At 40.5% G+C, this 143,132-nt stretch overlaps 33 non-coding genes across 33 annotated transcripts; all 33 read left to right on the plus strand.

The window, feature by feature from the left end:
- The first annotated feature begins 22,355 nt into the window (after positions 1-22,355).
- LOC134985698 (U1 spliceosomal RNA) lies at positions 22,356-22,518 on the plus strand. The gene has a single exon (XR_010191866.1). It is a non-coding gene; the product is annotated as a U1 spliceosomal RNA (small nuclear RNA).
- Positions 22,519-22,670: 152 nt separating this feature from the next.
- On the plus strand, positions 22,671-22,833 carry LOC134985746 (U1 spliceosomal RNA). The gene has a single exon (XR_010191906.1). It is a non-coding gene; the product is annotated as a U1 spliceosomal RNA (small nuclear RNA).
- Positions 22,834-23,508: 675 nt separating this feature from the next.
- LOC134985718 (U1 spliceosomal RNA) lies at positions 23,509-23,672 on the plus strand. Its single transcript, XR_010191884.1, has one exon. It is a non-coding gene; the product is annotated as a U1 spliceosomal RNA (small nuclear RNA).
- A 152-nt stretch (positions 23,673-23,824) lies between these two features.
- LOC134985801 (U1 spliceosomal RNA) lies at positions 23,825-23,987 on the plus strand. Its single transcript, XR_010191953.1, has one exon. It is a non-coding gene; the product is annotated as a U1 spliceosomal RNA (small nuclear RNA).
- Positions 23,988-24,658: 671 nt separating this feature from the next.
- LOC134985721 (U1 spliceosomal RNA) lies at positions 24,659-24,823 on the plus strand. Its single transcript, XR_010191886.1, has one exon. It is a non-coding gene; the product is annotated as a U1 spliceosomal RNA (small nuclear RNA).
- Positions 24,824-24,975: 152 nt separating this feature from the next.
- LOC134985821 (U1 spliceosomal RNA) lies at positions 24,976-25,137 on the plus strand. The gene has a single exon (XR_010191969.1). It is a non-coding gene; the product is annotated as a U1 spliceosomal RNA (small nuclear RNA).
- A 671-nt stretch (positions 25,138-25,808) lies between these two features.
- Positions 25,809-25,972, plus strand: LOC134985707 (U1 spliceosomal RNA). The gene has a single exon (XR_010191875.1). It is a non-coding gene; the product is annotated as a U1 spliceosomal RNA (small nuclear RNA).
- Positions 25,973-30,066: 4,094 nt separating this feature from the next.
- Positions 30,067-30,140, plus strand: TRNAS-ACU (transfer RNA serine (anticodon ACU)). The gene has a single exon. It is a non-coding gene; the product is annotated as a tRNA-Ser (tRNA).
- Positions 30,141-32,410: 2,270 nt separating this feature from the next.
- On the plus strand, positions 32,411-32,484 carry TRNAS-ACU (transfer RNA serine (anticodon ACU)). The gene has a single exon. It is a non-coding gene; the product is annotated as a tRNA-Ser (tRNA).
- Positions 32,485-34,750: 2,266 nt separating this feature from the next.
- Positions 34,751-34,824, plus strand: TRNAS-ACU (transfer RNA serine (anticodon ACU)). The gene has a single exon. It is a non-coding gene; the product is annotated as a tRNA-Ser (tRNA).
- A 2,265-nt stretch (positions 34,825-37,089) lies between these two features.
- Positions 37,090-37,163, plus strand: TRNAS-ACU (transfer RNA serine (anticodon ACU)). The gene has a single exon. It is a non-coding gene; the product is annotated as a tRNA-Ser (tRNA).
- A 1,096-nt stretch (positions 37,164-38,259) lies between these two features.
- TRNAS-ACU (transfer RNA serine (anticodon ACU)) lies at positions 38,260-38,333 on the plus strand. The gene has a single exon. It is a non-coding gene; the product is annotated as a tRNA-Ser (tRNA).
- A 4,610-nt stretch (positions 38,334-42,943) lies between these two features.
- TRNAS-ACU (transfer RNA serine (anticodon ACU)) lies at positions 42,944-43,017 on the plus strand. The gene has a single exon. It is a non-coding gene; the product is annotated as a tRNA-Ser (tRNA).
- A 1,096-nt stretch (positions 43,018-44,113) lies between these two features.
- TRNAS-ACU (transfer RNA serine (anticodon ACU)) lies at positions 44,114-44,187 on the plus strand. The gene has a single exon. It is a non-coding gene; the product is annotated as a tRNA-Ser (tRNA).
- A 7,911-nt stretch (positions 44,188-52,098) lies between these two features.
- TRNAS-ACU (transfer RNA serine (anticodon ACU)) lies at positions 52,099-52,172 on the plus strand. The gene has a single exon. It is a non-coding gene; the product is annotated as a tRNA-Ser (tRNA).
- Positions 52,173-53,267: 1,095 nt separating this feature from the next.
- TRNAS-ACU (transfer RNA serine (anticodon ACU)) lies at positions 53,268-53,341 on the plus strand. The gene has a single exon. It is a non-coding gene; the product is annotated as a tRNA-Ser (tRNA).
- A 3,432-nt stretch (positions 53,342-56,773) lies between these two features.
- On the plus strand, positions 56,774-56,847 carry TRNAS-ACU (transfer RNA serine (anticodon ACU)). The gene has a single exon. It is a non-coding gene; the product is annotated as a tRNA-Ser (tRNA).
- Positions 56,848-57,932: 1,085 nt separating this feature from the next.
- On the plus strand, positions 57,933-58,006 carry TRNAS-ACU (transfer RNA serine (anticodon ACU)). Its single transcript has one exon. It is a non-coding gene; the product is annotated as a tRNA-Ser (tRNA).
- Positions 58,007-60,270: 2,264 nt separating this feature from the next.
- Positions 60,271-60,344, plus strand: TRNAS-ACU (transfer RNA serine (anticodon ACU)). The gene has a single exon. It is a non-coding gene; the product is annotated as a tRNA-Ser (tRNA).
- A 1,084-nt stretch (positions 60,345-61,428) lies between these two features.
- TRNAS-ACU (transfer RNA serine (anticodon ACU)) lies at positions 61,429-61,502 on the plus strand. The gene has a single exon. It is a non-coding gene; the product is annotated as a tRNA-Ser (tRNA).
- Positions 61,503-62,594: 1,092 nt separating this feature from the next.
- TRNAS-ACU (transfer RNA serine (anticodon ACU)) lies at positions 62,595-62,668 on the plus strand. Its single transcript has one exon. It is a non-coding gene; the product is annotated as a tRNA-Ser (tRNA).
- A 1,084-nt stretch (positions 62,669-63,752) lies between these two features.
- Positions 63,753-63,826, plus strand: TRNAS-ACU (transfer RNA serine (anticodon ACU)). The gene has a single exon. It is a non-coding gene; the product is annotated as a tRNA-Ser (tRNA).
- A 1,093-nt stretch (positions 63,827-64,919) lies between these two features.
- TRNAS-ACU (transfer RNA serine (anticodon ACU)) lies at positions 64,920-64,993 on the plus strand. Its single transcript has one exon. It is a non-coding gene; the product is annotated as a tRNA-Ser (tRNA).
- A 2,264-nt stretch (positions 64,994-67,257) lies between these two features.
- TRNAS-ACU (transfer RNA serine (anticodon ACU)) lies at positions 67,258-67,331 on the plus strand. The gene has a single exon. It is a non-coding gene; the product is annotated as a tRNA-Ser (tRNA).
- Positions 67,332-70,146: 2,815 nt separating this feature from the next.
- Positions 70,147-70,220, plus strand: TRNAS-ACU (transfer RNA serine (anticodon ACU)). The gene has a single exon. It is a non-coding gene; the product is annotated as a tRNA-Ser (tRNA).
- Positions 70,221-72,969: 2,749 nt separating this feature from the next.
- Positions 72,970-73,043, plus strand: TRNAS-ACU (transfer RNA serine (anticodon ACU)). Its single transcript has one exon. It is a non-coding gene; the product is annotated as a tRNA-Ser (tRNA).
- Positions 73,044-74,124: 1,081 nt separating this feature from the next.
- On the plus strand, positions 74,125-74,198 carry TRNAS-ACU (transfer RNA serine (anticodon ACU)). Its single transcript has one exon. It is a non-coding gene; the product is annotated as a tRNA-Ser (tRNA).
- Positions 74,199-81,080: 6,882 nt separating this feature from the next.
- TRNAS-ACU (transfer RNA serine (anticodon ACU)) lies at positions 81,081-81,154 on the plus strand. Its single transcript has one exon. It is a non-coding gene; the product is annotated as a tRNA-Ser (tRNA).
- A 1,081-nt stretch (positions 81,155-82,235) lies between these two features.
- Positions 82,236-82,309, plus strand: TRNAS-ACU (transfer RNA serine (anticodon ACU)). The gene has a single exon. It is a non-coding gene; the product is annotated as a tRNA-Ser (tRNA).
- Positions 82,310-85,745: 3,436 nt separating this feature from the next.
- On the plus strand, positions 85,746-85,819 carry TRNAS-ACU (transfer RNA serine (anticodon ACU)). The gene has a single exon. It is a non-coding gene; the product is annotated as a tRNA-Ser (tRNA).
- A 3,435-nt stretch (positions 85,820-89,254) lies between these two features.
- Positions 89,255-89,328, plus strand: TRNAS-ACU (transfer RNA serine (anticodon ACU)). The gene has a single exon. It is a non-coding gene; the product is annotated as a tRNA-Ser (tRNA).
- Positions 89,329-92,763: 3,435 nt separating this feature from the next.
- Positions 92,764-92,837, plus strand: TRNAS-ACU (transfer RNA serine (anticodon ACU)). The gene has a single exon. It is a non-coding gene; the product is annotated as a tRNA-Ser (tRNA).
- A 3,428-nt stretch (positions 92,838-96,265) lies between these two features.
- On the plus strand, positions 96,266-96,339 carry TRNAS-ACU (transfer RNA serine (anticodon ACU)). The gene has a single exon. It is a non-coding gene; the product is annotated as a tRNA-Ser (tRNA).
- The last annotated feature ends 46,793 nt before the right edge of the window (positions 96,340-143,132 follow it).

Raw genomic sequence — 143,132 nt, forward strand, 5'->3', positions numbered from 1 at the left:
GGCCCATAACCCAGAGGTAGGCAGATTGAAACTATCCTTTGCTATATGCATTTTTTTTTGTTAACTTAAGTAATCAAAACTGGGATTGATATTTTTGCTCTTTTATTTTTACTTAAAGTACAATAACTTTTACCATTTTAATTTGTTTTAATAGTATATTGACAGTATAGTTTTCTTTAAAAAATCCACTTAATTTTCTTTACCCTATTATTAAAAGGGTAATTGACAAAAACAAACTACATTGTCACCAGAAGAGCAATACAAAATGTACAAGTGATATATTAAAATCATCTTTCCAGCTTGAATTTCAATGATGCATTGGGGCAACGATTTTGTGAGAAACATCTTCACCCTTAAATAAAGATTTTCTTAATTCCTTACCTGTGTGCTAATTAGATATCACCTTGTTTTCACATTAAACAGACTTCCACATGAGAAAGCAGCAAGGATGCAGTGGCGTTAATGTTTCCTGGTGTCAACCCGTATTTTTTCAGTAGACATTGAAATGAGGATGCATCTTGCTGCCTTTCCAATGAAGCAAATTTAATTTAGTAATAGGTGAAAAACCATCCCTACAAAGGTGTTAATCAGAGACTTGGCTTTGTGGACACTTTTCAGAGAACAAATTTGTTAGCATAAAAATAAAGCCAGAAAATTAAGAGCTGTTTAATCACTCAATTGGATTTTTTTGCCAGCATATTTCTTTTTCTCTGCAACCCACTGCTAAATTGTGCTTCCTAGCTGTTTTTATAAAATCACTGAATCAAATCTAACTCTGATTACATCAGAGAAGGCCAGGTACCCTACACCATAAGAGGGGGTTTGAAATTTTGACTTGTCTACTTAAAGATTACCAAAATCTGATAACAATGTCAATTACGTCCCTGGGTGGGATTGAACCACCAACCTTTTGGTTTATAGCCGTACACACTAACTGATTGCGCCACAGAGACACTTTACAAAAGTACATACTGACAAAGGCTAATAAGAATTCATCTAGAACGTTTCCTAGAAAAACTTTAAAAAGTCAATAATCTGGAGAGTTTTTGTAAGAATTTTCTTAAATCAACCAACGAAGAAACACATTGGTACTTTCCCATGATGAGTGAGTGTTTCAGGATCTCTTGCACTTACATGTGCAGCAGAGTACTGCAATGGAAGCATGCTGGGCCCATTACCCAGAGGTAGGCAGATTAAAAATATCCTCTGCTATATGCATTTTTTTTGTTAATTAAAGTAATCCAAAACTGGGATTGATATTTTTACTCTTTTATTTTTCATTAAAGTACAATAACTTTTACCATTTTAATTTGTTTTAATAGTATATTGAAAGTATTGTTTTCTTTTAAAAATCCACTTAATTTTCTTTACCCTATTATTAAAATGGTAATTGACAAAAACAAACTACATTGTCACCAGAAGAGCAATACAAAATGTACAAGTGATATATTAAAATCATCTTTCCAGCTTGAATTTCAATGATGCATTGGGGCAACGATTTTGTGAGAAACATTTTCACCCTTAAATAAAGATTTTCTTAATTCCTTACCTGTGTGCTAATTAGATATCACCTTGTTTTCACATTAAACAGACTTCCACATGAGAAAGCAGCAAGGATGCAGTGGCGTTAATGTTTCCTGGTGTCAACCTGTATTATTTCAGTAGACATTGAAATGAGGATGCATCTTGTTGCCTTTCCAATGAAGCAAGTTTAATTTAGTAATAGGTTAAAAACCATCCTTACAAAGGTGTTAATCAGAGACTTGGCTTTGTGGACACTTTTCAGAGAACAAATTTGTTAGCATAAAAATAAAGCCAGAAAATTAAGAGCTGTTTAATCACTCAATTGGATTTTTTTTGCCAGCATATTTCTTTTTCTCTGCAACCCACTTGCTAAATTGTGCTTCCTAGCTGTTTTTATAAAATCACTGAATCAAATCTAACTCTGATTACATCAGAGAAGGCCAGGTACCCTACACCAGAACAGGGGGTTTGAAATTTTGACTTGTCTACTTAAAGATCACCAAAATCTGATAACAAGGTCAATTACGTCCCTGGGTGGGATTGAACCTCCAACCTTTTGGTTAATAGCCGTGCACACTAACTGATTGCGCCCCAGAGACACTTTGCAAAAGTCCATACTGACAAAGGCTAATAAGCATTCATCTAAAACGTTTCCTAGAAAAACTTTAAAAAGTCAATAATCTGGAGAGTTTTTGTAAGATGTTTCTTCCATCAACCAACGAAGAAACACATTGGTACTTTCCCATGATGAGTGAGTGTTTCAGGATCTCTTGCACTTACATGTGCAGCAGAGTACAGCAGTGGAAGCATGCTGGGCCCATAACCCAGCGGTAGGCAGATTGAAACTATCCTCTGCTATATGCATTTTTTTTTGTTAATTAAAGTAATCCAAAACTGGGATTGATATTTTAGCTCTTTTATTTTTACTTAAAGTACAATAACTTTTACCATTTTAATTTGTTTTAATAGTATATTGACAGTATTGTTTTCTTTAAAAAATCCACTTAATTTTCTTTACCCTATTATTAAAATGGTAATTGACAAAAACAAACTACATTGTCACCAGAAGAGCAATACAAAATGTACAAGTGATATATTAAAATCATCTTTCCAGCTTGAATTTCAATGATGCATTGGGGCAACGATTTTGTGAGAAACATCTTCACCCTTAAATAAAGATTTTCTTAATTCCTTACCTGTGTGCTAATTAGATATCACCTTGTTTTCACATTAGGGTAATCTCCTGTTTGCGGTCAGCACACTCTTTGAGGGTAGCCGTATCCTGGGACGGGAGGGCTACCTTCTTGGATAAGCGTGTTATCCACGGGAGGATTCCCATCGTAACCTATCCGTTGGTGGGAAAGGATACGCCATAAGAATCCTTTTGGAAATCTGCAGTCTTTTATCTGGAGATTTCCAAGCTTTTTCACATAACTCGTTCAGCTCGTGTGAGGGGGGAAAGGTTACCTCAGGCTTCTTTCCCTTGTACATATGTACCCTCTTGTCAGCGACAGGGGGTTACTCTGTGATGTGCAAAACATCTTTTATTGCCATAATCATAAATCGAATGGATTTTGCCAATTTTGGCTGTAACTTTGCATCATCGTAATCGACACTGGAGTCAGAATCCGTGTCGGTATCTGTGTCAACAAACTGGTATAGTGGGCGCTTATGAGACCCTGACAGTCCCTGCAACATAGGATCAGGCATGGGTTGAGACCCTGACTGTCCCAAAGCTTCTGCCTTGTCTAATCTTTTGTGCAATGAGTTTACACTAGCATTTAAAACATTCCACATATCCATCCAATCAGCTGTCGGCGGAGACACCACATTCATTTGCTCCCGCTCCTCTCTAATATAGCCTTCTTCCTCAGACATGTCGACACACGTGTACCGACACACCACACACACAGGGAATGCTTTTTCTGAAGACAGTTTTCCCACAAGGCCCTTTGGAGAGACAGAGAGGGAGTATGCCAGCACACACCCCAGCGCTATATAACCCAGGAATAAAACAGTAACTTAATGTTTGCCCAGTAGTGCTGCTGTATGTAATTTGCGAATTATGTGCCCCCCCCTCTTTTCAACCCTCTTGTCTAACGTGGTATAAGCAGGGTAGAGTCCGGGGAGCTTCCTCTCAGCGGTGCTGAGGCGGGCTTCTGTCCCGCTTAAACTGTAAAATTGGTGGGGCTCATACATATATACAGTGCCCAGCTGTATATATGTTATATTTTTGCGAAAGAGGTTTATATTGCTGCCCAGGGCGCCCCCCCTGCGCCCTGCACCCTTACAGTGACCGGAGTATGTGAGGTGTATGGGAGCAAAGGCACACAGCTGCAGTGCTGTGTTTTACCTCAGTGAAGATCATGAAGTTTTTCTGCCGCCTCTGAAGTCTTCTTTTCTTCTCATACTCACCCGGCTTCTATCTTCCGGCTCTGCGAGGGGGACGGAGGCGCGGCTCTGGGACGGACGGCGAGGGTGAGATCCTGCGTACCAATCCCTCTGGAGCTAATGGTGTCCAGTAGCCTAAGAAGCAGGACCTTGCAACTCAGAGAGTAGGGCTGCTTCTCTCCCCTCAGTCCCTCGATGAGGGAGTCTGTTGCCAGCAGTGCTCCCTGAAAATTAAAAACCTAACAAAATACTTTCTGTCAGAAAGCTCAGGAGAGCTCCTGAAAAGCACCCAGTCTCCACTGGGCACAGTATCAAACTGAGATCTGGAGGAGGGGCATAGAGGGAGGAGCCAGTGCACACCCAGAACTAAAGTCTTTCTTAAAGTGCCCATGTCTCCTGCGGAGCCCGTCTATCCCCATGGTCCTTACGGAGTCCCCAGCATCCTCTAGGACTTTAGAGAAAATAGGATTTTAATACCTACTGGTAAATCCTTTTCTCTTAGTCCGTAGAGGATGCTGGGCACCCGTCCCAGTGCGTACTGTGTCTGCAGTTATTAAATGGCCCTTAACTCCAGAACATTTATGTGGAGACAACTTTCCTGACTTGACCATCTTCCTTGGATGTTTTCCCCCTGTGTGACTGCTCCCCAGCCTCGGAGGGTTGCATCCGTGGTCCCTAGGATCCCGTCCTGGATCCCAAACCATCGCCCCTCTAGGTGGTGAGAACTGTGCAGCCACCAATGGAGTGAGATTCTGGTCTTGGAAGACAGGATTATCCTCCGGTGCATGTGTAGGTGGGATCCGGACCACTTGTCCAACAGGTCCCACTGGAACACTCTGGCATGGAGCCTGCCAAACTGAATGGCCTCGTAGGCCGCAACCATCTTCCCCAGCAACCGAATGCATTGATGGATTAACACTCTTGCTGGTTTCAGAATTTGTTTGACCAGACTCTGGATCTCCAGAGCCATTCCACTAGAAGAAAACCTCTTCTGTGTCCAGTATCACTCCCAAAAACAACAACCGCGTCATTAGGACCAACTGCGATTTTGGCAAGTTTAGGAGCCAACCATGTTGTTAAAGAACTGTCATGGAGAGTAGATGTTTTGCACCAACTGGTACCTGGATCTCGCCTTTATCAGGAGATCATACAAGTACGGGATAATTGTGACTCCTTGCTTGCGAAGGAGAACCATCATTTCCGCCATCACCCTGGTGAAAATCCTCGGAGCCGTGGACAGACCAAACGGCAACGTCTGAAATTGGTAATGACAATCATGAATTGCAAACCTCAGGTAGCTTGATGCAGTGGCTAAATGGGAACATGTAAGTAGGCATCCTTTATGTCTACCAAAACCATGAAATCTCCTTTATCCCCCGGACTGGAGATCACTACCCTGAGAGATTCCATCTTGAAATTTAATTTCTTTAGGTAGAAATTAAGGGATTTCAGATTTAAGATTGGTCTGACTGAGCCGTCCGGCTTCGGGACCACGAAGAGGCTTGAATAAAAACCTTCTCCCTGCTGACTAAGGCTGATTTGAACAATCGGTGAGGGGGAACTTCTTGAAACCCCAGTTTGTACCCTTGGGACACTATTTGTAAAACCCACGAGTCGAGGTCCGAATGAATCCAGAACTGACTGAAGAGTTTTAGACGTTCCCCCCCAGTGGCGGAACTAGCGAGCAGTGGGCCCATGTGCGACAAAATGGCTTGGGCCCCCCCCCCATCCCATCCCATCCAAGTCCACCCCCTCACCCCTGGAGAGGATCTGGTGAGGGGGGCCTGCTCAGGGAAGTGGATACCTAGCAACAGTGCCGTAACTAGACATTTTAGCAGTGTGTGCAAGAAACGGCATTGGAGCCCCACCCCTGCATGCAAAACAGGGGCAGTGCGCGCCGTAGGCGCGTGCAAAAAAACATAGTGGCGTGGCTTCGTGGTTAAGGGGTGTGGCCACAAAATAATACCAATTCATAAAACGGTGCACAGTAGTCTCCATTATTCAAATTACGCCCCACAGTAGCACCACTACACCAGGTAGAGACCCTTTTACACCTTACGGCGGACAGATTCCTCTTTTTACACATTACAGCAGACAGCGTCCCCTTTTTACACATTACGGCAGACAGCATCCCCCTTTTTTACACAACGGCAGACAGCGTGCCCTTGTTACACATAGCGGCAGACAGCGTACATTTTTTTCACATAACGGCAGACAGCCTGCCCTTGTTAAACATAGCGGCAGACAGCGTACACTTTTTACACATAACGGCAGACAGCCTGCCCTTGTTAAACATAGCGGCAGACAGCGTACACTTTTTTCACATAACAGCAGTCAGCCTGCCCTTGTTACACATAATGGCAGACATCGTACACTTTTTACACATTACAGCAGACAGCTTGCCCTTGTTACACATTACAGCAGACAGCTTGCCCTTGTTACACATTTTGGCAGACAGCGTGCCCTTGTTACACATTACGGCAGACAGCATCCCCCTTGTTACACATTACGGCAGGCAGATTCCCCCTTGTTACACATTGCGGCAAGCAGATTCCCCCTTTTTACACATTGCGGCAAGCAGCTTCCCCCTTTTTACACATTGCGGCAGGCAGATTCCCCCTTTTTACACATTGCGGCAGGCAGTCCCCCTTTTTACACATAGCTGCAGGCAGATTCCCCCTTTTTACACATAGCGGCAGGCAGATTCCCCCTTTTTACACATTGCGGCAGGCAGTCCCCCTTTTTACACATAGCTGCAGGCAGATTCCCCCTTTTAACACATAGCTGCAGGCAGATTCCCCCCTTTTACACACAGCTGCAGGCAGATTCCCCCTTTTTACACATAGCGGCAGGCAGATTCCCCCTTTTTACACATAGCGGCAGGCAGATTCCCCCTTTTTACACATAGCGGCAGGCAGATTCCCCCTTTTTACACATAGCGGCAGGCAGTCCCAAGAAAGAAAGAGAAGAAAGAAAGAAAGAAAGAAAGAAAGAAAGAAAGAAAGAAAGAAAGAAAGAAAGAAAGAAGAATTATACTTACCCTCTCCGCTGGCTCAGGCTCCTCGTGCAGCTTGACGATTCCCGGGCAGTAGAGAAGGAGGAGGAGGGAGGTAGAGGAGGGAGCCGCAGCAGCGCTGTGTTATTGGTGGAGGCGCTGCTGCTGCTGCCCCTCTGCTTCACTATAGGCTGTTCTCGGAAGACAGCCTATAGTGAAGCAGAGGGGCAGCAGCAGCAGCGCCTCCACCAGTAACAAAGCGCTGCTGCGGCTCTTTCCTTCACCTCCCTCCTCCTCCTCCCCCCCCCTCCGTGCCGCTGCTCCTCTCATCTCCAAGCGACCCTCCTCCCTCTTCGTGTGTTACAGAGGCGGGAGCGTGTCTGGTGCTGCGGCTGCTGCCCGTAGTGCCCTGGCCTGATCTGTTCGTTACGATGGGCGGGCGGCGGGAGTCGCAGGACGCAGACCCGACGGGAGCGCTGGTGTGCGGCTGCGGCATGATACAATGAGTCATTGTGACTCATTGTAATGCCGGCGGCTGTGGGCCCTTGAGTGCGGCGGGGCCCCAGTGCAATGCACTGCCTGCCCTGCCAGTAGTTCCGCCCCTGGTGCCCCCCACTGGTGTGGGCTCCTGCAAGAGAGCCCCAGCGTCATGCAGTGGATTTGGCAGAAGCAGAGGACTCTGCTCCTGCGATCTTGAAGAGGCTTCTTGGAGTCAGCATCAGCATTCCCTTGGTGAATCCACAATGCCCTCCTATCCGAGACTGCCATGAAATTGGCCCGTGAGCACTTGTGCCCGGTGTAGGATTTTTAAATATGTGTAGTTTACTGTATGCAAGGGTTTAAAACCTTTTAGGAACTGAGATCTAAGGTGTATTACATGTAGTTTAAAAAAAACAAAAAAGGTTTATTTTATGGCAGTAGTTTCCAAACTGGGGTTCTTGCACTGGTAGCATAGTTTGGTGGTCCAGGACCAATTAAAATTATTTATACTTTATTAAATTGGCAAAACCATTCCCTCACAACATAACTGAACCTGAGGATGACATGCTATAAACACAATTTACTTAATTTTATATTTTTTTCTGAATTTCTCAATAAAAAAAACTTTGGCCTAGGGGTGCCGTGAAACAAATTTTGATACTATTTATTTATATAGTGCTCTTTCTCCAACAGGACTCAAGGCGCTTGAGATATGGCTTCTGGAACTGAACACAGGATTCTAAATGTGGCTGTACCAAGGACCTATACAGTGGCATTACAGGTTGAGTATCCCTTATCCAAAATGCTTGGGACCAGAGGAATTTTGGATATCGGATTTTTCTGTATTTTGGAATAATTGCATACCATAACGAGATATTATGGTGATGGGACCTAAATCTAAGCACAGAATGCATTTATGTTTCATATATACCATATACACACAGCCTGAAGGTCATTTTAGCCAATATTTTTTATAACTTTGTGCATTAAACAAAGTGTGTGTACATTCACAGAATTCATTTATGTGTCATATACACCTTATACACACAGTCTGAAGTTCATTTAATACAATATTTTTAATAACTTTGAGTATTAAACAAAGTTTGTGTACACTGAGCCATCAAAAAATAAAGGTTTCACTATCTCAGTCTCACTCAAAAAAGTCCGTATTTCGGAATATTCCGTATTTCGGAATATTTGGATATGGGATACTCAACCTGTATTACTTTTTTCTGCTACTGGTTCTTTACCTATGCAAACAAGCATCTGACTTGCCTTTCCTATTGCTTTGTTACATTGCTCACCTGAAATAGTAATACTTAGATAGCTTTCCTCTTGCCATTATAATGCCCTTAATATTATAGTTAGCCTTTGCATTTTTGAGACGTGTATGATTTTGCATTTTTTGGCATTAAATGTTGCCATGTTCTTGACCATTCCTCTAGTCCAGGGGCGGAACTGCCAGAGACAACGGAGTCAGTTGCCGCCGGGCTCCAGCCCTAAAGGGGCTTCCTCCATTGCCCTCCGGCTGTTACGTGCCCTTCCTACTAAATAGACAAAGGCGCTACCAGCAGGGTCTCGCAGTTTGTACATTCCATGCCGTAACACCCTTCTTTCCACCTTTTTCAAGACCCAGCCCAGCAGCCTCGCCGCTGCCACCACCGCTAGCTGCAGCACTGCCAGCGGTGGGGTGCCCTGCTTCTTCTCACACCACAGATAGCTGGGCAGCACTGCAACTGCCTGCCTGATTGCTCCGCCCCCTTCCGGCTCCAAAGCACCTCTGCTGCCCAGTGATCCAGGAGCCTGCTGCTAGGAAGAAGTGGCCGAGCTTCAGCAAGCGAGTCTGGACACTGGCAGAGGAAGCCATGATAACCAGATAATGGGGAGTGGAGAGCCAGTTCCAAGGTAATACTTTATACAGCTGGTTGAGATCCTGGTCGGTGGATATGGATTCCAAGAAAACCCTGGAGGTGCTTCCTTTCAAGGGAGACACTCTCTTTGGAGAAGACCTCAATAAGATTGTAGCTGATCTGGCTACTGCTAAAACAGCTTGCCTACCTAGTATGACTCCTACCACGCAGAAGGCTAAAAGTACTTTCCCTTGGCCCTTTCATCCTCAAGGTAAAGCGTACCCAAGGTCAGGCATACCCAAAGCAAGCTCATGCTTCCAGACCTGCCAAGCCCAGACTGAAGCAAGCCTGGGCTGCCCATCAGCCTGCTTCCAAAATGGACAAGCCTGCCGCATGACGGTGCAGGCCTCCCTCTGGGGGATCCCAGGGTGGGGGGCCCGACTTCTAGGTTTGGCATAATTCTAAGCTAGAGAATTCTGTTTGGAGCTCACCTTGTACTTTGTGAAGAAATAATCAGCATTGTGGCTGAGCAGATACATGTAGTGTGTGGCTGCAAACTGCATGGATCTGCTGCGTTGTAATGCTGATACTTTTTTTTTCAAAGTACCAATAGCTTCATATAATGTTCACAATTTTTATGCAGGATCAAATAGCTCAATAGGTAGGGTGTTTGATTAGAATTCAACAGGTTATAGGTTTGAATCCTGGGTATGGTAGTTTGAGATGTGTTATTTAATAAAGTATGTTGTTCTGACTGCCGGCATCCTATCACCTGGGATATCATACTAAATAAATGGAGTTGATCAATTTTTTTTATTTTATTTTTAAACTAGGGACAATTTCCAGATACTTTTCTTTATAACTGAGATTGCCCCCTGGAACTTCACATCAGTTGACAACTATGCATGAGTGGGCAGTGCTTGCTCTGGATCTGCCCACCCATTTATGTGCCGTCATAAAAGAAAGCACAACTGACAGTTATCCTGGGCGTACACTACACAATTATCTGTCAGGCTATCTATCCAGTCTGGATGGATGGAATGAAAATCTGGTAATGTATAGGAGCAAATGTCAATTAACCATTTGCTCCCAAACACTAGAAAAGTGGTCAAAAATGGTCATTACACAAATTAGTTAAACCCAAAATTTAACCAATTTGTTTAGGGGACCATTTTTGTCCATTTTCTAGTGTTTGAGAGTAAATCGTTGATGGTCATTTGCTCACATAGATAACCGGATTTCTATTCCAACCAGCCAGTGTTGGAGATATGGTCTGCCAGATTACATAATGCATACCAGAGCCATAACTAGACTTTTTGGTGCCCTGTGACAGATAATTATATGCCCCCCCCTCCCCATTTTTGCAATATGGACAAAAGGCGCATGCCTTGTGGGGAAGGGGCATAACAAGATTGGTCTCAGAGAAAGCACATGAGATATGAAGATATATCTAGTATACTTGACACTCAATGGTTTGTGGTATTGCCGGGGTGCCCTCCTTAAATGCATATACAGTCACACATGGCGTGTTTGTGCAAATGGCATATCAGCAGTCAGCACTAACTGGTGACATGCCATTTGTACAAGTAAGCCATGTGTGACTAATATATAAACATACTTTATTAAATAACACCTCAAACTATCATACCCAGGATTCAAACCTATAACCTGTTGAATTCTAATCAAATACCCTACCCATTGAGCTACTTGATCCTGCATCTATTCTACCCTCCAAAAACAGATTCAGTTGCATTTTCCAGCGTGTTTTGTTTGCGCCTTTGCAAATGTCTTACATCGACAAACTTATTTAGTACAATTTTGCAAATAGGGTTACATTGTCGCAACATTGTGTTCCCTAATTGCTTGATTTTTTTAAATGCAACAATTGATAAAGACACCTGATAATTGCTCTGTGGAGTCTTATTTTGTGTCTACTTCTTATCTACATTTAATTCCCTACCTCTAATCAAGGCATTTTTAAATGCTGGGGGCTGCCAGGACGTGAGGCCTACCTAGACTTTAGATCTGAATTTGAATGTACTTGTGAACTAACTTAATTTCCTACTTCTAAATTCATTCCTAAATTCACTACTTACATTAATCCTGTAGTTGGGCATTTTGAGCCTTCAATTGTGGGCATTGTTTTGTGTCCAGACCAGCAGCTGGTGGTGTGCATTTGCTGGAAAGGCATCGAAGACCTCCGATATGCTGCATCTCCTGATGTGTGTCTCCCTCAAGTGTCTGTCAGCAAATGCCTGCTAGACACCCCATTCCAAGCTGATTGTGACATAACGGAACATGCATCATAGAACAGGCATGCTAGAATATGGGTCTTCAACCTGCGACCCTCCAGCTGCTGTGGAACTACATATACCAGCATGCCCTGCCTCAGTTTTAGCATACCTTAATAGCAAAACTGTGGCAGGGCATGCTGGGATGTGTAGTTTCACAGCAGCTGGAGGGCCACAGGATGAAGACCCATGTGCTAGAGCCAAGCCGCAGGTACATTGAATGCTAGCAAGCTGAATGTTTAAATCCTTTTTGTTCCGCAGCATTCCAATGCGGAAGATTCCATGGAACCAGAGATTATTCCATTGAGAAGGACATGCTGCCTGGATGACTGCACTGTGCAAATTAAATCACGGAGCCAGTTGGCTTGTTGGTGGCTCTGGTGACTGGGTGGTTGGGTGGGCGGTGTGTCGGAGGTGGAGCACATGCAAATGAATGTGTATCATCCAGCTAGTGAGAGTGAAAACTCATGCAGGAGTGTGCCTGCTTGTCAGTGGGTTATGCACCTTGCCAGGCGTCAAATCTACATGGAGCAGCTGGAGGGGACAAGAGCAGGTTTGCAAAATATAGATAGAAGAGCATATATGCTGGCGCATTCTCCATGATTGTGTCAGCTTATGTTTTGGTGCACTGCACTTTCCTTCACTAAGTTTTAGCCATTTTGGTTAAACGCAAGTGTAGTTGCTTCTCGCCCTTTTGGCTGTGATCTTGTATCGTGGTTGAAGGGTCTGCTGGAGGGATTGTTTTCTTCATTGGCGAGAGACTGAAGATATTCCAGGATGGAAGGCTTGGGAACACTCTCCGTTTTTCAGTTGTGGAAGAGTTGAAAGACCGGATTGGACTACATTCTATAGTAAAGGATATCTTTGTATTTATTAATCCTCCCTTTATATGTGTCTGTCTTTCAATAAAGCTTCGGGCTTGTGATTCCCTCACCCTCTTACACTCCACACCCATAGCCTTATTAACTGTTGTATTATTGTATTGTTTAAATGTATAGTGCAGTTCATGATTTATAGTGTAGGCTGGCCTGTGCTGTAGTTCTTGAACTGTACTATACCGACAGCATTTGTATTGTGTTTTGGCTGTGCTGCAACACGGTACTTATGTGTGTAATGTTTATGTATGTTTTTTTGCTTCTTTATGTCAATAAAGACTGCTTTTTCAATCCAATATCTGAAAACAATCAATGTTTATCTTTGATGGCAATAGAAGTGGTATGATATTTGCTGCTTTTGAAAGGCAATATCTGATATGTCCCCTATCTGGGAACCATATATTAAATGGCTTTTCAGAAAAGGGAGATGGGAGAAGAGCTTTCAGTACTTGTAGGACCGATGCTCATTTCCTATTCTAGCCTCCAAAAACAGATTCAGTTGCATTTTCCAGCGTGTTTTGGATGCGCCTTTGCAAATGTCTTACATCGACAAACTTATTTAGTACTATTTTGCAAATAGGGTTACATTGTTGCAACATTGTGTTCCCTAATTGCTTGATTTTTTAAATGCAACAATTGATAAAGACACCTGATAACTGCTCTGTGGAGTCTTATTTTGTGTCTACTTCTTATCTACATTTAATTCTCTACCTCTAATCAAGGCATTTTTAAATGCTGGGGGCTGCCAGGACGTGAGGCCTACCTAGACTTTAGATCTGAATTTGAATGTACTTGTGAACTAACTTAATTTCCTACTTCTAAATTCATTCCTAAATTCACTACTTACATGAATCCTGTAGTTGGGCATTTTGGGACTTCGATTGTGGGCATTGTTTTGTGTCCAGACCAGCAGCAGGTGGTGTGCATTTGCTGGAAAGGCATCGAAGACCTCCGATATGCTGCATCTCCTGATGTGTGTCTCCCTCAAGTGTCTGTCAGCAAATGCCTGCTAGACACCCCATTCCAAGCTGATTGTGACATCACGGTACATGCATCATAGAACAGGCATGCTAGAACATGGGTCTTCAACCTGCGACCCTCCAGCTGCTGTGGAACTACACATCCCAGCATGCCCTGCCTCAGTTTTAGCATACCTTAATAGCAAAACTGTGGCAGGGCATGCTGGGATGAGTAGTTTCACAGCAGCTGGAGGGCCACAGGATGAAGACCCATGTGCTAGAGCCAAGCCGCAGATACATTGAATACTAGCAAGCTGAATATTTAAATCCTTTTTGTTCCGCAGCATTCCAATGTGGAAGATTCCATGGAACCAGAGATCCTTCCATTGAGAAGGACATGCTGCCTGGATGACTACACTGTGCAAATTAAATCACGGAGCCAGTTGGTTTGTGGGTGGCTCTGGTGACTGGGTGGTTGGGTGGGTGGTGTGTCGGAGGTGGAGCACATGCAAATGATTGTGTATCATCCAGCTAGTGAGAGAGAAAACTCATGCAGGAGTGTGCCTGCTTGTCAGTGGGTTATGCACCTTGCCAGACGTCAAATCTACATAGAGCAGCTGGAGGGGACAAGAGCAGGTTTGCAAAATATAGATAGAAGAGCATATATGCTGGCACATTCTCCATGATTGTGTCAGCTTATGTTTTGGTGCACTGCACTTTCCTCCACTAAGTTTTAGCCATTTTTGTTAAGCTCAAGTGTAGTTGCTTCTCGGCCTTTTGGCTGTGATCTTGTATCGTGGTTGAAGGATCTGCTGGAGGGAGGGATTGTTTTCTTCATTGGCGAAAGACCAAAAATATTCCAGGATGGAAGGCTTGGGAACACTATCCGTTTTTCAGTTGTGGAAGAGCACAGAGGTCGGATTGGACTACATTCTATAGTAAAGGATACCTTTCTATTTATTGCCCCTCCCCTTATATGTGACTGTGTTACAATAAAGCTTCGGTCTTGTGATTCCCTCACCCTCTTACACTCCACACACATAGCCTTATTAACTGTTGTATTATTGTATAGTTTAAATGTATAGTGCAGTTCATGATTTATAGTGTAGGCTGGCCTGTGCTGTAGTTCTTGAACTGTACTATACCGACAGCATTTGTATTGTGTTTTGGCTGTGCTGCAACACAGTACTTATGTGTGTAATGTTTATGTATGTTTTTTTGCTTCTTTATGTCAATAAAGACTGCTTTTTCAATCCAATATCTGAAAACAATCAATGTTTATCTTTGATGGCAATAGAAGTGGTATGATATTTGCTGCTTTTGAAAGGCAATATCTGATATGTCCCCTATCTGGGAACCATATATTAAATGGCTTTTCAGAAAAGGAAGATGGTAGAAGAGCTTTCAGTACTTGTTGGACCGATGCACATTTCCTATTCTAGCCTCCAAAAACAGATTCAGTTGCATTTTCCAGTGTGTTTTAAATGCGCCTTTGCAAATGTCTTACATCGACAAACTTATTTAGTACTATTTTGCAAATAGGGTTACATTGTTGCAACATTGTGTTCCCTAATTGCTTGATTTTTTAAATGCAACAATTGATAAAGACACCTGATAACTGCTCTGTGGAGTCTTATTTTGCGTCTACTTCTTATCTACATTTAATTCCCTACCTCTAATCAAGGCATTTTTAAATGCTGGGGGCTGCCAGGACGTGAGGCCTACCTAGACTTTAGATCTGAATTTGAATGTACTTGTGAACTAACTTAATTTCCTACTTCTAAATTCATTCCTAAATTCACTACTTACATGAATCCTGTAGTTGGGCATTTTGGGACTTCAATTGTGGGCATTGTTTTGTGTCCAGACCAGCAGCAGGTGGTGTGCATTTGCTGGAAAGGCATCGAAGACCTCCGATATGCTGCATCTCCTGATGTGTGTCTACCTCAAGTGGCTGTCAGCAAATGCCTGCTAGATACCCCATTCCAAGCTGATTGTGACATCACGGAACATGCATCATAGAACAGGCATGCTAGAACATGGGTCTTCAACCTGCGACCCTCCAGCTGCTGTGGAACTACACATCCCAGCATGCCCTGCCTCAGTTTTAGCATACCTTAATAGCAAAACTGTGGCAGGGCATGCTGGGATGTGTAGTTTCACAGCAGCTGGAGGGCCACAGGATGAAGACCCATGTGCTAGAGCCAAGCCGCAGGTACATTGAATGCTAGCAAGCTGAATGTTTAAATCCTTTTTGTTCCGCAGCATTCCAATGCGGAAGATTCCATGGAACCAGAGATTATTCCATTGAGAAGGACATGCTGCCTGGATGACTGCACTGTGCAAATTAAGTCACGAAGCCAGTTGGCTTGTGGGTGGCTCTGGTGACTGGGTGGTTGGGTGGGCGGTGTGTCGGAGGTGGAGCACATGCAAATGAATGTGTATCATCCAGCTAGTGAGAGTGAAAACTCATGCAGGAGTGTGCCTGCTTGTCAGTGGGTTATGCACCTTGCCAGACGTCAAATCTACATGGAGCAGCTGGAGGGGACAAGAGCAGGTTTGCAAAATATAGATAGAAGAGCATATATGCTGGCGCATTCTCCATGATTGTGTCAGCTTATGTTTTGGTGCACTGCACTTTCCTCCACTAAGTTTTAGCTATTTTGGTTAAACGCAAGTGTAGTTGCTTCTCGCCCTTTTGGCTGTGATCTTGTATCGTGGTTGAAGAGTCTGCTGGAGGGATTGTTTTCTTCATTGACGAGAGACTGAAGATATTCCAGGATGGAAGGCTTGGGAACACTATCCGTTTTTAAGTTGTGGAAGAGTTGAAAGACCGGATTGGACTACATTCTATAGTAAAGGATATCTTTGTATTTATTAATCCTCCCTTTATATGTGTCTGTCTTTCAATAAAGCTTCGGGCTTGTGATTCCCTCACCCTCTTACACTCCACACCCATAGCCTTATTAACTGTTGTATTATTGTATTGTTTAAATGTATAGTGCAGTTCATGATTTATAGTGTAGGCTGGCCTGTGCTGTAGTTCTTGAACTGTACTATACCGACAGCATTTGTATTGTGTTTTGGCTGTGCTGCAACACGGTACTTATGTGTGTAATGTTTATGTATGTTTTTTTGCTTCTTTATGTCAATAAAGACTGCTTTTTCAATCCAATATCTGAAAACAATCAATGTTTATCTTTGATGGCAATAGAAGTGGTATGATATTTGCTGCTTTTGAAAGGCAATATCTGATATGTCCCCTATCTGGGAACCATATATTAAATGGCTTTTCAGAAAAGGGAGATGGGAGAAGAGCTTTCAGTACTTGTAGGACCGATGCTCATTTCCTATTCTAGCCTCCAAAAACAGATTCAGTTGCATTTTCCAGCGTGTTTTGGATGCGCCTTTGCAAATGTCTTACATCGACAAACTTATTTAGTACTATTTTGCAAATAGGGTTACATTGTTGCAACATTGTGTTCCCTAATTGCTTGATTTTTTAAATGCAACAATTGATAAAGACACCTGATAACTGCTCTGTGGAGTCTTATTTTGTGTCTACTTCTTATCTACATTTAATTCTCTACCTCTAATCAAGGCATTTTTAAATGCTGGGGGCTGCCAGGACGTGAGGCCTACCTAGACTTTAGATCTGAATTTGAATGTACTTGTGAACTAACTTAATTTCCTACTTCTAAATTCATTCCTAAATTCACTACTTACATGAATCCTGTAGTTGGGCATTTTGGGACTTCGATTGTGGGCATTGTTTTGTGTCCAGACCAGCAGCAGGTGGTGTGCATTTGCTGGAAAGGCATCGAAGACCTCCGATATGCTGCATCTCCTGATGTGTGTCTCCCTCAAGTGTCTGTCAGCAAATGCCTGCTAGACACCCCATTCCAAGCTGATTGTGACATCACGGTACATGCATCATAGAACAGGCATGCTAGAACATGGGTCTTCAACCTGCGACCCTCCAGCTGCTGTGGAACTACACATCCCAGCATGCCCTGCCTCAGTTTTAGCATACCTTAATAGCAAAACTGTGGCAGGGCATGCTGGGATGAGTAGTTTCACAGCAGCTGGAGGGCCACAGGATGAAGACCCATGTGCTAGAGCCAAGCCGCAGATACATTGAATACTAGCAAGCTGAATATTTAAATCCTTTTTGTTCCGCAGCATTCCAATGTGGAAGATTCCATGGAACCAGAGATCCTTCCATTGAGAAGGACATGCTGCCTGGATGACTACACTGTGCAAATTAAATCACGGAGCCAGTTGGTTTGTGGGTGGCTCTGGTGACTGGGTGGTTGGGTGGGTGGTGTGTCGGAGGTGGAGCACATGCAAATGATTGTGTATCATCCAGCTAGTGAGAGAGAAAACTCATGCAGGAGTGTGCCTGCTTGTCAGTGGGTTATGCACCTTGCCAGACGTCAAATCTACATAGAGCAGCTGGAGGGGACAAGAGCAGGTTTGCAAAATATAGATAGAAGAGCATATATGCTGGCACATTCTCCATGATTGTGTCAGCTTATGTTTTGGTGCACTGCACTTTCCTCCACTAAGTTTTAGCCATTTTTGTTAAGCTCAAGTGTAGTTGCTTCTCGGCCTTTTGGCTGTGATCTTGTATCGTGGTTGAAGGATCTGCTGGAGGGAGGGATTGTTTTCTTCATTGGCGAAAGACCAAAAATATTCCAGGATGGAAGGCTTGGGAACACTATCCGTTTTTCAGTTGTGGAAGAGCACAGAGGTCGGATTGGACTACATTCTATAGTAAAGGATACCTTTCTATTTATTGCCCCTCCCCTTATATGTGACTGTGTTACAATAAAGCTTCGGTCTTGTGATTCCCTCACCCTCTTACACTCCACACACATAGCCTTATTAACTGTTGTATTATTGTATAGTTTAAATGTATAGTGCAGTTCATGATTTATAGTGTAGGCTGGCCTGTGCTGTAGTTCTTGAACTGTACTATACCGACAGCATTTGTATTGTGTTTTGGCTGTGCTGCAACACAGTACTTATGTGTGTAATGTTTATGTATGTTTTTTTGCTTCTTTATGTCAATAAAGACTGCTTTTTCAATCCAATATCTGAAAACAATCAATGTTTATCTTTGATGGCAATAGAAGTGGTATGATATTTGCTGCTTTTGAAAGGCAATATCTGATATGTCCCCTATCTGGGAACCATATATTAAATGGCTTTTCAGAAAAGGAAGATGGTAGAAGAGCTTTCAGTACTTGTTGGACCGATGCACATTTCCTATTCTAGCCTCCAAAAACAGATTCAGTTGCATTTTCCAGTGTGTTTTAAATGCGCCTTTGCAAATGTCTTACATCGACAAACTTATTTAGTACTATTTTGCAAATAGGGTTACATTGTTGCAACATTGTGTTCCCTAATTGCTTGATTTTTTAAATGCAACAATTGATAAAGACACCTGATAACTGCTCTGTGGAGTCTTATTTTGCGTCTACTTCTTATCTACATTTAATTCCCTACCTCTAATCAAGGCATTTTTAAATGCTGGGGGCTGCCAGGACGTGAGGCCTACCTAGACTTTAGATCTGAATTTGAATGTACTTGTGAACTAACTTAATTTCCTACTTCTAAATTCATTCCTAAATTCACTACTTACATGAATCCTGTAGTTGGGCATTTTGGGACTTCAATTGTGGGCATTGTTTTGTGTCCAGACCAGCAGCAGGTGGTGTGCATTTGCTGGAAAGGCATCGAAGACCTCCGATATGCTGCATCTCCTGATGTGTGTCTACCTCAAGTGGCTGTCAGCAAATGCCTGCTAGATACCCCATTCCAAGCTGATTGTGACATCACGGAACATGCATCATAGAACAGGCATGCTAGAACATGGGTCTTCAACCTGCGACCCTCCAGCTGCTGTGGAACTACACATCCCAGCATGCCCTGCCTCAGTTTTAGCATACCTTAATAGCAAAACTGTGGCAGGGCATGCTGGGATGTGTAGTTTCACAGCAGCTGGAGGGCCACAGGATGAAGACCCATGTGCTAGAGCCAAGCCGCAGGTACATTGAATGCTAGCAAGCTGAATGTTTAAATCCTTTTTGTTCCGCAGCATTCCAATGCGGAAGATTCCATGGAACCAGAGATTATTCCATTGAGAAGGACATGCTGCCTGGATGACTGCACTGTGCAAATTAAGTCACGAAGCCAGTTGGCTTGTGGGTGGCTCTGGTGACTGGGTGGTTGGGTGGGCGGTGTGTCGGAGGTGGAGCACATGCAAATGAATGTGTATCATCCAGCTAGTGAGAGTGAAAACTCATGCAGGAGTGTGCCTGCTTGTCAGTGGGTTATGCACCTTGCCAGACGTCAAATCTACATGGAGCAGCTGGAGGGGACAAGAGCAGGTTTGCAAAATATAGATAGAAGAGCATATATGCTGGCGCATTCTCCATGATTGTGTCAGCTTATGTTTTGGTGCACTGCACTTTCCTCCACTAAGTTTTAGCTATTTTGGTTAAACGCAAGTGTAGTTGCTTCTCGCCCTTTTGGCTGTGATCTTGTATCGTGGTTGAAGAGTCTGCTGGAGGGATTGTTTTCTTCATTGACGAGAGACTGAAGATATTCCAGGATGGAAGGCTTGGGAACACTATCCGTTTTTCAGTTGTGGAAGAGTTGAAAGACCGGATTGGACTACATTCTATAGTAAAGGATATCTTTGTATTTATTAATCCTCCCTTTATATGTGTCTGTCTTTCAATAAAGCTTCGGGCTTGTGATTCCCTCACCCTCTTACACTCCACATCCATAGCCTTATTAACTGTTGTATTATTGTATTGTTTAAATGTATAGTGCAGTTCATGATTTATAGTGTAGGCTGGCCTGTGCTGTAGTTCTTGAACTGTACTATACCGACAGCATTTGTATTGTGTTTTATCTGTGCTGCAACACAGTACTTATGTGTGTAATGTTTATGTATGTTTTTTTGCTTCTTTATGTCAATAAAGACTGCTTTTTCAATCCAATATCTGAAAACAATCAATGTTTATCTTTGATGGCAATAGAAGTGGTATGATATTTGCTGCTTTTGAAAGGCAATATCTGATATGTCCCCTATCTGGGAACCATATATTAAATGGCTTTTCAGAAAAGGGAGATGGTAGAAGAGCTTTCAGTACTTGTTGGACCGATGCACATTTCCTATTCTAGCCTCCAAAAACAGATTCAGTTGCATTTTCCAGCGTGTTTTGGATGCGCCTTTGCAAATGTCTTACATCGACAAACTTATTTAGTACTATTTTGCAAATAGGGTTACATTGTTGCAACATTGTGTTCCCTAATTGCTTGATTTTTTAAATGCAACAATTGATAAAGACACCTGATAACTGCTCTGTGGAGTCTTATTTTGTGTCTACTTTTTATCTACATTTAATTCTCTACCTCTAATCAAGGCATTTTTAAGTGCTGGGGGCTGCCAGGACGTGAGGCCTACCTAGACTTTAGATCTGAATTTGAATGTACTTGTGAACTAACTTAATTTCCTACTTCTAAATTCATTCCTAAATTCACTACTTACATGAATCCTGTAGTTGGGCATTTTGGGACTTCGATTGTGGGCATTGTTTTGTGTCCAGACCAGCAGCAGGTGGTGTGCATTTGCTGGAAAGGCATCGAAGACCTCCGATATGCTGCATCTCCTGATGTGTGTCTCCCTCAAGTGTCTGTCAGCAAATGCCTGCTAGACACCCCATTCCAAGCTGATTGTGACATCACGGTACATGCATCATAGAACAGGCATGCTAGAACATGGGTCTTCAACCTGCGACCCTCCAGCTGCTGTGGAACTACACATCCCAGCATGCCCTGCCTCAGTTTTAGCATACCTTAATAGCAAAAATGTGGCAGGGCATGCTGGGATGTGTAGTTTCACAGCAGCTGGAGGGCAACAGGATGAAGACCAATGTGCTAAAGCCAAGCCGCAGGTACATTGAATGCTAGCAAGCTGAATATTTAAATCCTTTTTATTCCGCAGCATTCCAATGTGGAAGATTCCATGGAAACAGAGATCCTTCCATTGAGAAGGACATGCTGCCTGGATGACTACACTGTGCAAATTAAATCACGGAGCCAGTTGGCTTGTGGGTGGCTCTGGTCACTGGGTGGTTGGGTGGGTGGTGTGTCGGAGGTGGAGCACATGCAAATGATTGTGTATCATCCAGCTAGTGAGAGAGAAAACTCATGCAGGAGTGTGCCTGCTTGTCAGTGGGTTATGCACCTTTCCAGACGTCAAATCTACATGGAGCAGCTGGAGAGGACAAGAGCAGGTTTGCAAAATATAGACAGAAGAGCTCTCCAGCCTAGTTTGCTGTCTGTTTCCACTTCTCTTTTCTTGAGCCGCTCCCTTATATGCCCTTGCGCACTATCCTGACTTCTCCCATCTGCTTACTTTGTGCCTTCCAACGCACAATGCGAACTACAGGTAGTGCTGCAGGGCCCACACCCTTTTACTTGCCATACAGAGCAGCTCTGGAGCTGTTACAGTGCCCAGCTTCTGCAAGAAATCAGCTTGAATGCTTCAGGGGCTGGGGCATAGCCAACATGAGCCCCACACCGAAGGAGGGTGGAGGTGTTTAATGCGAACTAGGGGTCATCCAAGTGCCGCAAAAGGCCGCCATTCCCTGCACGCCCCTTTTCTCTTTTCATATGCAGACGAGGGTTGAAGCCAACTTTGACCCACTGCTTGGATGACATCACCATATGCAAATCCATCTGCTGCAGGCCTTCCCCCAGGAATGCTTGCACTAGTTGTTGCATTTGGTTTGTTGTTTGGGGGTGCTTCAGTATTAGGCAGCCTTCTGCCCTCCCATGTTCATCTGAAAATATGTGTTCTCCCTGCAGTTGTTGTCCCCAGATGAGAGTTCCCTTGTGCTGCCTCAGTTGAATATTCTTTACTTGACAGAGATGTGCCTGAGCAGCGGCCCTCCCCAGCCCTATCCCAAATCATACTTATTTTGCATAGGAGATACCATGGTCATGAAGATTGCTCTCCCAGGGTGAGGTTCATTCATTGCATTCTGGGTATGCTGACCCCTGTGATTTCCCCAAATGTGGGAAACTTGACTGCATTATTTGTGGTAGTGGGGGATGTGTTTGTGCTTTCCTCTGGTCAGCTCTGGTAAAAGTCAGATTTCTTTGTCTCAGATCTTCCTCTAGCCTTGTTCTTCTTTCGAGAGTTCCCTTGTGCTGCCTCAGTTGGATCTCCTTTACTTGACAGGGGGGTGCCCAAGCAGCGACCCTCCCCAGCTCTAGCCCAACTCCTACTTACCTGCCAGGTGAGATACTATGATCATGAAGGTGCTTCTCCCAGGGCAAGGCTCACCCATTGCACTCTGGGTGTGCTGCCCCTGTGATTTCCCCAAATGTGGGAAACTTGACTGCATAATTTGTGTTTCCACTGGTCGGCTTTCATATAATTCAGATCTCTTTGTCTCAGGTCTCTCTCCAGCCTAGTTTGCAGTCTGTTTCCACTTCTTTTTTTTTTGAGCCCCTCCCTTCTATACCCTTGTGCACTATCCTGACTTCTCCTCCTGTCTGCTTACTTTGTGCCTTCCAATGCACAATGCAAACTACAGGTAGTGCTGCAGGGCCCACAAACTTTTACTTGCATTACAGAGCAGCTCTGGAGCTGTTACAGTGCCAAGCTGCTGCAAGAAATCAGCTTGAATGCTTCAGGGGCTGGGGCATTGCCAACATGAGCCCCACACCGAAGGAGGGTGGGGGTGTTTAATGCGAACTAAGGGTCATCCAAGCGCCGCAAATGGCCGCCATTCCCTGCATACCCCTTTTCTCTTTTCATATGCAGATGAGGGTTCCAGCCAACTTTGGCCCACTGCTTGGATGACATCACTGTATGCAAATCCGTCTTCTGCAGACCTTCCCCCAGGAATGCTTGTACTAGTTGTTGCATTTGGTTTGTGGTTTGGGGGTGCTTCAGTATTAGGCAGCCTTCTGTCCTCCCATGTTCATCTGAAAATATGTGTTCTCCCTGCAGTTGTTGTCCCCAGATGAGAGTTCCCTTGTGCTGCCTCAGTTGAATCTCCTTTACTTGACAGAGATGTGCCTGAGCAGCGGCCCTCCCCAGCCCTATCCCAAAGCATACTTATTTTGCATAGGAGATATCATGGTAATGAAGACTGTTATCCCAGGGTGAGGTTCATTCATTGCATTCTGGGTATGCTGACCCCTGTGATTTCCCCAAATGTGGGAAACTCGACTTCATTATTTGTGGTAGTGGGGGACTGTGTTTGTGCTTTCCTCTGGTCAGCTCTGGTAAAAGTCAGATTTATTTGTCTCAGATCTTCCTCTAGCCTTGTTCTTCTTTCGAGAGTTCCCTTGTGCTGCCTCAGTTGGATCTCCTTCACTTGACAGGGGGGTGCCCGAGCAGCGACCCTCCCCAGCTCTAGCCCAACTCCTACTTACCTGCCAGGTGAGATACTATGATCATGTAGGTGCTTCTCCCAGAGCAAGGCTCACCCATTGCACTCTGGGTGTGCTGCCCCTGTGATTTCCCCAAATGTGGGAAACTTGACTGCATAATTTGTGTTTCCCCTGGTCGGCTCTCGTATAATTCAGATCTCTTTGTCTCAGGTCTCTCTCCAGCCTAGTTTGCTGTCTGTTTCCACTTCTCTTTTATTGAGCCGCTCCCTTCTATGCCCTTGCGCACTATTCTGACCTCTCCTGTCTGCTTACTTTGTGCCTTCCAACGCACAATGCAAATTACAGGTAGTGCTGCAGGGCCCACGCCCTTTTACATGCTTTACAGAGCAGCTCTGGAGCTGTTACAGTGCCCAGCTGCTGCAAGAAATCAGCTTGAATGCTTCAGGGGCTGGGGCATAGCCAACATGAGCCCCACACCGAAGGAGGGTGGAGGTGTTTAATGTGAATTAGGGGTCATCCAAGCGCCGGAAAAGGCCGCCATGCCCTGCACGCCCCTTTTCTCTTTTCATATGCAGACAAGGGTTGAAGCCAACTTTGACCCACTGCTTGGATGACATCACCATATGCAAATCCATCTGCTGCAGGCCTTCCCCCAGGAATGCTTGCACTAGTTGTTGCATTTGGTTTGTTGTTTGGGGGTGCTTCAGTATTAGGCAGCCTTCTGCCCTCCCATGTTCATCTGAAAATATGTGTTCTCCCTGCAGTTGTTGTCCCCAGATGAGAGTTCCCTTGTGCTGCCTCAGTTGAATATTCTTTACTTGACAGAGATGTGCCTGAGCAGCGGCCCTCCCCAGCTCTATCCCAAATCATACTTATTTTGCATAGGAGATACCATGGTCATAAAAGATTGTTCTCCCAGGTTGAGGTTCATTCATTGCATTCTGGGTATGCTGACCCCTGTGATTTCCCCAAATGTGGGAAACTTGACGGCATTATTTGTGGTAGTGGGGGACTGTGTTTGTGCTTTCCTCTGGTCAGCTCTGGTAAAAGTCAGATTTCTTTGTCTCAGATCTTCCTCTAGCCTTGTTCTTCTTTCGAGAGTTCCCTTGTGCTGCCTCAGTTGGATCTCCTTCACTTGACAGGGGGGTGCCCGAGCAGCGACCCTCCCCAGCTCTAGCCCAACTCCTACTTACCTGCTAGGTGAGATACTATGATCATGAAGGTGCTTCTCCCAGGCAAGGCTCACCAATTGCACTCTGGGTGTGCTGCTCCTGCGATATCCCCAAATGTGGGAAACTTGACTGCATAATTTGTGTTTCCCCTGGTCGGCTCTCGTATAATTCAGATCTCTTTGTCTCATGTCTCTCTCCAGCCTAGTTTGCTGTCTGTTTACACTTCTCTTTTCTTGAGCCACTCCCTTCTATGCCCTTGCGCACTATCTTGACTTCTCCCGTCTGCTTACTTTGTGCCTTCCAACGCACAATGCGAACTACAGGTAGTGCTGCAGGGCCCACACCCTTTTAGTTGCCTTACAGAGCAGCTCTGGAGCTATTACAGTGCCTAGCTGCTGCAAGTAATCAGCTTGAATGCTTCAGGGGCTGGGGCATAGCCAACATGAGCCCCACACCGAAGGAGGGTGGAGGTGTTTAATGCGAACTAGGGGTCTTCCAAGCGCCGCAAAAGGCTGCCATGCCCTGCACGCCCCTTTTTTCTTTTCATATGCAGACGAGGGTTGAAGCCAACTTTGACCCACTGCTTGGATGACATCACCATATGCAAATCCATCTGCTGCAGGCCTTCCCCCAGGAATGCTTGCACTAGTTGTTGCATTTGGTTTGTTGTTTGGGGGTGCTTCAGTATTAGGCAGCCTTCTGCCCTCCCATGTTCATCTGAAAATATGTGTTCTCCCTGCAGTTGTTGTCCCCAGATGAGAGTTCCCTTGTGCTGCCTCAGTTGAATCTTCTTTACTTGACAGAGATGTGCCTGAGCAGCGGCCCTCCCCAGCTCTATCCCAAATCATACTTATTTTGCATAGGAGATACCATGGTCATGAAGATTGTTCTCCCAGGTTGAGGTTCATTCATTGCATTCTGGGTATGCTGACCCCTGTGATTTCCCCAAATGTGGGAAACTTGACGGCATTATTTGTGGTAGTGGGGGACTGTGTTTGTGCTTTCCTCTGGTCAGCTCTGGTAAAAGTCAGATTTCTTTGTCTCAGATCTTCCTCTAGCCTTGTTCTTCTTTCGAGAGTTCCCTTGTGCTGCCTCAGTTGGATCTCCTTCACTTGACAGGGGGGTGCCCGAGCAGCGACCCTCCCCAGCTCTAGCCCAACTCCTACTTACCTGCCCGGTGAGATACTATTAAGTTGATTTTTGAAAGAAAACAATACTGTCAATATACTATTAAAACAAATTAAAATGGTAAAAGTTATTGTACTTTAAGTAAAAATAAATGAGCTAAAATATCAATCCCAGTTTTGGATTACTTTAATTAACAAAAAAAATGCATATAGCAGAGGATAGTTTCAATCTGCCTACCTCTGGGTTATGGGCCCAGCATGCTTCCATTGCAGTACTCTGCTGCACATGTAAGTGCAAGAGATCCTGAAGCACTCACTCATCATGGGAAAGTACCAATGTGTTTCTTCGTTGGTTGATCTAAGAAACATCTTACAAAAACTCTCCAGATTATTGACTTTCTAAAGTTTTTCTAGGAAACGTTCTAGATGAATGCTTATTAGCCTTTGTCAGTATGCACTTTTGCAAAGTGTCTCTGTTGCGCAATCAGATAGTGTGTTCGGTTACTAACCAAAAGGTTGATGGTTCAATCCCACCTAGGGATGTAATTGACCTTGTGATCAGGTTTTGGTGATCTTTAAGTAGACAAGTCAAAATTTCAAACCCCCTCTTATGATGTAGGGTACCTGGCCTTCTCTGATGTAACCAGAGTTCGTTTTGATTAAGTGATTTTATAAAAAACAGCTAGGAAGCACAATTTAGCAGTGGGTTGCAGAGAAAAAGAAATATGCTGGCAAAAAAAATCCAATTGAGTGATTAAACAGCTCTTCATTTTCTGGCTTTATTTTTATGCTAACAAATTTGTTCTCTGAAAAGTGTCCACAAAGCCAAGTCTCTGATTAACACCTTTGTAGGGATGGTTTTTCACCTATTACTAAATTAAACTTGCTTTATTGGAAAGGCAGCAAGATGCATCCTCATTTCAATTTCTACTGAAATAATACAGGTTGACACCAGGAAACATTAACGCCACTGCATCCTTGCTGCTTTCTCATGTGGAAGTCTGTTTAATGTGAAAACAAGGTGATATCTAATTAGCACACAGGTAAGGAATTAAGAAAATCTTTATTTAAGGGTGAAGATGTTTCTCACAAAATCGTTGCCCCAATGCATCATTGAAATTCAAGCTGGAAAGATGATTTTAATATATCACTTGTACATTTTGTATTGCTCTTCTGGTGACAATGTAGTTTGTTTTTGTCAATTACCCTTTTAATAATAGGGTAAAGAAAATTAAGTGGATTTTTTAAAGAAAACTATACTGTCAATATACTATTCAAACAAATTAAAATGGTAAAAGTTATTGTACTTCAAGTAAAAATAAAAGAGCAAAAATATCAATCCCAGTTTTGATTACTTAAATTAACAAAAAAAATGCATATAGCAAAGGATAGTTTCAATCTGCCTACCTCTGGGTTATGGGCCCAGCATGCTTCCATTGCAGTACTCTGCTGCACATGTAAGTGCAAGAGATCCTGAAGCACTCACTCATCATGAGAAAGTACCAATGTGTTTCTACGTTGGTTGATGGAAGAAACATTTTACAAAAACTCTCCAGATTATTGACTTTTAAAGTTTTTCTAGGAAACGTTCTAGATGTATGCTTATTAGCCTTTGTCAGAATGTACTTTTTGCGAAGTGTCTCTGTGGCGCAATCGGTTAGTGTGTCCGGTTACTAACCAAAAGGTTGGTGGTTCAATCCCACCTATGGACGTAATTGACCTTGTTATCAGATTTTGGTGATCTTTAAGTAGACAAGTCAAAATTTCAAACCCCCTGTTATGGTGTAGGGTACCTGGCCTTTTCTGATGTAATCAGAGTTAGATTTGATTCAGTGATTTAATAAAAACAGCTAGGAAGCACAATTTAGCAGTGGGTTGCAGAGAAAAAGAAATATGCTGGCAAAAAAAATCCAATTGAGTGATTAAACAGCTCTTCATTTTCTGGCTTTATTTTTATGCTAACAAATTTGTTCTCTGAAAAGTGTCCACAAAGCCAAGTCTCTGATTAACACCTTTGTAGGGATGGTTTTTCACCTATTACTAAATTAAACTTGCTTCATTGGAAAGGCAGCAAGATGCATCCTCATTTCAATGTCTACTGAAATAATAAAGGTTGACACCAGGAAACATTAACGCCACTGCATCCTTGCTGCTTTCTCATGTAGAAGTCTGTTTAATGTGAAAACAAGGTGATATCTAATTAGCACACAGGTAAGGAATTAAGAAAATCTTTATTTAAGGGTGAAGATGTTTCTCACAAAATCGTTGCCCCAATGCATCATTGAAATTCAAGCTGGAAAGATGATTTTAATATATCACTTGTACATTTTGTATTGCTCTTCTGGTGACAATGTAGTTTGTTTTTGTCAATTACCCTTTTAATAATAGGGTAAAGAAAATTAAGTGGATTTTTTAAAGAAAACTATACTGTCAATATACTATTAAAACAAATTAAAATGGTAAAAGTTATTGTACTTTAAGTAAAAATAAAAGAGCAAAATTATCAATCCCAGTTTTGATTACTTAAATTAACAAAAAAAATGCATATAGCAAAGGATAGTTTCAATCTGCCTACCTCTGGGTTATGGGCCCTGTATGCTTCCATTGCAGTACTCTGCTGCACATGTAAGTGCAAGAGATCCTGAAGCACTCACTCATCATGGGAAAGTACCAATGTGTTTCTTCATTGGTTGATGGAAGAAACATCTTACAAAAACTCTCCAGATTATTGACTTTTTAAAGTTTTTCTAGGAAACGTTCTAGATGTATGCTTATTAGACTTTGTCAGTATGTACTTTTTGCAAAGTGTCTCTGTGGCGCAATCGGTTAGTGTGTCCGGCTACTAACCAAAAGGTTGGTGGTTCAATCCCAACCAGGGACGTAATTGACATTGTTATCAGGTTTTGGTGATCTTTAAGTAGACAAGTCAAAATTTCAAACCCCCTGTTATGGTGTAGGGTACCTGGCCTTCTCTGATGTAATCAGAGTTAGATTTGATTCAGTGATTTTATAAAAACAGCTAGGAAGCACAATTTAGCAGTGGGTTGCAGAGAAAAAGAAATATGCTGGCAAAAAAAATCCAATTGAGTGATTAAACAGCTCTTCATTTTCTGGCTTTATTTTTATGCTAACAAATTTGTTCTTTGAAAAGTGTCCACAAAGCCAAGTCTCTGATTAACACCTTTGTAGGGATGGTTTTTCACCTATTACTAAATTAAACTTGCTTCATTGGAAAGGCAGCAAGATGCATCCTCATTTCAATGTCTACTGAAATAATACAGGTTGACACCAGGAAACATTAACGCCACTGCATCCTTGCTGCTTTCTCATGTAGAAGTCTGTTTAATGTGAAAACAAGGTGATATCTAATTAGCACACAGGTTAGGAATTAAGAAAATCTTTATTTAAGGGTGAAGATGTTTCTCACAAAATTGTTGCCCCAATGCATCATTGAAATTCAAGCTGGAAAGATGATTTTAATATATCACTTGTACATTTTGTATTGCTCTTCTGGTGACAATGTAGTTTGTTTTTGTCAATTACCCTTTTAATAATAGGGTAAAGAAAATTAAGTGGATTTTTTAAAGAAAACTATACTGTCAATATACTATTAAAACAAATTAAAATGGTAAAAGTTATTGTACTTTAAGTAAAAATAAAAGAGCAAAAATATCAATCCCAGTTTTGATTACTTAAATTAACAAAAAAAAATGCATATAGCAAAGGATAGTTTCAATCTGCCTACCTCTGGGTTATGGGCTCAGCATGCTTCCATTGCCGTACTCTGCTGCACATGTAAGTGCAAGAGATCCTGAAGCACTCACTCATCATGGGAAAGTACCAATGTGTTTCTTCGTTGGTTGATGGAAGAAACATCTTACAAAAACTCTCCAGATTATTGACTTTTTAAAGTTTTTCTAGGAAACGTTCTAGATGTATGCTTATTAGCCTTTGTCAGTATGTACTTTTTGCAAAGTGTCTCTGTGGCGCAATCGGTTAGTGTGTCTGGCTACTAACCAAAAGGTTGGTGGTTCAATCCCACCCAGGGATGTAATTGACCTTGTTATCAGATTTTGGTGATCTTTAAGTAGACAAGTCAAAATTTCAAACCCCCTGTTATGGTGTAGGGTACCTGGCCTTCTCTGATGTAATCAGAGTTAGATTTGATTCATTGATTTTATAAAAACAGCCAGGAAGCACAATTTAGCAGTGGGTTGCAGAGAAAAAGAAATATGCTGGCAAAAAAAAAATCCAATTGAGTGATGAAACAGCTCTTCATTTTCTGGCTTTATTTTTATGCTAACAAATTTGTTCTCTGAAAAGTGTCCACAAAGCCAAGTCTCTGATTAACACCTTTGTAGGGATGGTTTTTCACCTATTACTAAATTAAACTTGCTTCATTGGAAAGGCAGCAAGATGCATCCTCATTTCATTGTCTACTGAAATAATACAGGTTGACACCAGGAAACATTAACGCCACTGCATCCTTGCTGCTTTCTCATGTAGAAGTCTGTTTAATGTGAAAACAAGGTGATATCTAATTAGCACACAGGTAAGGAATTAAGAAAATCTTTATTTAAGGGTGAAGATGTTTCTCACAAAATCGTTGCCCCAATGCATCATTGAAATTCAAGCTGGAAAGATGATTTTAATATATCACTTGTACATTTTGTATTGCTCTTCTGGTGACAATGTAGTTTGTTTTTGTCAATTACCCTTTTAATAATAGGGTAAAGAAAATTAAGTGGATTTTTTTAAGGAAAACTATACTGTCAATATACTATTAAAACAAATTAAAATGGTAAAAGTTATTGTACTTTAAGTAAAAATAAAAGAGCAAAAATATCAATCCCAGTTTTGATTACTTAAATTAACAAAAAAAAATGCATATAGCAAAGGATAGTTTCAATCTGCCTACCTCTGGGTTATGGGCCCAGCATGCTTCCATTGCAGTACTCTGCTGCACATGTAAGTGCAAGAGATCCTGAAGCACTCACTCATCATGGGAAAGTACCAATGTGTTTCTTCGTTGGTTGATGGAAGAAACATCTTACAAAAACTCTCCAGATTATTGACTTTTTAAAGTTTTTCTAGGAAACGTTCTAGATGTATGCTTATTAGACTTTGTCAGTATGTACTTTTTGCAAAGTGTCTCTGTGGCGCAATCGGTTAGTGTGTCCGGCTACTAACCAAAAGGTTGGTGGTTCAATCCCAACCAGGGACGTAATTGACATTGTTATCAGGTTTTGGTGATCTTTAAGTAGACAAGTCAAAATTTCAAACCCCCTGTTATGGTGTAGGGTACCTGGCCTTCTCTGATGTAATCAGAGTTAGATTTGATTCATTGATTTTATAAAAACAGCTAGGAAGCACAATTTAGCAGTGGGTTGCAGAGAAAAAGAAATATGCTGGCAAAAAAAATCCAATTGAGTGATTAAACAGCTCTTCATTTTCTGGCTTTATTTTTATGCTAACAAATTTGTTCTTTGAAAAGAGTCCACAAAGCCAAGTCTCTGATTAACACCTTTGTAGGGATGGTTTTTCACCTATTACTAAATTAAACTTGCTTCATTGGAAAGGCAGCAAGATGCATCCTCATTTCAATGTCTACTGAAATAATACAGGTTGACACCCGGAAACATTAACGCCACTGCATCCTTGCTGCTTTCTCATGTAGAAGTCTGTTTAATGTGAAAACAAGGTGATATCTAATTAGCACACAGGTTAGGAATTAAGAAAATCTTTATTTAAGGGTAAAGATGTTTCTCACAAAATTGTTGCCCCAATGCATCATTGAAATTCAAGCTGGAAAGATGATTTTAATATATCACTTGTACATTTTGTATTGCTCTTCTGGTGACAATGTAGTTTGTTTTTGTCAATTACCCTTTTAATAATAGGGTAAAGAAAATTAAGTGGATTTTTTAAAGAAAACTATACTGTCAATATACTATTAAAACAAATTAAAATGGTAAAAGTTATTGTACTTTAAGTAAAAATAAAAGAGCAAAAATATCAATCCCAGTTTTGATTACTTAAATTAACAAAAAAAAAATGCATATAGCAAAGGATAGTTTCAATCTGCCTACCTCTGGGTTATGGGCCCAGCATGCTTCCATTGCAGTACTCTGCTGCACATGTAAGTGCAAGAGATCCTGAAGCACTCACTCATCATGGGAAAGTACCAATGTGTTTCTTCGTTGGTTGATGGAAGAAACATCTTACAAAAACTCTCCAGATTATTGACTTTTTAAAGTTTTTCTAGGAAACGTTCTAGATGTATGCTTATTAGCCTTTGTCAGTATGTACTTTTTGCAAAGTGTCTCTGTGGCGCAATCGGTTAGTGTGTCTGGCTACTAACCAAAAGGTTGGTGGTTCAATCCCACCCAGGGATGTAATTGACCTTGTTATCAGATTTTGGTGATCTTTAAGTAGACAAGTCAAAATTTCAAACCCCCTGTTATGGTGTAGGGTACCTGGCCTTCTCTGATGTAATCAGAGTTAGATTTGATTCATTGATTTTATAAAAACAGCTAGGAAGCACAAGTTAGCAGTGGGTTGCAGAGAAAAAGAAATATGCTGGCAAAAAAAATCCAATTGAGTGATTAAACAGCTCTTCATTTTCTGGCTTTATTTTTATGCTAACAAATTTGTTCTTTGAAAAGTGTCCACAAAGCCAAGTCTCTGATTAACACCTTTGTAGGGATGGTTTTTCACCTATTACTAAATTAAACTTGCTTCATTGGAAAGGCAGCAAGATGCATCCTCATTTCAATGTCTACTGAAATAATACAGGTTGACACCAGGAAACATTAACGCCACTGCATCCTTGCTGCTTTCTCATGTAGAAGTCTGTTTAATGTGAAAACAAGGTGATATCTAATTAGCACACAGGTTAGGAATTAAGAAAATCTTTATTTAAGGGTGAAGATGTTTCTCACAAAATTGTTGCCCCAATGCATCATTGAAATTCAAGCTGGAAAGATGATTTTAATATATCACTTGTACATTTTGTATTGCTCTTCTGGTGACAATGTAGTTTGTTTTTGTCAATTACCCTTTTAATAATAGGGTAAAGAAAATTAAGTGGATTTTTTAAAGAAAACTATACTGTCAATATACTATTAAAACAAATTAAAATGGTAAAAGTTATTGTACTTTAAGTAAAAATAAAAGAGCAAAAATATCAATCCCAGTTTTGATTACTTAAATTAACAAAAAAAAATGCATATAGCAAAGGATAGTTTCAATCTGCCTACCTCTGGGTTATGGGCCCAGCATGCTTCCATTGCCGTACTCTGCTGCACATGTAAGTGCAAGAGATCCTGAAGCACTCACTCATCATGGGAAAGTACCAATGTGTTTCTTCGTTGGTTGATGGAAGAAACATCTTACAAAAACTCTCCAGATTATTGACTTTTTAAAGTTTTTCTAGGAAACGTTCTAGATGTATGCTTATTAGACTTTGTCAGTATGTACTTTTTGCAAAGTGTCTCTGTGGCGCAATCGGTTAGTGTGTCCGGCTACTAACCAAAAGGTTGGTGGTTCAATCCAAACCAGGGATGTAATTGACATTGTTATCAGGTTTTGGTGATCTTTAAGTAGACAAGTCAAAATTTCAAACCCCCTGTTATGGTGTAGGGTACCTGGCCTTCTCTGATGTAATCAGAGTTAGATTTGATTCATTGATTTTATAAAAACAGCTAGGAAGCACAATTTAGCAGTGGGTTGCAGAGAAAAAGAAATATGCTGGCAAAAAAAATCCAATTGAGTGATTAAACAGCTCTTCATTTTCTGGCTTTATTTTTATGCTAACAAATTTGTTCTTTGAAAAGTGTCCACAAAGCCAAGTCTCTGATTAACACCTTTGTAGGGATGGTTTTTCACCTATTACTAAATTAAACTTGCTTCATTGGAAAGGCAGCAAGATGCATCCTCATTTCAATGTCTACTGAAATAATACAGGTTGACACCAGGAAACATTAACGCCACTGCATCCTTGCTGCTTTCTCATGTAGAAGTCTGTTTAATGTGAAAACAAGGTGATATCTAATTAGCACACAGGTTAGGAATTAAGAAAATCTTTATTTAAGGGTGAAGATGTTTCTCACAAAATTGTTGCCCCAATGCATCATTGAAATTCAAGCTGGAAAGAAGATTTTAATATATCACTTGTACATTTTGTATTGCTCTTCTGGTGACAATGTAGTTTGTTTTTGTCAATTACCCTTTTAATAATAGGGTAAAGAAAATTAAGTGGATTTTTTAAAGAAAACTATACTGTCAATATACTATTAAAACAAATTAAAATGGTAAAAGTTATTGTACTTTAAGTAAAAATAAAAGAGCAAAAATATCAATCCCAGTTTTTATTACTTAAATTAACAAAAAAAAATGCATATAGCAAAGGATAGTTTCAATCTGCCTACCTCTGGGTTATGGGCCCAGCATGCTTCCATTGCAGTACTCTGCTGCACATGTAAGTGCAAGAGATCCTGAAGCACTCACTCATCATGGGAAAGTACCAATGTGTTTCTTCGTTGGTTGATGGAAGAAACATCTTACAAAAACTCTCCAGATTATTGACTTTTTAAAGTTTTTCTAGGAAACGTTCTAGATGTATGCTTATTAGCCTTTGTCAGTATGTACTTTTTGCAAAGTGTCTCTGTGGCGCAATCGGTTAGTGTGTCTGGCTACTAACCAAAAGGTTGGTGGTTCAATCCCACCCAGGGATGTAATTGACCTTGTTATCAGATTTTGGTGATCTTTAAGTAGACAAGTCAAAATTTCAAACCCCCTGTTATGGTGTAGGGTACCTGGCCTTCTCTGATGTAATCAGAGTTAGATTTGATTCATTGATTTTATAAAAACAGCTAGGAAGCACAATTTAGCAGTGGGTTGCAGAGAAAAAGAAATATGCTGGCAAAAAAAATCCAATTGAGTGATGAAACAGCTCTTCATTTTCTGGCTTTATTTTTATGCTAACAAATTTGTTCTCTGAAAAGTGTCCACAAAGCCAAGTCTCTGATTAACACCTTTGTAGGGATGGTTTTTCACCTATTACTAAATGAAACTTACTTCATTGGAAAGGCAGCAAGATGCATCCTCATTTCAATTTCTACTGAAATAATACAGGTTGACACCAGGAAACATTAACGCCACTGCATCCTTGCTGCTTTCTCATGTGGAAGTCTGTTTAATGTGAAAACAAGGTGATATCTAATTAGCACACAGGTAAGGAATTAAGAAAATCTTTATTTAAGGGTGAAGATGTTTCTCACAAAATCGTTGCCCCAATGCATCATTGAAATTCAAGCTGGAAAGATGATTTTAATATATCACTTGTACATTTTGTATTGCTCTTCTGGTGACAATGTAGTTTGTTTTTGTCAATTACCCTTTTAATAATAGGGTAAAGAAAATTAAGTGGATTTTTTAAAGAAAACTATACTGTCAATATACTATTCAAACAAATTAAAATGGTAAAAGTTATTGTACTTCAAGTAAAAATAAAAGAGCAAAAATATCAATCCCAGTTTTGATTACTTAAATTAACAAAAAAAATGCATATAGCAAAGGATAGTTTCAATCTGCCTACCTCTGGGTTATGGGCCCAGCATGCTTCCATTGCAGTACTCTGCTGCACATGTAAGTGCAAGAGATCATGAAGCACTCACTCATCATGGGAAAGTACCAATGTGTTTCTTCGTTGGTTGATGGAAGAAACATTTTACAAAAACTCTCCAGATTATTGACTTTTTAAAGTTTTTCTAGGAAACGTTCTAGATGTATGCTTATTAGCTTTTGTCAGAACGCATTTTTAGCGAAGTGTCTCTGTGGCGCAATCGGTTAGTGTATCCGGCTACTAACCAAAAGGTTGGTGGTTCAATCCCACCCAGGGACGTAATTGACCTTGTTATCAGATTTTGGTGATCTTTAAGTAGACAAGTCAAAATTTCAAACCCCCTGTTATGGTGTAGGGTACCTGGCCTTTTCTGATGTAATCAGAGTTAGATTTGATTCAGTGATTTAATAAAAACAGCTAGGAAGCACAATTTAGCAGTGGGTTGCAGAGAAAAAGAAATATGCTGGCAAAAAAAATCCAATTGAGTGATTAAACAGCTCTTCATTTTCTGGCTTTATTTTTATGCTAACAAATTTGTTCTTTGAAAAGTGTCCACAAAGCCAAGTCTCTGATTAACACCTTTGTAGGGATGGTTTTTCACCTATTACTAAATTAAACTTGCTTCATTGGAAAGGCAGCAAGATGCATCCTCATTTCAATGTCTACTGAAATAATACAGGTTGACACCAGGAAACATTAACGCCACTGCATCCTTGCTGCTTTCTCATGTAGAAGTCTGTTTAATGTGAAAACAAGGTGATATCTAATTAGCACACAGGTTAGGAATTAAGAAAATCTTTATTTAAGGGTGAAGATGTTTCTCACAAAATTGTTGCCCCAATGCATCATTGAAATTCAAGCTGGAAAGATGATTTTAATATATCACTTGTACATTTTGTATTGCTCTTCTGGTGACAATGTAGTTTGTTTTTGTCAATTACCCTTTTAATAATAGGGTAAAGAAAATTAAGTGGATTTTTTAAAGAAAACTATACTGTCAATATACTATTAAAACAAATTAAAATGGTAAAAGTTATTGTACTTTAAGTAAAAATAAAAGAGCAAAAATATCAATCCCAGTTTTGATTACTTAAATTAACAAAAAAAAATGCATATAGCAAAGGATAGTTTCAATCTGCCTACCTCTGGGTTATGGGCCCAGCATGCTTCCATTGCAGTACTCTGCTGCACATGTAAGTGCAAGAGATCCTGAAGCACTCACTCATCATGGGAAAGTACCAATGTGTTTCTTCGTTGGTTGATGGAAGAAACATCTTACAAAAACTCTCCAGATTATTGACTTTTTAAAGTTTTTCTAGGAAACGTTCTAGATGTATGCTTATTAGCCTTTGTCAGTATGTACTTTTTGCAAAGTGTCTCTGTGGCGCAATCGGTTAGTGTGTCTGGCTACTAACCAAAAGGTTGGTGGTTCAATCCCACCCTGGGATGTAATTGACCTTGTTATCAGATTTTGGTGATCTTTAAGTAGACAAGTCAAAATTTCAAACCCCCTGTTATGGTGTAGGGTACCTGGCCTTCTCTGATGTAATCAGAGTTAGATTTGATTCATTGATTTTATAAAAACAGCTAGGAAGCACAATTTAGCAGTGGGTTTCAGAGAAAAAGAAATATGCTGGCAAAAAAAATCCAATTGAGTGATGAAACAGCTCTTCATTTTCTGGCTTTATTTTTATGCTAACAAATTTGTTCTCTGAAAAGTGTCCACAAAGCCAAGTCTCTGATTAACACCTTTGTAGGGATGGTTTTTCACCTATTACTAAATTAAACTTGCTTCATTGGAAAGGCAGCAAGATGCATCCTCATTTCAATGTCTACTGAAATAATACAGGTTGACACCAGGAAACATTAACGCCACTGCATCCTTGCTGCTTTCTCATGTAGAAGTCTGTTTAATGTGAAAACAAGGTGATATCTAATTAGCACACAGGTAAGGAATTAAGAAAATCTTTATTTAAGGGTGAAGATGTTTCTCACAAAATCGTTGCCCCAATGCATCATTGAAATTCAAGCTGGAAAGATGATTTTAATATATCACTTGTACATTTTGTATTGCTCTTCTGGTGACAATGTAGTTTGTTTTTGTCAATTACCCTTTTAATAATAGGGTAAAGAAAATTAAGTGGATTTTTTAAAGAAAACTATACTGTCAATATACTATTAAAACAAATTAAAATGGTAAAAGTTATTGTACTTTAAGTAAAAATAAAAGAGCAAAAATATCAATCCCAGTTTTGATTACTTAAATTAACAAAAAAAAATGCATATAGCAAAGGATAGTTTCAATCTGCCTACCTCTGGGTTATGGGCCCAGCATGCTTCCATTGCCGTACTCTGCTGCACATGTAAGTGCAAGAGATCCTGAAGCACTCACTCATCATGGGAAAGTACCAATGTGTTTCTTCGTTGGTTGATGGAAGAAACATCTTACAAAAACTCTCCAGATTTTTGACTTTTTAAAGTTTTTCTAGGAAACGTTCTAGATGTATGCTTATTAGCCTTTGTCAGTATGTACTTTTTGCAAAGTGTCTCTGTGGCGCAATCGGTTAGTGTGTCTGGCTACTAACCAAAAGGTTGGTGGTTCAATCCCACCCAGGGATGTAATTGACCTTGTTATCAGATTTTGGTGATCTTTAAGTAGACAAGTCAAAATTTCAAACCCCCTCTTATGGTGTAGGGTACCTGGCCTTCTCTGATGTAATCAGAGTTAGATTTGATTCATTGATTTTATAAAAACAGCTAGGAAGCACAATTTAGCAGTGGGTTTCAGAGAAAAAGAAATATGCTGGCAAAAAAAATCCAATTGAGTGATGAAACAGCTCTTCATTTTCTGGCTTTATTTTTATGCTAACAAATTTGTTCTCTGAAAAGTGTCCACAAAGCCAAGTCTCTGATTAACACCTTTGTAGGGATGGTTTTTCACCTATTACTAAATTAAACTTGCTTCATTGGAAAGGCAGCAAGATGCATCCTCATTTCAATGTCTACTGAAATAATACAGGTTGACACCAGGAAACATTAACGCCACTGCATCCTTGCTGCTTTCTCATGTAGAAGTCTGTTTAATGTGAAAACAAGGTGATATCTAATTAGCACACAGGTAAGGAATTAAGAAAATCTATATTTAAGGGTGAAGATGTTTCTCACAAAATCGTTGCCCCAATGCATCATTGAAATTCAAGCTGGAAAGATGATTTTAATATATCACTTGTACATTTTGTATTGCTCTTCTGGTGACAATGTAGTTTGTTTTTGTCAATTACCCTTTTAATAATAGGGTAAAGAAAATTAAGAGGATTTTTTTAAGGAAAACTATACTGTCAATATACTATTAAAACAAATTAAAATGGTAAAAGTTATTGTACTTTAAGTAAAAATAAAAGAGCAAAAATATCAATCCCAGTTTTGATTACTTAAATTAACAAAAAAAAATGCATATAGCAAAGGATAGTTTCAATCTGCCTACCTCTGGGTTATGGGCCCAGCATGCTTCCATTGCAGTACTCTGCTGCACATGTAAGTGCAAGAGATCCTGAAGCACTCACTCATCATGGGAAAGTACCAATGTGTTTCTTCGTTGGTTGATGGAAGAAACATCTTACAAAAACTCTCCAGATTATTGACTTTTTAAAGTTTTTCTAGGAAACGTTCCAGATGTATGCTTATTAGCCTTTGTCAGTATGTACTTTTTACAAAGTGTCTCTGTCGCGCAATCGGTTAGTGTGTCTGGCTACTAACCGAAAGGTTGGTGGTTCAATCCCACCCAGGGACGTAATTGACCTTGTTATCAGATTTTGGTGATCTTTAAGTAGACAAGTCAAAATTTCAAACCCCCAGTTATGGTGTAGGGTACCTGGCCTTCTCTGATGTAATCAGAGTTAGATTTGATTCAGTGATTTTATAAAAACAGATAGGAAGCACAATTTAGCAGTGGGTTGCAGAGAAAAAGAAATATGCTGGCAAAAAAAATCCAATTGAGTGATTAAACAGCTCTTCATTTTCTGGCTTTATTTTTATGCTAACAAATTTGTTCTCTGAAAAGTGTCCACAAAGCCAAGTCTCTGATTAACACCTTTGTAGGAATGGTTTTTCACCTATTACTAAATTAAACTTGCTTCATTGGAAAGGCAGAAAGATGCATCCTCATTTCAATTTCTACTGAAATAATACAGGTTGACACCAGGAAACATTAACGCCACTGCATCCTTGCTGCTTTCTCATGTGGAAGTCTGTTTAATGTGAAAACAAGGTGATATCTAATTAGCACACAGGTAAGGAATTAAGAAAATCTTTATTTAAGGGTGAAGATGTTTCTCACAAAATCGTTGCCCCAATGCATCATTGAAATTCAAGCTGGAAAGATGATTTTAATATATCACTTGTACATTTTGTATTGCTCTTCTGGTGACAATGTAGTTTGTTTTTGTCAATTACCCTTTTAATAATAGGGTAAAGAAAATTAAGTGGATTTTTTAAAGAAAACTATACTGTCAATATACTATTAAAACAAATTAAAATGGTAAAAGTTATTGTACTTTAAGTAAAAATAAAAGAGCCAAAATATCAATCCCAGTTTTGGATTACTTTAATTAACAAAAAAAAATGCATATAGTAGAGGATAGTTTCAATCTGCCTACCGCTGGGTTATGGGCCCAGCATGCTTCCATTGCTGTACTCTGCTGCACATGTAAGTGCAAGAGATCCTGAAGCACTCACTCATCATGGGAAAGTACCAATGTGTTTCTTCATTGGTTGATAGAAGAAACATCTTACAAAAACTCTCCAGATTATTGACTTTTTAAAGTTTTTCTAGGAAACGTTCTAGATGTATGCTTATTAGACTTTGTCAGTATGTACTTTTTGCAAAGTGTCTCTGTGGCGCAATCGGTTAGTGTGTCCGGCTACTAACCAAAAGGTTGGTGGTTCAATCCCAACAACGGACGTAATTGACCTTGTTATCAGATTTTGGTGATCTTTAAGTAGACAAGTCAAAATGTCAAACCCCCTTTTTGGTGGTGTAGGGTACCTGGCCTTCTCTGATGTAATCAGAGTTAGATTTGATTCAGTGATTTTATAAAAACAGCTAGGAAGCACAATTTAGCAGTGGGTTGCAGAGAAAAAGAAATATGCTGGCAAAAAAAATCCAATTGAGTGATTAAACAGCTCTTCATTTTCTGGCTTTATTTTTATGCTAACAAATTTGTTCTTTGAAAAGTGTCCACAAAGCCAAGTCTCTGATTAACACCTTTGTAGGGATGGTTTTTCACCTATTACTAAATTAAACTTGCTTCATTGGAAAGGCAGCAAGATGCATCCTCATTTCAATGTCTACTGAAATAATACAGGTTGACACCAGGAAACATTAACGCCACTGTATCCTTGCTGCTTTCTCATGTGGAAGTCTGTTTAATGTGAAAACAAGGTGATATCTAATTAGCACACAGGTAAGGAATTAAGAAAATCTTTATTTAAGGGTGAAGATGTTTCTCACAAAATCGTTGCCCCAATGCATCATTGAAATTCAAGCTGGAAAGATGATTTTAATATATCACTTGTACATTTTGTACTGCTCTTCTGGTGACAATGTAGTTTGTTTTTGTCAATTACCATTTTAATAATAGGGTAAAGAAAATTAAGTGGATTTTTGAAAGAAAACAATACTGTCAATATACTATTAAAACAAATTAAAATGGTAAAAGTTATTGTACTTTAAGTAAAAATAAAAGAGCCAAAATATCAATCCCAGTTTTGGATTACTTTAATTAACAAAAAAAAAATGCATATAGCAGAGGATAGTTTCAATCTGCCTACCGCTGGGTTATGGGCCCAGCATGCTTCCATTGCAGTACTCTGCTGCACATGTAAGTGCAAGAGATCCTGAAGCACTCACTCATCATGGGAAAGTACCAATGTGTTTCTTCGTTGGTTGATGGAAGAAACATCTTACAAAAACTCTCCAGATTATTGACTTTTTAAAGTTTTTCTAGGAAACGTTTTAGATGAATGCTTATTAGCCTTTGTCAGTATGTGCTTTTGCAAAGTGTCTCTGTGGCGCAATCAGTTAGTGTGTATGGCTATTAACCAAAAAGTTGGTGGTTCAATCCCACCCAGGGACGTAATTGACCTTGTTATCAGATTTTGGTGATCTTTAAGTAGACAAGTCAAAATTTCAAACCCCCTCTTATGGTGTAGGGTACCTGGCCTTCTCTGATGTAATCAGAGTTAGATTTGATTCAGTGATTTTATAAAAACAGCTAGGAAGCACAATTTAGCAGTGGGTTGCAGAGAAAAAGAAATATGCTGGCAAAAAAATCCAATTGAGTGATTAAACAGCTCTTCATTTTCTGGCTTTATTTTTATGCTAACAAATTTGTTCTCTGAAAAGTGTCCACAAAGCCAAGTCTCTGATTAACACCTTTGTAAGGATGGTTTTTCACCTATTACTAAATTAAACTTGCTTCATTGGAAAGGCAGCAAGATGCATCCTCATTTCAATGTCTACTGAAATAATACAGGTTGACACCAGGAAACATTAACGCCACTGCATCCTTGCTGCTTTCTCTTGTGGAAGTCTGTTTAATGTGAAAACAAGGTGATATCAAATTAGCACACAGGTAAGGAATTAAGAAAATCTTTATTTAAGGGTGAAAATGTTTCTCACAAAATCGTTGCCCCAATGCATCATTGAAATTCAAGATGGAAAGATGATTTTAATATATCACTTGTACATTTTGTATTGCTCTTCTGGTGACAATGTAGTTTGTTTTTGTCAATTACCATTTTAATAATAGGGTAAAGAAAATTAAGTGGATTTTTAAAAGAAAACAATACTTTCAATATACTATTAAAACAAATTAAAATGGTAAAAGTTATTGTACTTTAATGAAAAATAAAAGAGCAAAAATATCAATCCCAGTTTTGGATTACTTTAATTAACAAAAAAAATGCATATAGCAGAGGATAGTTTTAATCTGCCTACCTCTGGGTTATGGGCCCAGCATGCTTCCATTGCAGTACTTTGCTGCACATGTAAGTGCAAGAGATCCTGAAGCACTCAGTCATCATGGGAAAGTACCAATGTGTTTCTTCGTTGGTTGATGGAAGAAACATCTTACAAAAACTCTCCAGATTATTGACTTTTTAAAGTTTTTCTAGGAAACGTTCTAGATGTATGCTTATTAGCCTTTGTCAGTATGTACTTTTTGCAAAGTGTCTCTGTGGCGCAATCGGTTAGTGTGTCTGGCTACTAACCAAAAGGTTGGTGGTTCAATCCCACCCTGGGATGTAATTGACCTTGTTATCAGATTTTGGTGATCTTTAAGTAGACAAGTCAAAATTTCAAACCCCCTGTTATGGTGTAGGGTACCTGGCCTTCTCTGATGTAATCAGAGTTAGATTTGATTCATTGATTTTATAAAAACAGCTAGGAAGCACAATTTAGCAGTGGGTTTCAGAGAAAAAGAAATATGCTGGCAAAAAAAATCCAATTGAGTGATGAAACAGCTCTTCATTTTCTGGCTTTATTTTTATGCTAACAAATTTGTTCTCTGAAAAGTGTCCACAAAGCCAAGTCTCTGATTAACACCTTTGTAGGGATGGTTTTTCACCTATTACTAAATTAAACTTGCTTCATTGGAAAGGCAGCAAGATGCATCCTCATTTCAATGTCTACTGAAATAATACAGGTTGACACCAGGAAACATTAACGCCACTGCATCCTTGCTGCTTTCTCATGTAGAAGTCTGTTTAATGTGAAAACAAGGTGATATCTAATTAGCACACAGGTAAGGAATTAAGAAAATCTTTATTTAAGGGTGAAGATGTTTCTCACAAAATCGTTGCCCCAATGCATCATTGAAATTCAAGCTGGAAAGATGATTTTAATATATCACTTGTACATTTTGTATTGCTCTTCTGGTGACAATGTAGTTTGTTTTTGTCAATTACCCTTTTAATAATAGGGTAAAGAAAATTAAGTGGATTTTTTAAAGAAAACTATACTGTCAATATACTATTAAAACAAATTAAAATGGTAAAAGTTATTGTACTTTAAGTAAAAATAAAAGAGCAAAAATATCAATCCCAGTTTTGATTACTTAAATTAACAAAAAAAAATGCATATAGCAAAGGATAGTTTCAATCTGCCTACCTCTGGGTTATGGGCCCAGCATGCTTCCATTGCCGTACTCTGCTGCACATGTAAGTGCAAGAGATCCTGAAGCACTCACTCATCATGGGAAAGTACCAATGTGTTTCTTCGTTGGTTGATGGAAGAAACATCTTACAAAAACTCTCCAGATTTTTGACTTTTTAAAGTTTTTCTAGGAAACGTTCTAGATGTATGCTTATTAGCCTTTGTCAGTATGTACTTTTTGCAAAGTGTCTCTGTGGCGCAATCGGTTAGTGTGTCTGGCTACTAACCAAAAGGTTGGTGGTTCAATCCCACCCAGGGATGTAATTGACCTTGTTATCAGATTTTGGTGATCTTTAAGTAGACAAGTCAAAATTTCAAACCCCCTGTTATGGTGTAGGGTACCTGGCCTTCTCTGATGTAATCAGAGTTAGATTTGATTCATTGATTTTATAAAAACAGCTAGGAAGCACAATTTAGCAGTGGGTTTCAGAGAAAAAGAAATATGCTGGCAAAAAAAATCCAATTGAGTGATGAAACAGCTCTTCATTTTCTGGCTTTATTTTTATGCTAACAAATTTGTTCTCTGAAAAGTGTCCACAAAGCCAAGTCTCTGATTAACACCTTTGTAGGGATGGTTTTTCACCTATTACTAAATTAAACTTGCTTCATTGGAAAGGCAGCAAGATGCATCCTCATTTCAATGTCTACTGAAATAATACAGGTTGACACCAGGAAACATTAACGCCACTGCATCCTTGCTGCTTTCTCATGTAGAAGTCTGTTTAATGTGAAAACAAGGTGATATCTAATTAGCACACAGGTAAGGAATTAAGAAAATCTTTATTTAAGGGTGAAGATGTTTCTCACAAAATCGTTGCCCCAATGCATCATTGAAATTCAAGCTGGAAAGATGATTTTAATATATCACTTGTACATTTTGTATTGCTCTTCTGGTGACAATGTAGTTTGTTTTTGTCAATTACCCTTTTAATAATAGGGTAAAGAAAATTAAGAGGATTTTTTTAAGGAAAACTATACTGTCAATATACTATTAAAACAAATTAAAATGGTAAAAGTTATTGTACTTTAAGTAAAAATAAAAGAGCAAAAATATCAATCCCAGTTTTGATTACTTAAATTAACAAAAAAAAATGCATATAGCAAAGGATAGTTTCAATCTGCCTACCTCTGGGTTATGGGCCCAGCATGCTTCCATTGCAGTACTCTGCTGCACATGTAAGTGCAAGAGATCCTGAAGCACTCACTCATCATGGGAAAGTACCAATGTGTTTCTTCGTTGGTTGATGGAAGAAACATCTTACAAAAACTCTCCAGATTATTGACTTTTTAAAGTTTTTCTAGGAAACGTTCCAGATGTATGCTTATTAGCCTTTGTCAGTATGTACTTTTTACAAAGTGTCTCTGTCGCGCAATCGGTTAGTGTGTCTGGCTACTAACCGAAAGGTTGGTGGTTCAATCCCACCCAGGGACGTAATTGACCTTGTTATCAGATTTTGGTGATCTTTAAGTAGACAAGTCAAAATTTCAAACCCCCAGTTATGGTGTAGGGTACCTGGCCTTCTCTGATGTAATCAGAGTTAGATTTGATTCAGTGATTTTATAAAAACAGATAGGAAGCACAATTTAGCAGTGGGTTGCAGAGAAAAAGAAATATGCTGGCAAAAAAAATCCAATTGAGTGATTAAACAGCTCTTCATTTTCTGGCTTTATTTTTATGCTAACAAATTTGTTCTCTGAAAAGTGTCCACAAAGCCAAGTCTCTGATTAACACCTTTGTAGGGATGGTTTTTCACCTATTACTAAATTAAACTTGCTTCATTGGAAAGGCAGAAAGATGCATCCTCATTTCAATTTCTACTGAAATAATACAGGTTGACACCAGGAAACATTAACGCCACTGCATCCTTGCTGCTTTCTCATGTGGAAGTCTGTTTAATGTGAAAACAAGGTGATATCTAATTAGCACACAGGTAAGGAATTAAGAAAATCTTTATTTAAGGGTGAAGATGTTTCTCACAAAATCGTTGCCCCAATGCATCATTGAAATTCAAGCTGGAAAGATGATTTTAATATATCACTTGTACATTTTGTATTGCTCTTCTGGTGACAATGTAGTTTGTTTTTGTCAATTACCCTTTTAATAATAGGGTAAAGAAAATTAAGTGGATTTTTTAAAGAAAACTATACTGTCAATATACTATTAAAACAAATTAAAATGGTAAAAGTTATTGTACTTTAAGTAAAAATAAAAGAGCCAAAATATCAATCCCAGTTTTGGATTACTTTAATTAACAAAAAAAAATGCATATAGTAGAGGATAGTTTCAATCTGCCTACCGCTGGGTTATGGGCCCAGCATGCTTCCATTGCTGTACTCTGCTGCACATGTAAGTGCAAGAGATCCTGAAGCACTCACTCATCATGGGAAAGTACCAATGTGTTTCTTCATTGGTTGATAGAAGAAACATCTTACAAAAACTCTCCAGATTATTGACTTTTTAAAGTTTTTCTAGGAAACGTTCTAGATGTATGCTTATTAGACTTTGTCAGTATGTACTTTTTGCAAAGTGTCTCTGTGGCGCAATCGGTTAGTGTGTCCGGCTACTAACCAAAAGGTTGGTGGTTCAATCCCAACAACGGACGTAATTGACCTTGTTATCAGATTTTGGTGATCTTTAAGTAGACAAGTCAAAATGTCAAACCCCCTTTTTGGTGGTGTAGGGTACCTGGCCTTCTCTGATGTAATCAGAGTTAGATTTGATTCAGTGATTTTATAAAAACAGCTAGGAAGCACAATTTAGCAGTGGGTTGCAGAGAAAAAGAAATATGCTGGCAAAAAAAATCCAATTGAGTGATTAAACAGCTCTTCATTTTCTGGCTTTATTTTTATGCTAACAAATTTGTTCTTTGAAAAGTGTCCACAAAGCCAAGTCTCTGATTAACACCTTTGTAGGGATGGTTTTTCACCTATTACTAAATTAAACTTGCTTCATTGGAAAGGCAGCAAGATGCATCCTCATTTCAATGTCTACTGAAATAATACAGGTTGACACCAGGAAACATTAACGCCACTGTATCCTTGCTGCTTTCTCATGTGGAAGTCTGTTTAATGTGAAAACAAGGTGATATCTAATTAGCACACAGGTAAGGAATTAAGAAAATCTTTATTTAAGGGTGAAGATGTTTCTCACAAAATCGTTGCCCCAATGCATCATTGAAATTCAAGCTGGAAAGATGATTTTAATATATCACTTGTACATTTTGTACTGCTCTTCTGGTGACAATGTAGTTTGTTTTTGTCAATTACCATTTTAATAATAGGGTAAAGAAAATTAAGTGGATTTTTGAAAGAAAACAATACTGTCAATATACTATTAAAACAAATTAAAATGGTAAAAGTTATTGTACTTTAAGTAAAAATAAAAGAGCCAAAATATCAATCCCAGTTTTGGATTACTTTAATTAACAAAAAAAAAATGCATATAGCAGAGGATAGTTTCAATCTGCCTACCGCTGGGTTATGGGCCCAGCATGCTTCCATTGCAGTACTCTGCTGCACATGTAAGTGCAAGAGATCCTGAAGCACTCACTCATCATGGGAAAGTACCAATGTGTTTCTTCGTTGGTTGATGGAAGAAACATCTTACAAAAACTCTCCAGATTATTGACTTTTTAAAGTTTTTCTAGGAAACGTTTTAGATGAATGCTTATTAGCCTTTGTCAGTATGTGCTTTTGCAAAGTGTCTCTGTGGCGCAATCAGTTAGTGTGTATGGCTATTAACCAAAAAGTTGGTGGTTCAATCCCACCCAGGGACGTAATTGACCTTGTTATCAGATTTTGGTGATCTTTAAGTAGACAAGTCAAAATTTCAAACCCCCTCTTATGGTGTAGGGTACCTGGCCTTCTCTGATGTAATCAGAGTTAGATTTGATTCAGTGATTTTATAAAAACAGCTAGGAAGCACAATTTAGCAGTGGGTTGCAGAGAAAAAGAAATATGCTGGCAAAAAAATCCAATTGAGTGATTAAACAGCTCTTCATTTTCTGGCTTTATTTTTATGCTAACAAATTTGTTCTCTGAAAAGTGTCCACAAAGCCAAGTCTCTGATTAACACCTTTGTAAGGATGGTTTTTCACCTATTACTAAATTAAACTTGCTTCATTGGAAAGGCAGCAAGATGCATCCTCATTTCAATGTCTACTGAAATAATACAGGTTGACACCAGGAAACATTAACGCCACTGCATCCTTGCTGCTTTCTCTTGTGGAAGTCTGTTTAATGTGAAAACAAGGTGATATCAAATTAGCACACAGGTAAGGAATTAAGAAAATCTTTATTTAAGGGTGAAAATGTTTCTCACAAAATCGTTGCCCCAATGCATCATTGAAATTCAAGCTGGAAAGATGATTTTAATATATCACTTGTACATTTTGTATTGCTCTTCTGGTGACAATGTAGTTTGTTTTTGTCAATTACCATTTTAATAATAGGGTAAAGAAAATTAAGTGGATTTTTAAAAGAAAACAATACTTTCAATATACTATTAAAACAAATTAAAATGGTAAAAGTTATTGTACTTTAATGAAAAATAAAAGAGCAAAAATATCAATCCCAGTTTTGGATTACTTTAATTAACAAAAAAAATGCATATAGCAGAGGATAGTTTTAATCTGCCTACCTCTGGGTTATGGGCCCAGCATGCTTCCATTGCAGTACTTTGCTGCACATGTAAGTGCAAGAGATCCTGAAGCACTCAGTCATCATGGGAAAGTACCAATGTGTTTCTTCGTTGGTTGATGGAAGAAACATCTTACAAAAACTCTCCAGATTATTGACTTTTTAAAGTTTTTCTAGGAAACGTTCTAGATGTATGCTTATTAGCCTTTGTCAGTATGTACTTTTTGCAAAGTGTCTCTGTGGCGCAATCGGTTACTGTGTCCGGCTACTAATCAAAAGGTTGGTGGTTCAATCCCACCCAGGGACGTAATTGACCTTGTTATTAGATTTTGGTGATCTTTAAGTAGACAAGTCAAAATTTCAAACCCCCTGTTATGGTGTAGGGTACCTGGCCTTCTCTGATGTAATCAGAGTTAGATTTGATTCATTGATTTTATAAAAACAGCTAGGAAGCACAATTTAGCAGTGGGTTGCAGAGATAAAGAAATATGCTGGCAAAAAAAAATCCAATTGAGTGATAAAACAGCTCTTCATTTTCTGGCTTTATTTTTATGCTAACAAATTTGTTCTCTGAAAAGTGTCCACAAAGCCAAGTCTCTGATTAACACCTTTGTAGGGATGGTTTTTCACCTATTACTAAATTAAACTTGCTTCATTGGAAAGGCAGCAAGATGCATCCTCATTTCAATGTCTACTGAAATAATACAGGTTGACACCAGGAAACATTAACGCCTCTGCATCCTTGCTGCTTTCTCATGTAGAAGTCTGTTTAATTTGAAAACAAGGTGATATCTAATTAGCACACAGGTAAGGAATTAAGAAAATCTTTATTTAAGGGTGAAGATGTTTCTCACAAAATCGTTGCCCCAATGCATCATTGAAATTCAAGCTGGAAAGATGATTTTAATATATCACTTGTACATTTTGTATTGCTCTTCTGGTGACAATGTAGTTTGTTTTTGTCAATTACCCTTTTAATAATAGGGTAAAGAAAATTAAGTGGATTTTTTAAAGAAAACTATACTGTCAATATACTATTAAAACAAATTAAAATGGTAAAAGTTATTGTACTTTAAGTAAAAATAAAAACGCAAAAATATCAATCCCAGTTTTGATTACTAAAATTAACAAAAAAAAAATGCATATAGCAGAGGATAGTTTCAATCTGCCTACCTCTGGGTTATGTGCCCAGCATGCTTCCATTGGCGCAATTGGTTAGTGTGTCCAGCTACTAGCTAAAAGGTTGGTGGTTCAATCCCACCCAGTGACGTAATTAACCTTGTTATCAGATTTTGGTGATCTTTAAGTAGACAAGTCAAAATTTCAAATCCCCCTGTTCTGGTGTAGGGTACCTGGCCTTCTCTGATGTAATCAGAGTTAGATTTGATTCAGTGATTTTATAAAAACAGCTAGGAAGCACAATTTAGCAGTGGGTTGCAGAGAAAAAGAAATATGCTGGCAAAAAAAATCCAATTGAGTGATTAAACAGCTCTTAATTTTCTGGCTTTATTTTTATGCTAACAAATTTGTTCTCTGAAAAGTGTCCACAAAGCCAAGTCTCTGATTAACACCTTTGTAAGGATGGTTTTTAACCTATTACTAAATTAAACTTGCTTCATTGGAAAGGCAGCAAGATGCATCCTCATTTCAATGTCTACTGAAATAATACAGGTTGACACCAGGAAACATTAACGCCACTGCATCCTTGCTGCTTTCTCATGTGGAAGTCTGTTTAATGTGAAAACAAGGTGATATCTAATTAGCACACAGGTAAGGAATTAAGAAAATCTTTATTTAAGGGTGAAAATGTTTCTCACAAAATCGTTGCCCCAATGCATCATTGAAATTCAAGCTGGAAAGATGATTTTAATATATCACTTGTACATTTTGTACTGCTCTTCTGGTGACAATGTAGTTTGTTTTTGTCAATTACCATTTTAATAATAGGGTAAAGAAAATTAAGTGGATTTTTGAAAGAAAACAATACTGTCAATATACTATTAAAACAAATTAAAATGGTAAAAGTTATTGTACTGTAAGTAAAAATAAAAGAGCCAACATATCAATCCCAGTTTTGGATTACTTTAATTAACAAAAACAAATGCATATAGCAGAGGATAGTTTCAATCTGTCTACCTCTGGGTTATGTGCTCAGCATGCTTCCATTGCTGTACTCTGCTGCACATGTAAGTGCAATAGATCCTGAAGCACTCACTCATCATGGGAAAGTACCAATGTGTTTCTTCGTTGGTTGATGGAAGAAACATCTTACAAAAACTCTCCAGATTATTGACTTTTTAAAGTTTTTCTAGGAAACGTTTTAGATGAATGCTTATTAGCCTTTGTCAGTATGTACTTTTGCAAAGTGTCTCTGTGGCGCAATCAGTTAGTGTGTATGGCTATTAACCAAAAGGTTGGTGGTTCAATCCCACCCAGGGACGTAATTGACCTTGTTATCAGATTTTGGTGATCTTTAAGTAGACAAGTCAAAATTTCAAACCCCCTCTTATGGTGTAGGGTACCTGGCCTTCTCTGATGTAATCAGAGTTAGATTTGATTCAGTGATTTTATAAAAACAGCTAGGAAGCACAATTTAGCAGTGGGTTGCAGAGAAAAAGAAATATGCTGGCAAAAAAATCCAATTGAGTGATTAAACAGCTCTTCATTTTCTGGCTTTATTTTTATGCTAACAAATTTGTTCTCTGAAAAGTGTCCACAAAGCCAAGTCTCTGATTAACACCTTTGTAAGGATGGTTTTTCACCTATTACTAAATTAAACTTGCTTCATTGGAAAGGCAGCAAGATGCATCCTCATTTCAATGTCTACTGAAATAATACAGGTTGACACCAGGAAACATTAACGCCACTGCATCCTTGCTGCTTTCTCATGTGGAAGTCTGTTTAATGTGAAAACAAGGTGATATCAAATTAGCACACAGGTAAGGAATTAAGAAAATCTTTATTTAAGGGTGAAAATGTTTCTCACAAAATCGTTGCCCCAATGCATCATTGAAATTCAAGCTGGAAAGATGATTTTAATATATCACTTGTACATTTTGTATTGCTCTTCTGGTGACAATGTAGTTTGTTTTTGTCAATTACCATTTTAATAATAGGGTAAAGAAAATTAAGTGGATTTTTAAAAGAAAACAATACTTTCAATATACTATTAAAACAAATTAAAATGGTAAAAGTTATTGTACTTTAATGAAAAATAAAAGAGCAAAAATATCAATCCCAGTTTTGGATTACTTTAATTAACAAAAAAAATGCATATAGCAGAGGATAGTTTTAATCTGCCTACCTCTGGGTTATGGGCCCAGCATGCTTCCATTGCAGTACTCTGCTGCACATGTAAGTGCAAGAGATCCTGAAGCACTCACTCATCATGGGAAAGTACCAATGTGTTTCTTCGTTGGTGGATGGAAGAAACATCTTACAAAAACTCCAGATTATTGACTTTTTAAAGTTTTTCTAGGAAACATTTTAGATGAATGCATATTAGCCTTTGTCAGTATGTACTTTTTGCAAAGTGTCTCTGTGGCGCAATCGGTTAGTGTGTCTGGCTACTAACCAAAAGGTTGGTGGTTCAATCCCACCCAGGGACGTAATTGACCTTGTTATCAGATTTTGGTGATCTTTAAGTAGACAAGTCAAAATTTCAAATCCCTTCTTATGGTGTAGGGTACCTGGCCTTCTCTGATGTAATCAGAGTTAGATTTGATTCAGTGATTTTATAAAAACAGCTAGGAAGCACAATTTAGCAGTGGGTTGCAGAGAAAAAGAAATATGCTGGCAAAAAAATCCAATTGAGTGATTAAACAGCTCTTCATTTTCTGGCTTTATTTTTATGCTAACAAATTTGTTCTCTGAAAAGTATCCACAAAGCCAAGTCTCTGATGAACACATTTGTAAGGATGGTTTTTCACCTATTACTAAATTAAACTTGCTTCATTGGAAAGGCAGCAAGATGCATCCTCATTTCAATGTCTACTGAAATAATACAGGTTGACACCAGGAAACATTAACGCCAATGCATCCTTGCTGCTTTCTCATGTGGAAGTCTGTTTAATGTGAAAACAAGGTGATATCTAATTAGCACACAGGTAAGGAATTAAGAAAATCTTTATTTAAGGGTGAAGATGTTTCTCACAAAATCGTTGCCCCAATGCATCATTGAAATTCAAGCTGGAAAGATGATTTTAATATATCACTTGTACATTTTGTATTGCTCTTTTGGTGACAATGTAGTTTGTTTTTGTCAAGTACCATTTTAATAATAGGGTAAAGAAAATTAAGTGGATTTTTGAAAGAAAACAATACTGTCAATATACTATTAAAACAAATTAAAATGGTAAAAGTTATTGTACTGTAAGCAAACATAAAATAGCTAACATATCAATCCCAGTTTTGGATTACTTTAATTAACAAAAAAAATGCATATAGCAGAGGATAGTTTCAATCTGCCTACCTCTGGGTAATGGGCCCAGCATGCTTCTATTGCAGTACTCTGCTGCACATGTAAGTGCAAGAGATCCTGAAGCACTCACTCATCATGGGAAAGTACCAATGTGTTTCTTCGTTGGTTGATTTAAGAAAATTCTTACAAAAACTCTCCAGATTATTGACTTTTTAAAGTTTTTCTATGAAACGTTCTAGATGAATGCTTATTAGCCTTTGTCAGTATGTACTTTTTGCAAATTGTCTCTGTGGCGCAATCGGTTAGTGTGTCTGGCTACTAACCAAAAGGTTGGTGGTTTAATCCCACCCAGGGACATAATTGACCTTGTGATCAGGTTTTGGTGATATTTAAGTAGACAAGTCAAAATTTCAAACCCCCTCTTATGGTGTAGGGTACCTGGCCTTTTCTGATGTAATCAGAGTTAGATTTGATTCAGTGATTTTATAAAAAACAGCTAGGAAGCACAATTTAGCAATGGGTTGCAGAGAAAAAAAATATGCTGGCAGAAAAATCCAATTGAGTGATTAAACAGCTCTTCATTTTCTGCCTTTATTTTTATGCTAACAAATTTGTTCCCTAAAAAGTGTCCACAAAGCCAAGTCTCTGATTAACACCTTTGTAGGGATGGTTTTTCACCTATTACTAAATTAAACTTGCTTCATTGGAAAGGCAGCAAGATGCATCCTCATTTCAATGTCTACTGAAATAATACAGGTTGACACCAGGAAACATTAACGCCACTGCATCCTTGCTGCTTTCTCATGTAGAAGTCTGTTTAATGTGAAAACAAGGTGATATCTAATTAGCATACAGGTAAGGAATTAAGAAAATCTTTATTTAAGGGTGAAGATGTTTCACACAAAATCGTTGCCCCAATGCATCATTGAAATTCAAGCTGGAAAGATGATTTTAATATATCACTTGTACATTTTGTATTGCTCTTCTGGTGACAATGTAGTTTGTTTTTGTCAATTACCCTTTTAATAATAGGGTAAAGAAAATTAAGTGGATTTTTTAAAGAAAACTATACTGTCAATATACTATTAAAACAAATTAAAATGGTAAAAGTTATTGTACTTTAAGTAAAAATAAAAGAGCAAAAATATCAATCCCAGTTTTGATTACTTAAATTAACAAAAAAAATGCATATAGCAATGGATAGTTTCAATCTGCCTACCTCTGGGTTATGGGCCCAGCATGCTTCAATTGCAGTACTCTGCTGCACATGTAAGTGCAAGAGATCCTGAAGCACTCACTCATCATGGGAAAGTACCAATGTGTTTCTTCGTTGGTTGATGGAAGAAACATCTTACAAAAACTCTCCAGATTATTGACTTTTTAAAGTTTTTCTAGGAAACGTTCTAGATGTATGCTTATTAGCCTTTGTCAGTATGGACTTTTTTGCAGAGTGTCTCTGTGGCGCAAACGGTTAGTGTGTCCGGCTACTAACCAAAAGGTTGGTGGTTCAATCCCACCCAGGGACGTAATTGACCTTGTTATCAGATTTTGGTGATCTTTAAGTAGACAAGTCAAAATTTCAAACCCCCTGTTATGGTGTAGGGTACCTGGCCTTCTCTGATGTAATCAGAGTTAGATTTGATTCATTGATTTTATAAAAACAGCTAGGAAGCACAATTTAGCAGTGGGTTGCAGAGAAAAAGAAATATGCTGGCAAAAAAAATCCAATTGAGTGATTAAACAGCTCTTCATTTTCTGGCTTTATTTTTATGCTAACAAATTTGTTCTCTGAAAAGTGTCCACAAAGCCAAGTCTCTGATTAACACCTTTGTAGGGATGGTTTTTCACCTATTACTAAATTAAACTTGCTTCATTGGAAAGGCAGCAAGATGCATCCTCATTTCAATGTCTACTGAAATAATACAGGTTGACACCAGGAAACATTAACGCCACTGCATCCTTGCTGCTTTCTCATGTAGAAGTCTGTTTAATGTGAAAACAAGGTGATATCTAATTAGCACACAGGTAAGGAATTAAGAAAATCTTTATTTAAGGGTGAAAATGTTTCTCACAAAATCGTTGCCCCCAATGCATCATTGAAATTCAAGCTGGAAAGATGATTTTAATATATCACTTGTACATTTTGTATTGCTCTTCTGGTGACAATGTAGTTTGTTTTTGTCAATTACCATTTTAATGATAGGGTAAAGAAAATTAAGTGGATTTTTAAAAGAAAACAATACTTTCAATATACTATTAAAACAAATTAAAATGGTAAAAGTTATTGTACTTTAATGAAAAATAAAGAGCAAAAATATCAATCCCAGTTTTGGATTACTTTAATTAACAAAAAAAATGCATATAGCAGAGGATAGTTTTAATCTGCCTACCTCTGGGTTATGGGCCCAGCATGCTTCCATTGCAGTACTCTGCTGCACATGTAAGTGCAAGAGATCCTGAAGCACTCACTCATCATGGGAAAGTACCAATGTGTTTCTTCGTTGGTGGATGGAAGAAACATCTTACAAAAACTCTCCAGATTATTGACTTTTTAAAGTTTTTCTAGGAAACGTTTTAGATGAATGCTTATTAGCCTTTGTCAGTATGGACTTTCGCAAAGTGTCTCTGTGGCGCAATCAGTTAGTGTATACGGCTATTAACCAAAAGGTTGGTGGTTCAATCCCACCCATTGACGTAATTGACCTTGTTATCAGATTTTGGTGATCTTTAAGTAGACAAGTCAAAATTTCAAATCCCCTCTTATGGTGTAGGGTACCTGGCCTTCTCTGATGTAATCAGAGTTAGATTTGATTCAGTGATTTTATAAAAACAGCTAGGAAGCACAATTTAGCAGTGGGTTGCAGAGAAAAAGAAATATGCTGGCAAAAAAATCCAATTGAGTGATTAAACAGCTCTTCATTTTCTGGCTTTATTTTTATGCTAACAAATGTGTTCTCTGAAAAGTGTCCACAAAGCCAAGTCTCTGATGAACACCTTTGTAAGGATGGTTTTTCACCTATTACTAAATTAAACTTGCTTCATTGGAAAGGCAGCAAGATGCATCCTCATTTCAATGTCTACTGAAATAATACAGGTTGACACCAGGAAACATTAACGCCAATGCATCCTTGCTGCTTTCTCATGTGGAAGTCTGTTTAATGTGAAAACAAGGTGATATCTAATTAGCACACAGGTAAGGAATTAAGAAAATCTTTATTTAAGGGTGAAGATGTTTCTCACAAAATCGTTGCCCCAATGCATCATTGAAATTCAAGCTGGAAAGATGATTTTAATATATCACTTGTACATTTGTATTGTTCTTCTGGTGACAATGTAGTTTGTTTTTGTCAATTACCATTTTAATAATAGGGTAAAGAAAATTAAGTGGATTTTTGAAAGAAAACAATACTGTCAATATACTATTAAAACAAATTAAAATGGTAAAAGTTATTGTACTTTAAGTAAACATAAAATAGCTAACATATCAATCCCAGTTTTGGATTACTTTAATTAACAAAAAAAATGCGAATAGCAGAGGATAGTTTCAATCTGCCTACCTCTGGTTAATGGGCCCAGCATGCTTCCATTGCAGTACTCTGCTGCACATGTAAGTGCAAGAGATCCTGAAGCACTCACTCATCATGGGAAAGTACCAATGTGTTTCTTCGTTGGTTGATTTCAGAAAATTCTTACAAAAACTCTCCAGATTATTGACTTTTTAAAGTTTTTCTAGGAAACGTTCTAGATGAATGCTTATTAGCCTTTGTCAGTATGTACTTTTCGCAAATTGTCTCTGTGGCGCAATCGGTTAGTGTGTCTGGCTACTAACCAAAATGTTGGTGGTTCAATCCCACCCAGGGACATAATTGACCTTGTGATCAGGTTTTGGTGATATTTAAGTAGACAAGTCAAAATTTCAAACCCCCTCTTATGGTGTAGGGTACCTGGCCTTCTCTGATGTAATCAGAGTTAGATTTGATTCAGTGATTTTATAAAAAACAGCTAGGAAGCACAATTTAGCAATGGGTTGCAGAGAAAAAAAATATGCTGGCAGAAAAATCCAATTGAGTGATTAAACAGCTCTTCATTTTCTGCCTTTATTTTTATGCTAACAAATTTGTTCTCTAAAAAGTGTCCACAAAGCCAAGTCTCTGATTAACACCTTTGTAGGGATGGTTTTTCACCTATAACTAAATTAAACTTGCTTCATTGGAAAGGCAGCAAGATGCATCCTCATTTCAATGTCTACTGAAATAATACAGGTTGACACCAGGAAACATTAACGCCACTGCATCCTTGCTGCTTTCTCATGTAGAAGTCTGTTTAATGTGAAAACAAGGTGATATCTAATTAGCACACAGGTAAGGAATTAAGAAAATCTTTATTTAAGGGTGAAGATGTTTCTCACAAAATCGTTGCCCCAATGCATCATTGAAATTCAAGCTGGAAAGATCACTTGTACATTTTGTATTGCTCTTCTGGTGACAATGTAGTTTGTTTTTGTCAATTACCCTTTTAATAATAGGGTAAAGAAAATTAAGTGGATTTTTTAAAGAAAACTATATTGTCAATATACTATTAAAACAAATTAAAATGGTAAAAGTTATTGTACTTTAAGTAAAAATAAAAGAGCAAAAATATCAATCCCAGTTTTGATTACTTAAATTAACAAAAAAAAAAATGCATATAGCAAAGGATAGTTTCAATCTGCCTACCTCTGTGTTTTGGGCCCAGCATGCTTCCATTGCAGTACTCTGCTGCACATGTAAGTGCAAGAGATCCTGAAGCACTCACTCATCATGGGAAAGTACCAATGTGTTTCTTCGTTGGTTGATGGAAGAAACATCTTACAAAAACTCTCCAGATTATTGACTTTTTAAAGTTTTTCTAGGAAACGTTCTAGATGTATGCTTATTAGCCTTTGTCAGTATGTACTTTTTTGCAAAGTGTCTCTGTGGCGCAATCGGTTAGTGTGTTCGGCTACTAACCAAAAGGTTGGTGGTTCAATCCCACCCAGGGATGTAATTGACCTTGTTATCAGATTTTGGTGATCTTTAAGTAGACAAGTCAAAATTTCAAACCCCCTGTTATGGTGTAGGGTACCTGGCCTTCTCTGATGTAATCAGAGTTAGATTTGATTCATTGATTTTATAAAAACAGCTAGGAAGCACAATTTAGCAGTGGGTTGCAGAGAAAAAGAAATATGCTGGCAAAAAAAATCCAATTGAGTGATTAAACAGCTCTTCATTTTCTGGCTTTATTTTTATGCTAACAAATTTGTTCTCTGAAAAGTGTCCACAAAGCCAAGTCTCTGATTAACACCTTTGTAGGGATGGTTTTTCACCTATTACTAAATTAAACTTGCTTCATTGGAAAGGCAGCAAGATGCATCCTCATTTCAATGTCTACTGAAATAATACAGGTTGACACCAGGAAACATTAACGCCACTGCATCCTTGCTGCTTTCTCATGTAGAAGTCTGTTTAATGTGAAAACAAGGTGATATCTAATTAGCACACAGGTAAGGAATTAAGAAAATCTTTATTTAAGGGTGAAAATGTTTCTCACAAAATCGTTGCCCCCAATGCATCATTGAAATTCAAGCTGGAAAGATGATTTTAATATATCACTTGTACATTTTGTATTGCTCTTCTGGTGACAATGTAGTTTGTTTTTGTCAATTACCATTTTAATAATAGGGTAAAGAAAATTAAGTGGATTTTTAAAAGAAAACAATACTTTCAATATACTATTAAAACAAATTAAAATGGTAAAAGTTATTGTACTTTAATGAAAAATAAAGAGCAAAAATATCAATCCCAGTTTTGGATTACTTTAATTAACAAAAAAAATGCATATAGCAGAGGAAAGTTTTAATCTGCCTACCTCTGGGTTATGGGCCCAGCATGCTTCCATTGCAGTACTCTGCTGCACATGTAAGTGCAAGAGATCCTGAAGCACTCACTCATCATGGGAAAGTACCAATGTGTTTCTTCGTTGGTGGATGGAAGAAACATCTTACAAAAACTCTCCAGATTATTGACTTTTTAAAGTTTTTCTAGGAAACGTTTTAGATGAATGCTTATTAGCCTTTGTCAGTATGGACTTTTGCAAAGTGTCTCTGTGGCGCAATCAGTTAGTGTGTATGGCTATAAACCAAAAGGTTGGTGGTTCAATCCCACCCATTGACGTAATTGACCTTGTTATCAGATTTTGGTGATCTTTAAGTAGACAAGTCAAAATTTCAAATCCCCTCTTATGGTGTAGGGTACCTGGCCTTCTCTGATGTAATCAGAGTTAGATTTGATTCAGTGATTTTATAAAAACAGCTAGGAAGCACAATTTAGCAGTGGGTTGCAGAGAAAAAGAAATATGCTGGCAAAAAAATCCAATTGAGTGATTAAACAGCTCTTCATTTTCTGGCTTTATTTTTATGCTAACAAATTTGTTCTCTGAAAAGTGTCCACAAAGCCAAGTCTCTGATGAACACCTTTGTAAGGATGGTTTTTCACCTATTACTAAATTAAACTTGCTTCATTGGAAAGGCAGCAAGATGCATCCTCATTTCAATGTCTACTGAAATAATACAGGTTGACACCAGGAAACATTAACGCCAATGCATCCTTGCTGCTTTCTCATGTGGAAGTCTGTTTAATGTGAAAACAAGGTGATATCTAATTAGCACACAGGTAAGGAATTAAGAAAATCTTTATTTAAGGGTGAAGATGTTTCTCACAAAATCGTTGCCCCAATGCATCATTGAAATTCAAGCTGGAAAGATGATTTTAATATATCACTTGTACATTTTGTATTGCTCTTCTGGTGACAATGTAGTTTGTTTTTGTCAATTACCATTTTAATAATAGGGTAAAGAAAATTAAGTGGATTTTTGAAAGAAAACAATACTGTCAATATACTATTAAAACAAATTAAAATGGTAAAAGTTATTGTACTTTAAGTAAACATAAAATAGCTAACATATCAATCCCAGTTTTGGATTACTTTAATTAACAAAAAAAATGCATATAGCAGAGGATAGTTTCAATCTGCCTACCTCTGGTTAATGGGCCCAGCATGCTTCCATTGCAGTACTCTGCTGCACATGTAAGTGCAAGAGATCCTGAAGCACTCACTCATCATGGGAAAGTACCAATGTGTTTCTTCGTTGGTTGATTTAAGAAAATTCTTACAAAAACTCTCCAGATTATTGACTTTTTAAAGTTTTTCTAGGAAACGTTCTAGATGAATGCTTATTAGCCTTTGTCAGTATGTACTTTTTGCAAATTGTCTCTGTGGCGCAATCGGTTAGTGTGTCTGGCTACTAACCAAAAGGTTGGTGGTTCAATCCCACCCAGGGACATAATTGACCTTGTGATCAGGTTTTGGTGATATTTAAGTAGACAAGTCAAAATTTCAAACCCCCTCTTATGGTGTAGGGTACCTGGCCTTCTCTGATGTAATCAGAGTTAGATTTGATTCAGTGATTTTATAAAAAACAGCTAGGAAGCACAATTTAGCAATGGGTTGCAGAGAAAAAAAATATGCTGGCAGAAAAATCCAATTGAGTGATTAAACAGCTCTTCATTTTCTGCCTTTATTTTTATGCTAACAAATTTGTTCTCTAAAAAGTGTCCACAAAGCCAAGTCTCTGATTAACACCTTTGTAGGGATGGTTTTTCACCTATAACTAAATTAAACTTGCTTCATTGGAAAGGCAGCAAGATGCATCCTCATTTCAATGTCTACTGAAATAATACAGGTTGACACCAGGAAACATTAACGCCACTGCATCCTTGCTGCTTTCTCATGTAGAAGTCTGTTTAATGTGAAAACAAGGTGATATCTAATTAGCACACAGGTAAGGAATTAAGAAAATCTTTATTTAAGGGTGAAGATGTTTCTCACAAAATCGTTGCCCCAATGCATCATTGAAATTCAAGCTGGAAAGATATCTTGTACATTTTGTATTGCTCTTCTGGTGACAATGTAGTTTGTTTTTGTCAATTACCCTTTTAATAATAGGGTAAAGAAAATTAAGTGGATTTTTTAAAGAAAACTATATTGTCAATATACTATTAAAACAAATTAAAATGGTAAAAGTTATTGTACTTTAAGTAAAAATAAAAGAGCAAAAATATCAATCCCAGTTTTGATTATTTAAATTAACAAAAAAAAAATGCATATAGCAAAGGATAGTTTCAATCTGCCTACCTCTGGGTTATGGGCCCAGCATGCTTCCATTGCAGTACTCTGCTGCACATGTAAGTGCAAGAGATCCTGAAGCACTCACTCATCATAGGAAAGTACCAATGTGTTTCTTCGTTGGTTGATGGAAGAAACATCTTACAAAAACTCTCCAGATTATTGACTTTTTAAAGTTTTTCTAGGAAACGTTCTAGATGTATGCTTATTAGCCTTTGTCAGTATGTACTTTTTTGCAAAGTGTCTCTGTGGCGCAATCGGTTAGTGTGTCCGGCTACTAACCAAAAGGTTGGTGGTTCAATCCCACCCAGGGACGTAATTGACCTTGTTATCAGATTTTGGTGATCTTTAAGTAGATAAGTCAAAATTTCAAACCCCCTGTTATGGTGTAGGGTACCTGGCCTTCTCTGATGTAATCAGAGTTAGATTTGATTCATTGATTTTATAAAAACAGCTAGGAAGCACAATTTAGCAGTGGGTTGCAGAGAAAAAGAAATATGCTGGCAAAAAAAATCCAATTGAGTGATTAAACAGCTCTTCATTTTCTGGCTTTATTTTTATGCTAACAAATTTGTTCTCTGAAAAGTGTCCACAAAGCCAAGTCTCTGATTAACACCTTTGTAGGGATGGTTTTTCACCTATTACTAAATTAAACTTGCTTCATTGGAAAGACAGCAAGATGCATCCTCATTTCAATGTCTACTGAAATAATACAGGTTGACACCAGGAAACATTAACGCCACTGCATCCTTGCTGCTTTCTCATGTAGAAGTCTGTTTAATGTGAAAACAAGGTGATATCTAATTAGCACACAGGTAAGGAATTAAGAAAATCTTTATTTAAGGGTGAAAATGTTTCTCACAAAATCGTTGCCCCCAATGCATCATTGAAATTCAAGCTGGAAAGATGATTTTAATATATCACTTGTACATTTTGTATTGCTCTTCTGGTGACAATGTAGTTTGTTTTTGTCAATTACCATTTTAATAATAGGGTAAAGAAAATTAAGTGGATTTTTAAAAGAAAACAATACTTTCAATATACTATTAAAACAAATTAAAATGGTAAAAGTTATTGTACTTTAATGAAAAATAAAGAGCAAAAATATCAATCCCAGTTTTGGATTACTTTAACAAAAAAAATGCATATAGCAGAGGAAAGTTTTAATCTGCCTACCTCTGGGTTATGGGCCCAGCATGCTTCCATTGCAGTACTCTGCTGCACATGTAAGTGCAAGAGATCCTGAAGCACTCACTCATCATGGGAAAGTACCAATGTGTTTCTTCGTTGGTGGATGGAAGAAAATTCTTACAAAAACTCTCCAGATTATTGACTTTTTAAAGTTTTTCTAGGAAACGTTCTAGATGAATGCTTATTAGCCTTTGTCAGTATGTACTTTTTGCAAATTGTCTCTGTGGCGCAATCGGTTAGTGTGTCTGGCTACTAACCAAAAGGTTGGTGGTTCAATCCCACCCAGGGACATAATTGACCTTGTGATCAGGTTTTGGTGATATTTAAGTAGACAAGTCAAAATTTCAAACCCCCTCTTATGGTGTAGGGTACCTGGCCTTCTCTGATGTAATCAGAGTTAGATTTGATTCAGTGATTTTATAAAAAACAGCTAGGAAGCACAATTTAGCAATGGGTTGCAGAGAAAAAAAATATGCTGGCAGAAAAATCCAATTGAGTGATTAAACAGCTCTTCATTTTCTGCCTTTATTTTTATGCTAACAAATTTGTTCTCTAAAAAGTGTCCACAAAGCCAAGTCTCTGATTAACACCTTTGTAGGGATGGTTTTTCACCTATAACTAAATTAAACTTGCTTCATTGGAAAGGCAGCAAGATGCATCCTCATTTCAATGTCTACTGAAATAATACAGGTTGACACCAGGAAACATTAACGCCACTGCATCCTTGCTGCTTTCTCATGTAGAAGTCTGTTTAATGTGAAAACAAGGTGATATCTAATTAGCACACAGGTAAGGAATTAAGAAAATCTTTATTTAAGGGTGAAGATGTTTCTCACAAAATCGTTGCCCCAATGCATCATTGAAATTCAAGCTGGAAAGATATCTTGTACATTTTGTATTGCTCTTCTGGTGACAATGTAGTTTGTTTTTGTCAATTACCCTTTTAATAATAGGGTAAAGAAAATTAAGTGGATTTTTTAAAGAAAACTATATTGTCAATATACTATTAAAACAAATTAAAATGGTAAAAGTTATTGTACTTTAAGTAAAAATAAAAGAGCAAAAATATCAATCCCAGTTTTGATTATTTAAATTAACAAAAAAAAAATGCATATAGCAAAGGATAGTTTCAATCTGCCTACCTCTGGGTTATGGGCCCAGCATGCTTCCATTGCAGTACTCTGCTGCACATGTAAGTGCAAGAGATCCTGAAGCACTCACTCATCATAGGAAAGTACCAATGTGTTTCTTCGTTGGTTGATGGAAGAAACATCTTACAAAAACTCTCCAGATTATTGACTTTTTAAAGTTTTTCTAGGAAACGTTCTAGATGTATGCTTATTAGCCTTTGTCAGTATGTACTTTTTTGCAAAGTGTCTCTGTGGCGCAATCGGTTAGTGTGTCCGGCTACTAACCAAAAGGTTGGTGGTTCAATCCCACCCAGGGACGTAATTGACCTTGTTATCAGATTTTGGTGATCTTTAAGTAGATAAGTCAAAATTTCAAACCCCCTGTTATGGTGTAGGGTACCTGGCCTTCTCTGATGTAATCAGAGTTAGATTTGATTCATTGATTTTATAAAAACAGCTAGGAAGCACAATTTAGCAGTGGGTTGCAGAGAAAAAGAAATATGCTGGCAAAAAAAATCCAATTGAGTGATTAAACAGCTCTTCATTTTCTGGCTTTATTTTTATGCTAACAAATTTGTTCTCTGAAAAGTGTCCACAAAGCCAAGTCTCTGATTAACACCTTTGTAGGGATGGTTTTTCACCTATTACTAAATTAAACTTGCTTCATTGGAAAGACAGCAAGATGCATCCTCATTTCAATGTCTACTGAAATAATACAGGTTGACACCAGGAAACATTAACGCCACTGCATCCTTGCTGCTTTCTCATGTAGAAGTCTGTTTAATGTGAAAACAAGGTGATATCTAATTAGCACACAGGTAAGGAATTAAGAAAATCTTTATTTAAGGGTGAAAATGTTTCTCACAAAATCGTTGCCCCCAATGCATCATTGAAATTCAAGCTGGAAAGATGATTTTAATATATCACTTGTACATTTTGTATTGCTCTTCTGGTGACAATGTAGTTTGTTTTTGTCAATTACCATTTTAATAATAGGGTAAAGAAAATTAAGTGGATTTTTAAAAGAAAACAATACTTTCAATATACTATTAAAACAAATTAAAATGGTAAAAGTTATTGTACTTTAATGAAAAATAAAGAGCAAAAATATCAATCCCAGTTTTGGATTACTTTAACAAAAAAAATGCATATAGCAGAGGAAAGTTTTAATCTGCCTACCTCTGGGTTATGGGCCCAGCATGCTTCCATTGCAGTACTCTGCTGCACATGTAAGTGCAAGAGATCCTGAAGCACTCACTCATCATGGGAAAGTACCAATGTGTTTCTTCGTTGGTGGATGGAAGAAACATCTTACAAAAACTCTCCAGATTATTGACTTTTTAAAGTTTTTCTAGGAAACGTTCTAGATGTATGCTTATTAGCCTTTGTCAGTATGTACTTTTTTGCAAAGTGTCTCTGTGGCGCAATCGGTTAGTGTGTCCGGCTACTAACCAAAAGGTTGGTGGTTCAATCCCACCCAGGGACGTAATTGACCTTGTTATCAGATTTTGGTGATCTTTAAGTAGACAAGTCAAAATTTCAAACCCCCTGTTATGGTGTAGGGTACCTGGCCTTCTCTGATGTAATCAGAGTTAGATTTGATTCATTGATTTTATAAAAACAGCTAGGAAGCACAATTTAGCAGTGGGTTGCAGAGAAAAAGAAATATGCTGGCAAAAAAAATCCAATTGAGTGATTAAACAGCTCTTCATTTTCTGGCTTTATTTTTATGCTAACAAATTTGTTCTCTGAAAAGTGTCCACAAAGCCAAGTCTCTGATTAACACCTTTGTAGGGATGGTTTTTCACCTATTACTAAATTAAACTTGCTTCATTGGAAAGGCAGCAAGATGCATCCTCATTTCAATGTCTACTGAAATAATACAGGTTGACACCAGGAAACATTAACGCCACTGCATCCTTGCTGCTTTCTCATGTAGAAGTCGGTTTAATGTGAAAACAAGGTGATATCTAATTAGCACACAGGTAAGGAATTAAGAAAATCTTTATTTAAGGGTGAAAATGTTTCTCACAAAATCGTTGCCCCCAATGCATCATTGAAATTCAAGCTGGAAAGATGATTTTAATATATCACTTGTACATTTTGTATTGCTCTTCTGGTGACAATGTAGTTTGTTTTTGTCAATTACCATTTTAATAATAGGGTAAAGAAAATTAAGTGGATTTTTAAAAGAAAACAATACTTTCAATATACTATTAAAACAAATTAAAATGGTAAAAGTTATTGTACTTTAATGAAAAATAAAGAGCAAAAATATCAATCCCAGTTTTGGATTACTTTAATTAACAAAAAAAATGCATATAGCAGAGGAAAGTTTTCATCTGCCTACCTCTGGGTTATGGGCCCAGCATGCTTCCATTGCAGTACTCTGCTGCACATGTAAGTGCAAGAGATCCTGAAGCACTCACTCATCATGGGAAAGTACCAATGTGTTTCTTCGTTGGTGGATGGAAGAAACATCTTACAAAAACTCTCCAGATTATTGACTTTTTAAAGTTTTTCTAGGAAACGTTTTAGATGAATGCTTATTAGCCTTTGTCAGTATGGACTTTTGCAAAGTGTCTCTGTGGCGCAATCAGTTAGTGTGTACGGCTATAAACCAAAAGGTTGGTGGTTCAATCCCACCCATTGACGTAATTGACCTTGTTATCAGATTTTGGTGATCTTTAAGTAGACAAGTCAAAATTTCAAATCCCCTCTTATGGTGTAGGGTACCTGGCCTTCTCTGATGTAATCAGAGTTAGATTTGATTCAGTGATTTTATAAAAACAGCTAGGAAGCACAATTTAGCAGTGGGTTGCAGAGAAAAAGAAATATGCTGGCAAAAAAATCCAATTGAGTGATTAAACAGCTCTTCATTTTCTGGCTTTATTTTTATGCTAACAAATTTGTTCTCTGAAAAGTGTCCACAAAGCCAAGTCTCTGATGAACACCTTTGTAAGGATGGTTTTTCACCTATTACTAAATTAAACTTGCTTCATTGGAAAGGCAGCAAGATGCATCCTCATTTCAATGTCTACTGAAATAATACAGGTTGACACCAGGAAACATTAACGCCAATGCATCCTTGCTGCTTTCTCATGTGGAAGTCTGTTTAATGTGAAAACAAGGTGATATCTAATTAGCACACAGGTAAGGAATTAAGAAAATCTTTATTTAAGGGTGAAGATGTTTCTCACAAAATCGTTGCCCCAATGCATCATTGAAATTCAAGCTGGAAAGATGATTTTAATATATCACTTGTACATTTTGTATTGCTCTTCTGGTGACAATGTAGTTTGTTTTTGTCAATTACCATTTTAATAATAGGGTAAAGAAAATTAAGTGGATTTTTGAAAGAAAACAATACTGTCAATATACTATTAAAACAAATTAAAATGGTAAAAGTTATTGTACTTTAAGTAAACATAAAATAGCTAACATATCAATCCCAGTTTTGGATTACTTTAATTAACAAAAAAAATGCATATAGCAGAGGATAGTTTCAATCTGCCTACCTCTGGTTAATGGGCCCAGCATGCTTCCATTGCAGTACTCTGCTGCACATGTAAGTGCAAGAGATCCTGAAGCACTCACTCATCATGGGAAAGTACCAATGTGTTTCTTCATTGGTTGATTTAAGAAAATTCTTACAAAAACTCTCCAGATTATTGACTTTTTAAAGTTTTTCTAGGAAACGTTCTAGATGAATGCTTATTAGCCTTTGTCAGTATGTACTTTTTGCAAATTGTCTCTGTGGCGCAATCGGTTAGTGTGTCTGGCTACTAACCAAAAGGTTGGTGGTTCAATCCCACCCAGGGACATAATTGACCTTGTGATCAGGTTTTGGTGATATTTAAGTAGACAAGTCAAAATTTCAAACCCCCTCTTATGGTGTAGGGTACCTGGCCTTCTCTGATGTAATCAGAGTTAGATTTGATTCAGTGATTTTATAAAAAAACAGCTAGGAAGCACAATTTAGCAATGGGTTGCAGAGAAAAAAAATATGCTGGCAGAAAAATCCAATTGAGTGATTAAACAGCTCTTCATTTTCTGCCTTTATTTTTATGCTAACAAATTTGTTCTCTAAAAAGTGTCCACAAAGCCAAGTCTCTGATTAACACCTTTGTAGGGATGGTTTTTCACCTATAACTAAATTAAACTTGCTTCATTGGAAAGGCAGCAAGATGCATCCTCATTTCAATGTCTACTGAAATAATACAGGTTGACACCAGGAAACATTAACGCCACTGCATCCTTGCTGCTTTCTCATGTAGAAGTCTTTTTAATGTGAAAACAAGGTGATATCTAATTAGCACACAGGTAAGGAATTAAGAAAATCTTTATTTAAGGGTGAAGATGTTTCTCACAAAATCGTTGCCCCAATGCATCATTGAAATTCAAGCTGGAAAGATCACTTGTACATTTTGTATTGCTCTTCTGGTGACAATGTAGTTTGTTTTTGTCAATTACCCTTTTAATAATAGGGTAAAGAAAATTAAGTGGATTTTTTAAAGACAACTATATTGTCAATATACTATTAAAACAAATTAAAATGGTAAAAGTTATTGTACTTTAAGTAAAAATAAAAGAGCAAAAATATCAATCCCAGTTTTGATTACTTAAATTAACAAAAAAAAATGCATATAGCAAAGCCAAGTCTCTGATTAACACTTTTGTAGGGATGGTTTTTCACCTATTACTAAATTAAACTTGCTTCATTGGAAAGGCAGCAAGATGCATCCTCATTTCAATGTCTACTGAAATAATACAGGTTGACACCAGGAAACATTAACGCCACTGCATCCTTGCTGCTTTCTCATGTAGAAGTCTGTTTAATGTGAAAACAAGGTGATATCTAATTAGCACACAGGTAAGGAATTAAGAAAATCTTTATTTAAGGGTGAAAATGTTTCTCACAAAATCGTTGCCCCCAATGCATCATTGAAATTCAAGCTGGAAAGATGATTTTAATATATCACTTGTACATTTTGTATTGCTCTTCTGGTGACAATGTAGTTTGTTTTTGTCAATTACCATTTTAATAATAGGGTAAAGAAAATTAAGTGGATTTTTAAAAGAAAACAATACTTTCAATATACTATTAAAACAAATTAAAATGGTAAAAGTTATTGTACTTTAATGAAAAATAAAGAGCAAAAATATCAATCCCAGTTTTGGATTACTTTAATTAACAAAAAAAATGCATATAGCAGAGGATAGTTTTAATCTGCCTACCTCTGGGTTATGGGCCCAGCATGCTTCCATTGCAGTACTCTGCTGCACATGTAAGTGCAAGAGATCCTGAAGCACTCACTCATCATGGGAAAGTACCAATGTGTTTCTTCGTTGGAGGATGGAAGAAACATCTTACAAAAACTCTCCAGATTATTGACTTTTTAAAGTTTTTCTAGGAAACATTTTAGATGAATGCTTATTAGCCTTTGTCAGTAGGGGCTTTTGCAAAGTGTCTCTGTGGCGCAATCAGTTACTGTGTACAGCTATAAACCAAAAGGTTGGTGGTTCAATCCCACCCATTGACGTAATTGACCTTGTTATCAGATTTTGGTGATCTTTAAGTAGACAAGTCAAAATTTCAAATCCCCTCTTATGGTGTAGGGTACCTGGCCTTCTCTGATGTAATCAGAGTTAGATTTGATTCAGTGATTTTATAAAAACAGCTAGGAAGCACAATTTAGCAGTGGGTTGCAGAGAAAAAGAAATATGCTGGCAAAAAAATCCAATTGAGTGATTAAACAGCTCTTCATTTTCTGGCTTTATTTTTATGCTAACAAATTTGTTCTCTGAAAAGTGTCCACAAAGCCAAGTCTCTGATGAACACCTTTGTAAGGATGGTTTTTCACCTATTACTAAATTAAACTTGCTTCATTGGAAAGGCAGCAAGATGCATCCTCATTTCAATGTCTACTGAAATAATACAGGTTGACACCAGGAAACATTAACGCCAATGCATCCTTGCTGCTTTCTCATGTGGAAGTCTGTTTAATGTGAAAACAAGGTGATATCTAATTAGCACACAGGTAAGGAATTAAGAAAATCTTTATTTAAGGGTGAAGATGTTTCTCACAAAATCGTTGCCCCAATGCATCATTGAAATTCAAGCTGGAAAGATGATTTTAATATATCACTTGTACATTTTGTATTGCTCTTCTGGTGACAATGTAGTTTGTTTTTGTCAATTACCATTTTAATAATAGGGTAAAGAAAATTAAGTGGATTTTTGAAAGAAAACAATACTGTCAATATACTATTAAAACAAATTAAAATGGTAAAAGTTATTGTACTTTAAGTAAACATAAAATAGCTAACATATCAATCCCAGTTTTGGATTACTTTAATTAACAAAAAAAATGCATATAGCAGAGGATAATTTCAATCTGCCTACCTCTGGTTAATGGGCCCAGCATGCTTCCATTGCAGTACTCTGCTGCACATGTAAGTGCAAGAGATCCTGAAGCACTCACTCATCATGGGAAAGTACCAATGTGTTTCTTCGTTGGTTGATTTAAGAAAATTCTTACAAAAACTCTCCAGATTATTGACTTTAATAAAGTTTTACTAGGAAACGTTCTAGATGAATGCTTATTAGCCTTTGTCAGTATGTACTGTTTGCAAATTGTCTCTGTGGCGCAATCGGTTAGTGTGTCTGGCTACTAACCAAAAGGTTGGTGGTTCAATCCCACCCAGGGACATAATTGACCTTGTGATCAGGTTTTGGTGATATTTAAGAAGACAAGTCAAAATTTCAAACCCCCTCTTATGGTGTAGGGTACCTGGCCTTCTCTGATGTAATCAGAGTTAGATTTAATTTTGTGATTTTATAAAAAACAGCTAGGAAGCACAATTTAGCAATGGGTTGCAGAGAAAAAAAATATGCTGGCAGAAAAATCCAATTGAGTGATTAAACAGCTCTTCATTTTCTGGCTTTATTTTTATGCTAACAAATTTGTTCTCTAAAAAGTGTCCACAAAGCCAAGTCTCTGATTAACACCTTTGTTGGGATGGTTTTTCACCTATAACTAAATTAAACTTGCTTCATTGGAAAGGCAGCAAGATGCATCCTCATTTCAATGTCTACTGAAATAATACAGGTTGACACCAGGAAACATTAACGCCACTGCATCCTTGCTGCTTTCTCACGTAGAAGTCTGTTTAATGTGAAAACAAGGTGATATCTAATTAGCACACAGGTAAGGAATTAAGAAAATCTTTATTTAAGGGTGAAGATGTTTCTCACAAAATCGTTGCCCCAATGCATCATTGAAATTCAAGCTGGAAAGATCACTTGTACATTTTGTATTGCTCTTCTGGTGACAATGTAGTTTGTTTTTGTCAATTACCCTTTTAATAATAGGGTAAAGAAAATTAAGTGGATTTTTTAAAGACAACTATATTGTCAATATACTATTAAAACAAATTAAAATGGTAAAAGTTATTGTACTTTAAGTAAAAATAAAAGAGCAAAAATATCAATCCCAGTTTTGATTACTTAAATTAACAAAAAAAAATGCATATAGCAAAGCCAAGTCTCTGATTAACACTTTTGTAGGGATGGTTTTTCACCTATTACTAAATTAAACTTGCTTCATTGGAAAGGCAGCAAGATGCATCCTCATTTCAATGTCTACTGAAATAATACAGATTGACACCAGGAAACATTAACGCCACTGCATCCTTGCTGCTTTCTCATGTAGAAGTCTGTTTAATGTGAAAACAAGGTGATATCTAATTAGCACACAGGTAAGGAATTAAGAAAATCTTTATTTAAGGGTGAAAATGTTTCTCACAAAATCGTTGCTCCCAATGCATCATTGAAATTCAAGCTGGAAAGATGATTTTAATATATCACTTGTACATTTTGTATTGCTCTTCTGGTGACAATGTAGTTTGTTTTTGTCAATTACCATTTTAATAATAGGGTAAAGAAAATTAAGTGGATTTTTAAAAGAAAACAATACTTTCAATATACTATTAAAACAAATTAAAATGGTAAAAGTTATTGTACTTTAATGAAAAATAAAGAGCAAAAATATCAATCCCAGTTTTGGATTACTTTAATTAACAAAAAAAATGCATATAGCAGAGGATAGTTTTAATCTGCCTACCTCTGGGTTATGGGCCCAGCATGCTTCCATTGCAGTACTCTGCTGCACATGTAAGTGCAAGAGATCCCGAAGCACTCACTCATCATGGGAAAGTACCAATGTGTTTCTTCGTTGGAGGATGGAAGAAACATCTTACAAAAACTCTCCAGATTATTGACTTTTTAAAGTTTTTCTAGGAAACGTTTTAGATGAATGCTTATTAGCCTTTGTCAGTATGGGCTTTTGCAAAGTGTCTCTGTGGCGCAATCAGTTACTGTGTACAGCTATAAACCAAAAGGTTGGTGGTTCAATCCCACCCATTGACGTAATTGACCTTGTTATCAGATTTTGGTGATCTTTAAGTAGACAAGTCAAAATTTCAAATCCCCTCTTATGGTGTAGGGTACCTGGCCTTCTCTGATGTAATCAGAGTTAGATTTGATTCAGTGATTTTATAAAAACAGCTAGGAAGCACAATTTAGCAGTGGGTTGCAGAGAAAAAGAAATAAGCTAGCAAAAAAATCCAATTGAGTGATTAAACAGCTCTTCATTTTCTGGCTTTATTTTTATGCTAACAAATTTGTTCTCTGAAAAGTGTCCACAAAGCCAAGTCTCTGATGAACACCTTTGTAAGGATGGTTTTTCACCTATTACTAAATTAAACTTGCTTCATTGGAAAGGCAGCAAGATGCATCCTCATTTCAATGTCTACTGAAATAATACAGGTTGACACCAGGAAACATTAACGCCAATGCATCCTTGCTGCTTTCTCATGTGGAAGTCTGTTTAATGTGAAAACAAGGTGATATCTAATTAGCACACAGGTAAGGAATTAAGAAAATCTTTATTTAAGGGTGAAGATGTTTCTCACAAAATCGTTGCCCCAATGCATCATTGAAATTCAAGCTGGAAAGATGATTTTAATATATCACTTGTACATTTTGTATTGCTCTTCTGGTGACAATGTAGTTTGTCACTGTCAATATACTATTAAAACAAATTAAAATGGTAAAAGTTATTGTACTTTAAGTAAACATAAAATAGCTAACATATCAATCCCAGTTTTGGATTACTTTAATTAACAAAAAAAATGCATATAGCAGAGGATAGTTTCAATCTGCCTACCTCTGGTTAATGGGCCCAGCATGCTTCCATTGCAGTACTCTGCTGCACATGTAAGTGCAAGAGATCCTGAAGCACTCACTCATCATGGGAAAGTACCAATGTGTTTCTTCGTTGGTTGATTTAAGAAAATTCTTACAAAAACTCTCCAGATTATTGACTTTTTAAAGTTTTTCTAGGAAACGTTCTAGATGAATGCTTATTAGCCTTTGTCAGTATGTACTTTTTGCAAATTGTCTCTGTGGCGCAATCGGTTAGTGTGTCTGGCTACTAACCAAAAGGTTGGTGGTTCAATCCCACCCAGGGACATAATTGACCTTGTGATCAGGTTTTGGTGATATTTAAGTAGACAAGTCAAAATTTCAAACCCCCTCTTATGGTGTAGGGTACCTGGCCTTCTCTGATGTAATCAGAGTTAGATTTGATTCAGTGATTTTATAAAAAACAGCTAGGAAGCACAATTTAGCAATGGGTTGCAGAGAAAAAAAATATGCTGGCAGAAAAATCCAATTGAGTGATTAAACAGCTCTTCATTTTCTTCCTTTATTTTTATGCTAACAAATTTGTTCTCTAAAAAGTGTCCACAAAGCCAAGTCTCTGATTAACACCTTTGTAGGGATGGTTTTTCACCTATAACTAAATTAAACTTGCTTCATTGGAAAGGCAGCAAGATGCATCCTCATTTCAATGTCTACTGAAATAATACAGGTTGACACCAGGAAACATTAACGCCACTGCATCCTTGCTGCTTTCTCATGTAGAAGTCTGTTTAATGTGAAAACAAGGTGATATCTAATTAGCACACAGGTAAGGAATTAAGAAAATCTTTATTTAAGGGTGAAGATGTTTCTCACAAAATCGTTGCCCCAATGCATCATTGAAATTCAAGCTGGAAAGATCACTTGTACATTTTGTATTGCTCTTCTGGTGACAATGTAGTTTGTTTTTGTCAATTACCCTTTTAATAATAGGGTAAAGAAAATTAAGTGGATTTTTTAAAGAAAACTATACTGTCAATATACTATTAAAACAAATTAAAATGGTAAAAGTTATTGTACTTTAAGTAAAAATAAAAGAGCAAAAATATCAATCCCAGTTTTGATTACTTTAATTAACAAAAAAAATGCATATAGCAGAGGATAGTTTCAATCTGCCTACCTCTGGGTAATGGGCCCAGCATGCTTCCATTGCAGTACTCTGCTGCACATGTAAGTGCAAGAGATCCTGAAGCACTCACTCATCATGGGAAAGTACCAATGTGTTTCTTCATTGGTTGATGGAAGAAACATCTTACAAAAACTCTCCAGATTATTGACTTTTTAAAGTTTTTCTAGGAAACGTTCTAGATGTATGCTTATTAGACTTTGTCAGTATGTACTTTTTGCAAAGTGTCTCTGTGGCACAATCGGTTAGTGTGTCTGGCTACTAACCAAAAGGTTGGTGGTTCAATCCCAACCAGGGACGTAATTGACCTTGTTATCAGATTTTGGTGATCTTTAAGTAGACAAGTCAAAATTTCAAACCCCCTGTTATGGTGTAGGGTACCTGGCCTTCTCTGATGTAATCAGAGTTAGATTTGATTCAGTGATTTTATAAAAACAGCTAGGAAGCACAATTTAGCAGTGGGTTGCAGAGAAAAAGAAATATGCTGGCAAAAAAAATCCAATTGAGTGATTAAACAGCTCTTCATTTTCTGGCTTTATTTTTATGCTAACAAATTTGTTCTTTGAAAAGTGTCCACAAAGCCAAGTCTCTGATTAACACCTTTGTAGGGATGGTTTTTCACCTATTACTAAATTAAACTTGCTTCATTGGAAAGGCAGCAAGATGCATCCTTATTTCAATGTCTACTGAAATAATACAGGTTGACACCAGGAAACATTAACGCCACTGTATCCTTGCTGCTTTCTCATGTGGAAGTCTGTTTAATGTGAAAACAAGGTGATATCTAATTAGCACACAGGTAAGGAATTAAGAAAATCTTTATTTAAGGGTGAAGATGTTTCTCACAAAATCGTTGCCCCAATGCATCATTGAAATTCAAGCTGGAAAGATGATTTTAATATATCACTTGTACATTTTGTATTGCTCTTCTGGTGACAATGTAGTTTGTTTTTGTCAATTACCATTTTAATAATAGGGTAAAGAAAATTAAATGGATTTTTGAAAGAAAACAATACTGTCAATATACTATTAAAACAAATTAAAATGGTAAAAGTTATTGTACTTTAAGTAAACATAAAAGAGCCAAAATATCAATCCCAGTTTTGGATTACTTTAATTAACAAAAAAAAAATGCATATAGCAGAGGATAGTTTCAATCTGCCTACCGCTGGGTTATGGGCCCAGCATGCTTCCATTGCAGTACTCTGCTGCACATGTAAGTGCAAGAGATCCTGAAGCACTCACTCATCATGGGAAAGTACCAATGTGTTTCTTCGTTGGTTGATGGAAGAAACATCTTACAAAAACTCTCCAGATTATTGACTTTTTAAAGTTTTTCTAGGAAAAGTTTTATATGAATGCTTATTAGCCTTTGTCAGTATGGACTTTTGCAAAGTGTCTCTGTGGCGCAATCAGTTAGTGTGCACGGCTATTAACCAAAAGGTTGGTGGTTCAATCCCACCCAGGGACGTAATTGACCTTGTTATCAGATTTTGGTGATCTTTAAGTAGACAAGTCAAAATTTCAAACCCCCTGTTCTGGTGTAGGGTACCTGGCCTTCTCTGATGTAATCAGAGTTAGATTTGATTCAGTGATTTTATAAAAACAGCTAGGAAGCACAATTTAGCAGTGGGTTGCAGAGAAAAAGAAATATGCTGGCAAAAAAAATCCAATTGAGTGATTAAACAGCTCTTAATTTTCTGGCTTTATTTTTATGCTAACAAATTTGTTCTCTGAAAAGTGTCCACAAAGCCAAGTCTCTGATTAACACCTTTGTAAAGATGGTTTTTAACCTATTACTAAATTAAACTTGCTTCATTGGAAAGGCAGCAAGATGCATCCTCATTTCAATATCTACTGAAATAATACAGGTTGACACCAGGAAACATTAACGCCACTGCATCCTTGCTGCTTTCTCATGTGGAAGTCTGTTTAATGTGAAAACAAGGTGATATCTAATTAGCACACAGGTAAGGAATTAAGAAAATCTTTATTTAAGGGTGAAAATGTTTCTCACAAAATCGTTGCCCCAATGCCTCATTGAAATTCAAGCTGGAAAGAAGATTTTAATATATCACTTGTACATTTTGTATTGCTTTTCTGGTGACAATGTAGTTTGTTTTTGTCAATTACCATTTTAATAATAGGGTAAAGAAAATTAAGTGGATTTTTAAAAGAAAACAATACTTTCAATATACTATTAAAACAAATTAAAATGGTAAAAGTTATTGTACTTTAATGAAAAATAAAAGAGCAAAAATATCAATCCCAGTTTTGGATTACTTTAATTAACAAAAAAAATGCATATAGCAGAGGATAGTTTTAATCTGCCTACCTCTGGGTTATGGGCCCAGCATGCTTCCATTGCAGTACTCTGCTGCACATGTAAGTGCAAGAGATCCTGAAGCACTCACTCATCATGGGAAAGTACCAATGTGTTTCTTCGTTGGTGGATGGAAGAAACATCTTACAAAAACTCTCCAGATTATTGACTTTTTAAAGTTTTTCTAGGAAACGTTTTAGATGAATGCTTATTAGCCTTTGTCAGTATGTACTTTTGCAAAGTGTCTCTGTGGCGCAATCAGTTAGTGTGTACGGCTATAAACCAAAAGGTTGGTGGTTCAATCCCACCCAGGGACGTAATTGACCTTGTTATCAGATTTTGGTGATCTTTAAGTAGACAAGTCAAAATTTCAAACCACCTGTTCTGGTGTAGGGCACCTGGCCTTCTCTGATGTAATCAGAGTTAGATTTGATTCATTGATTTTATAAAAACAGCTAGGAAGCACAATTTAGCAGTGGGTTGCAGAGAAAAAGAAATATGCTGGCAAAAAAAAAATCCAATTGAGTGATTAAACAGCTCTTCATTTTCTGGCTTTATTTTTATGCTAACAAATTTGTTCTCTGAAAAGTGTCCACAAAGCCAAGTCTCTGATTAACACCTTTGTAGGGATGGTTTTTCACCTATTACTAAATTAAACTTGCTTCATTGGAAAGGCAGCAAGATGCATCCTCATTTCAATGTCTACTGAAATAATACAGGTTGACACCAGGAAACATTAACGCCACTGTATCCTTGCTGCTTTCTCATGTGGAAGTCTGTTTAATGTGAAAACAAGGTGATATCTAATTAGCACACAGGTAAGGAATTAAGAAAATCTTTATTTAAGGGTGAAGATGTTTCTCACAAAATCGTTGCCCCAATGCATCATTGAAATTCAAGCTGGAAAGATGATTTTAATATATCACTTGTACATTTTGTATTGCTCTTCTGGTGACAATGTAGTTTGTTTTTGTCAATTACCCTTTTAATAATAGGGTAAAGAAAATTAAGTGGATTTTTTAAAGAAAACTATACTGTCAATATACTATTCAAACAAATTAAAATGGTAAAAGTTATTGTACTTCAAGTAAAAATAAAAGAGCAAAAATATCAATCCCAGTTTTGATTACTTAGATTAACAAAAAAAATGCATATAGCAAAGGATAGTTTCAATCTGCCTACCTCTGGGTTATGGGCCCAGCATGCTTCTATTGCAGTACTCTGCTGCACATGTAAGTGCAAGAGATCCTGAAGCACTCACTCATCATGAGAAAGTACCAATGTGTTTCTTCGTTGGTTGATGGAAGAAACATTTTACAAAAACTCTCCAGATTATTGACTTTTTAAAGTTTTTCTAGGAAACGTTCTAGATGTATGCTTATTAGACTTTGTCAGTATGTACTTTTTGCAAAGTGTCTCTGTGGCGCAATTGGTTAGTGTGTCTGGCTACTAACCAACAGGTTGGTGGTTCAATCCCAACCAGGGACGTAATTGACCTTGTTATCAGATTTTGGTGATTTTTAAGTAGACAAGTCAAAATTTCAAACCCCCTGATATGGTGTAGGGTACCTGGCCTTCTCTGATGTAATCAGAGTTAGATTTGATTCAGTGATTTTATAAAACAGCTAGGAAGCACAATTTAGCAGTGGGTTGCAGAGAAAAAGAAATATGCTGGCAAAAAAAATCCAATTGAGTGATTAAACAGCTCTTCATTTTCTGGCTTTATTTTTATGCTAACAAATTTGTTCTTTGAAAAGTGTCCACAAAGCCAAGTCTCTGATTAACACCTTTGTAGGGATGGTTTTTCACCTATTACTAAATTAAACTTGCTTCATTGGAAAGGCAGCAAGATGCATCCTCATTTCAATGTCTACTGAAATAATACAGGTTGACACCAGGAAACATTAACGCCACTGTATCCTTGCTGCTTTCTCATGTGGAAGTCTGTTTAATGTGAAAACAAGGTGATATCTAATTAGCACACAGGTAAGGAATTAAGAAAATCTTTATTTAAGGGTGAAGATGTTTCTCACAAAATCGTTGCCCCATTACATCAGTGAAATTCAAGCTGGAAAGATGATTTTAATATATCACTTGTACATTTTGTATTGCTCTTCTGGTGACAATGTAGTTTGTTTTTGTCAATTACCATTTTAATAATAGGGTAAAGAAAATTAAATGGATTTTTGAAAGAAAACAATGCTGTCAATATACTATTAAAACAAATTAAAATGGTAAAAGTTATTGTACTGTAAGTAAAAATAAAAGAGCCAAAATATCAATCCCAGTTTTGGATTACTTTAATTAACAAAAAAAAATGCATATAGCAGAGGATAGTTTCAATCTGCCTACCGCTGGGTTATGGGCCCAGCATGCTTCCATTGCAGTACTCTGCTGCACATGTAAGTGCAAGAGATCCTGAAGCACTCACTCATCATGGGAAAGTACCAATGTGTTTCTTCGTTGGTTGATGGAAGAAACATCTTACAAAAACTCTCAAGATTATTGACTTTTTAAAGTTTTTCTAGGAAAAGTTTTATATGAATGCTTATTAGCCTTTGTCAGTATGGACTTTTGCAAAGTGTCTCTGTGGCGCAATCAGTTAGTGTGCGAGGTTATTAACCAAAAGGTTGATGGTTCAATCCCACCCAGGGACGTAATTGACCTTGTTATCAGATTTTGGTGATCTTTAAGTAGACAAGTCAAAATTTCAAACCCCCTGTTCTGGTGTAGGGTACCTGGTCTTCTCTGATGTAATCAGAGTTAGATTTGATTCAGTGATTTTATAAAAACAGCTAGGAAGCACAATTTAGCAGTGGGTTGCAGAGAAAAAGAAATATGCTGGCAAAAAAAATCCAATTGAGTGATTAAACAGCTCTTAATTTTCTGGCTTTATTTTTATGCTAACAAATTTGTTCTCTGAAAAGTGTCCACAAAGCCAAGTCTCTGATTAACACCTTTGTAAAGATGGTTTTTAACCTATTACTAAATTAAACTTGCTTCATTGGAAAGGCAGCAAGATGCATCCTCATTTCAATGTCTACTGAAATAATACAGGTTGACACCAGGAAACATTAACGCCACTGCATCTTTGCTGCTTTCTCATGTGGAAGTCTGTTTAATGTGAAAACAAGGTGATATCTAATTAGCACACAGGTAAGGAATTAAGAAAATCTTTATTTAAGGGTGAAAATGTTTCTCACAAAATCGTTGCCCCAATGCATCATTGAAATTCAAGCTGGAAAGATGATTTTAATATATCACTTGTACATTTTGTATTGCTCTTCTGGTGACAATGTAGTTTGTTTTTGTCAATTACCATTTTAATAATAGGGTAAAGAAAATTAAGTGGATTTTTGAAAGAAAACAATACTTTTAATATACTATTAAAACAAATTAAAATGGTAAAAGTTATTGTACTGTAAGTAAAAATAAAAGAGCCAACATATCAATCCCAGTTTTGGATTACTTTAATTAACAAAAAAAAAATGCATATAGCAGAAGATAGTTTCAATCTGCCTACCTCTGGGTTATGTGCCCAGCATGCTTCCATTGCTGTACTCTGCTGCACATGTAAGTGCAATAGATCCTGAAGCACTCACTCATCATGGGAAAGTACCAATGTGTTTCTTCGTTGGTTGATGGAAGAAACATCTTACAAAAACTCTCCAGATTATTGACTTTTTAAAGTTTTTCTAGGAAACGTTTTAGATGAATGCTTATTAGCCTTTGTCAGTATGTACTTTTGCAAAGTGTCTCTGTGGCGCAATCAGTTAGTGTGTATGGCTATTAACCAAAAGGTTGGTGGTTCAATCCCACCCAGGGACGTAATTGACCTTGTTATCAGATTTTGGTGATCTTTAAGTAGACAAGTCAAAATTTCAAACCTCCTCTTATGGTGTAGGGTACCTGGCCTTCTCTGATGTAATCAGAGTTAGATTTGATTCAGTGATTTTATAAAAACAGCTAGGAAGCACAATTTAGCAGTGGGTTGCAGAGAAAAAGAAATATGCTGGCAAAAAAATCCAATTGAGTGATTAAACAGCTCTTCATTTTCTGGCTTTATTTTTATGCTAACAAATTTGTTCTCTGAAAAGTGTCCACAAAGCCAAGTCTCTGATGAACACCTTTGTAAGGATGGTTTTTCACCTATTACTAAATTAAACTTGCTTCATTGGAAAGGCAGCAAGATGCATCCTCATTTCAATGTCTACTGAAATAATACAGGTTGACACCAGGAAACATTAACGCCAATGCATCCTTGCTGCTTTCTCATGTGGAAGTCTGTTTAATGTGAAAACAAGGTGATATCTAATTAGCACACAGGTAAGGAATTAAGAAAATCTTTATTTAAGGGTGAAGATGTTTCTCACAAAATCGTTGCCCCAATGCATCATTGAAATTCAAGCTGGAAAGATGATTTTAATATATCACTTGTACATTTTGTATTGCTCTTCTGGTGACAATGTAGTTTGTCACTGTCAATATACTATTAAAACAAATTAAAATGGTAAAAGTTATTGTACTTTAAGTAAACATAAAATAGCTAACATATCAATCCCAGTTTTGGATTACTTTAATTAACAAAAAAAATGCATATAGCAGAGGATAGTTTCAATCTGCCTACCTCTGGTTAATGGGCCCAGCATGCTTCCATTGCAGTACTCTGCTGCACATGTAAGTGCAAGAGATCCTGAAGCACTCACTCATCATGGGAAAGTACCAATGTGTTTCTTCGTTGGTTGATTTAAGAAAATTCTTACAAAAACTCTCCAGATTATTGACTTTTTAAAGTTTTTCTAGGAAACGTTCTAGATGAATGCTTATTAGCCTTTGTCAGTATGTACTTTTTGCAAATTGTCTCTGTGGCGCAATCGGTTAGTGTGTCTGGCTACTAACCAAAAGGTTGGTGGTTCAATCCCACCCAGGGACATAATTGACCTTGTGATCAGGTTTTGGTGATATTTAAGTAGACAAGTCAAAATTTCAAACCCCCTCTTATGGTGTAGGGTACCTGGCCTTCTCTGATGTAATCAGAGTTAGATTTGATTCAGTGATTTTATAAAAAACAGCTAGGAAGCACAATTTAGCAATGGGTTGCAGAGAAAAAAAATATGCTGGCAGAAAAATCCAATTGAGTGATTAAACAGCTCTTCATTTTCTTCCTTTATTTTTATGCTAACAAATTTGTTCTCTAAAAAGTGTCCACAAAGCCAAGTCTCTGATTAACACCTTTGTAGGGATGGTTTTTCACCTATAACTAAATTAAACTTGCTTCATTGGAAAGGCAGCAAGATGCATCCTCATTTCAATGTCTACTGAAATAATACAGGTTGACACCAGGAAACATTAACGCCACTGCATCCTTGCTGCTTTCTCATGTAGAAGTCTGTTTAATGTGAAAACAAGGTGATATCTAATTAGCACACAGGTAAGGAATTAAGAAAATCTTTATTTAAGGGTGAAGATGTTTCTCACAAAATCGTTGCCCCAATGCATCATTGAAATTCAAGCTGGAAAGATCACTTGTACATTTTGTATTGCTCTTCTGGTGACAATGTAGTTTGTTTTTGTCAATTACCCTTTTAATAATAGGGTAAAGAAAATTAAGTGGATTTTTTAAAGAAAACTATACTGTCAATATACTATTAAAACAAATTAAAATGGTAAAAGTTATTGTACTTTAAGTAAAAATAAAAGAGCAAAAATATCAATCCCAGTTTTGATTACTTTAATTAACAAAAAAAATGCATATAGCAGAGGATAGTTTCAATCTGCCTACCTCTGGGTAATGGGCCCAGCATGCTTCCATTGCAGTACTCTGCTGCACATGTAAGTGCAAGAGATCCTGAAGCACTCACTCATCATGGGAAAGTACCAATGTGTTTCTTCATTGGTTGATGGAAGAAACATCTTACAAAAACTCTCCAGATTATTGACTTTTTAAACTTTTTCTAGGAAACGTTCTAGATGTATGCTTATTAGACTTTGTCAGTATGTACTTTTTGCAAAGTGTCTCTGTGGCACAATCGGTTAGTGTGTCTGGCTACTAACCAAAAGGTTGGTGGTTCAATCCCAACCAGGGACGTAATTGACCTTGTTATCAGATTTTGGTGATCTTTAAGTAGACAAGTCAAAATTTCAAACCCCCTGTTATGGTGTAGGGTACCTGGCCTTCTCTGATGTAATCAGAGTTAGATTTGATTCAGTGATTTTATAAAAACAGCTAGGAAGCACAATTTAGCAGTGGGTTGCAGAGAAAAAGAAATATGCTGGCAAAAAAAATCCAATTGAGTGATTAAACAGCTCTTCATTTTCTGGCTTTATTTTTATGCTAACAAATTTGTTCTTTGAAAAGTGTCCACAAAGCCAAGTCTCTGATTAACACCTTTGTAGGGATGGTTTTTCACCTATTACTAAATTAAACTTGCTTCATTGGAAAGGCAGCAAGATGCATCCTCATTTCAATGTCTACTGAAATAATACAGGTTGACACCAGGAAACATTAACGCCACTGTATCCTTGTTGCTTTCTCATGTGGAAGTCTGTTTAATGTGAAAACAAGGTGATATCTAATTAGCACACAGGTAAGGAATTAAGAAAATCTTTATTTAAGGGTGAAGATGTTTCTCACAAAATCGTTGCCCCAATGCATCATTGAAATTCAAGCTGGAAAGATGATTTTAATATATCACTTGTACATTTTGTATTGCTCTTCTGGTGACAATGTAGTTTGTTTTTGTCAATTACCATTTTAATAATAGGGTAAAGAAAATTAAATGGATTTTTGAAAGAAAACAATACTGTCAATATACTATTAAAACAAATTAAAATGGTAAAAGTTATTGTACTTTAAGTAAAAATAAAAGAGCCAAAATATCAATCCCAGTTTTGGATTACTTTAATTAACAAAAAAAAAATGCATATAGCAGAGGATAGTTTCAATCTGCCTACCGCTGGGTTATGGGCCCAGCATGCTTCCATTGCAGTACTCTGCTGCACATGTAAGTGCAAGAGATCCTGAAGCACTCACTCATCATGGGAAAGTACCAATGTGTTTCTTCGTTGGTTGATGGAAGAAACATCTTACAAAAACTCTCCAGATTATTGACTTTTTAAAGTTTTTCTAGGAAAAGTTTTATATGAATGCTTATTAGCCTTTGTCAGTATGGACTTTTGCAAAGTGTCTCTGTGGCGCAATCCGTTAGTGTGCACGGCTATTAACCAAAAGGTTGGTGGTTCAATCCCACCCAGGGACGTAATTGACCTTGTTATCAGATTTTGGTGATCTTTAAGTAGACAAGTCAAAATTTCAAACCCCCTGTTCTGGTGTAGGGTACCTGGCCTTCTCTGATGTAATCAGAGTTAGATTTGATTCAGTGATTTTATAAAAACAGCTAGGAAGCACAATTTAGCAGTGGGTTGCAGAGAAAAAGAAATATGCTGGAAAAAAAAATCCAATTGAGTGATTAAACAGCTCTTAATTTTCTGGCTTTATTTTTATGCTAACAAATTTGTTCTCTGAAAAGTGTCCACAAAGCCAAGTCTCTGATTAACACCTTTGTAAAGATGGTTTTTAACCTATTACTAAATTAAACTTGCTTCATTGGAAAGGCAGCAAGATGCATCCTCATTTCAATATCTACTGAAATAATACAGGTTGACACCAGGAAACATTAACGCCACTGCATCCTTGCTGCTTTCTCATGTGGAAGTCTGTTTAATGTGAAAACAAGGTGATATCTAATTAGCACACAGGTAAGGAATTAAGAAAATCTTTATTTAAGGGTGAAAATGTTTCTCACAAAATCGTTGCCCCAATGCATCATTGAAATTCAAGCTGGAAAGATGATTTTAATATATCACTTGTACATTTTGTATTGCTCTTCTGGTGACAATGTAGTTTGTTTTTGTCAATTACCATTTTAATAATAGGGTAAAGAAAATTAAGTGGATTTTTGAAAGAAAACAATACTTTTAATATACTATTAAAACAAATTAAAATGGTAAAAGTTATTGTACTGTAAGTAAAAATAAAAGAGCCAACATATCAATCCCAGTTTTGGATTACTTTAATTAACAAAAAAAAAATGCATATAGCAGAGGATAGTTTCAATCTGCCTACCTCTGGGTTATGTGCCCAGCATGCTTCCATTGCTGTACTCTGCTGCACATGTAAGTGCAATAGATCCTGAAGCACTCACTCATCATGGGAAAGTACCAATGTGTTTCTTCGTTGGTTGATGGAAGAAACATCTTACAAAAACTCTCCAGATTATTGACTTTTTAAAGTTTTTCTAGGAAACGTTTTAGATGAATGCTTATTAGCCTTTGTCAGTATGTACTTTTGCAAAGTGTCTCTGTGGCGCAATCAGTTAGTGTGTATGGCTATTAACCAAAAGGTTGGTGGTTCAATCCCACCCAGGGACGTAATTGACCTTGTTATCAGATTTTGGTGATCTTTAAGTAGACAAGTCAAAATTTCAAACCTCCTCTTATGGTGTAGGGTACCTGGCCTTCTCTGATGTAATCAGAGTTAGATTTGATTCAGTGATTTTATAAAAACAGCTAGGAAGCACAATTTAGCAGTGGGTTGCAGAGAAAAAGAAATATGCTGGCAAAAAAATCCAATTGAGTGATTAAACAGCTCTTCATTTTCAGGCTTTATTTTTATGCTAACAAATTTGTTCTCTGAAAAGTGTCCACAAAGCCAAGTCTCTGATTAACACCTTTGTAAGGATGGTTTTTCACCTATTACTAAATTAAACTTGCTTCATTGGAAAGGCAGCAAGATGCATCCTCATTTCAATGTCTACTGAAATAATACAGGTTGACACCAGGAAACATTAACGCCACTGCATCCTTGCTGCTTTCTCATGTGGAAGTCTGTTTAATGTGAAAACAAGGTGATATCTAATTAGCACACAGGTAAGGAATTAAGAAAATCTTTATTTAAGGGTGAAGATGTTTCTCACAAAATCGTTGCCCCAATGCATCATTGAAATTCAAGCTGGAAAGATGATTTTAATATATCACTTGTACATTTTGTATTGCTCTTCTGGTGACAATGTAGTTTGTTTTTGTCAATTACCCTTTTAATAATAGGGTAAAGAAAATTAAGTGGATTTTTTAAAGAAAACTATACTGTCAATATACTATTCAAACAAATTAAAATGGTAAAAGTTATTGTACTTCAAGTAAAAATAAAAGAGCAAAAATATCAATCCCAGTTTTGATTACTTAGATTAACAAAAAAAATGCATATAGCAAAGGATAGTTTCAATCTGCCTACCTCTGGGTTATGGGCCCAGCATGCTTCTATTGCAGTACTCTGCTGCACATGTAAGTGCAAGAGATCCTGAAGCACTCACTCATCATGAGAAAGTACCAATGTGTTTCTTCGTTGGTTGATGGAAGAAACATTTTACAAAAACTCTCCAGATTATTGACTTTTTAAAGTTTTTCTAGGAAACGTTCTAGATGTATGCTTATTAGCCTTTGTCAGTATGGACTTTTTACGAAGTGTCTCTGTGGCGCAATCGGTTAGTGTGTCCGGCTACTAACCAAAAGGTTGGTGGTTCAATCCCACCCAGGGACGTAATTGACCTTGTTATCAGATTTTGGTGATCTTTAAGTAGACAAGTCAAAATTTCAAACCCCCTGTTATGGTGTAGGGTACCTGGCCTTCTCTGATGTAATCAGAGTTAGATTTGATTCAGTGATTTTATAAAAACAGCTAGGAAGCACAATTTAGCAGTGGGTTGCAGAGAAAAAGAAATATGCTGGCAAAAAAAATCCAATTGAGTGATTAAACAGCTCTTCATTTTCTGGCTTTATTTTTATGCTAACAAATTTGTTCTTTGAAAAGTGTCCACAAAGCCAAGTCTCTGATTAACACCTTTGTAGGGATGGTTTTTCACCTATTACTAAATTAAACTTGCTTCATTGGAAAGGCAGCAAGATGCATCCTCATTTCAATGTCTACTGAAATAATACAGGTTGACACCAGGAAACATTAACGCCACTGTATCCTTGCTGCTTTCTCATGTGGAAGTCTGTTTAATGTGAAAACAAGGTGATATCTAATTAGCACACAGGTAAGGAATTAAGAAAATCTTTATTTAAGGGTGAAGATGTTTCTCACAAAATCGTTGCCCCAATGCATCATTGAAATTCAAGCTGGAAAGATGATTTTAATATATCACTTGTACATTTTGTATTGCTCTTCTGGTGACAACGTAGTTTGTTTTTGTCAATTACCATTTTAATAATAGGGTAAAGAAAATTAAATGGATTTTTGAAAGAAAACAATGCTGTCAATATACTATTAAAACAAATTAAAATGGTAAAAGTTATTGTACTGTAAGTAAAAATAAAAGAGCCAAAATATCAATCCCAGTTTTGGATTACTTTAATTAACAAAAAAAAATGCATATAGCAGAGGATAGTTTCAATCTGCCTACCGCTGGGTTATGGGCCCAGCATGCTTCCATTGCAGTACTCTGCTGCACATGTAAGTGCAAGAGATCCTGAAGCACTCACTCATCATGGGAAAGTACCAATGTGTTTCTTCGTTGGTTGATGGAAGAAACATCTTACAAAAACTCTCCAGATTATTGACTTTTTAAAGTTTTTCTAGGAAAAGTTTTATATGAATGCTTATTAGCCTTTGTCAGTATTGACTTTTGCAAAGTGTCTCTGTGGCGCAATCAGTTAGTGTGCGAGGTTATTAACCAAAAGGTTGATGGTTCAATCCCACCCAGGGACGTAATTGACCTTGTTATCAGATTTTGGTGATCTTTAAGTAGACAAGTCAAAATTTCAAACCCCCTGTTCTGGTGTAGGGTACCTGGTCTTCTCTGATGTAATCAGAGTTAGATTTGATTCAGTGATTTTATAAAAACAGCTAGGAAGCACAATTTAGCAGTGGGTTGCAGAGAAAAAGAAATATGCTGGCAAAAAAAATCCAATTGAGTGATTAAACAGCTCTTAATTTTCTGGCTTTATTTTTATGCTAACAAATTTGTTCTCTGAAAAGTGTCCACAAAGCCAAGTCTCTGATTAACACCTTTGTAAAGATGGTTTTTAACCTATTACTAAATTAAACTTGCTTCATTGGAAAGGCAGCAAGATGCATCCTCATTTCAATGTCTACTGAAATAATACAGGTTGACACCAGGAAACATTAACGCCACTGCATCCTTGCTGCTTTCTCATGTGGAAGTCTGTTTAATGTGAAAACAAGGTGATATCTAATTAGAACACAGGTAAGGAATTAAGAAAATCTTTATTTAAGGGTGAAAATGTTTCTCACAAAATCGTTGCCCCAATGCATCATTGAAATTCAAGCTGGAAAGATGATTTTAATATATCACTTGTACATTTTGTATTGCTCTTCTGGTGACAATGTAGTTTGTTTTTGTCAATTACCATTTTAATAATAGGGTAAAGAAAATTAAGTGGATTTTTGAAAGAAAACAATACTTTTAATATACTATTAAAACAAATTAAAATGGTAAAAGTTATTGTACTGTAAGTAAAAATAAAAGAGCCAACATATCAATCCCAGTTTTGGATTACTTTAATTAACAAAAAAAAAATGCATATAGCAGAGGATAGTTTCAATCTGCCTACCTCTGGGTTATGTGCCCAGCATGCTTCCATTGCTGTACTCTGCTGCACATGTAAGTGCAATAGATCCTGAAGCACTCACTCATCATGGGAAAGTACCAATGTGTTTCTTCGTTGGTTGATGGAAGAAACATCTTACAAAAACTCTCCAGATTATTGACTTTTTAAAGTTTTTCTAGGAAACGTTTTAGATGAATGCTTATTAGCCTTTGTCAGTATGTACTTTTGCAAAGTGTCTCTGTGGCGCAATCAGTTAGTGTGTATGGCTATTAACCAAAAGGTTGGTGGTTCAATCCCACCCAGGGACGTAATTGACCTTGTTATCAGATTTTGGTGATCTTTAAGTAGACAAGTCAAAATTTCAAACCTCCTCTTATGGTGTAGGGTACCTGGCCTTCTCTGATGTAATCAGAGTTAGATTTGATTCAGTGATTTTATAAAAACAGCTAGGAAGCACAATTTAGCAGTGGGTTGCAGAGAAAAAGAAATATGCTGGCAAAAAAATCCAATTGAGTGATTAAACAGCTCTTCATTTTCAGGCTTTATTTTTATGCTAACAAATTTGTTCTCTGAAAAGTGTCCACAAAGCCAAGTCTCTGATTAACACCTTTGTAAGGATGGTTTTTCACCTATTACTAAATTAAACTTGCTTCATTGGAAAGGCAGCAAGATGCATCCTCATTTCAATGTCTACTGAAATAATACAGGTTGACACCAGGAAACATTAACGCCACTGCATCCTTGCTGCTTTCTCATGTGGAAGTCTGTTTAATGTGAAAACAAGGTGATATCTAATTAGCACACAGGTAAGGAATTAAGAAAATCTTTATTTAAGGGTGAAGATGTTTCTCACAAAATCGTTGCCCCAATGCATCATTGAAATTCAAGCTGGAAAGATGATTTTAATATATCACTTGTACATTTTGTATTGCTCTTCTGGTGACAATGTAGTTTGTTTTTGTCAATTACCCTTTTAATAATAGGGTAAAGAAAATTAAGTGGATTTTTTAAAGAAAACTATACTGTCAATATACTATTCAAACAAATTAAAATGGTAAAAGTTATTGTACTTCAAGTAAAAATAAAAGAGCAAAAATATAAATCCCAGTTTTGATTACTTAGATTAACAAAAAAAATGCATATAGCAAAGGATAGTTTCAATCTGCCTACCTCTGGGTTATGGGCCCAGCATGCTTCTATTGCAGTACTCTGCTGCACATGTAAGTGCAAGAGATCCTGAAGCACTCACTCATCATGAGAAAGTACCAATGTGTTTCTTCGTTGGTTGATGGAAGAGACATTTTACAAAAACTCTCCAGATTATTGACTTTTTAAAGTTTTTCTAGGAAACGTTCTAGATGTATGCTTATTAGCCTTTGTCAGTATGGACTTTTTACGAAGTGTCTCTGTGGCGCAATCGGTTAGTGTGTCCGGCTACTAACCAAAAGGTTGGTGGTTCAATCCCACCCAGGGACGTAATTGACCTTGTTATCAGATTTTGGTGATCTTTAAGTAGACAAGTCAAAATTTCAAACCCCCTGTTATGGTGTAGGGTACCTGGCCTTCTCTGATGTAATCAGAGTTAGATTTGATTCAGTGATTTTATAAAAACAGCTAGGAAGCACAATTTAGCAGTGGGTTGCAGAGAAAAAGAAATATGCTGGCAAAAAAAATCCAATTGAGTGATTAAACAGCTCTTCATTTTCTGGCTTTATTTTTATGCTAACAAATTTGTTCTTTGAAAAGTGTCCACAAAGCCAAGTCTCTGATTAACACCTTTGTAGGGATGGTTTTTCACCTATTACTAAATTAAACTTGCTTCATTGGAAAGGCAGCAAGATGCATCCTCATTTCAATGTCTACTGAAATAATACAGGTTGACACCAGGAAACATTAACGCCACTGTATCCTTGCTGCTTTCTCATGTGGAAGTCTGTTTAATGTGAAAACAAGGTGATATCTAATTAGCACACAGGTAAGGAATTAAGAAAATCTTTATTTAAGGGTGAAGATGTTTCTCACAAAATCGTTGCCCCAATGCATCATTGAAATTCAAGCTGGAAAGATGATTTTAATATATCACTTGTACATTTTGTATTGCTCTTCTGGTGACAATGTAGTTTGTTTTTGTCAATTACCATTTTAATAATAGGGTAAAGAAAATTAAATGGATTTTTGAAAGAAAACAATGCTGTCAATATACTATTAAAACAAATTAAAATGGTAAAAGTTATTGTACTGTAAGTAAAAATAAAAGAGCCAAAATATCAATCCCAGTTTTGGATTACTTTAATTAACAAAAAAAAATGCATATAGCAGAGGATAGTTTCAATCTGCCTACCGCTGGGTTATGGGCCCAGCATGCTTCCATTGCAGTACTCTGCTGCACATGTAAGTGCAAGAGATCCTGAAGCACTCACTCATCATGGGAAAGTACCAATGTGTTTCTTCGTTGGTTGATGGAAGAAACATCTTACAAAAACTCTCCAGATTATTGACTTTTTAAAGTTTTTCTAGGAAAAGTTTTATATGAATGCTTATTAGCCTTTGTCAGTATTGACTTTTGCAAAGTGTCTCTGTGGCGCAATCAGTTAGTGTGCGAGGTTATTAACCAAAAGGTTGATGGTTCAATCCCACCCAGGGACGTAATTGACCTTGTTATCAGATTTTGGTGATCTTTAAGTAGACAAGTCAAAATTTCAAACCCCCTGTTCTGGTGTAGGGTACCTGGTCTTCTCTGATGTAATCAGAGTTAGATTTGATTCAGTGATTTTGTAAAAACAGCTAGGAAGCACAATTTAGCAGTGGGTTGCAGAGAAAAAGAAATATGCTGGCAAAAAAAATCCAATTGAGTGATTAAACAGCTCTTAATTTTCTGGCTTTATTTTTATGCTAACAAATTTGTTCTCTGAAAAGTGTCCACAAAGCCAAGTCTCTGATTAACACCTTTGTAAAGATGGTTTTTAACCTATTACTAAATTAAACTTGCTTCATTGGAAAGGCAGCAAGATGCATCCTCATTTCAATGTCTACTGAAATAATACAGGTTGACACCAGGAAACATTAACGCCACTGCATCCTTGCTGCTTTCTCATGTGGAAGTCTGTTTAATGTGAAAACAAGGTGATATCTAATTAGCACACAGGTAAGGAATTAAGAAAATCTTTATTTAAGGGTGAAAATGTTTCTCACAAAATCGTTGCCCCAATGCATCATTGAAATTCAAGCTGGAAAGATGATTTTAATATATCACTTGTACATTTTGTATTGCTCTTCTGGTGACAATGTAGTTTGTTTTTGTCAATTACCATTTTAATAATAGGGTAAAGAAAATTAAGTGGATTTTTGAAAGAAAACAATACTTTTAATATACTATTAAAACAAATTAAAATGGTAAAAGTTATTGTACTGTAAGTAAAAATAAAAGAGCCAACATATCAATCCCAGTTTTGGATTACTTTAATTAACAAAAAAAAAATGCATATAGCAGAGGATAGTTTCAATCTGCCTACCTCTGGGTTATGTGCCCAGCATGCTTCCATTGCTGTACTCTGCTGCACATGTAAGTGCAATAGATCCTGAAGCACTCACTCATCATGGGAAAGTACCAATGTGTTTCTTCGTTGGTTGATGGAAGAAACATCTTACAAAAACTCTCCAGATTATTGACTTTTTAAAGTTTTTCTAGGAAACGTTTTAGATGAATGCTTATTAGCCTTTGTCAGTATGTACTTTTGCAAAGTGTCTCTGTGGCGCAATCAGTTAGTGTGTATGGCTATTAACCAAAAGGTTGGTGGTTCAATCCCACCCAGGGACGTAATTGACCTTGTTATCAGATTTTGGTGATCTTTAAGTAGACAAGTCAAAATTTCAAACCTCCTCTTATGGTGTAGGGTACCTGGCCTTCTCTGATGTAATCAGAGTTAGATTTGATTCAGTGATTTTATAAAAACAGCTAGGAAGCACAATTTAGCAGTGGGTTGCAGAGAAAAAGAAATATGCTGGCAAAAAAATCCAATTGAGTGATTAAACAGCTCTTCATTTTCAGGCTTTATTTTTATGCTAACAAATTTGTTCTCTGAAAAGTGTCCACAAAGCCAAGTCTCTGATTAACACCTTTGTAAGGATGGTTTTTCACCTATTACTAAATTAAACTTGCTTCATTGGAAAGGCAGCAAGATGCATCCTCATTTCAATGTCTACTGAAATAATACAGGTTGACACCAGGAAACATTAACGCCACTGCATCCTTGCTGCTTTCTCATGTGGAAGTCTGTTTAATGTGAAAACAAGGTGATATCTAATTAGCACACAGGTAAGGAATTAAGAAAATCTTTATTTAAGGGTGAAGATGTTTCTCACAAAATCGTTGCCCCAATGCATCATTGAAATTCAAGCTGGAAAGATGATTTTAATATATCACTTGTACATTTTGTATTGCTCTTCTGGTGACAATGTAGTTTGTTTTTGTCAATTACCCTTTTAATAATAGGGTAAAGAAAATTAAGTGGATTTTTTAAAGAAAACTATACTGTCAATATACTATTCAAACAAATTAAAATGGTAAAAGTTATTGTACGTCAAGTAAAAATAAAAGAGCAAAAATATAAATCCCAGTTTTGATTACTTAGATTAACAAAAAAAATGCATATAGCAAAGGATAGTTTCAATCTGCCTACCTCTGGGTTATGGGCCCAGCATGCTTCTATTGCAGTACTCTGCTGCACATGTAAGTGCAAGAGATCCTGAAGCACTCACTCATCATGAGAAAGTACCAATGTGTTTCTTCGTTGGTTGATGGAAGAAACATTTTACAAAAACTCTCCAGATTATTGACTTTTTAAAGTTTTTCTAGGAAACGTTCTAGATGTATGCTTATTAGCCTTTGTCAGTATGGACTTTTTACGAAGTGTCTCTGTGGCGCAATCGGTTAGTGTGTCCGGCTACTAACCAAAAGGTTGGTGGTTCAATCCCACCCAGGGACGTAATTGACCTTGTTATCAGATTTTGGTGATCTTTAAGTAGACAAGTCAAAATTTCAAACCCCCTGTTATGGTGTAGGGTACCTGGCCTTCTCTGATGTAATCAGAGTTAGATTTGATTCAGTGATTTTATAAAAACAGCTAGGAAGCACAATTTAGCAGTGGGTTGCAGAGAAAAAGAAATATGCTGGCAAAAAAAATCCAATTGAGTGATTAAACAGCTCTTCATTTTCTGGCTTTATTTTTATGCTAACAAATTTGTTCTTTGAAAAGTGTCCACAAAGCCAAGTCTCTGATTAACACCTTTGTAGGGATGGTTTTTCACCTATTACTAAATTAAACTTGCTTCATTGGAAAGGCAGCAAGATGCATCCTCATTTCAATGTCTACTGAAATAATACAGGTTGACACCAGGAAACATTAACGCCACTGTATCCTTGCTGCTTTCTCATGTGGAAGTCTGTTTAATGTGAAAACAAGGTGATATCTAATTAGCACACAGGTAAGGAATTAAGAAAATCTTTATTTAAGGGTGAAGATGTTTCTCACAAAATCGTTGCCCCAATGCATCATTGAAATTCAAGCTGGAAAGATGATTTTAATATATCACTTGTACATTTTGTATTGCTCTTCTGGTGACAATGTAGTTTGTTTTTGTCAATTACCATTCTAATAATAGGGTAAAGAAAATTAAATGGATTTTTGAAAGAAAACAATGCTGTCAATATACTATTAAAACAAATTAAAATGGTAAAAGTTATTGTACTGTAAGTAAAAATAAAAGAGCCAAAATATCAATCCCAGTTTTGGATTACTTTAATTAACAAAAAAAAATGCATATAGCAGAGGATAGTTTCAATCTGCCTACCGCTGGGTTATGGGCCCAGCATGCTTCCATTGCAGTACTCTGCTGCACATGTAAGTGCAAGAGATCCTGAAGCACTCACTCATCATGGGAAAGTACCAATGTGTTTCTTCGTTGGTTGATGGAAGAAACATCTTACAAAAACTCTCCAGATTATTGACTTTTTAAAGTTTTTCTAGGAAAAGTTTTATATGAATGCTTATTAGCCTTTGTCAGTATTGACTTTTGCAAAGTGTCTCTGTGGCGCAATCAGTTAGTGTGCGAGGTTATTAACCAAAAGGTTGATGGTTCAATCCCACCCAGGGACGTAATTGACCTTGTTATCAGATTTTGGTGATCTTTAAGTAGACAAGTCAAAATTTCAAACCCCCTGTTCTGGTGTAGGGTACCTGGTCTTCTCTGATGTAATCAGAGTTAGATTTGATTCAGTGATTTTATAAAAACAGCTAGGAAGCACAATTTAGCAGTGGGTTGCAGAGAAAAAGAAATATGCTGGCAAAAAAAATCCAATTGAGTGATTAAACAGCTCTTAATTTTCTGGCTTTATTTTTATGCTAACAAATTTGTTCTCTGAAAAGTGTCCACAAAGCCAAGTCTCTGATTAACACCTTTGTAAAGATGGTTTTTAACCTATTACTAAATTAAACTTGCTTCATTGGAAAGGCAGCAAGATGCATCCTCATTTCAATGTCTACTGAAATAATACAGGTTGACACCAGGAAACATTAACGCCACTGCATCCTTGCTGCTTTCTCATGTGGAAGTCTGTTTAATGTGAAAACAAGGTGATATCTAATTAGCACACAGGTAAGGAATTAAGAAAATCTTTATTTAAGGGTGAAAATGTTTCTCACAAAATCGTTGCCCCAATGCATCATTGAAATTCAAGCTGGAAAGATGATTTTAATATATCACTTGTACATTTTGTATTGCTCTTCTGGTGACAATGTAGTTTGTTTTTGTCAATTACCATTTTAATAATAGGGTAAAGAAAATTAAGTGGATTTTTGAAAGAAAACAATACTTTTAATATACTATTAAAACAAATTAAAATGGTAAAAGTTATTGTACTGTAAGTAAAAATAAAAGAGCCAACATATCAATCCCAGTTTTGGATTACTTTAATTAACAAAAAAAAAATGCATATAGCAGAGGATAGTTTCAATCTGCCTACCTCTGGGTTATGTGCCCAGCATGCTTCCATTGCTGTACTCTGCTGCACATGTAAGTGCAATAGATCCTGAAGCACTCACTCATCATGGGAAAGTACCAATGTGTTTCTTCGTTGGTTGATGGAAGAAACATCTTACAAAAACTCTCCAGATTATTGACTTTTTAAAGTTTTTCTAGGAAACATTTTAGATGAATGCTTATTAGCCTTTGTCAGTATGTACTTTTGCAAAGTGTCTCTGTGGCGCAATCAGTTAGTGTGTATGGCTATTAACCAAAAGGTTGGTGGTTCAATCCCACCCAGGGACGTAATTGACCTTGTTATCAGATTTTGGTGATCTTTAAGTAGACAAGTCAAAATTTCAAACCTCCTCTTATGGTGTAGGGTACCTGGCCTTCTCTGATGTAATCAGAGTTAGATTTGATTCAGTGATTTTATAAAAACAGCTAGGAAGCACAATTTAGCAGTGGGTTGCAGAGAAAAAGAAATATGCTGGCAAAAAAATCCAATTGAGTGATTAAACAGCTCTTCATTTTCAGGCTTTATTTTTATGCTAACAAATTTGTTCTCTGAAAAGTGTCCACAAAGCCAAGTCTCTGATTAACACCTTTGTAAGGATGGTTTTTCACCTATTACTAAATTAAACTTGCTTCATTGGAAAGGCAGCAAGATGCATCCTCATTTCAATGTCTACTGAAATAATACAGGTTGACACCAGGAAACATTAACGCCACTGCATCCTTGCTGCTTTCTCATGTGGAAGTCTGTTTAATGTGAAAACAAGGTGATATCTAATTAGCACACAGGTAAGGAATTAAGAAAATCTTTATTTAAGGGTGAAGATGTTTCTCACAAAATCGTTGCCCCAATGCATCATTGAAATTCAAGCTGGAAAGATGATTTTAATATATCACTTGTACATTTTGTATTGCTCTTCTGGTGACAATGTAGTTTGTTTTTGTCAATTACCCTTTTAATAATAGGGTAAAGAAAATTAAGTGGATTTTTTAAAGAAAACTATACTGTCAATATACTATTCAAACAAATTAAAATGGTAAAAGTTATTGTACTTCAAGTAAAAATAAAAGAGCAAAAATATAAATCCCAGTTTTGATTACTTAGATTAACAAAAAAAATGCAAAGGATAGTTTCAATCTGCCTACCTCTGGGTTATGGGCCCAGCATGCTTCTATTGCATTACTCTGCTGCACATGTAAGTGCAAGAGATCCTGAAGCACTCACTCATCATGGGAAAGTACCAATGTGTTTCTTCGTTGGTTGATGGAAGAAACATTTTACAAAAACTCTCCAGATTATTGACTTTTTAAAGTTTTTCTAGGAAACGTTCTAGATGTATGCTTATTAGCCTTTGTCAGTATAGACTTTTTACGAAGTGTCTCTGTGGCGCAATCGGTTAGTGTGTCCGGCTACTAACCAAAAGGTTGGTGGTTCAATCCCACCCAGGGACGTAATTGACCTTGTTATCAGATTTTGGTGATCTTTAAGTAGACAAGTCAAAATTTCAAACCCCCTGTTATGGTGTAGGGTACCTGGCCTTTTCTGATGTAATCAGAGTTAGATTTGATTCAGTGATTTAATAAAAACAGCTAGGAAGCACAATTTAGCAGTGGGTTGCAGAGAAAAAGAAATATGCCGGCAAAAAAAATCCAATTGAGCGATTAAACAGCTCTTCATTTTCTGGCTTTATTTTTATGCTAACAAATTTGTTCTCTGAAAAGTGTCCACAAAGCCAAGTCTCTGATTAACACCTTTGTAGGGATGGTTTTTCACCTATTACTAAATTAAACTTGCTTCATTGGAAAGGCAGCAAGAAACACTAGACTAATTGGAGGTGCGCCCTAAAGCAAATTACAATGTTAGGATTAGGGGGTTCGGAAAGACCTCTAGTGTATACTGTCACGATCCGGGTATCTGGACGCCATAACTTACCTTTCAGATGCCTCCTAAGGATGTCTCAGCGCTCCAGGACCGGATCCCATCTGTTATTCTGATGTCCCCATTCCTGCCTCCTCTCCTGTCACTCTGAGACGCTGTCACAGCGGCGCCATGTTACATCTTGAATGGCATCTCCCGCGGCCTCCGCCGCCGTCCCTGAGTTTCTGCATGCAGGATGTCAGAGTGGCGCTTATGTCAGCCGCGGCCTCCGCTGTTGCCCGCGTGGTTCAAATGTGCACTCATCAGTCTGGCGTCTCCTGTTTACTGTGGCCGGCGCCGCCATTGCTGTTAAAGTTCCCACATGGATTATCAAACCAATCTTCCCTCCAAGTGTCTGCATGGGCGCAGCCATGTTGGATTCTGTCACCTGTTCATTTCCACCAATCCGCTGTTTCCATTGTAATCTGCATAATTGCCTAGCCAATCCCTTCCTTGCTGCAGGTATAAGTATTCTGTGCCTGAGCAAGGAAGGCGTCAGTGATTTGGTTGTCAAACCTAGTTCCAGTTTGTCTCTCTCCCGTGGTTGTTTTCCAGGTTCCAGTTACCATCTCCAAACCTCCACTAAAGAGACCCGCTCTAGTCTACCACCTGCGGTGCAGCCTGACTCTCCAGTCCTCTGGGACTCATCTGTTTCCAGTTACAGATTTACCTGCTTCCAGCCTAGCTTCCAGCAGAGATCAGCTCTTCTTAAAGTGCCGGTATCATTTCCGCAGATTACCACTCACCACCGGCACTATTATTTCACCGCTCTCAAACGCCATATATCAATCATATTTCATCGCTCTCAAGCTTCATTTATTATTTGGCTGGTTCCATCCAGCAATCCACTCCGTGCTTACATCAGTCTGGTTTCAGCCAGTACCCACAGCAGCCATTTTATCCACAGCAGCCCAGCTTTTCCTGGAACACCAGCTAGTATGATCCTGGGCTATCTCCATTGCTACAGTCGGGCCTGGTAAGGACTTTCCAACTAGAAGATAATAAGAACTGTCTCATACTACCAGAGCCCTGTGGTCCTTGTCCTCCTGTAGTACCCAGGAACTGTATTATTTCTCTGCTGATTTTATGTTTCTCTTTTATTACTGCTGTGATGCATGGAGTTTGTCAAAATAAACATCATTGACTTTTATCCTGGTTGTCGTGGGCACGCCTTCGGGCAATTCTTCTACATTTAACTTACATGTCCAGGGGTCTGATACAACCTCCCAGATTCCACTACACCTCAGCCCCTACAACTGAGGCTGCCTCCAGTCAGCTCAGGCCCTCAATTGTGACATATACACTGTATATATATTTTAAGATAGGAAGGTACAAATTACATATTCACATTGCATCTATGGGCTGGATTCAAATGTCCCTTTCCTCCCTCAATCGTGCCCGTCAGCAGCTATTCTATTCTATATAAGGAGCCACGAGTCGCCGCCATTTTCACTTGTGCATTGGAGATGATAGGGAGAGGACGTGCAGCGTTTTCTCAGTTTCTGTGTTCAGTGTGCTGCAAATATCTGTGCTCAGTGTGCTGAAAATATCTACGTTCTCTGCCTGAAAAATGCTCCATATCTGTGCTGCATTGTATTATATAGCATGAGGACAGGGCAGAATTTTGCTGACCACCAGTATATAATATATAGCAGTACGGTACAGTAGGCCACTGCTCTACCTACCTCTGTGTCGTCAAGTATACTATCCATCCATACCTGTGGTGTATTTTAGTAGTTGTGCGCAGTATATATAGTAGGAGGACAGAGCAGAATTTTGCTGACCACCAGTATATAATATATAGCAATACGGTACAGTAGGCCACTGCTCTACCTACCTCTGTGTCGTCAAGTATACTATCCATCCATACCTGTGGTGTATTTTAGTAGTTGTGCGCACTATATATAGTAGGAGGACAGTGCAAAATTTTGCTGACCACCAGACTTCTACTTAAGTCCAATGGTGTAGGATGTGCAAAGCTGTTTGGCTGTGCATTTATTGATCAAAGCATGCATTTTTATCAAAGCGTGATAAAATTGACACATAACGCAGCGTTCAATCAGCGTTAATTTATCTTCAGCTGATATCGATTGTGAATTGACGTTTCTTCTCTTCTTGTCACCTACAGGTAATTACAATTGACTACAACCACTAATCTATTCTGCTGCACTATATCTATATATGCAAAGCTAATTCTGCTGGGTAATGCAAATTGAAACATTATTGCATAGAATGTGATTTTGAAGTACTTTTTTAAAGTTTTGAATGATATAGACCCAGTTTAATCTTTGTGGAATGCCTGGTTGTTGTTTTTAAGGTAATTTATTGCCTGGCATTTGAGGGGGTGGGGTGTGGTTACAGATTTCAATTATTGGTTTCACTTGTAATAGTCTTCTACTAAAGTCCAATGGTGTAGGCTGTGCAAAGCCATTTGGCTGTGCATTTATTGATCTAAGCGTGCATTTTTATAAAAGCGTGATAAAATTGACACATAACAGCAGTGTTCAATTAGCGTTCAATCGAAGTGAAAAAGAAGGAAAACAGAAGCACACCAATCTAACAAAACAAAGAAAACTGAAGAACTAATAACAAATGTGAGTCACTTACTCCTCAGATCACTCACCTCCTGATTGTTGCATCTGATTACATAGCACAGAACTACCTTACTTGGACATTTCATAAACCATCCATTTCACCTACAAATGCCTGTATCTGTATTATTGTAATTTTGTTTTTTAAGCACAGCTGCACCAATGCAATTTTACCTGCAAACACTTAAAACATCTAACATAATTACCATTGCTTCTTAAACCTCTCACAATCCTTTCATTTCTTACACTCCAAATACATTTCTGCACCCACTTTATCTACGCTTTTGACTCATTTCATACTACATCTACACCCCTTGAGCCTACACTGCTTTTCTCACCAGCATTTCTACAATTCTTCTGCTCGGATTCCCTTACAGTCTCCTCTCCTACTTCCACTTTCCCTCAACCTATTTACCTACTTTAATAATCTTCAGCTGCACCAAATCCAGCAGTCTTCTGCCACCTGATACTTATTCCAGTGTCATCTGCTGATGTAGCTATGTTTATTTACCCTGTACTTGTCCTATATTGTCGTCAACTGTAAGTTGCTGTTTTCCTGTTTGATTATTTGTTTATGTACTCTGTAATTGGGCACTGCGGAACCCTTGTGGCGCCATATAAATAAAGGATAATAATAATAATAAATAATATAATATATAGCAGTACGGTACAGTAGGCCACTGCTCTACCTACCTCTGTGTCGTCAAGTATACTATCCATCCATACCTGTGGTGCATTTTAGAAAAAAACGTCTCGGGAGAGCAATCTATAAATCCATAATTTTTCAGACAGCAACAGTGGGTATTGTAATAGTCACCCAATCCATCACTTTTATAGGGTTACATGCACCCACATGCTACAGCCTGTCTCAATAATTTTACTGTCATGCTGTGTGTGTTTGTGTTTTTATTTGGGTATTTTTTGTTGTTGTAGAACTACAGGTACCAGCAAGCCCGTTATTTCCCCGCCTGCTGGTACTTGAGGTTCTCCAAGTACCAGCAAGCGGGGGAGGCTTGCTGGGCCTTGTAGTTCCACAACAAAAAAAACAATATTCTTTTTTTACACACATGGCTATCAGCCCGGCACCCACCACCCAGGGGTGCTGGGGACAGCCTCGGGCTTCACCTCTGGCCCTTGGGTGCCTCGAGGGGAGGAACCTCTTGATTTAAGGGGTCCCCACTCCTCCAGGGAACCCCGGCCAGGGTTGACTAGTTGGAGGGGTAATGCCAGGGACGCAGGGACCTACATAAAAGTGTCCCCCGGCTGTGGCATTATCTCTCTGGCTAGTGGAGCCCGGTGCTGGTTTTAAAAATATGGGGGACCCCTACATCTTTTGTCCCACGTATTTTTGGAACCTGGACCGTTCTAAGAGCCCGGTGCTGGTTGTCTAAATACGGGGAACCCCTGTCCAATTTTTCCCCCAGTATTTAAATAACCAGGACCGGCTCAAAGAGCCCGAGGCTGGTTATACTAAGGAGGGGGGACCTCACGCATTTTTTTTTAACCCATTCAGACCCTTCTCCTTTAAGTTAATGGAAGCCCTGGACAACAAAATTGCATTCATGTCCTCCTCCCTCACCCTCCCCAGTCCCAAACACTCATTTTTTTTTCTTTAAAAATGTATAATATATAACAAGAACAATGAGCAGGCAGGCAGCGGGCATTGGCGGCATCGGACTGAGATAGAAATTAGTGGTGGAGGGCTGGGTCAGTTGATTGTGGGAGAGTTTGTAAGCCATTGGCGGTGGCAGCGGGTATCGGCTCAGAGGCAGTAGCGGGCATTGGCTAAGGGTCATCGGCAGGATTCGGCGGAAATTATGGCTGTAGTGCCTCACTAGCCACTGACCTCACCGCACGCCACTGCGGGACAGATGTAACATGCAGAGAGAGGTAGATTTGGGAGGGGGAATGTCCTAGCATAACTGTTAATTGCAGTGTAATACTGTAATTCAGCTGTGCAGCATTTGTGGCTAAATGTCAAAGAAGACAGTATTTACCCTGCATGCAAAACAATAAATGTATTTGAACATACCTCCCAACTATACCAATTTTTGCAGGACAGTCACTTTTTTTGGGAATGTCCAGCTAACCCAAACAACCCCTCCCCCCCCCCTGTGGGGGCCGCAGTGTCCCATAGTCATGGGGAAGGGGGGGGGGGTGGAAGGCTCCCTGTAGCTTGTTGCTCTGCAAATATGCACATTGTGGGTAATTCAGACCTGATCGCTAGGGTGTGTTTTTTGCATCCCTGTAATCAGGTAGTTGCCGCCTACAGCGGAAGGGAAAATTTGCTGTGCAGGTGTGTGATCACATGTGCACAAGAGCTGCACAGCTCAGCACTTACTCAGCCATTGAGGTGACGTCACAAATCCTCCCACAAAACGCCGGGTCCCTCCAGTGTTTTTCCGGACACTCCCTAGAAACATTCAGTTGCCACCCACACAAACACCCTCTTCTTGTCAATCTTCTTGTGATCTCCGGACCGTCGCACTTACGCATTGTGGCGCATACGCATGTGCAGTGCAGACCTGATTGCCCGCTGGGTGAAAATAAATTGAAGCGATCTGGTCTGAATAAGCCTCAATGTCTATTCACGGGAGACAGAGGGGCTGGGGCATGGCCAGCAGCTCACAGAGCACCTATAATGACAAAAATGGGAGACATGGCTCATGATCGCGATATACCTGCGAAGGTACGCCCTCTACTGATTGACAGGCAGAGGCATTCGCATTTTCTGCGGGGCACCCGGAGAAAATGTAGGCACACGCACAGGATGGACCCTGCGTATATGCCCCCATCCTCTTCATAGTTTTTGCGGTTGTAACGCGTATTACGATCCAAACTATGTCTTATATACACGAGCAGTGTGAAAATGGGGGTAATTCGATGGGGGTAATTCCAAGTTGATCGCAGCAGGAATTTTGTTTGCAGTTGGGCAAAACCATGTGTACTGCAGGGGAGGCAGATATAACATGTGCAGAAAGAGTTAGATTTGGGTGAGTTATTTTGTTTCTGTGCAGGGTAAATACTGACTGCTTTATTTTTACACTGCAAATTAGATTGCAGATTGAACACACCACACCCAAATCTAACTCTCTCTGCACATGTTAAATCTGCCTTCCCTGCAGTGCACATAGGTGGTCATTCCGAGTTGTTCGCTCTGTAATTTTCTTCGCATCGCAGCGATTTTCCGCTTAATGCGCATGTGCAATGTTCGCACTGCGACTGCGCCAAGTAAATTTGCTATGCAGTTAGGAATATTACTCACGGTTTTTTCATCGTTCTGGTGATCGTAATGTGATTGACAGGAAGTGGGTGTTTCTGGGCGGAAACAGACCGTTTTAGGGGCGTGTGGGAAAAAATGCTACCGTTTCTGGGAAAAACGCGGTAATGGCTGGAGAAACGGAGGAGTGTCTGGGCGAACGCTGGGTGTGTTTGTGACGTCAAACCAGGAACGACAAGCACTGAACTGATCGCACTGGCAGAGTAAGTCTCGAGCTACTCAGAAACTGCACAGAGATGTCTTATCGCAATATTGCAAATCTTTCGTTCGCAATTTTAAGATGCTAAGATTCACTCCCAGTAGGCGGCGGCTTAGCGTGTGCAATGCTGCTAAAAGCAGCTTGCGAGCGAACAACTCGGAATGAGGGCCATGGGGGGTAATTCTGAGTTGATCGCAGCAGGATTTTTGTTAGCAGTTGGGCAAAACCATGTGCACTGCATTTACGAACAGATGATTTTTTATATAAATTTTAAAATGTTAGTAAATGTGTGTTTTTTTTTCAACCTGGAAGCCCAACATCGATTAAGATCGATCTTAAATAGACCCCTGGGTTTTAAGGATAACCATGGTTGAGTCCAATGGTTAATTCACATTGACCGAAGTTCTAATTAAGTCACCTGTGCTCAAGCATGATATCCTTAAAATCTGGATTGCAATGACAGCATTTGGGAACTATGCCTAAGGGTTTAATTTTTACATTTATCCACTGACAATAAATCTACCTACAATATCCCTGTAACTGTTATGATTACAGTATTTCACTAAATAATTTAATTTGCTGAACCTTCTGTAAAAAGAAATATTAAGATGCTGTAATTCCCAGATGCAGCAAATTTGTTAGCTAGTGGGCAAAACCATGTGCACTGCAGGGATGGGGGGGGGGGGGGCAGATATAACATTTGCAGAGAGGTTTAGGTGGGTTATATTGTTTGTGTGCAGGGTAAATACTGGCTGTTTTGTTTTTACACTGCAATTTAGATTTCAGTTTGAACACACCGCACCAAAATCTAACTCTCTCTGCACATATTATACACCCCCCCCCCCCCTGCAGTGTACATGGTTTTAGCTAATAAATTTGCTGCTGTGAACAGATCTGAGTTAAGCCCTATGTATTTGGCACTGGCAAAGGGTTAGAGGCCTTGCTGTAGAGCTCACACCTTTCTTATCATGCATTGTAATATTTCCTATGTCCTGATGTTGTGCTCTCTGCTCCATCCAAGTAAACAGCAATGTAGCGTGGCTATCAAAGAGCGTGAAGATTGCAGATTTCCTGGGATTAATGCTAAAGAATGCTATTATAGAGGCTGCTGCTTTAATTCAAGTGTCACTGGGGTTAAATGGTGTTTTTACCTTAAAAACACAGGTAGAGTATGCAGTACAGTGGGAGCATGTAGTGCTATTGATTACAGATTTGATGGAGCTTAAACATGGATAAGGTCCATAGCTATAAGAGTTTATCTTGTGTATCCTTTATTCTTAGTCATGGTCAGATAAGATTAGAAAATACCATTTAAGTGGAAATTTCCTGTTAGCTGTTTCAGCTAAATTGCACCAGTTAAAAAAAAAAAAAAAAAACTAAGCTGCTGTAATTCCTGGATGTTTCCTTACTGCATCAACAGGAAGTGACAAGAAACAATGTAATGTGGAACCGTACAGCAGAAGGGATTGCGGCTACCCCACAATAAGTGCAGCGGAATGTAAGAAGAGGAATTGTTGCTTTGACTGCAGCATTCCCGGGGTTAACTGGTGTTTCTTCAAGTCACAAGGTATGGAGCTGCTGTATAGTTACTCGCAAGTCAGTAGTTGTATGATGCTCACACCTGTTAAGCTGGATACACACAGAATGCCCTACACAGGGGGTGAAATGAGCGCCCCCCCACCCCCCGTACGCTCAGTACACATCACGCTGTGCTGAGTGGGGGGAGAGATGTGTGCTGAGCAGTTCGCTCAGCACACATCTCCCCAAAATCGGGCCGTGAATACGGACCTTTAAACTGGATCCACACTTAGATTATCTGTCCAATTTTTTTTTTCTAGTTGAAGCAAAATTATGCTAATATGTGGCAGCAAATGACAATTGACCATTTGCTCACAAACACTGGAAAACATCCAAAAATGGTCATTTAGATAAATTGGTTAAATCCATTTCATTTAGCTAATTTATCCAAACTACCTTTATTGTATCTTTGTGGGTGAATGATGTGTGGGTCAGTGTTGAGGGTGGTGGAGGAGATGGGTAATAGGCACAGCAGGGTGTGGACAGTCCAATAGTGTGCTTAGAGGTTCAGAGTCATTGTATGAGACTCTGGCAACAGTGACTTGATGAGTCTGGTGTCCATAGGGTGGGACGCACTAACCTTTTTATGCTATTGAAATAGTTCTCCTCCTGACCGACGCAGTTCCTTGCTCCGAGGTTGGTGTATTGTCCTGTTGCAGCGCCTCTCCACTGTGGTCACAGTGAGCTGTGTGGTGTTGCTGGCGCATGCCAATCTCCCCCCAACCTCCCTCTGGCATTTCAGACCTACGTACGCATGATGGGATCTTGTATGATATGCGCGTGTACTGTAGAGATGAAAGTGGCGGTGAGGAGGCAGATCGTGAGATGGGGAAACTTTGTGGACTGTTAGCGAAGGGGAGCACTGGGCAATCTGAGTTGCAAAGAGGGCAGCAGAAGAGGTTATTGCATGTGCACTGGTGACAGGTCCATCCTTGGTGGCTAGCCTCAGTGGTAAAGGGGTACATGAGCTAGTGTCCCTTGGTCAGCCATGTACCATGGCCACCTCCCTACCTCCTATATATTCTCCCTAATCTGTCACTTTGTTACGGTCTGCTGCTGGCACTGGTGTATCGTCCTGCAGATGCCGTCTCCGCCCATTGATGTGACTTCCCCCAGAGTTAGCCACACAGAGTGACAGATCTGGGAAAATATATAGGAGATCATTACTTTCACTTGCAGCCTACCTTATTTTTTGCAGCCTAGCATGCTCCTGACCCCTTCTCTCACTAATACTTATACAACATTCATGAACTCATCTTAAGGTTTCTTTATTATTCAGTCACACTGTCTTGGATCCAAACCATTTCCTGTGGCATTGCAGTCAAACAATTGAGCTATTTACCCTTGCATAGAAAGGTATAATCTAAGCTAGAGAATTCTATTTGGAGCTCACCTTGTACTTTGTGAAGAAATAATCAGCATTGTGGCTGAGCAGGTATATGGAGTGTGTGGCTGCACACTGCATTGATCTGCTGAGTTGCAATGCTAATAATATTTTTTTGCAAAGTACCAATAGCTTCATATAATGTTCACAATTTTTATGCAGGATCAAGTAGCTCAATGGGTAGGGTGTTTGATTAGAATTCAACAGGTTATAGATTTGAATCCTGGGTATGGTAGTCTGAGGTGTTATTTAATAAAGTGTGTTTATATATTAGTCACACATGGCTTACTTGTACAAATGGCATGTCACCAGTTAGTGCTGACTGCTGATATGCCATTTGCACAAGCAAGCCATGTGTGACTGTATATGCATTTAAGGAGGGCCCCCCGGCAATAACACAAACCATTGAGTGTCAAGTATACTAGATATATCTTCATATCTCATGTGCTTTCTCTGAGACCAATCTTGTTATGCCCCTTCCCCACGAGGCATGCGCCTTTTGTCCATATTGCAAAAATAGTGTGGGGGGGGGGGGCATATAATTCTCTGTCACAGGGCACTAAAAAGTCTAGTTATGGCTCTGGTATGCATTATGTAATCTGGCAGACCATCTCTCCAACACTGGCTGATTGGAATAGAAATCCGGTTATCTATGTGAGCAAATGACCATCAACGATTTACTCTCAAACACTAGAAAATGGACAAAAATGGTCCCCTAAACAAATTGGTTACATTTTGGGTTTAACCAATTTGTGTAATGACCATTTTTGACCACTTTTCTAGTGTTTGGGAGCAAATGGTTAATCGACATTTGCTCCTATACATTACCAGATTTTTATTCCATCCATCCATCCAGACTGGATAGATAGCCTAACAGATAATTGTGTAGTGTACGCCCAGGATAACTGTCAGTTATGCTTTCTTTTATGATGGCACACAAATGGGTGGGCAGATCCAGGGCAAGCACTGCCCACTCATGCATAGTTGTCAACTGATGTGAAGTTCCAGGGGGCAATCTCAGTTATAAATAAAAGTATCTGGAAATTGTCCCTAGTTTAATAAAAAAAAAAAAAAATTGATCAACTCCATTTATTTAGTATGATATCCCAGGTGATAGGATGCCGGCAGTCAGAATAACATGCTTTATTAAATAACACATCTCAAACTACAATACCCAGGATTCAAACCTATAACCTGTTGAATTCTAATCAAACACCCTACCCATTGAGCTATTTGATCCTGCATAAAAATTGTGAACATTATATGAAGCTATTGGTACTTTGAAAAAAAAAAAGTATCAGCATTGCAACGCAGCAGATCCATGCAGTTTGCAGCCACACACTACATGTATCTGCTCAGCCACAATGCTGATTATTTCTTCACAAAGTACAAGGTGAGCTCCAAATAGAATTCTCTATCTTAGAATTATACCTTTCTATGCCAAACCTAGAAGTCGGGCCCCCCACCCTGGGATCCCCCAGAGGGAGGCCCGCCCCGTCATGCGGCAGGCTTGTCCGTTTTGGAAGCAGGCTGACGGGCAGCCCAGGCTTGCTTCAGTCTGGGCTTGGCAGGTCTGGAAGCATGAGCTTGCTTTGGGTATGCCTGACCATGGGTACGCTTTACCTGGAGGATGAAAGGGCCAAGGAAAAGTACTTTTAGCCTTCTGCGTGGTAGGAGTCATACTAGGTAGGCAAGTTGTTTTAGCAGTAGCCAGATCAGCTACAATCTTATTGAGGTCTTCTCCAAAGAGAGTGTCTCCCTTGAAAGGAAGCACCTCCAGGGTTTTCTTGGAATCCATATCCACCGACCAGGATCTCAACCAGCTGTATAAAGTATTACCTTGGAACTGGCTCTCCACTCCCCATTATCTGGTTATCATGACTTCCTCCGCCAGTTTCCAGACTCGCTTGCTGAAGCTCGGCCACTTCTTCCTAGCAGCAGGCTCCTGGATCACTGGGCAGCAGAGGTGCTTGGGAGCCGGATGGGGGAGGAGCAATAAGACAGGCAGCCTTTGGCACCCACACACAACCACACACACCCACACACACCAAAAAAGAACATATCCCAGTTTAACATAACGCTATGTGGTGCAAGGTATGGAGCTGGTCACTTGTATCAGACCTCTGACATTTGCCTTTTCACCTATATTGCATACTTTTTCTTGCAGGTTGTGTCTTAATTCAAGAAGTGTTCTAAGTACTTCAGCTTAGTATCTTTACTGACCCCTCTTTACCCCACACTACATAACTGACCCCTCTATACCCTACACTACATCACTGACCTTTCTATAACCATCACTGCATTACTGACCCCTCTTTACAGTACACTGACCTCTATATACCTGCTAGTACATCCCTGATGCCTATATTCCCTACGCTACATCCCTGACATCTCTATTCCCTACGCCACATCCCTGACGCCTCTATTCCCTACGCCACATCCCTGACGCCTCTATTTCCTACGCCACATCCCTGACGCCTCTATTTCCTACGCCACATCCCTGACGCCTCTATTTCCTACGCCACATCCCTGACGCCTCTATTTCCTACGCCACATCCCTGACGCCTCTATTTCCTACGCCACATCCCTGACGCCTCTATTCCCTACGCCACATCCCTGACGCCTCTATTCCCTACGCTACATCCCTGACGCCTCTATTCCCTACGCTACATCCCTGACGCCTCTATACAGTACAATGCATTACTGATCCCTCTAGACCATACATCCTCATTACATCAGAGAGTTAGTGAAACACTGGAAAAAATAAGGGTATAAGTGGACTACAGAAACTGATGCTCTAAACAAAGGAGAGAGAGAGAGAGAGTAAAGCACAAGGGAAAGTGGGCAATTGGAACACCATAGAGAGAGGAGAGATAGAAATGCCTGAAAAAGTAAAGGGGGTTGGGTATGGCATCCGGCGCTCGGGATTCCAGAGGTCACATGATCCCCAATCCTAATACTAACCCTCTGGGGGGTGGCGGATAGGGCTAACCCTCAGGGGGTGGCAGCTAGGGCTACCCCCCCCCCCCTCCTAGTGCCTTCCCTTACACCACCTCCCCTGGTCCGACTCCTAACCCTCCCTCCAATACTCACCTTCGGGATGTTGGCTGTCTGTGTGCCGGCACCAGTCTCCCAAGTGGTGTCAGGATTCCAACATCGGTCAAATGACCGCCGGTATACCGTCTGCCAGGATGGTAAATGTATCCTGAGGACAGGTAGTGAGTGTGGAGGGATAGGTGGTTCAGTAAAATGTAACGGCTCAAACTGCGATCATTCACTGATAAATTGATTTATAGCTCTCCCTTTTTAACCATTGCAATTATAAAAGCAATGTTTTTTAAACTTTTAAATAAAGCTTGTTAGCATCCCCAGCACACTGTATATGCTGGGAGATGTAGTTCTCAATATGAAAACATTTAATTACTGTATGAACTCTAATCCCCCAACTGAAACCTGGATGGTGCTCCTGGCAAGTGACATCCTGGCCAATTTTATTTATTATTTATTTATTACCAGTTATTTATATAGCGCACACATATTCCGCAGCGCTGTACAGAGAATATTTGCCCATTCACATCAGTCCCTGCCTCAGTGGAGTTTACAATCTATATTCCCTATCACATGTACACACAGACACATTAACACTAGGGTTAATTTTTGTTGGGAGCCAATTAACCTACCAGTATATTTTTGGATTGTGGGAGGAAACCGGAGTACCCGGAGGAAACCCACGCAAGTACGGGGAGAATATACAAACTCTACACAGTTAGGGCCATGGTGGGAATCGAATCCATGACCTCAGTGCTGTGAGGCAGTAATGCTAACCATTACACCATCCGTACTGCCCAAAGGGGTAGATACGCCCCTGAGGGTCAGGGCCAGCAACAGAAATCTTGGGCCCCAGTACACTATCTCTGGGGCCCCCTTAAGCCCCCCTTAACTTGGCAGAGGAATCTTTAAAAAAAAAAATGGAGCCTTTGACTCGGACCGTCAGTGAGGCCGGCAGGTGGTTTTCATACTGGGCTTATCCAGCTCTTCGGTGGCGGTGGCAGGGACATTCAGAAAAGGGCCAGCACAGCAACATGCATAATAATGGCAATACAGTATGGACCACAGGGACTGGACAAAGTGATGGGGTAAAAGGAGGGGGGAGGGTTTAGTTGGCCTGTTGACACTGCAGCATACTTACGACTGCAAGGGATATAGGACTCTTGAGTTCACGGGCCAATTTCATGGCAGTCTCGGATAGGAGGGCATTGTGGATTCACCAAGGGAATGCTGATGCTGACTCCAAGAAGAAAGGGAGTCTCTTCCCTATGAAGGTGAAGCCTTGTTTGGCGACGGCCTAGTTAATTTGATCTCGGCAGCTCCCGCAGGTAAGTCAACCTTCTTGCCCTATGTTCCCTCTCAACGGATGAAGACGCATCATTATCTACCACAGTCATTTTGGCCCAATAGATATGCAAGAAGTTAAGATTCCCCTTTCTTTGCAGGTAGAGGAAGGAGAAGGAAGAGGTCTGTAGCCTCTTCAAGATCGCAGGAGCAGAGATTGTCCTCTGCTTCTGCCAAATCCACTGCATGACGCTAGGGCTTTCTTGCAGGAGCCCACACCAGTGGGGGCACGTCTAAAACTCTTCAGTCAGTTCTGGATTCATTCGGACCTGGACTCGTGGGTTTTACAAATAGTGTCCCAAGGGTACAAACTGGGGTTTCAAGACGTTCCCCCTCACCGATTGTTCAAATTGGCCTTAGTCAGCAGGGAGAAGGTTTTTATTCAAGCCTCTTCGTGGTCCCGAAGCCGGACGGCTCAGTCAGACAAATCTAAAATCTGAAATCCCTCAATTTCTTCCTAAAGAAATTCAATTTCAAGATGGAATCTCTCAGGGTAGTGATCTCCAGTCCGGAGGAAAGAGATTTCATGGTTTTGGTAGACATAAAGGATGCCTACTTACATGTTCCCATTTAGCCACTGCATCAAGCTACCTAAGGTTTGCAATTCAGGATTGTCATTACCAATTTCAGACATTGCCGTTTGGTCTGTCCACGGCTCCGAGGATTTTCACCAGGGTGATGGCGGAAATGATGGTTCTCCTTCGCAAGCAAGGAGTCACAATTATCCCGTACTTGGATGATCTCCTGATAAAGGCGAGATCCAGGGACCAGTTGGTGCAAAACATTGCACTCTCCCTGACAGTTCTTCAACAACATGGTTGGCTCCTACACTTGCCAAAATCGCAGTTGGTCCCAATGACGCGGTAGTTGTTTTTGGGAGTCATACTGGACACAGAAGAGGTTTTCTTCCAGGGGAAAGGCTATGGAGATCCAGAGTCTGGTCAAACAAATTCTGAAACCAGCAAGAGTGTTAATCCATCAATGCATTCGGTTGCTGGGGAAGATGGTTGTGGCCTACGAGGCCATTCAGTTTGGCAGGTTCCATGCCAGAGTGTTCCAGTGGGACCTGTTGGACAAGTGGTCCGGATCCCACCTACACATGCACCGGAGGATAATCCTGTCTTCCAAGACCAGAATCTCACTCCATTGGTGGCTGCACAGTTCTCACCTCCTAGAGGGGCGATGGTTCGGGATCCAGCACTGGATCCTAGGGACCACAGATGCAACCCTTCGAGGCTGGGGAGCAGTCACACAGGGGGAAAACGTCCAAGGAAGATGGTCAAGTCAGGAAAGTTGTCTCCACATAAATGTTCTGGAGTTAAGGGCCATTTAATAACTGCAGACACAGTACACACTGGGACGGGTGCCCAGCATCCTCTACAGACTAAGAGAAAAGGATTTACCGGTAGGTATTAAAATCCTAGTTTCTCTAACGTCCTAGAGGATGCTGGGGACTCCGTAAGGACCATGGGGATAGACGGGCTCCGCAGAGTTCATGATCTTCACTGAGGTAACGCACAGCACTGCAGCTGTGCGCCATTGCTCCCATACACCTCACATACTCCGGTCACTGTAAGGGTGCAGGGCGCAGGGGGGGCACCCTGGGCAGCAATATAAACCTCTTTTTGGCAAAAATATAACATATATACAGCTGGGCACTGTATATATGTATGAGCCCCCGCCAATTTTACAGTTTAAGCGAGACAGAAGCCCGCCGCCGAGGGGGCAGGGCTTCTCCCTCAGCACTCACCAGCGCCATTTTTTCTCCACAGCACCGCTGAGAGGAAGCTCCCCGGACTCTCCCCTGCTTATACCACGGTAGAGAAGATGGTTGAAAAGAGGGGGGGGGGCACAAAATTTGGCGCAAATTACATACAGCAGCGCTACTGGACAAACATTAAGATACTGTGTTATTCCTGGGTTATATAGCGCTGGGGTGTGTGCTGGCATACTCTCTCTCTGTCTCTCCAAAGGGCCTTGTGGGGAAACTGTCTCCAGAAAAAGCATTCCCTGTGTGTGTGGTGTGTCGGTACACGTGTGTCGACATGTCTGAGGAAGAAGGCTATATTAGAGAGGAGCAGGAGCAAATGAATGTGGTGTCCTCGCTGACACCTGATTGGATGGATATGTGGAATGCTTTAAATGCTAGTGTAAACTCATTGTACAAAAGATTAGACAAGGCTGAAGCTTTGGGACAGTCAGGGTCTCAACCCATGCCTGATCCTATGTTGCAGGGACTGTCAGGGTCTCATAAGCGCCCACTATCCCAGATTGTTGACACAGATACCGACATGGATTCTGACTCCAGTGTCGATTACGATGATGCAAAGTTACAGCCAAAATTGGCAAAATCCATTCGATATATGATTATGGCAATAAAAGATGTTTTGCACATCACAGAGGAACCCCCTGTCCCTGACAAGAGGGTACATATGTACAAGGGAAAGAAGCCTGAGGTAACCTTTGAGGGGGTCACACGAGCTGAACGAGTTATGTGAAAAAGCTTGGGAATCTCCAGATAAAAGACTGCAGATTTCCAAAAGGATTCTTATGGCGTATCCTTTTCCATCAACGGATAGGTTACGATGGAAATCCTCCCCTAGGATGGACAAAGCATTAACACGCACAGCTACAGTTGGAAAATCAAATTTTTACCTTATGTTCCCTCACAGCATAAGAAAGCTATGCATTTTCAAATGCAGTCCTTTCGGTCACAAAGAAACAAGAAAGTGCGAGGTGCGTCCTTTCTTGCCAGAGGTAGGGGCAGAGGAATAAAGCTGCACAACACAGCTAGTTCCCAGGAACAGAAGTCCTCCCCGGCCTCTACAAAATCTACCTCATGACGCTGGGGCTCCACTGGCAGAGTCCGGCCCATGTGATGTCATGCAGCTGCTCTGACCACACCTCCTGTTTCTCCGTTGCCGACCCCATTTTGAAACCGTGCCCCCGCACCGCTCCATCTCCGACTTGGAAATGGAGTGTTGTTGACCCCCCTCCCCCCCCCCCCCTTCACCGATTCACAGGCAGAGGCGATCGCATTATCTGTGGGGTGCCGCAGAAAATGCAGGCGGATGCGTATGCTCTTAGCAGTTTTTGCAGTTGGATTGCGATCCAACCTGAATCAGGTCCCATTACCTATCACAATGCACTGCGGGTAGTACAAAATGGGGTTAATATAGGAGAAAAACCCCAGAGCTGTGCTCCTTAACTCCCCCTGGTGGCTAGTGGAGCGGCTGCCCAGTAATCAGTGTCCACGCCAGTGCGCACACGGCCCGCCCCCATCAGCGGCCTCCTGATCCCGGAGGGTGGTGTGTGTGTGACTGACCTTAGGAAGAAACCGGAGCCTCCGCTGCAGTGACCCAGCAACCGGGGCACGGGAGTATACTGCGCCACTGGGAGTGATGGAGCTGCAGTAAAGAAGTCTATTAGACCTAGCCTGCTGCAGCCCTTGTAGATTCTTATGAAAAAAGTTCTTCTCTTCTTGCCAAAATTAATAGCTAAGAATAGGCTGCCTGAGGCAGCCCCCATGTTAAGTGGCTTGCTACTGAAGGCACCAACTACAAACTGAGCTCCCTGTTCATGGAAGCGAGGTTATAGAGGAGGGGGCGCTGAGCATCTTGGGAACAGTCAAAAGCTTTGAGCCTGTTGGTGCCTCAGATCAAGATCCTACTCTACACCCCAATGTGAATCCTTGTGGAGTCCAGTGTACCCCACAGAAGAAATGAATGTGTCGCACCCATTGGCAGCAACATTAGAATAGCTGCTGATGGGCACAATTGAGAAAGGAAGGGGGGAAAACATTTGAATCCAGCACATATATGTAATTTGAATATGTAATTTGTACCTTCCTACTTTAAAATGTAATGGATGAACCTCACCCTGTGAGAACTATCTTCATGATCAAGAGATCTCATATGCAAGATAAGTATGTGTTGGGATAGGGCTGTGGAGGGCGGCTGCTCGGGCACACCCCTGTCAAGTTAAGGAGATTCAACTGAGGCAGCACAAGGGAACTCTCATCTGGGGACAACAACTGCAGGGAGAACACATTTTCAGACGAATGTGGGAGGGCAGAAGGCTGCCTAATACTGAAGCACCCCCAAACAACAAACCAAATGCAACAACTAGTGCAAGCATTCCTGGGGGAAGGCCTGCAGCAGATGGATTTGCATATGGTGATGTCATCCAAGCAGTGGGCATAGTTGGCTGCAACCCTCGTCTGCATATGAAAAGAGAAAAGGGTCACGCAGGGCATGGCGGCCTTTGTGGGGTTGCGCTTGGATGACACCTAAATCGCTTTATACACCCCCACCCCCCATCAGTGTGGGCTCATGTTGGCCATGCCCCAGCCCCTGAAGCATTCAAGCTGATTTCTTGCAGCAGCTGGACCCAGTAACAGCTCCAGAGTTGCTCTACAAGACAAGTAAAAGGGTGTGAGCCCTGCAGCACCACCTGTAGTTTGCATACACACATATATAGGACAGCATCTCTTATATGCCCCAGGGTCAATAAAATAGTATCCTTATCTATGGTATCCATCCCCTCAGATAAGGTAACCGTCCATGCCGCTACAGCACTACACACCCAGGCCGACGCAATTGCCGGTCTGAGTAAGGTACCTGAATGTGTATAAATGGACTTCAGGGTAATCTCCTGTTTGCGGTCAGCAGACTCTTTGAGGGTAGCCGTATACTGGGACGGGAGGGCTACCTTCTTGGATAAGCGTGTTAATGCTTTGTCCACCCTAGGGGAGGATTCCCATCGTAACCTATCCATTGATGGGAAAGGATACGCCATAAGAATCCTTTTGGAAATCTGCAGTCTTTTATCTGGAGATTCCCAAGCTTTTTCACATAACTCGTTCAGCTCGTGTGACCCCCTCAAAGGTTACCTCAGGCTTTTTTCCCTTGTACATATGTACCCTCTTGTCAGGGACAGGGGGTTCCTCTCTGATGTGCAAAACATCTTTTATTGCCATAATCATATATCGAATGGATTTTGACAATTTTGGCTGTAACTTTGCATCATCGTAATCGACACTGGAGTCAGAATCCGTGTCGGTATCTGTGTCAACAATCTGGGATAGTGGGCGCTTATGAGACCCTGACAGTCCCTGCAACATAGGATCAGGCATGGGTTGAGACCCTGACTGTCCCAAAGCTTCAGCCTTGTCTAATCTTTTGTGCAATGAGTTTACACTAGCATTTAAAATATTCCACATATCCATCCAATCAGCTGTCGGTGGAGACACCACATTCATTTGCTCCTGCTCCTCTCTAATATAGCCTTCTTCCTCAGACATGTCGACACACGTGTACCGACACACCACAAACACAGGGAATGCTTTTTCTGAAGACAGTTTCCCCACAAGGCCCTTTGGAGAGACAGAGAGAGAGTATGCCAGCACACACCCCAGCGCTATATAACCCAGGAATACACAGTAACTTAATGTTTGCCCAGTAGTACTGCTGTATGTAATTTGCGCCGAATTATGTGCCCCCCCCCCCTCTTTTCAACTCTCTTGTCTACTATGGTATAAGCAGGGGAGAGTCCGGGGAGCTTCCTCTCAGCGGTGCTGTGAAGAAAAAATGGCGCTGGTGAGTGCTGAGGGAGAAGCCCCGCACCCTCGGCGGTGGGCTTCTGTCCCGCTTAAACTGTAAAATTGGTGGGGGCTCATACATATATACAGTGCCCAGCTGTATATGTGTTATAGTTTTGCCAAAAAGAGGTTTATATTGCTGCCCAGGTGCCCCCCCCCCCCCTGCACCCTGCACCCTTACAGTGACTGGAGTGTGTGAGGTGTATGGGAGCAATGGCGCACAGCTGCAGTGCTGTGCGTTACTTCAGTGAAGATCATGAAGTCTTTTGCCACCTCTGAAGTCTTCTTTTCTTCTCATACTCACCCGGCTTCTATCTTCCGGCTCTGCAAGGGGGACGGAGGCACGGCCCTGGGACGGACGCCGATGGTGAGATCCTGCGTACCAATCCCTCTGGAGCTAGTGGTGTCCAGTAGCCTAAGAAGCAGGACCTTGCAACTCGGAGAGTAGGGCTGCTTCTCTCCCCTCAGTCCCTCGATGAGGGAGTCTGTTGCCAGCAGTGCTCCCTGAAAATTAAAAACCTAACAAAATACTTTCTGTCAGAAAGCTCAGGAGAGCTCCTGAAAAGCACCCAGTCTCCACTGGGCACAGTATCAAACTGAGGTCTGGAGGAGGGGCATAGAGGGAGGAGCCAGTGTACACCCAGAACTAAAGTCTTTCTTAAAGTACCCATGTCTCCTGCGGAGCCTGTCTATCCCCATGGTCTTTACGGAGTCCCCAGCATCCTCTAGGACGTTAGAGAAAATAGGATTTTAATACCTACCGGTAAATCCTTTTCTCTTAGTCCGTAGAGGATGCTGGGCACCCGTCCCAGTGCGTACTGTGTCTGCAGTTATTAAATGGCCCTTAACTCCAGAATATTTATGTGGAGACAACTTTCCTGACTTGACCATCTTCCTTGGATGTTTTCCCCCTGTGTGACTGCTCCCCAGCCTCGGAGAGTTGCATCCGTGGTCCCTAGGATCCAGTCCTGGATCCCGAACCATCGCCCCTCTAGGAGGTGAGAACTGTGCAGCCACCAATGGAGTGAGATTCTGGTCTTGGAAGACAGGATTATCCTCCGGTGCATGTGTAGGTGGGATCCGGACCACTTGTCCAACAGGTCCCACTGGAACACTCTGGCATGGAACCAGCCAAACTGAATATCCTCGTAGGCCGCAACCATCTTCCCCAGCAACAGAATGCATTGATGGATTAACACTCTTGCTGGTTTTAGAATTTGTTTGACCAGACTCTGGATCTCCATAGCCTTTCCACTGGAAGAAAGCCTCTTCTGTGTCCAGTATGACTCCCAAAAACAACAACCGCGTCATTGGGACCAACTGCGATTTTGGCAAGTTTAGGAGCCAACCATGTTGTTGAAGAACTGTCAGGGAGAGTAGATGTTTTGCACCAACTGGTCCCTGGATCTCGCCTTTATCAGGAGATCATCCAAGTACGGGATAATTGTGACTCCTTGCTTGCGAAGGAGAACCATCATTTCCGCCATCACCCTGGTGAAAATCCTCGAAGCCGTGGACAGACCAAACGGCAACGTCTGAAATTGGTAATGACAATCCTGAATTGCAAACCTCAGGTAGCTTTATGCAGTGGCTAAACGGGAACATGTAATTAGGCATCCTTATGTCTACCAAAACCATGAAATCTCCTTCCTCCATACTGGAGATCCCTACCCTGAGAGATTCCATCTTGAAATTGAATTTCTTTAGGTAGAAATTAAGGGATTTCAGATTTAAGATTGGTCTGTCTGAGCCGTCCGGCATCGGGACCACGAAGAGGCTTGAATAAAAACCTTCTCCCTGCTGACTAAGGCCGATTTGAACAATCGGTGAGGGGGAACGTCTTGAAACCCCAGTTTGTACCCTTGTGACACTATTTGTAAAACCCACGAGTCCAGGTCTAAATTAATCCAGAACTGACTGAAGTGTTTTAGACGTGCCCCCACTGGTGCGGGCTCCTGCAAGAAAGCCCTAGCGTCATGCAGTGGATTTGGCAGAAGCAGAGGACGATCTCTGCTCCTGCGATCTTGAAGAGGCTACAGACCTCTTCCGTCTTTTCCTTCCTCTACCTGCAAAGAAAGGGGAATCTTAACTTCTTGCATATCTATTGGGCCAAAATGACTGCGTTAGACAATGATGCGTCTTCATCCGTTGAGAGGGAACATAGGGCAAGAAGGTTGACTTACCTGCGGGAGCTGCCGAGATCAAATTAACTAGGCCGTCACCAAACAAGGCTTCACCTTCATAGGGAAGAGACTCCCTTTCTTCTTGGAGTCAGCATCAGCATTCCCTTGGTGAATCCACAATGCCCTCCTATCCGAGACTGCCATGAAATTGGCCCGTGAACTCCAGAGTCCTATATCCCTTGCAGTCGTAAGTATGCTGCAGTGTCCTTGATATGATCCAACGTAAGGAGTATCCCATCTCTCCAAGATATCTATATCGGATGACGAGGTATTCGACCAATTCTTGAATACTACTACTCACCCATGCGCAAGTAATGGCAGGTCTAAGTAATGTACCCGTGGTTACATAACTAGAAATAATGTAGCTTCCTGCATACGATCCGCTGGATTTGTGACAGGGCCCCGTGCAGAAGAGGGGGTGACTCCCACTTTATTCTGTCCGCAGCAGGAAATTAATAAATAACCGGAAACCTTTTGGGGATTTGAAACCATCTTGTCGAGCTGGCCCAGACTTTCTCAAACAGAGATGGAGGAACGTTACATCAGCTTTCATTATATATCTATATATACATACATATATACCCCTTTGTCAGGAACAGCAGGGTCAGTGATGTTAATATGTCCTTAATATCCACAATCATGTACTGAATGCTCCTTGACAATATTGGATCTAATCAGGAAATATTATGGCCGACATAGGAATCAGTATCCGAGTCAGTATCGATGTGTAGTAACATTTTTGCGGGCCTAAGTGAAAAGAAGCATAGCCATGAACATCACATCTTTTCTCTACGTCTGTGTCTGGGACACAGATTTATCCAACCTCATTCTGATATTACTGAAACTTTCACCCAGTCAGTTATTGGTGGTGCCAACAGGGCCACCATCATATGTCTGCATTCCTAATATAGTTTCCTCTTGGGAAAAACATTCAGCCACCGACATGTTGACACACATGTACCAAGTACCCACAGACACATCGGCTTATGGGGGATAGACCTACAGTAAATCTGTCAGAGGGACAGAGAGGATTTTTCAGCTCACAATCCAGCGCCAAAAGTACACAGTCTGGGAAATAATAAACTCTATAGTGATAGACTTGTTACGCTCTATAGATGTGCTGGTGAGGTGAGGAAGAAGCCCCGCCGCTGTAATGGCACGCTTCTGTCCCGCTCAGAAACAAATAATTAATTACGCTGGCGGGGTAAGTACAGTGCCCAGGCACTAATGTCCACTTTTGCCAGCCTTTTGTGAGGAATTTATGCTGCCCAGGGTGCCCCCCTTCCCCACCCACACGCCCTGCACCCTGCAGTGCCTGTGTTTGTGTGGGAGCATGGCGCACAGCATTCCGCTCGCTGCGTGGTACCTCAGAATGCCGTCACTGGAGAAGAAGTCTTCTGTTCTTCTGCTACTCGCCTGTCTTCTGACTTCTGACTCTGTAAGGGGGTGATGGCAGGCTACGGGAGTGGGCATCTAGGCGTACCTAGCGATCAGCACCCTCAGGAGCTAATGGTGTCCTGTCAGCCAGAAGCAGAGCCATTGAACTCACTAGAAGTTGGTCATACTTCTCTCCCCTAAGTTCCACGAAGCAGGGAGACTGTTGCCAGCAGCCTCCCTGAAAATAAGAAAAACTAACATAAGTCTTTTCAGAGAAACTCAGTAGAGCTCCCCTGTAGTGCATCCAGTCTCACTGGGCACAATTCTAAAACTGGAGTCTGGAGGAGGGCAGAGCCGAAACTAGGGAGGGGCTAGGGGGGGCATGTGACCCGGGCGCGGGATTTGATAGGGCGCTGGGATCAGCTGGGTCTGACACAGCAGAGAATCTATTGAAGAAAAATGGGATTTGTAGTCATGTGTGCTACTGCTTAGACTTTATGCAGTAGCATAGAGACTACAAATCCCATGAGGCATTGCAGAAAGCTGGCCACGGCTGCTGGTTCTAGGGAGTCAGGGTAACGTCTAGTTTCCCTTCCTAAGCAGCGGCGGCAAGCCCAAAAAAGTATACTGCCCGCCCGCACGAGCTACGAATGTGGTCAGCTACTGACCTTTTTCTGGCCCCACACAGCATTGCATTCAGCCCGACAGCACAGTGATGGATGGAAGCAGGACAGCGAGAGACGGAGGTAAAACACACACACATATTCACTGTGACTGGTGTTAACCCCTGCAGCTCATTCAAACTACTGCTCATTTTCACCACTGTGACAGCTACAGATATACAGATATATACAGATATATATATATATATATATATATATATATATATATATATAATAAAATAGAAAAATAAAAATAAAAAAAATAAGAAACAAACAAATTCAACACAGATATCCCTCAGACCAGCAGACACCAGTAATACACACATGATATATATATATATATATATATACACACACGCGTGTATATATGTACACAGCCACATACATATATTATATATATATATATTTATTTATTTATTTATTTTGGGGGGGGGGGGGGGGGGCGCAAAATTTCTGTCTTGCCCCGGGTGCCGTTAGTCCTAGTTTCGGCCCTGAGGAGGGGCATAGAGGGAGGAGACAGTTCACACCCTTTGAGAGTCTTAAAGTGCCCATGTCTCCTGCGGATCCCGTCTATACCCCATGGTTCTTAATGTAATCCCAGCATCCTCTAGGATGTATGAGAAAACAAATAACGCACACACGAGGAGGAGAGAACAAAGGAAGCTATAAGGAGGGGAGGGGGGGGGAAGGTAAGGTAAGGTAGTAAAGGGATATTGGATAAACTACAACCTTATACATATTCATTAATGTACCAGTAGTTAGAAGTAGAAGAGCTCTAACAGACACCACAAAGCTTATCTAAAGCCACACCACACTGGATATGCCCAATCTCATTTGATCTTTGAAGCAAAGCAGTATTGGACTTTGTTACTACCAAGCAGTCTCCCATCCATGTATTATCAGATTATTTAGGTGTTTTTAAACTACCAACACCCTTTTCTTGGTACTGTACATTTAATTTTTACACATATTCTTTTATGTACCAGAAGTTAGAAGTAGAAGAGCTCTAACAGAAACCACAAGCTCATCTACAGCCACAGCACACTGGATTTGCCCAATCTCTCCTGATCATGGAAGCTGAGCAGTGTTGGTCCTGGTTTTAGTACTTGGATGGGAGACCACCAGGAAATACCAGGAGCTGTGTGTATTTTTACAATACCAACACCGTTCTCTTGATGCATTCCATTTTGAAACATTGGGGCAGATCTATTAAGCCTGGTGAACTGATTAAGTAAAACAATACAAAAGAATATAACCAGGCGCTAATACATCATCACCATATTCTGGTGATCAAATTACTGGTATTAAAAATTATGTACAAATAATACTGCAATTAATGTATACTTAAGCTGCAGGAGAGAGCTTGACTTGGGGTAAATCAAGTAAAAAAGAACCGGCACTTTAAAGTCTCCGGTAACACTGGAACACTGAACTAATCTCCTCTTGCGCTATAAATAGTATGATATGGCTCAAAGTTCAATAAAAACAAATAAATAATTTCATATATTCTATATTTTTTATTACATATTAAAATATATATACCGGTCTAATAGTTTATTGTAAAGTATATATATATATATATACTTTACAATAAACTATTAGACCGGTCAAATAAAATCACTAACAATATATTTGCATAGCTATAGGAGGTGGATCTTAGATAAACTCTGTGCACAGAGAAATTTTCAAAAATAAAAATCAGTCCATATATTGGATTAAAAAATCAATTTACCAGCTGTAATTCTCACCCATGTAGTAGATAACATATTTATTAGAGATGAGCGCCGGAAATTTTTCGGGTTTTGTGTTTTGGTTTTGGGTTCGACCGCGTTTTGGCAAAACCTCACCGAATTTTTTTTGTCGGATTCGGGTGTGTTTTGGATTCGGGTGTTTTTTTCCAAAAAACCTAAAAAACAGCTTAAATCATAGAATTTGGCGGTCATTTTGATCCCAAAGTATTATTAACCTCAAAAACCATAATTTCCACTCATTTTCAGTCTATTCTGAATACCTCACACCTCACAATATTATTTTTAGTCCTAAAATTTGCACCGAGGTCGCTGTGTGAGTAAGATAAGCGACCCTAGTGGCCGACACAAACACCGGGCCCATCTAGGAGTGGCACTGCAGTGTCACGCAGGATGGCCCTTCCAAAAAACCCTCCCCAAACAGCACATGACGCAAAGAAAAAAAGAGGCGCAATGAGGTAGCTGTGTGAGTAAGATAAGCGACCCTAGTGGCCGACACAAACACCGGGCCCATCTAGGAGTGGCACTGCAGTGTCACGCAGGATGTCCCTTCCAAAAAACCCTCCCCAAACAGCACATGACGCAAAGAAAAAAAGAGGCGCAATGAGGTAGCTGACTGTGTGAGTAAGATAAGCGACCCTAGTGGCCGACACAAACACCGGGCCCATCTAGGAGTGGCACTGCAGTGTCACGCAGGATGTCCCTTCCAAAAAACCCTCCCCAAACAGCACATGACGCAAAGAAAAAAAGAGGCGCAATGAGGTAGCTGACTGTGTGAGTAAGATAAGCGACCCTAGTGGCCGACACAAACACCGGGCCCATCTAGGAGGGGCACTGCAGTGTCACGCAGGATGTCCCTTCCAAAAAACCCTCCCCAAACAGCACATGACGCAAAGAAAAAAAGAGGCGCAATGAGGTAGCTGACTGTGTGAGTAAGATAAGCGACCCTAGTGGCCGACACAAACACCGGGCCCATCTAGGAGTGGCACTGCAGTGTCACGCAGGATGTCCCTTCCAAAAAACCCTCCCCAAACAGCACATGACGCAAAGAAAAAAAGAGGCGCAATGAGGTAGCTGACTGTGTGAGTAAGATAAGCGACCCTAGTGGCCGACACAAACACCGGGCCCATCTAGGAGTGGCACTGCAGTGTCACGCAGGATGTCCCTTCCAAAAAACCCTCCCCAAACAGCACATGACGCAAAGAAAAAGAAAAGAAAAAAGAGGTGCAAGATGGAATTGTCCTTGGGCCCTCCCACCCACCCTTATGTTGTATAAACAGGACATGCACACTTTAACCAACCCATCATTTCAGTGACAGGGTCTGCCACACGACTGTGACTGATATGACGGGTTGGTTTGGACCCCCACCAAAATAGAAGCAATTAATCTCTCCTTGCACAAACTGGCTCTACAGAGGCAAGATGTCCACCTCATCATCATCCTCCGATATATCACCGTGTACATCCCCCTCCTCACAGATTATCAATTCGTCCCCACTGGAATCCACCATCTCAGCTCCCTGTGTACTTTGTGGAGGCAATTGCTGCTGGTCAATGTCTCCACGGAGGAATTGATTATAATTCATTTTAATGAACATCATCTTCTCCACATTTTCTGGATGTAACCTCGTACGCCGATTGCTGACAAGGTGAGCGGCGGCACTAAACACTCTTTCGGAGTACACACTTGTGGGAGGGCAACTTAGGTAGAATAAAGCCAGTTTGTGCAAGGGCCTCCAAATTGCCTCTTTTTCCTGCCAGTATAAGTACGGACTGTGTGACGTGCCTACTTGGATGCGGTCACTCATATAATCCTCCACCATTCTTTCAATGGTGAGAGAATCATATGCAGTGACAGTAGACGACATGTCCGTAATCGTTGTCAGGTCCTTCAGTCCGGACCAGATGTCAGCATCAGCAGTCGCTCCAGACTGCCCTGCATCACCGCCAGCGGGTGGGCTCGGAATTCTGAGCCTTTTCCTCGCACCCCCAGTTGCGGGAGAATGTGAAGGAGGAGATGTTGTTGACAGGTCGCGTTCCGCTTGACTTGACAATTTACTCACCAGCAGGTGTTTGAACCCCAGCAGACTTGTGTCTGCCGGAAAGAGAGATCCAAGGTAGGCTTTAAATCTAGGATCGAGCACGGTGGCCAAAATGTAGTGCTCTGATTTCAACAGATTGACCACCCGTGAATCCTTGTTAAGCGAATTAAGGGCTCCATCCACAAGTCCCACATGCCTAGCGGAATCGCTCCGTGTTAGCTCCTCCTTCAATGTCTCCAGCTTCTTCTGCAAAAGCCTGATGAGGGGAATGACCTGACTCAGGCTGGCAGTGGCTGAACTGACTTCACGTGTGGCAAGTTCAAAGGGCATCAGAACCTTGCACAAAGTTGAAATCATTCTCCACTGCGCTTGAGACAGGTGCATCCCACCTCCTATATCGTGCTCAATTGTATAGGCTTGAATGGCCTTTTGCTGCTCCTCCAACCTCTGAAGCATATACAGGGTTGAATTCCACCTCGTTACCACTTCTTGCTTCAGATGATGGCAGGGCAGGTTCAGTAGTTTTTGGTGGTGCTCCAGTTTTCTGTACGTGGTGCCTGTACGCCGAAAGTGTCCCGCAATTCTTCTGGCCACCGACAGCATCTCTTGCACGCCCCTGTCGTTTTTTAAAAAATTCTGCACCACCAAATTCAAGGTATGTGCAAAACATGGGACGTGCTGGAATTGGCCCAGATTTAATGCACACACAATATTGCTGGCGTTGTCCGATGCCACAAATCCACAGGAGAGTCCAATTGGGGTAAGCCATTCCGCGATGATCTTCCTCAGTTGCCGTAAGAGGTTTTCAGCTGTGTGCGTATTCTGGAAACCGGTGATACAAAGCGTAGCCTGCCTAGGAAAGAGTTGGCGTTTGCGAGATGCTGCTACTGGTGCCGCCGCTGCTGTTCTTGCGGCGGGAGTCCATACATCTACCCAGTGGGCTGTCACAGTCATATAGTCCTGACCCTGCCCTGCTCCACTTGTCCACATGTCCGTGGTTAAGTGGACATTGGGTACAGCTGCATTTTTTAGGACACTGGTGACTCTTTTTCTGAGGTCTGTGTACATTTTCGGTATCGCCTGCCTAGAGAAATGGAACCTAGATGGTATTTGGTACCGGGGACACAGTACCTCCAACAAGTCTCTAGTTGGCTCTGCAGTAATGATGGATACCGGAACCACGTTTCTCACCACCCAGGATGTCAAGGCCTCAGTTATCCGCTTTGCAGTAGGATGACTGCTGTGATATTTCATCTTCCTCGCAAAGGACTGTTGGACAGTCAATTGCTTGGTGGTAGTAGTAAAAGTGGTCTTACGACTTCCCCTCTGGGATGACCATCGACTCCCAGCAGCAACAACAGCAGCGCCAGCAGCAGTAGGCGTTACACGCAAGGATGCATCGGAGGAATCCCAGGCAGGAGAGGACTCGTCAGAATTGCCAGTGACATGGCCTGCAGGACTATTGGCATTCCTGGGGAAGGAGGAAATTGACACTGAGGGAGTTGGTGGGGTGGTTTGCGTGAGCTTGGTTACAAGAGGAAGGGATTTACTGGTCAGTGGACTGCTTCCGCTGTCGGCCCAAGTTTTTGAACTTGTCACTGACTTATTATGAATGCGCTGCAGGTGACGTATAAGGGAGGATGTTCCGAGGTGGTTAACGTCCTTACCCCTACTTATTACAGCTTGACAAAGGGAACACACGGCTTGACACCTGTTGTCCGCATTTCTGGTGAAATACTTCCACACCGAAGAGCTGATTTTTTTGGTATTTTCACCAGGCATGTCAACGGCCATATTCCTACCACGGACAACAGGTGTCTCCCCGGGTGCCTGACTTAAACAAACCACCTCACCATCAGAATCCTCCTGGTCAATTTCCTCCCCAGCGCCAGCAACACCCATATCCTCCTCATCCTGGTGTACTTCAACACTGACATCTTCAATCTGACTATCAGGAACTGGACTGCGGGTGCTCCTTCCATCACTTGCAGGGGGCGTGCAAATGGTGGAAGGCGCATGCTCTTCACGTCCAGTGTTGGGAAGGTCAGGCATCGCAACCGACACAATTGGAGTCGGACTCTCCTTGTGGATTTGGGATTTCGAAGAACGCACAGTTCTTTGCGGTGCTACTGCTTTTGCCAGCTTTAGTCTTTTCATTTTTCTAGCGAGAGGCTGAGTGCTTCCATCCTCATGTGAAGCTGAACCACTAGCCATGAACATAGGCCAGGGCCTCAGCCGTTCCTTGCCACTCCGTGTGGTAAATGGCATATTGGCAAGTTTACGCTTCTCCTCCGACAATTTTATTTTAGGTTTTGGAGTCCTTTTTTTACTGATATTTGGTGTTTTGGATTTGACATGCTCTGTACTATGACATTGGGCATCGGCCTTGGCAGACGACGTTGCTGGCATTTCATCGTCTCGGCCATGACTAGTGGCAGCAGCTTCAGCACGAGGTGGAAGTGGATCTTGATCTTTCCCTAATTTTGGAACCTCAACATTTTTGTTCTCCATATTTTAATAGGCACAACTAAAAGGCACCTCAGGTAAACAATGGAGATGGATGGATTGGATACTAGTATACAATTATGGACGGGCTGCCGAGTGCCGACACAGAGGTAGCCACAGCCGTGAACTACCGCACTGTACTGTGTCTGCTGCTAATATATAGACTGGTTGATAAAGAGATAGTATACTCGTAACTAGTATGTATGTATGTATGTATAAAGAAAGAAAAAAAAACCACGGTTAGGTGGTATATACAATTATGGACGGGCTGCCGAGTGCCGACACAGAGGTAGCCACAGCCGTGAACTACCGCACTGTACTGTGTCTGCTGCTAATATAGACTGGTTGATAAAGAGATAGTATACTCGTAACTAGTATGTATGTATAAAGAAAGAAAAAAAAACCACGGTTAGGTGGTATATACAATTATGGACGGGCTGCCGAGTGCCGACACAGAGGTAGCCACAGCCGTGAACTACCGCACTGTACTGTGTCTGCTGCTAATATAGACTGGTTGATAAAGAGATAGTATACTCGTAACTAGTATGTATGTATAAAGAAAGAAAAAAAAAACCACGGTTAGGTGGTATACAATTATGGATGGACTGCCTGCCGAGTGCAGACACAGAGGTAGCCACAGCCGTGAACTACCGTACTGTGTCTGCTGCGACTGGATGATAAATGATATAAAAAATATATATATATCACTACTGCAGCCGGACAGGTATATATTATATATTATATAATGACGGACCTGCTGGACACTGTCTGTCAGCAGAATGAGTTTTATTTTTATAGAATAAAAAAAAAAAAAACACACAAGTGAAGTCACACGACGAGTGTTTAACTTTTTCAGGCAATCACAATATAAGTATACTACTAACTATACTGGTGGTCAGTGTGGTCAGGTCACTGGTCAGTCACACTGGCAGTGGCACTCCTGCAGCAAAAGTGTGCACTGTTTAATTTTAATATAATATGTACTCCTGGCTCCTGCTATAACCTATAACTGGCACTGCAGTAGTGCTCCCCAGTCTCCCCCACAATTATAAGCTGTGTGAGCTGAGCAGTCAGACAGATATATAATATATATAGATGATGCAGCACACTGGCCTGAGCCTGAGCAGTGCACTGCACAGTGCACACAGATATGGTATGTGACTGACTGAGTCACTGTGTGTATCGCTTTTTTCAGGCAGAGAACGGATATATTAAATAAACTGCACTGTGTGTCTGGTGGTCACTCACTATATAATATATTATGTACTCCTGGCTCCTGCTATAACCTATAACTGGCACTGCAGTAGTGCTCCCCAGTCTCCCCCACAATTATAAGCTGTGTGAGCTGAGCAGTCAGACAGATATATATAATATTATATATAGATAATAGATGATGCAGCACACTGGCCTGAGCCTGAGCAGTGCACACAGATATGGTATGTGACTGACTGAGTCACTGTGTGTATCGCTTTTTTCAGGCAGAGAACGGATATATTAAATAAACTGCACTGTGTGTCTGGTGGTCACTCACTATATAATATATTATGTACTCCTGGCTCCTGCTATAACCTATAACTGGCACTGCAGTAGTGCTCCCCAGTCTCCCCCACAATTATAAGCTGTGTGAGCTGAGCAGTCAGACAGATATATATAATATTATATATAGATAATAGATGATGCAGCACACTGGCCTGAGCCTGAGCAGTGCACACAGATATGGTATGTGACTGAGTCACTGTGTGCTGTGTATCGCTTTTTTCAGGCAGAGAACGGATTATAAAGTAAACTGCACTGTCCTCACTAGTAAACTCTCTCCACTCAGTCTCTACACTTCTACAGTAACAGTACTCCTCCTAGTCAGCTCCAGTAAATCTCTCTCAGTCTCTTATAATCTAAATGGAGAGGACGCCAGCCACGTCCTCTCCCTATCAATCTCAATGCACGTGTGAAAATGGCGGCGACGCGCGGCTCCTTATATAGAATCCGAGTCTCGCGAGAATCCGACAGCGTCATGATGACGTTCGGGCGCGCTCGGGTTAACCGAGCAAGGCGGGAAGATCCGAGTCTGCTCGGACCCGTGAAAAAAACCATGAAGTTCTGGCGGGTTCGGATTCAGAGAAACCGAACCCGCTCATCTCTAATATTTATAAGTTGTTATATATTGGAATTCCTCAATATGCTGCCACTTGGCAAAGGAGATGATATTGTGCAAAATAACCGCTCCACACTGGAGCCTTACGTGTAGCTTGCACCAGTTGTTATAACACGGGAGAGTCCAATGACAGAAGAGACGGTCTCGGGCTGCAGGAACGGCGCTTCACTGGCGCCTGCTGTGCTGAATAATTACCCGACCACAGTCACGGTTGTGTTCTCCCGATCTCCGTTTAGTCCACGGATATTACCGCTAGATGATAGTATATTTTGGGGGTGCAAATAAGGCTGGTATAAGGGTCCAATGACTCTACCGTGTTATAACAACTGGTGCAAGCTACACGTAAGGCTCCAGTGTGGAGCGGTTATTTTGCACAATATCATCTCCTTTGCCAAGTGGCAGCATATTGAGGAATTCCAATATATAACAACTTATAAATATGTTATCTACTACATGGGTGCGAATTACAGCTGGTAAATTGATTTCTCTGACGTCCTAAGTGGATGCTGGGGACTCCGTCAGGACCATGGGGAATAGCGGCTCCGCAGGAGACAGGGCACAAAAGTAAAAGCTTTAGGATCAGGTGGTGTGCACTGGCTCCTCCCCCTATGACCCTCCTCCAAGCCTCAGTTAGATTTTTGTGCCCGGCCGAGAAGGGTGCAATCTAGGTGGCTCTCCTAAAGAGCTGCTTAGAGTAAAAGTTTGTTAGGTTTTTTATTTTCAGTGAGTCCTGCTGGCAACAGGCTCACTGCTACGAGGGACTTAGGGGAGAGAAGTGAACTCACCTGCGTGCAGGATGGATTGGCTTCTTAGGCTACTGGACACCATTAGCTCCAGAGGGAGTCGGAACACAGGTCTCACCCTGGGGTTCGTCCCGGAGCCGCGCCGCCGACCCCCCTTGCAGATGCCGAAAAGTGAAGGTCCAGAAACGGCGGCAGAAGACTCTTCAGTCTTCATAAGGTAGCGCACAGCACTGCAGCTGTGCGCCATTGTTGTCAGCACACTTCATAGCAGCGGTCACTGAGGGTGCAGGGCGCTGGGGGGGGCGCCCAGGGCAGCAATGATAGTACCTTATTCTGGCTAAAAATACATCACATATAGCCCCTGGGGGCTATATGGATGTATTTAACCCCTGCCAGGTCTCAGAAAAACGGGAGAAGAAGCCCGCCGAAAAGAGGGCGGGGCCTATTCTCCTCAGCACACAGCGCCATTTTCCCTCACAGAAATGCTGGTGGGAAGGCTCCCAGGCTCTCCCCTGCACTGCACTACAGAAACAGGGTTAAAACAGAGAGGGGGGGCACTTATTTGGCGATATGTATATATATATATTAAAATGCTATAAGGGGAAAAACACTTATATAAAGGTTGTCCCTGTATAATTATAGCGTTTTTGGTGTGTGCTGGCAAACTCTCCCTCTGTCTCCCCAAAGGGCTAGTGGGGTCCTGTCCTCTATCAGAGCATTCCCTGTGTGTGTGCTGTGTGTCGGTACGTGTGTGTCGACATGTATGAGGACGATGTTGGTGAGGAGGCGGAGCAATTGCCTGAAATGGTGATGTCACTCTCTAGGGAGTCGACACCGGAATGGATGGCTTATTTAAGGAATTACGTGATAATGTCAACACGCTGCAAGGTCGGTTGACGACATGAGGCGGCCAGCAAACAAATTAGTACCTGTCCAGACGTCTCAAACACCGTCAGGGGCTGTAAAACGCTCATTTACCTCAGTCGGTCGACACAGACACGGACACTGACTCCAGTGTCGACGGTGAAGAAACAAACGTATTTTCCTTTAGGGCCACACGTTACATGTTAAGGGCAATGAAGGAGGTGTTACATAATTCTGATACTACAAGTACCACAAGAAGGGTATTATGTGGGGTGTGAAAAACTACTTGTAGTTTTTCCTGAATCAGATAAATTAAATGAAGTGTGTGATGATGCGTGGGTTTCCCCCGATAGAAAATTATTGGCGGTATACCCTTTCCCGCCAGAAGTTAGGGCGCGTTGGAAAACACCCTTTAGGGTGGATAAGGCGCTCACACGCTTATCAAAACAAGTGGCGGTACCGTCTCCAGATAGGGCCGCCCTCAAGGAGCCAGCTGAGAGGCTGGAAAATATCCTAAAAAGGTATATACACACATACTGGTGTTATACTGCGACCAGCGATCGCCTCAGCCTGGATGTGCAGCGCTGGGGTGGCTTGGTCGGATTCCCTGACTGAAAATATTGATACCCTTGACAGGGACAGTATTTTATTGACTATAGAGCATTTAAAGGATGCATTTCTATATATGCGAGATGCACAGAGGGATATTTGCACTCTGGCATCAAGAGTAAGTGCGATGTCCATATCTGCCAGAAGATGTTTATGGACACGACAGTGGTCAGGTGATGCAGATTCCAAACGGCACATGGAAGTATTGCCGTATAAAGGGGAGGATTTATTTGGGGTCGGTCCATCGGACCTGGTGGCCTCGGCAACAGCTGGAAAATCCACCTTTTTTACCCCAAATCACATCTCAGCAGAAAAAGACACCGTCTTTTCAGCCTCAGTCCTTTCGTCCCCATAAGGGCAAGCGGGCAAAAGGCCAGTAATATCTGCCCAGGGATAGAGGAAAGGGAAGAAGACTGCAGCAGGCAGCCCATTCCCAGGAACAGCAGCCCTCCACAGCTTCTGCCAAGTCCTCAGCATGACGCTAGGGCCGTACAAGCGGACTCAAGTGCGGTGGGGGGTCGTCTCAAGAGTTTCAGCGCGTAGTGGGCTCACTCGCAAGTGGACCCCTGGATCCTACAAGTAGTATCCCAGGGGTACAGACTAGAGATGAGCGGGTTCGGTTTCTCTGAATCCGAACCCGCCAGAACTTCATGTTTTTTTTCACGGGTCCGAGCGACTCGGATCTTCCCGCCTTGCTCGGTTAACCCGAGCGCGCCCGAACGTCATCATGATGCTGTCGGATTCTCGCGAGGCTCGGATTCTATATAAGGAGCCGCGCGTCGCCGCCATTTTCACACGTGCATTGAGATTGATAGGGAGAAGACGTGGCTGGCGTCCTCTCCATTTAGAATAGATTAGAGAGACACTTGATTTACTAATTTTGGGGAGCATTAGGAGTACTCAGTACAGTGCAGAGTTTTGCTGATAGTGACCAGTGACCACCAGTTTTATTTATAATCCGTTCTCTGCCTGAAAAAAGCGATACACAGCACACAGTGACTCAGTCACATACCATATCTGTGTGCACTGCTCAGGCTCAGGCCAGTGTGCTGCATCATCTATATATATTATATATCTGTCTGACTGCTCAGCTCACACAGCTTATAATTGTGGGGGAGACTGGGGAGCACTACTGCAGTGCCAGTTATAGGTTATAGCAGGAGCCAGGAGTACATAATATTATATTAAAATTAAACAGTGCACACTTTTGCTGCAGGAGTGCCACTGCCAGTGTGACTAGTGACCAGTGACCTGACCACCAGTATATATAATATTAGTAGTATACTATCTCTTTATCAACCAGTCTATATATTAGCAGCAGACACAGTACAGTGCGGTAGTTCACGGCTGTGGCTACCTCTGTGTCGGCACTCGGCAGCCCGTCCATAATTGTATATACCACCTAACCGTGTTTTTTTTTTTCTTTCTTTATACATACATACTAGTTACGAGTATACTATCTCTTTATCAACCAGTCTATATATTAGCAGCAGACACAGTACAGTGCGGTAGTTCACGGCTGTGGCTACCTCTGTGTCGGCACTCGGCAGCCCGTCCATAATTGTATATACCACCTAACCGTGGTTTTTTTTTCTTTCTTTATACATACATACTAGTTACGAGTATACTATCTCTTTATCAACCAGTCTATATATTAGCAGCAGACACAGTACAGTGCGGTAGTTCACGGCTGTGGCTACCTCTGTGTCGGCACTCGGCAGCCCGTCCATAATTGTATACTAGTATCCAATCCATCCATCTCCATTGTTTACCTGAGGTGCCTTTTAGTTGTGCCTATTAAAATATGGAGAACAAAAATGTTGAGGTTCCAAAATTAGGGAAAGATCAAGATCCACTTCCACCTCGTGCTGAAGCTGCTTCCACTAGTCATGGCCGAGACGATGAAATGCCAGCAACGTCGTCTGCCAAGGCCGATGCCCAATGTCATAGTACAGAGCATGTCAAATCCAAAACACCAAATATCAGTAAAAAAAGGACTCCAAAACCTAAAATAAAATTGTCGGAGGAGAAGCGTAAACTTGCCAATATGCCATTTACCACACGGAGTGGCAAGGAATGGCTGAGGCCCTGGCCTATGTTCATGGCTAGTGGTTCAGCTTCACATGAGGATGGAAGCACTCAGCCTCTCGCTAGAAAAATGAAAAGACTCAAGCTGGCAAAAGCAGCACAGCAAAGAACTGTGCATTCTTCGAAATCCCAAATCCACAAGGAGAGTCCAATTGTGTCGGTTGCGATGCCTGACCTTCCCAACACTGGACGTGAAGAGCATGCGCCTTCCACCATTTGCACGCCCCCTGCAAGTGCTGGAAGGAGCACCCGCAGTCCAGTTCCTGATAGTCAGATTGAAGATGTCAGTGTTGAAGTACACCAGGATGAGGAGGATATGGGTGTTGCTGGCGCTGGGGAGGAAATTGACCAGGAGGATTCTGATGGTGAGGTGGTTTGTTTAAGTCAGGCACCCGGGGAGACACCTGTTGTCCGTGGGAGGAATATGGCCATTGACATGCCAGGTGAAAATACCAAAAAAATCAGCTCTTCGGTGTGGAGGTATTTCACCAGAAATGCGGACAACAGGTGTCAAGCCGTGTGTTCCCTTTGTCAAGCTGTAATAAGTAGGGGTAAGGACGTTAACCACCTCGGAACATCCTCCCTTATACGTCACCTGCAGCGCATTCATAATAAGTCAGTGACAAGTTCAAAAACTTTGGGTGACAGCGGAAGCAGTCCACTGACCAGTAAATCCCTTCCTCTTGTAACCAAGCTCACGCAAACCACCCCACCAATTCCCTCAGTGTCAATTTCCTCCTTCCCCAGGAATGCCAATAGTCCTGCAGGCCATGTCACTGGCAATTCTGACGAGTCCTCTCCTGCCTGGGATTCCTCCGATGCATCCTTGCGTGTAACACCTACTGCTGCTGGCGCTGCTGTTGTTGCCGCTGGGAGTCGATGGTCATCCCAGAGGGGAAGTCGTAAGCCCACTTGTACTACTTCCAGTAAGCAATTGACTGTTCAACAGTCCTTTGCGAGGAAGATGAAATATCACAGCAGTCATCCTACGGCAAAGCGGATAACTGAGTCCTTGACAACTATGTTGGTGTTAGACGTGCGTCCGGTATCCGCCGTTAGTTCACAGGGAACTAGACAATTTATTGAGGCAGTGTGCCCCCGTTACCAAATACCATCTAGGTTCCACTTCTCTAGGCAGGCGATACCGAGAATGTACACGGACGTCAGAAAAAGACTCACCAGTGTCCTAAAAAATGCAGTTGTACCCAATGTCCACTTAACCACGGACATGTGGACAAGTGGAGCAGGGCAGGGTCAGGACTATATGACTGTGACAGCCCACTGGGTAGATGTATGGACTCCCGCCGCAAGAACAGCAGCGGCGGCACCAGTAGCAGCATCTCGCAAACGCCAACTCTTTCCTAGGCAGGCTACGCTTTGTATCACCGCTTTCCAGAATACGCACACAGCTGAAAACCTCTTACGGCAACTGAGGAAGATCATCGCGGAATGGCTTACCCCAATTGGACTCTCCTGTGGATTTGTGGCATCGGACAACGCCAGCAATATTGTGTGTGCATTAAATATGGGCAAATTCCAGCACGTCCCATGTTTTGCACATACCTTAAATTTGGTGGTGCAGAATTTTTAAAAAAACGACAGGGGCGTGCAAGAGATGCTGTCGGTGGCCAGAAAAATTGCGGGACACTTTCGGCGTACAGGCACCACGTACAGAAGACTGGAGCACCACCAAAACCTACTGAACCTGCCCTGCCATCATCTGAAGCAAGAAGTGGTAACGAGGTGGAATTCAACCCTCTATATGCTTCAGAGGTTGGAGGAGCAGCAAAAGGCCATTCAAGCCTATACAATTGAGCACGATATAGTAGGTGGAATGCACCTGTCTCAAGTGCAGTGGAGAATGATTTCAACGTTGTGCAAGGTTCTGATGCCCTTTGAACTTGCCACACGTGAAGTCAGTTCAGACACTGCCAGCCTGAGTCAGGTCATTCCCCTCATCAGGCTTTTGCAGAAGAAGCTGGAGGCATTGAAGAAGGAGCTAAAAGGGAGCGATTCCGCTAGGCATGTGGGACTTGTGGATGCAGCCCTTAATTCGCTTAACAAGGATTCACGGGTGGTCAATCTGTTGAAATCAGAGCACTACATTTTGGCCACCGTGCTCGATCCTAGATTTAAAGCCTACCTTGGATCTCTCTTTCCGGCAGACACAGGTCTGCTGGGGTTGAAAGACCTGCTGGTGACAAAATTGTCAAGTCAAGCGGAACGCGACCTGTCAACATCTCCTCCTTCACATTCTCCCGCAACTGGGGGTGCGAGGAAAAGGCTCAGAATTCCGAGCCCACCCGCTGGCGGTGATGCAGGGCAGTCTGGAGCGACTGCTGATGCTGACATCTGGTCCGGACTGAAGGACCTGACAACGATTACGGACATGTCGTCTACTGTCACTGCATATGATTCTCTCAACATTGATAGAATGGTGGAGGATTATATGAGTGACCGCATCCAAGTAGGCACGTCACACAGTCCGTACTTATACTGGCAGGAAAAAGAGGCAATTTGGAGGCCCTTGCACAAACTGGCTTTATTCTACCTAAGTTGCCCTCCCACAAGTGTGTACTCCGAAAGAGTGTTTAGTGCCGCCGCTCACCTTGTCAGCAATCGGCGTACGAGGTTACATCCAGAAAATGTGGAGAAGATGATGTTCATTAAAATGAATTATAATCAATTCCTCCGCGGAGACATTGACCAGCAGCAATTGCCTCCACAAAGTACACAGGGAGCTGAGATGGTGGATTCCAGTGGGGACGAATTGATAATCTGTGAGGAGGGGGATGTACACGGTGATATATCGGAGGGTGAAGATGAGGTGGACATCTTGCCTCTGTAGAGCCAGTTTGTGCAAGGAGAGATTAATTGCTTCTTTTTTGGGGGGGGTCCAAACCAACCCGTCATATCAGTCACAGTCGTGTGGCAGACCCTGTCACTGAAATGATGGGTTGGTTAAAGTGTGCATGTCCTGTTTTGTTTATACAACATAAGGGTGGGTGGGAGGGCCCAAGGACAATTCCATCTTGCACCTCTTTTTTCTTTTCTTTTTCTTTGCATCATGTGCTGATTGGGGAGGGTTTTTTGGAAGGGACATCCTGCGTGACACTGCAGTGCCACTCCTAGATGGGCCCGGTGTTTGTGTCGGCCACTAGGGTCGCTAATCTTACTCACACAACTACCTCATTGCGCCTCTTTTTTTCTTTGCGTCATGTGCTGTTTGGGGAGGGTTTTTTGGAAGGGCCATCCTGCGTGACACTGCAGTGCCACTCCTAGATGGGCCCGGTGTTTGTGTCGGCCACTAGGGTCGCTAATCTTACTCACACAGCTACCTCATTGCGCCTCTTTTTTTCTTTGCGTCATGTGCTGTTTGGGGAGGGTTTTTTGGAAGGGCCATCCTGCGTGACACTGCAGTGACACTCCTAGATGGGCCCGGTGTTTGTGTCGGCCACTAGGGTCGCTAATCTTACTCACACAGCTACCTCATTGCGCCTCTTTTTTTCTTTGCGTCATGTGCTGTTTGGGGAGGGTTTTTTGGAAGGGACATCCTGCGTGACACTGCAGTGCCACTCCTAGATGGGCTCGGTGTTTGTGTCGGCCACTAGGGTCGCTTATCTTACTCACACAGCGACCTCGGTGCAAATTTTAGGACTAAAAATAATATTGTGAGGTGTGAGGTATTCAGAATAGACTGAAAATGAGTGTAAATTATGGTTTTTGAGGTTAATAATACTTTGGGATCAAAATGACCCCCAAATTCTATGATTTAAGCTGTTTTTTAGTGTTTTTTGAAAAAAACACCCGAATCCAAAACACACCCGAATCCGACAAAAAAAATTCGGTGAGGTTTTGCCAAAACGCGTTCGAACCCAAAACACGGCCGCGGAACCGAACCCAAAACCAAAACACAAAACCCGAAAAATTTCAGGCGCTTATCTCTAGTACAGACTGGAAATTCGAGACGTCTCCCCCTCGCAGGCTCCTGATGTCTGCTTTACCAACGTCTTCCTCCGACAGGGAGGCAGTATTGGAAACAAGTCACAAGCTGTATTCCCAGCAGGTGATAATCAAAGTACCCCTCCTACAACAAGGAAAGGGGTATTATTCCACACTATATTGTGGTACTGAAGCCAGACGGCTCGGTGAGACCTATTCTAAATGGGAAATCTTTGAACACTTACATACAAAGGTTCAAATCAAGATGGAGTCACTCAGAGCAGTGATAGCGAACCAGGAAGAAGGGGACTATATGGTGTCCCTGGACATCAAGGATGCTTACCTCCATGTCCCAAATTGCCCTTCTCACCAAGGGTACCTCAGGTTCGTGGTACGGAACTGTCACTATCAGTTTCAGACGCTGCCGTTTGGATTGTCCACGGCACCTCGGGTCTTTACCAAAGTAATGGCCGAAATGATGATTCTTCAAAGAAAAGGCGTCTTAATTATCCCTTACTTGGACGATCTCCTGATAAGGGCAAGGTCCAGAGAACAGTTGGAAGTCGGAGTAGCACTATCTCAAGTAGTTCTACGACAGCACGGGTGGATTCTAAATATCCAAAATCGCAGCCGTTTCCGACGACACGTCTGCTGTTCCTAGGGATGGTTCTGGACACAGTCCAGAAAAAGGTGTTTCTCCCGGAGGAGAAAGCCAGGGAGTTATCCGAGCTAGTCAGGAACCTCCTAAAACCAGGAAAAGTGTCAGTGCATCATTGCACAAGAGTCCTGGGAAAAATGGTGGCTTATTACGAAGCGATTCCATTCGGCAGATTCCACGCAAGAACTTTTCAGTGGGATCTGCTGGACAAATGGTCCGGATCGCATTTTCAGATGCATCAGCGGATAACCCTATCTCCAAGGACAAGGGTGTCTCTCCTGTGGTGGTTACAGAGTGCTCATCTTCTAGAGGGCCGCAGATTCGGCATTCAGGATTGGATGCTGGTGACCACGGAGGCCAGCCTGAGAGGCTGGGGAGCAGTCACACAGGGAAAAAATTTCCAGGGAGTGTGATCAAGTCTGGAGATTTTTCTCCACATAAATATACTGGAGCTAAGGGCAATTTACAATGCTCTAAGCTTAGCAAGACCTCTGCTTCAAGGTCAGCCGGTATTGATCCAGTGGGACAACATCACGGCAGTCACCCACGTAAACAGACAGGGCGGCACAAGAAGCAGGAGGGCAATGGCAGAAACTGCAAGGATTTTTCACTGGGCGGAAAATCATGTGATAGCACTGTCAGCAGTGTTCATTCCGGGAGTGGACAACTGGGAAGCAGACTTCCTCAGCAGGCACAACCTCCACCCGGGAGAGTGGGGACTTCATCGGGAAGTCTTCCACATGATTGTGAACCGTTGGAAAAGACCAAAGGTGGACATGATGGCGTCCCGCCTGAACAAAAATCTGGACAAGTATTGCGCCAGGTCAAAAGACCCTCAGGCAATAGCTGTGGACGTTCTGGTAACACCGTGGGTGTACCAGTCGATGTATGTCTTCCCTCCTCTGCTTCTCATACCCAAGGTATTGAGAATTATAAGACGTAGAGGAGTAAGAACTATACTCGTGGCTCCGGATTGGCCAAGAAGGACTTGGTACCCGGAACTTAAAGAGATGCTCACAGAGGACTCATGGCCTCTGCCGCTAAGAAGGGACTTGCTTCAGCAAGTACCATGTCTGTTCCAAGACTTACCGCGGCTGCGTTTGACGGCATGGCGGTTGAACGCCGGATCCTAAGGGAAAAAAGGCATTCCGGAAGAGGTCATTCCTACCCTGGTCAAAGCCAGGAAGAAGGGGACCGCACAACATTATCACCACATGTGGCGAAAATATGTTGCGTGGTGTGAGGCCAGGAAGGCCCCATGAAGAAATTTCAACTCGGTCGTTTCCTGCATTTCCTGCAAACAGGAGTGTCTATGGGCCTCAAATTGGGGTCCATTAAGGTTAAAATTTCGGCCCTGTCGATTTTCTTCCAGAAAGAATTGGCTTCAGTTCCTGAAGTCCAGAAGTTTGTCAAGGGAGTACTGCATATACAACCCCCTTTTGTGCCTCCAGTGGCACTGTGGGATCTCAACGTAGTTCTGGGATTCCTAAAATCACATTGGTTTAAACCGCTCAAATCTGTGGATTTGAAATATCTCACAGGGAAAGTGACCATGCTGTTGGCCCTGGCCTCGGCCAGGCGAGTGTCAGAATTGGCGGCGTTTGTCTCAAAAAGCCCATATCTGATTGTCCATTCGGACAGGGCAGAGCTGCGGACTCATCCCCAGTTTCTCCCTAAGGTGGTGTCAGTGTTTCACCCGAACCAGCTTATTGTGGTACCTGCGGCTACTAGGGACTTGGAGGACTCCAAGTTGCTAGATGTTGTCAGGGCCCTGAAAATATAGTTTCCAGGACGGCTGGAGTCAGGAAGACTGACTTGCTGTTATCCTGTATGCACCCAACAAACTGGGTGCTCTTGCTTCTAAGCAGTCGATTGCTAGTTGGATGTGTAGTACAATTCAGCTTGCACATTCTGTGGCAGGCCTGCCACAGCCAAAATATGTAAATGCCCATTCCACAAGAAAGGTGGGCTCATCTTGGGCTGCTGCCCGAGGGGTCTCGGCTTTACAAATTTGCTGAGCTCATACTTGGTCAGGGGCACACCCTGACTGAGGAGGACCTGGAGTTCTCTCATTCGGTGCTGCAGAGTCATCCGCACTCTCCCGCCCGTTTGGGAGCTTTGGTATAATCCCCATGGTCCTGACGGAGTCCCCAGCATCCACTTAGGACGTCCGAGAAAATAAGAATTTACTTACCGATAATTCTATTTCTCGTAGTCCGTAGTGGATGCTGGGCGCCCATCCCAAGTGCGGATTGTCTGCAATACTTGTACATAGTTATTGTTACAAAAATCGGGTTATTATTGTTGTGAGCCATCTTGTCAGAGGCTCCGCTGTTATCATGCTGTTACCTGGGTTCAGATCACAGGTTGTACAGTGTGGCTGGTATGAGTCTTACCCGGGATTCAAGATCCTTCCTTATTGTGTACGCTCGTCCGGGCACAGTATCCTAACTGAGGCTTGGAGGAGGGTCATAGGGGGAGGAGCCAGTGCACACCACCTGATCCTAAAGCTTTTACTTTTGTACCCTGTCTCCTGCGGAGCCGCTATTCCCCATGGTCCTGACGGAGTCCCCAGCATCCACTACGGACTACGAGAAATAGAATTATCGGTAAGTAAATTCTTATTTTTTTAATCCAATATATGGACTGATTTTTATTTTTGAAAATTTCTCTGTGCACAGAGTTTATCTAAGATCCACCTCCTATAGCTATGCAAATATATTGTTAGTGATTTTATTTGACCGGTCTAATAGTTTATTGTAAAGTGTGTGTGTGTGTGTATGTATGTATGTATATATATATATATATATATATATATATATATATATATATATATATATATATATATATATATATATATATATATATATATATATTTATATGTAATAAAAAATATAGAATAAATGAAATTATTTATTTGTTTTTATTGAACTTTGAGCCATATCATACTATTTATAGCGCAAGAGGAGATTAGTTCAGTGAACTGATAAAGTGCAAGGTGATAAAGTACAAGCCAGTCTGCTCCTAACTGTCATTTTTCAAACCCAGCCTGTGACATGGCAATTAGGAGCTGATTGGCTGGTACTTTATCACCATGCAAATTATCATTTCACCAGGTTTAATAAATCGTCCGCTTATTCATTTATGTACGAGTAGTTAGAAGTAGAAGAACTCTAACAGAAACCACTAAGCTCATCTACAGCCACACCACACTGTATATGCCCAATATCACCTGATTTAGGCCTGGTTTGTTCTTGGATGTGAGACCACCTGGGAATACCAGGTGCTGTAGGTAGTTTTATACTACCAACACCGTTCTCTTGATGCATTCTATTTTGAAACTTATTAATTGATGTTGAAGTTAGAAACAGCAAAAATCATCTACAGCCGCATCACACTGGATATGTCCAATCTCATCTGATGATGGAAGCTAAGCAGTGTTGTGCCTGGTTTGTTTTTGGATTTCAAGTCCTGCCTTCTGGTTTGGCCACGGCACCTCGGATATTCACCAAGGTCATGGCCGTGATGACGACCCTTCACCATCAGAGAATCAGGATCCTGCCAAATTTGGACGACTTGCTGATCCTGGTGAACTCCCAAGAGGTTCTCCACAGTTATCTGGAACTGGCGGTCCAATTCCTACAAGTCCACGGGTGGCTCATCAACTGAAAAAAGTCCTCGCTGGTCCCTGCTCGGAACATGGTGCACCTAGGGGCACTGCTGGACACACACAGACAACAATTGTTTCTGTCTCCAGAGAAAGTCCTGAAAATTCAGGACAGTATCTTTCTCTCTCGCCCAAGAGTGTTGATACACACGGCGATGCAAGTACTAGACCTCATGGTGTCGGCTTTCGATAAGGTAGAGTACGCTCAATTTCATTACCGCCCTCTGCAGAGGTTAATCCTCTCCAAGTGGGACGGCCTGCCTCATCGGATAATGTCTCAAATGATCTCCTTGACTCCGGAGGTTCGTCTGACACTGAGCTGGTGGCTACAGGACCAACAGTTGAGCAGGGGCCATCCCTTCTGGATCTCCAACTGTGTCCTCCTGACAATGGATGCCAGTCTTTTGGGCTGGGCCACGGTGTTGGAGCAACACTTTCTCCAGGGTCGGTGAACCTGGGAGGAATCTCTCCTCCTGATATACATTCTGGAATTGCAGGCAGTGTTCAATTAATTGACACTGGCCCTGCCTCTAGTACAGAACAGGCCTGTTCAAGTACAATCTGACAACGCCACCACGGTAGTGTACACAAATCATCAAGGCGGCACTCGAAACTAGGCGGCACTCGAAACTGCATGGCAAAGCTGGAAGTATCAAAAATCCTCCGTTGGGTAGAATGTCATCTGACAGCAATATCGGCAGTGTTCATTCCCGGAGTCCTCAACTGGGAAGCGGATTTCCTCAGTCGTCAGGACGTTCACGCTGGAGAGTGGAGAGGCCGCAGCAGAAATGTCTGCACTGGTGTCAGTAGGTGACTGAGGCAGGGATGACTGGGTGATAGTGGGTGACTGAAGCATGTATGAGTGGGAGATAGTGGGTGACTGAGGCCGGGGTGACTGGGAGATAGTGGGTGACAGGGAGATAGTGGGTTACTGAGGGAGGGGTGATAGGAAGGGGTTGGGTAAGTATGGGAAGAAAGTGGGTGACAGGGATAATAAATGACTAAGGCAGGGGTGATAGGGAGATAGTGGATGATTGTGGCAGGGGTGACAGAGACAGTAAGAGACTGAGGCAGGGGTGACAGGGATAGTGGCTGACTGAGGCAGGGGTGACTGGGAGATAGTGGGTGACTGAGGCAGGGTTGACAGGGATAGTGGGTGACTGAAGCAGGGGTGATAGGGTGACAGTGGGTGACTAAAGCAGGGGTGACTGGTATAGTGGGTGACTGAGGCAGGGATCGCAGGTATAGTGGTTGACTGAGGCAGCGGTGACTGGGAGATAGTGGGTAACAGAGGCAGGGGTGACAGGGAAAGTGTGTGACTCAGGCAGGGGTGACAGGGAGATAGTGGGCAGCATATCTCTGCCTCACTGCAGCAGCACATTCCTGCTTCAATGACAGCAGCACATCCCTGCCTCGCTGACAGCAGCACATCCCTGCCTCGCTGACAGCAGCACATCCCTGCCTCGCTGACAGCAGCACATCCCTGCCTCGCTGACAGCAGCACATCCCTGCCTCGCTGACAGCAGCACATCCCTGCCTCGCTGACAGCAGCACATCCCTGCCTCGCTGACAGCAGCACATTTCTGCCTCGCTGACAGCAGCACAGCACTGCTTCGCTGACAGCAGCACATCACTGCTTCACTACCAGCAGCACATCCCTGCCTCACTGGCAGCAGCACATCCCTGCCTTACTGACAGCTGTATATAGGGCCTAATTCAGACCTGATCCCTGCTGTGCATATTCACACAACAGGAGATCAGGTCTGAAGTGCGTGTGTGCTGGTGCCGCAGTGCACCGGCACATGCCAGAGATGCGATCAGCATCTCTGCCCAGTGAGCGCCTCTGCCTGGATGACAGGCATAGGCGGTCACTGGGCAGGAGGAGTCGGGCCAGCGGCGTTGTGCCGCCATTTTGGGGGCACAGTCCGGACAACGCAGACATGACCGGACCGTATGGGGGCGGGCCGTGACTGCTGCGTGACCCGGACAGCAACGGGCCTTATTTACTAAAATCTCAGATAAATTTTATGGCATTTATGTGCAGTCTAGTTTGCACAGTTGATA

The sequence above is a fragment of the Pseudophryne corroboree genome (genome assembly GCF_028390025.1).
Source record: "Pseudophryne corroboree isolate aPseCor3 chromosome 7 unlocalized genomic scaffold, aPseCor3.hap2 SUPER_7_unloc_1, whole genome shotgun sequence".
Classification (NCBI taxonomy): domain Eukaryota; kingdom Metazoa; phylum Chordata; class Amphibia; order Anura; family Myobatrachidae; genus Pseudophryne; species Pseudophryne corroboree.